Below are 142,978 nucleotides of genomic sequence, written 5' to 3' on the forward strand. Positions count from 1 at the left end.
ATGGCTAATTGTCTCACACCAGAAGCGACTTGCAACATGTTCTCAAGGTGCTTCTGACACGATAAAAAATCTGTTTTAATTTTTACTTTGAATATTCTTATCGCAATGTTAGTCGTTTTGAGTGTTGTCTTGGTGCGGGAGAAAAGTGGGGTAAAAATCAACTCAAATAAATTAATAAATAAATAAAGACTTCATGATGAGTCATTTGTAAGTCGGATGTTTGTAGCTCGTGGACTGCTTATACTTGGAAGCATATCACAAAATCACACTGGAGAACCTAGATTGGCTAGCAAATATTGCCATGCAGATTTTTTTTTTCATGCATGGTAAAGGAAACTATAAATATCAGCAGATAAGGGGACTGAATTGCACATCTTGTTTGTTATTCAGCTTGCTCCATTGCAAGCTCTATGAATAATACCTTATAGACAGGGGTGTTGGCAGCATATCCCCCTCCCAAATTTCACCGACTTAAACTGGGCCTTGTGTGGCCAAGCAACATCAGAATGAGGCCAAGATGGCAAAGGGTACCCATCAGTGATGGAGTAGGTGGAGTGGAAGGTAGAGATACTACATACAAAAATGGCAGGTCACCTGAGGTAGAGTCAAGTACAGTACAAGCCTGTATCTGCATCATAGAAATGGAAGAGACCACAAGGGCCATCCAGTCCAACCCCCCTGCCATGTAGGAATGCACAATCAAAACACTCTCAACAGATGGCCACCCAACCTCTGCTTAAATGCCTCCAAAGAAGAAGTCTCCACCGAATGCCAAGGCAGCACAATCCACTGTTGAGCAGCACTTAGAATATCTGGAAATTCTTCCTAATATTCAAGTGGAATCTCTTTTCCTGCAGTTTGAATCCATTGCTCTGTGTCCTAGTCTCTAGAACAGCAGCAAACAAGCCAGTTCCATATTATTAGAAGAAGCACATATGAACTAGAAGAGGCAACGACACTTTGCTTTTGCCCAAGCTTACTGGAAAGGGCTGGATTATGCCACCTCCTCTCCATCCTTCCTCCCACCCTATGAATTAATTGAGTACAAACTGAGAGGAGAGAGACACTGGGACATTTTAAAAGCAGCTGGAGAAATGGACAAGGGTGCATTAATTGGGACTGTCCCTGCCAAATCAGGACAGTTGGAGAGTATGCAGACCCCGGTGCCAAAAGGGAGCCAAAGCCTATTAGTAGAACTACCCAAGAAGTGCTCACCAGTTGGGGAAGTGGGAAACACATAATAAAATTCAGCTATTTTGCCTGAGGAAGTAATCCTGGATTTGCTTTGAATTTCACTTTGGATAAAATGCTGGAGTCAGTTCTCAAGCGATGAAGGGATAGCTTACCTGCCACTTGCTAAGTGATCATTTGCCGAACAATATTTCATGTGCTAACTATTTGCTGAGACAATGAAGGAGCTGCTTCCAAAAGAGTCAATTACTTAGTTCAAAACGGATAATAAAAATGTCCAACTAACTGAAATGCAGTTCACTCTGGATGGAAATTATATCTCCCCGGAGGACATTAAATCATTCAAGAAAAATATGTGTTCTACTAGTCACCTCTTTATTGCAACAGTGAATTGTGGGAAAATATACTCTCTTAAATTCAGTTGATATTTAAAATATTGTCTTTTTCAACTAAATTGGTGGGATAAAACCTTTTTGAGTGACCCAATCTGAGTTATACTTCATATATGTTATATATAGTTTTAAAATTACAGTAGACTTATCCAACACTCGCTTATCCAACATTCTGTATTATCCAACGCATTTTTGTAGTCAATGTTTTCCATATATCATGATATTTTGGTGCTAATTTTGTAAATACAGTAATTACAACATAACATTACTGCGTATTGAATTACTTTTTCTGTCAAATTTGTTGTATAACATGATGCTTTGGTGCTTAATTTGTAAAATCATAACCTATTTTGATGTTTAATAGGCTTTTTCTTAATCTCTCCTTATTATCCAACATATTCGCTTATCCAATGTTCTCACAATGTTGGATAAGTGAAACTCTACTGTATATGCATTTCAGGAACGTGGAAACATCTTTGAACATGAGCCTGATGAGACTTTTGTACCATTTAGAAGTGTCTCGGATGTCACGAGCCTCTCAATAATCTATACCCCCATTATTTATGATGGAAATAGTTAAACAATTTTAAAAAAAATCACCAGTTATACTTCGACTTTGTGACTAATAAAACTAATCTCCCTATTTGATTTACAATTGACATGGTTTTGTATGAATTAACAACAAATTCAAAACATGCCTAAATGACAGAGACATCAGATAATACATAATCCTACCAGGAAAGAGACAGAAATCAGGCATGTCATGTGCATGACAAAATTGATTGTTCTTTGCTTGGTATCTGTATGCTTTCAGTAAAGGATCTAGCCATGAGTTTATCTACAATACACCAATGTAACACTTTGATACCATTTTACCAGCTATACTTCTATCTTGGAAAGACATCGCCAGTCAGAGGAGAGACAAAACATGGCTAGATCACAAGGCTGAAACAGATCGGAACTTGGAAACATTACTCTTTGAATTTTAGCTCCCAGCATCCTCTAATCAGCATGCTAGGAGTTGCAGAGTGCAAAAATAATTCTTCTGAGTCTCCATTGAAGATCACAGGATCTCTATCTTCTCCACTTTGTGAACTCCCCTGGATACTGTCCATCCCTCCTATGGTCCATCTCAGCAGCCAGTTCTTATGTTCCCAAAACTACAAAGAGATACTTCAGGGCAGAATCTCAGCTGGTAAGGAGCTCCCTCTCATCCTTCCGTCTGACTTCTTTTGGTGTTCATCTTCCTCTTCCTCTCATCACTGGTATCTTGTGACAAACACACAGCTCGGGCACCATGCTCATAAAACAAAAGCCGTTTTATTTCCATTGGCATAACTCCCCCCCCCCCTTCTGAGTGTAATGGTGATATATAACAAGATAAAGATCGCAAACATTCGCGTTCCAGGAATGGGAACCAAACCCCATGTAGTGGGCTCACAAATAAAATACAACATAAATCAAGCATGAAATTGTATCCCGGTTGAAGAAGTGCAGTATATGGCTGGAGCAAGGATATGAAAGAATGTCTTTCAAGTTATTTCATAATATGCTCTGTGATTCACATACTGGTTATCTTCAAAAGCTAAGAAAAATGGTGCTATTTTCATCGCGATGCTTTATCCTCTTCTAAGCTCTGACTAGGGCTGTATCTATATTGCCATATAATGCAGTTTCAGAATGTAGATTAACTGCACTGAACTGGATTATGTGGCAGTGCAGAGTCATATAATCCAGTTCAAAGCAGTTAATCTGCATTCTGAAACTGCATTATAGGACAGTGTAGATTGAGCCTTGAACTTGCTTCTGTCCCTCCCAGATCCTGTTCTGTGCTTTGTGCCCAGTGCTAAAACTTTTCTCTTAATCATTCCCTGTTTCAGAGAAAGATGAAACTTTTCCCAAGTTCTGTCACATGCTATTAGGGCTACAGGGCACCTTTCACATTAACCAATTATAGCAATTTCCCTTTAACTGCTTGCATCTTGTGGAATCCTGGGATTTGTAGTTTAGTGAGACACTGAGATCTCTGGTTGGGAATTCCAAATACCCTTTCCTAAACTTCAAATCTCAAGATTCCACGTGATGTTGCCATGGTAGTTGAAGTGGAATTATAGTTAATGTAAAAGGACCCACAGTCACACATGGATGAGAATGCTGGAGAAGCCAACCGTTGTCTGAAGGGCTGCTAACAAAGAAGCAACAATCTCATTTGCTCATATCTACAGCGGGCAGAGTAATTGGAGATTGCCCAGTTTTTTTTTAGCCGAAAGATGTATTATGGGCTGCACCAAATCCCTAAATGCAAAGTCAAAAATTGAATCTGAAAGCATCTGAAAGTCCACATCATTTGCCTTCATGACAAAGCAAGCATTTGAGCCCTGGTCTACTGTAGTCTTAGTCTGACATTCAAACTATTTTTCCACACTGGCTTTCAGAGACTGTCTACTCATCTGAAACATAAAATCATTATTTGTAGAAGACTCCAAAAATTGAAAACCTGGTTTCAACAGGAGAACCAGGACCAAAAAGACATCATGGGGAATCTTGTGTAACCCTCTGATCTAACGTTACACACACACACACCACAACAGTCTTGATGGTGTCTTCTCCAGGCTTCCATAGAAGACGGAGAGGACTTCATCACCATTTTACTCACTTCAAACATTCAATGAAAGGTTACTTACTGCTCAACTATCAGTATCACTATAAGGAGCTGTGGTGGTGCAATGGGTTAAATCCTTGTGCCAGCTGGACTGCTGATCTAAAGATTGGGTTGTTGACCTTAAGATTACCAGTTCGAATCTGTGATATGAGGTGGCTCCCATCTGTCAGCTCTAGCTTGCGGGGACATGAGAGAAGCCTCCCAGCAGAATGGTAACACATCTGAGCGTCCCCTGGGCAATGTCTCTGTAGACGGCCAATTCTCTCACACCAGAAGCAACTTGAACTATGTTCTCAAGTTCCTTCTGACATGATAAAAAAGTATCACTATTGGGGATCATGCCACTGTTATTGGGGTTAAAACAGCTGAAATTTCTCAAAACATATTCCCAGCTATGTGTGTGTGTGTGTTCCCACACATGTCATCACTTCAAATCAAGCATCAAGATTAAATGCTTGTTCCCATAATTAACCCATTTCCTCTTCCAACAATGGACTCTCCTCAGATATGTATGGTTAGCAATAAGATGGTGAAGTAACCTCACGTTTCTCTTCCAATGATCCCAATCACAAAAGAAAGCATGCTAAATGCAAGATACATAGGTGAGGAATATTGTGTACTATGATAAACAGATGTCATTCATCACTTGAGGGAGTGTTTCTTCTAAAAATGTGATAGTTACCTTCTAGTTTGATCCTTTGACAACACATCCTGAGAGGTGGGAACCAGGTCTTGGAGGACGGATCTGCAAGCCAAGTGGCCTTCTTCATTTGTGCCCTGGCTAACCTAGCTGGCTGCCTTCACAAGCAGTGAAAAAATACTGCCCCATAATGAATGTTTACAGATCACATTTTGGGGTGGGGTGGAGGGCACATCTTGTTTCTTTGCCTCAAGATCTGAGAGTAAAATCTTCTTTTGTTTCTGCCAAACAGTAGCTAACCTTTGTAGAAGCAGAAAAGAGAAAACCTAATAAAAAAGTAAAATGTCTGCTTACTGCCACACATAACAACAAACCCCATCCTTAAGAAAGCAGGTGAATAATTCCAAGAGGCCATTTGCGCACAACTCTGCTCAAAAGTGTTAGTTTTCTTGCACGCGCCAACTTTCTGCTCACAGGTCAAATCACAAGAAGCTAACTTTCTTGCATTCTTCAGCACTGAGTTTCTGCAAACCAAGTTAGTCAATTTAATCAGACCCATATGATGCTAATGAGGAGAATATCTTTTTCCAAAACAGTCGATACAATGGAGAACATTATGAGAAAAACCCCCACTGCTTTGTATTAAAAGATCTTAGTCACAGGAAATCAAATAATTCTGTGTTACTCTTCTGCTTGGGCCAGGCCATAGCTGTTACTCCTGGGATGAGAATAACGCAAGAGCCTTGAAGATGAAAGTCTTTGGTGGGGCCTCCTTAAAAGCAGAAAGACGGGGGCCGGAGAAAAAGCCAGCAGTTGAATCTCTCTCAGGGCCCTTCCAGACACGCCTTATATCCCAGGATCCAATCTCAGGTTTTCTGTTTATCCCAGATTATCTGGCAGTGTGGACTCATATAATCCAGTTTAAAGCAGAAAACCTGGGATATAGGGCCTATATGGATATCTCTGATCCCTAGTTGACATTATATTCAATTAAAGGTCAAAACTGCTTCCAAAGGAAAGCTCACAATGATTTGTATACCTGGCCACTAATTCCTCACCAACATCACCAGTCCTTGTTCCATGCAGTTGGCTTTCTGTATTCATGGATTCTGCATTCATGGCTTGAAAATATTTTTTTAAATCCAAAAAGCAAATCTTAATTATGTCATTTTGCATATGGGATATCATTTTATTACCCCATTGTATATAACAGGACGTGGCATCCATGATTTTTGGTATTCACAGCAGACTATACAACCTGAATCATCATTCCATACATTCCAACTGCTCCACTTTAGCAGCAATGGTTCTGATTAATTTGGGATTTTTTTTGTAAAGGGGAGAAATCTCAGGGTAAAAGTATTGTCTTGGAAAGTATGTGCATAACAACAGCAGGGTCTTCCATTTCCCAGGTCAACCCAAGATGCTATTCCAAGTTTGGACCTTAAAATCTCACGGTATGGGAGAGTCCTTATCTGGCAAAGCTACGTCACTTTTGATGCTGGATAGGTAGAGTTGCCAATCTGAAACCCAAAAAAGGCTCCTGTATTGAGGCGATAACTTCAGCAGGTGTTGCTTGTGATACAACCAGGTAACAAGCAACACCAGCAGAAACACCCTCTTGTGCAGGTATAGGCATTGTCTCCAGTTTTCAATCTGATAACCCTATGGATAAGGTAAAGGTAAAGGTTTCCCCTGAGGGTTGGTGCTCATCTCCATTTCTAAGCCGAAGAGCCGGCATTGTCTGTAGACACCTCCAAGGTCATGTGGCCGGCATGACTGCATGGAACACCGGTACCTTCCCTCCGGAGCGGTACCTATTGATCTACTCACCGCATGTTTTCGAACTGCTAGATTGGTAGAAGCTGGAGCTAACAGCGGGTGCTCACTCCGCTCCCCGGATTTGAACCTGGGACCTTTCGGTCTGCAAGTTCAGCAGCTCAGCGCTTTAACACACTGAGCCACCGGAGGCTCCCTATGGATAGGGAGCTATTAAATCACGACATTGACAATATCTTGGTGCCAGATGTTCAACTATAGGATACAGCATAGTTACAATGTTGCAATCTCAGGCTGAGCTAAAAATGTATAGGATCACGGCTGTGATGTTTTAGCAACCCAGGCCTTTCATCTAAAAGCCTCAGTTACAGATGTGAATGACCCCAGCAACCAGGAAATCTGATCCTCCCCTGGCTCTTTCCAAAGCTTTTTTCTGTCTGTATCCATATACAATTTCCCTGTATCCTTAATTCCCATTCTCTTGCCTTCCTCTCAAGCCAGTAGCTTGCCATGCTCTGCATTTATTGTATTTCCATCAGACATTTAAAACATTTCAGATGCTTCTCTGGCTCTTTTCTCCCCTCACTGCCGGCTCGTGCTTTGCATACAATCCCAGCTCTCGCAGGGCAGCAGGTAACCATTATGAGCCGAAAATCTCCAAATTAAATGCAGGCATGTTTCAACATGGGAACACATTCTGATTCAAAAGGTGAAAGATCAGCTTTATTAGCTAAGCCACCCACCTCCCCAAGAATATTACATGAATTAAAACCAGACTTCCTGATGTTATATATGCAGTTCCTCTCAGCAGCATAAATTATGCTCCAAGAGATTTCGCTTGCCGCTTTGTAAAAGTTGAAATCTTTCACATATTTTCGGTCCGACGGGGTGCTCTAAACAGTCCCTGAAGTTTATCTAATTAGTTGGGACGTATATCCCCTTGGCTACATGTGGACTTAATCAATTTTCCGTTGAAGCTGTCCCTTAAGGGCATACAGTAGATAGGCAGGGATTTACTGTATTTGCTGATGAAAGCAAGCGCCTCGCTGTAAAACAAAAGAGGGCCTCCCCTTTAAAAAGTTTTCAAAATGAAAAGATTCCTCAGAGCGATAGCCAGGCCTGAAACTTCTTGATAACGGAAAGACTTTATGGGGTGGAGTCAGAACATAAATTACTGTCTCTTGAAGTTTATAGAGGTCAAGAAACCCAGATGCTTAACTTGTCTAATCCTTGTCGTCTACCCAGCCTTTACAAAAACAACTTTCTGGTATTAAAAAGGAAAAGCTAACCTGGAGAAAGGGGTGCTTGATTTTCATTGTCAAAGAGACAATATGCATTATTGTGTTGTGTTGAGTCTTTGGAAGTTCAGATGCTGTTGTGCCACAAATAGCGTGAACTGGTCATTCTGACTAAGCCAGACCTATCTTCTGTGATTATAAAGCAGGGATGGAAGTAACCATGTACACTACTTTGAAATCACTGGAGGAGAGGTGGCATATAAATATATAACTTTGCTACATATATTCCAGTTTTCACCTGTGAAGGTCTGGAGGTCAAGTACGATGAGGTGCTGCTTTAGGAGCTGGAAATATTTAGCCTGGAGAAGAGGAGGTTAAAAGGCTATGATATGACTGATATGTTTAAATAGTTGAAGGAATGCCCTATTGAGGATGGAGCAAACTTGTTTTCTGCTGCTCTAGAGACAAGGATGTGGAACAATGGGTTTAAATGGCAGGAATAACTTCCTAACTAAGAGTTGTTTGACAGTGGAATACATTACCTTGGAGTCTTGTGGAATCTCCTTCTCTGGAAGTTTTTAAACTGTGGTTGGATAGCCATCTGTCAGGAGTGTTTTGATTGCATATTTCTGCATGGCACAAGGCTAGACTGAATAATCTTTGTGGTCCCTTGCAACTATGTGATTCTATTAAATATTTTCTAGAATATCATATCAAACAGACAAAGCAATGGATTCAAATGGCAGGAAAAGGGATTCCTTGTGAATATTATGTCAGAAATATTAAAAATTAACTAGGTATTTTTAATTAGAAAAATATGAGTCAAGCACTCAAAGAGCCAAAGCTAGTATCATCCTGAAAAGTGTGAGAAGACCTGGTGTGAGAAGCTTCAGTGGGAGAAGCTCCAAGTTGAAGGCCTCGTGTGTGAAGCTCCAGTGTAAAGGCTCCTGTAAAAGTTCAGTGTGAGAGGAGGCTCTGTGAGAGCGAAGTTGTTTATCTGCATGAGAAAGAAGCCCAGCATGGAAGCAAAGAAGGAAGTATAAAGGACTTTTTTGTGTTATGGAAACCTTGCTTTTGTAAATAGTGCAAACATATTGTTTTGCTATAAAGAAAAGCCTTCAAAGAAAGAGATAACATTGGTCTGTGTGTTTTTGTTCTTTTTATCACTTTTGGCTACTGGTGCTGGGTCACGCTGCTGCTAATAAGTTACTTTGCTATACATTTATGGGGAGAGTCTTTTGTTAATAAGCCCACTCGCCCAACATATTAGTAGGAACCTTTTGATGGTAATTGCTGTTCGACAGTGGGATATGCTGCCTTGAAATGTGGTGGAGTTTCTTTCTCTGAAGGTTTTTAAGTCTCTGCCGTCTGTGAGGAGTGCTTTGATTGTGTATCCCTGCAAGGCGGAATGGGGTTGGCTTGGATGGCTCTCGTAAACTTTGTGATTTTAAAGACACACTAATCGGAAGGGACAGCAGCACTGAGCCAGCGGTAGAGAGAGGATACAAATGGCAGCAAAAATGTTCCAAAAATGGAAGTTTTTTTAAAAAACGGAAGATATTAACTAATTAAACATTTTGTGTGTGGAACTTTCACTCTCAAAACAGAAACAGGAAAGCATTTGATGCAGCTCTGGATTTAATATGTCACCATGCAAACCACATTTCACCCCCAACATTGCAGTCTAAACACAAAGTGCTAGTACTTCTGGCTTTTCAGTGCATCCGCTTTGTAAAAAAGAAGTAGAAAACGCTAACATAAAGAAGCTGTTATGAGAACTATCGTATTATGTCCACGTCAAGCCCCTGGGGCTGTGTTTACGGTGCGGCTAAGGTTTTCGTGCCACCCACACTGGCACCATACTGTCCCTCAAGAAGACAACAAGGAAGAATTCAGAGAGCTCTCTGATAAGAGATCAATTGTCCGAAAACAATATTTTCATTTGTGGGGAAGTCTGGAACTCGGCTTCAGGCCTGCCATGTGAACAGATAAAGCATTTCTTTCAGTGGCGCTTCACTGTTTCTTGTTTTTTCTCGACTGCGGTCGGCTTCTTTTACAGTCGCTCCATTTATAACTCTTTCATAACTTTTCTTCTTCTTCTTAAATAAGTTTTCTAAGAAAATGTCACTTTTTAAAGCTTAGGCTGAGTCAACAACTATGGCAAAGATCAATTCCCCCATAGCATTACCCATTCAAGTTGGGGCAAAAGGCACATCCCTTTCCAGTCTCAAGAATTGTTATGGACTCAGTGAGAATATTGAAGGGACAAGGTGCATGTTATATTAAGCACACACTATTTAATAGATGTGTGTATAACTGTACTTTGCACACACTACTAAAAGTATTATGACTTTAGAGACAAGGCCATGAACCTTATTGGGTGACCTTGAGCAAGTCACACTTTCTCAGCCTCAGAGGAAAGTAATTGAAAATTTCTTTTGAAAATGTCTTACCAAGAAAACCCTGTAGTAAAGTCTCCACTGGTTAGGAAAAAAACTTGAAGGCACACAGAAACAAATTAAAAGCATGCTTACATTTGATTTATTTAGAAAAGGCAATGGCGGAAAGGCAGTTTGCACCAAGACTTTGGTTGGGAAGATATGGGGATGGTTGCCTCTTCGTTTCCTATGCAATGCTTTTTGAAAACCCACTCTTTTAATTAATTGATTTATTTATTTTATTTTTATCCAATATGTGAAAATAGTATCTGAAAGTCCAATTTTGATTCATGTCTGTTTTGCAGATCTCGTGATGTTAGCTTCAAAGCTACAACTGATTTTTCATTCCCATTTTCCTGATCAATTTATATTACGAAACGAAGGAGTCTAAATGTGACATGATTGGAGAGTAAGAACTCAAGGTAGGAGGAAGAGGGAAGCTTGGGACAATTTCAATAGAAATTGAAAATTCAAAAGAAGCCATAAAAATGAATAAAATCTGGCTACCAGTATTTAAAAAACTCTAAAATCAGGAGTGAATAAATAACAACACTCAAAAATAGGGGAATGACAGGCAAGAAACAACCAGGGCCAGCTAATCACTTCTCAACAAAGGATTCCCCCAGGCAGGTAGCAGCCAGGCCTTGAAGCTGCAAGGCTATTCAGTGCTAATCAAGGTGGTCAATTGCAACATTCACAAACATGCCTCAAACAGACAAGAGTTCTTTCTCCCATCCTGGACTTTCCACAGATATATAAACCCTACTTGCCTAGTTTCCAACAAACCTCACAACTTCTGAGGATGCCTGCCATAGATGCAGGCAAAACGTCAGGAGATAATGCTTCTGGAACATGGCCATACTTCCTGGAAAACTCACAGCAACCCATTTCAAAAAAGACTTTGGATTCAAACAGTGGAATATGCAGGTAGAATTGAAACAAAAAAACCCAGAAACTCTTGATGCTCCCAGAGACTACTTCTCTCCCTTTTGGGGGTACATCTACACTGTTGAATTAATGCAGTTTGACACCACTTTAACTGGCATAGTTCAATGCTATGGAATCCTGGGAGGTGCACTTTGGCAGGGCACTAGCTCTCTTTGGCAGAAAAGGCTGCAGATCTTATAAAATTACAACTCCCGTGATCTACAGTGTAGATACACAACTGAATAGCGCTTCTGATGTTATTTCCTGGGAACAAATTGAAAGTTTCAGAAATATTTGGGGCCCCAATTTGGACCAGTTTCCACTGCAGAAATCTGAGTCTGTTAAAGAAACACTGGCCAGTCTGTAATCCAATGAAAAGGGTGAAAAGCATGTTAAACTTCACACATTGTTTGTTGCCATTTTTTGTGGGACCAATATTTCCTTTTTCTTTTTGCCATGCCTTTATTTGAGGTTTTCCTTTCAAAGTTTTTTTGAAATCCCCTTTAAGAACCTGATATTACCTTTCTGCCTATGTGTGAAGCCCAGGAGGAAGAACAAAGGCTTCTATTGGGACTCAACAGATAGTACAAAGAGGACTTGGCAGCTGTGAAAACAGCCTAGAAGACGGGCTATTTTACAAGCAGGATTGTTTTCAGTCTAGTTCTTCCAAGCCATTTGCTCCTCAGAACTTACAAGGAGACCCCGTATCGGAGGAGAGAGTATATCACCCAACACCGCACTATAGGGCAAAAGTGGGCAACATGACCCCACCAGGGCCATTTCTGTGGTTTCCAAGTGCCCCATGGGTACAATATCGATTTTTTCTCTCACTCTCCAAATTATGATCTCCTCCTGAATGTCCCCAAATATGCCTAAGCATCTGTCTGGAATATTTTGTGTGTGACCTCAGACCATTATAAGCCCTTTCTCAAAAGCGGAAACGGTGATGCAAAACAATCCTTGCTCTTCTCCAGTAAAAAGAAATAGCACCTGGAAATAAACCTTTGTCCATTGTTGCTCTTGTGTACCTATATTGGCTGAGAAGGCTAAAGACCATATAAAACTACAACTCCCATGGTTCCATAGCATTACACCATAGCTGTTAAAGCGGTGTCAAGCTACATTAATTCTCCGGTATACAAAAGGATACATGCATCAGTGCCTTTAGCCCTTAGATGGGGAGAACAGAAAGACAGCATGGTGTTTTGAGTTTTGGACTACAACTCTAGAGACTATGATGAAAACCTACCATGTGATCTTAGGCAAGTCACACTCTCTCATCCTCAGAAAACCCTATTATAGGTTTGTTTTAGGGTTGCCATAAACAACTAGAAGCCACACAACAATGACAAATGGGGGAAATAATGGGATGCCAAGAACATTAGGAGATCTCGGTGCCAAAGAGCCGGTGCCAAATTGAAAAACTGGAACAAATTTTTCGATTGCCCAAATCCCAAGCATCTCCCCCTTCCTCTCTGGGCCGGGCCAGAAGATCAAAAGATCCCAGACTTCTCATTGTTCTTAATGTGCCAAAGTTCTTCAACGTTCTTTAACTCAAAGCAGGCTTTCACTAACTACTGTACTCACATCTTTACAAGCTGCTACGATGTTGGGATTTTCTAAATCAAAGCGATACACTGAACCCAATTAAGAGAAGAAAAATATTGCTGTCTGGGTTAAGTAAGCAGTGGATCACTGTTGTGAATCCCCAACATACACTAGAGCTTTGATGGAGATTTGCTCCCCCCCGCCCTACTTCTTCTTTAATATATATAGAAAGCATGTTTATATTTAATTTTATTGGGGTAGGAAAGCTTTCTGCATTGAAGGAAGTAATTACTGCATAAAACGTGAATGGAGAGGCTGCAATAGTTAGCTGTCAACTCGGCAAGGTAAAAATGTTCCTTTTAGAAGCAAATGTTTATTTATTAAGGGAACTTCAATGCAACGGCTTGACGTTGCTACCTTTTGAAGTTTGGGTCATTTAGGGTCCCCCCTCTCCTTAAACAGCTACTCTATTTTAGCATTTGTTTTAACTTTGAACTCTAATTTGATGGATAAAGTGCTGTCCAGCTTCAGCCTTTGGATGAAGTTAGATCTCGATCAAGACGAAGTTTTCCTTAAAATGTATGAGAAAAAATGCCTAGTCATACTAGTTTAATATAATAAAGGGGAAGGGGGACTTTCAGATATTTTATTATTACATTTCAAATGAGAGCGAGAATAATTAATATTAATTTTGAAGGGAAGATGCTGAAATGTCTCATCATTTTTGCAGATTATAACCCAATATTATAAAAACACATCTTATGAATTTGTGTTAACAATTTAACACTTTTATATCAAATTGTTTTAATCTTGATGGAGCAGTAGTTGATCATCAACTCTTGCTTGAAAACTTATTCTGATTTTGTTTTTTAAAGTTCAACAAAGAGTTGAGTTATCAGCAGGTAATTCCAGAACTTGCAGAAGTTTTTGTGTGTGAGAGAGTGAGGTGATATAACTCCCAGAATCTCACAGTCAACATAATTTTGGGAATTTTGGTGAAAATACTAACTTTTCCAAACTTTGATCAATACTACTTGGGAACATGAGAAAAAAAAATAGTTAGGGACTGGAGAAGAAAACATAAGCCAATGAAACAAGTCTCGGTTACCTCCTAGCTCCATGAAGCATTTGCTCAACTGAAAATAGAGTAAGGCCTCATATAGGCCGGAGATACGTTCTCTACTGAACTGCAGTTACAGACCATGGTATGACCCAATACCATTTATTCATCTCACTTTCACCATATCTTAGAGTTACATTGGAGTTTCTAGAGATTCCCAGAGAGGTATCTGCTAAGAATTTGCCAAGTTCTCCAAAGCAATTCTATGGTAATCTCCATGGGAAGTATACCATAGAGTGGCCTGGAGGACCTACCAAATTCCTACAGAGATCAGTTGGATTTGGGTAAATGAAACTGTGGATATTAATTCTGCAGTTATGGGGTTTTACTGTATGTGTAGGTTGTCTTCACAACCTACTTTGAAACAATATTCATTCTGAGAAATATGTCAACACACAACAGTTGTCAATCAGCCCATGCAAAGAGAGGGTCAAGCAACTGGTCCTGTATCTGCATTATTCCGAATTAAGAGATAATCTGCCCAAGGTGTAGTTTGATCACAGTGAGCAAAGCTCAACCAAAATTTCTTCACTCAGATTTGTGGCCAAATGACCTGGCAGTCATTTCCTTGTGTTACAATCTGGGATGGGTGCAAATACTGCTGTCATAGCCTGACTATGGATGCATCTACATTGTAACATTAATGCAGTTTGACTGCCATGACATAATGCTATGGAAATTTGGGATTTGTAGGACTTTAACCTTCAATGGCGCTCTGTGCAGTCATGCCGGCCACATGACTTTGGAAGCGTCTACAGAGAACGCCGGCCCTTCAGCTTAGAAATGGAGATGAGCACCAACCCTCAGAGTTGGACACAACTAGACTTAATGCCAGAGGAAAACCTTGACCTTTACTTAGCCTTCTCAACGAAACTACAACTCTCAGGATTCCATAGTTAAGATGGTGTCAAACTATAGTAATTCTACCATGTAGATATATCCCAAGTGTCCTTGATCATGAATACAGCAAGCTAGAATCTCTTTTTTGACATTGTTAAACATCTCACTTTGGACAGAGAACCAAGGTGCTGGTTCTTGCTCATCTACGGCATATCTCCTACCTGTCTCTGTAAAACAGCAGAAGGAAGATTCATCATGCAAACCATGGAAACAAATATATGAAAATGTGCTTACTTTGCCTAATTCACCATAAGCACAGAATCTATCTTACGACCATCCGAGGAAAAGAAAAAAAACACATTTAGAAATAGCAGTTAGTTAGTGCACTGCAATAGCAGTAAACCAGAAAACTGACAAATGGGATTAAGACCAGGACTTCAAATCCATAGAATGAAGCATGGGATAAACAATGTCATAAAAGAATCAAAATTTTGGATGGAACAACTGAATTACACAATGTCAAAAATATTTTTTTAAAACAAACAAAATGAAAGAGACCCATATGGGAGACATTTCCAACAAAATTAGTTTCCCATGAGAGTTGTCTGTAGACATATCTCCAGCTCTTGAGAAATGGCTAGAGCTGAGTCAAAATTTCTTGGAAGACCTTTTTTCTGAGAAAATATTGGAAATTTCCCTTTCCCACACCATCTGGAACAGGAGTGGACAAACATGGAGATGGGTTGCATGATGCAAGGAGATCCCCCCAAATATAAAGTTAAACAGGAATGACCAAAATATTTATGCTGAGGCAACAAAAAAGATATCATTCTATGTAGGATACACCTATACTGCAGAATGAATGCAGTTCGACACCACTTTAACTGTCATGGCTCAATGCTATGGAAACGTGGGAATTATAGTATGGTGAGGCACCAGCACTCTTTGGAAGAGAAGGCAAAAGACCTTGTAAAATGACAACTTCCAGGACTCCATAACATGGAGCCATGGAAGTTAAAGTGGTGTCAAACTGCATTCTTTCTATGGTGTAGATGCATCCTTAGAGTGCATCTATACTGAAATGGGAGATAAATCTTGCTCCAGCAGTGATGTTTGTCGGCATTATCTACAGCAAGCTAGTTCTCTCTTTACACAACTCCAACATCTTTCTGCTCCCCGCAGCATCCGCTGCCTGAGGGAACCACCACATTTTGCCTAATGGAAGGACTAGCCTCAATGGAAGCAGATTTATAAAACTGGGCAGTTTGAATGCAATTCTCATACATCATAGAGACTTTCCTGGCAATAAACATGCTCCCTTGACTTGTAGATTTTGACACAACCCAATTCATAGGTACACAACACCTCAAAAGAGAGACCCGGTGTTGTTAAAGTAGTGTTCTTTGTTTTTATGTTTCTCTAATATCTTAAACATTCAATCATAGGCGGCATTACATTCCCCATGAACCTTGTGGTCACCAGCCAAGGAAAGCTTGCATTGATATTTAGTGCTCTTGTCTGGGAACTGATAAGAGTGTCTGGATTGTCTAAACTCTTTAAGTGCTAAATGTCAGATTGGAATTTGGGTAACTGCAGCTCAACAATGTGTTATTCAAAAATGCCAAGGTAGGCCCACTTAGGGGCTTCTTAGATCTAATGCTGGGGCATTTGAACGGGGTAATCAGCAACTTTTAGAAACCATCTCTTGCAATTTAATAATCTTCATATTATTCCAACGCTGTTTGCCTTAGATTACATCTCCTTGGCTGAGCAATAAAAAAGGGTACCGAAGTCTTGACAAGTTTCCGAGCAACTTTTTAAAAGGCGCCTCTCTTTAAACCTCCATGAGGCACAAAGCAGAGTTTTGTACTGTGGCCTCCTTCTGAACTCGCAGCTGAGAATTTCAAAGGCACCAGGGAAATGCCTCTGGCCATATAATACACCCCAAATCCAAAACTGTCGCAGTTGTTTGGATCATTTCAAGCTTTGTTTCCCTTGAGGTGTTTGTAGCAGCAACGGAGACCCACACTAAGACTTACACATGAGCTGCTTAAGGAGGCTCACTCGCTGAAGCTTACCAGCTGGCTAACTGGCTAAAAACATTAAATGTTAGTTATGTATGTATTTATTCAATAATGTATTGGTTTATACCCTCATATCCAGCCTGTCAGGGATCCTGATGGAGGACTACCATGCAAAAAAAAACACAACAACACATGTGTAACAGTTTACTTTAATCGAAAGTAAATCCTATTGAGTTCAACACAGTTTGTTGTCAACCATGCATCAGTCATTCCACTGCTTCTTAAACTGTGGGTCCTAGAATCATAGAATAGTAGAGCTGGAAGAGACCTCATGGGCCATCCAGTCCAACCTCCTGCCAAGAAGCAGGAAATCGCATTCATACCACCCCCGGCAGATGGCCATCCAGCCTCTGCTTAAAAGCCTCCAAAGAAGGAGCCTCCACCACAGTCTGGGGGAGAGAGTTCCACTGTCGAACAGCCCTCACAGTCAGGAAGTTCTTCCTGATGTTCAGGTAGAATCTCCTTTCCTGTAGTTTGAAGCCATTGTTCCATGTCCTAGTCTGCAGCGCAGCAGAAAACAAGCTTGCTCCCTCCTCCCTATGACTTGCTCCCTCCTCCTGACTCCAAATGAAGTCAATGCTGGGGTCCTGAAAACAAATGGGAACAGTAAACAGTTTCTGAACATCACCTTGGACCTTATATCCAGTTTCTGACACTCTGCGTACTCGTACCTATGGATCTTATCACTTGATGTAAGGTCCGTTTCGTCAGTTAACCATAGTACCCTTTGTGAAATGGGAAACAGTCAACATCAATCATCCTTTATTTCTCTGTGTGTATCAGATGGGTGGGTTTTTGTGTGTGCTCATACATCCGTCTTCGGGTCACCCTCTGTGCCAGTGATGTGCTTTTCAGGGCATATTTTGGAGGCATTCTTTTCATCCTACTTGATTCTCCTTTGCCGAAATGGCAGCCAGTATACTTTTGGAGCCAATCAGACTAAAACCCAAAATAAAGCCTAAATGCATTCTGCTTTCCCTTAATTCTTTCCTTTTAAAAAAAATCAAACCATGTAGGAACAAAAAATGTTTTAATAATTTTCCTGTTGGAACAAAAGGAGTTGCTCAAGGTCTGCCACAAAAAGGGGGGAAGACAATGATGTAAAAGAACGTTGAATGGATAGGGAGGACTTATCTCTCAGCAACATGATAAGTCAAAGGCACATTATTTTATTAAATACAGAAAGAGGAGAAGTGGGTGTGATGGGAAGGGCATGTATCCAGCTCTCATCTAGCCTTCTTAAATCCTGGGTTGCCCACTTAAAAGGCATTTTCTACAATGAGTGTGATAAAGGTCCCTAGTAGCTGTTACTTGAATCTATTGTGCAATGTCTATAGTGGATTCTGTAGAAGATGCTTCAGCTGTACTTCATAAAAAAGAAAAGGAGCTTTGCAAATGCTAGCTGATTATCAATAAATGCTTGATTTTCATACCTATTTTATATACGATGGGGCCCCTGGTGGCACAGTGCGTTAAAGCGCTGAGCTGCTGAACTTGCGGACTAAAAGGTGCCAGGTTCAAATGGAAAGAGCGCCCGCTGTTAGCCCCAGCTCCTGCCAACCTAGCAGTTCGAAAACATGCAAATGTGAGTAGATGAATAGGTACCACTCTGGCGGGAAGGTAACGGCGCTTCATGCAATCATGCCAGCCTCAAGACTTTGGAGGTGTCTACGGACAATGCCGGCTCTTCGGCTTAGAAATGGAGATGAGCACCAACCCCCAGAGTCGGTCACGACTGGACTTAACGTCAGGGGAAAACCTTTATCTTTCCTTTATATACGATATACATAGACATTTCTTGGGCCAAAAGGAGTGGTGAGTGAAAAGCTTTCAGAAACCTTGGTTTATTCTACTTTACAAAGGACACTCCTTTGTTTGAAAATCTTCCCATACCTCACAACCTCTGAGGATGCCTGCCATAGATGTGGGCGAAACGTCAGGAGAGAATGCTTCTGGAACATGGCCACACAGCCCGAAAGACACACAACAACCCTCTTCCCATACTATTTGCATGTTGGGCTAAGATTTCGGAAGACGAAGATTTGGGAAATCCAATGGGTGACTTTGGGCAAATCACACTCTTTCCGCCTAAGAGAAAAGCAATGGGAACCACCTCTTGGCAAATCTAAACAAAACCCCTTCCAGTTGCCACACACAGTGACAGCAACTATACACACAAGCTGTAATCTTTTATCCAGAATTCTGAAATCCAAAATATTCCACATGGGTGGCTGAGATAGTGGCATATTTATTTTCTAATGGTTCAGTGGTTTCATGAACTAAATTATTAAAATGTTGTATATAAACCTACCTTTTAGGTTATGCATAAAAGGTGTATGTGAAGCACAAATGAACTTCATGGCTCCCATCTCCAAGACATCTCATTATGTATATGCAAGTATTCCAAAATTTAAAAGGAATATGGAATGCTTCTGGTCCCAAGCAGAAAGTGAAGGTTAAAACTGCTCAAAAAGAAAATTAACAGAATGAGAAATGAAAAATTAATTCATGCTGGAAACACTTTTTAATAGAAAAAGTGCCATGTTTATATCATGAGAGGACCGGAATTTGGAAAAGTTGCTTTGTAAGAGCTACATCAGCATCTTCAGTTCAAGAAAATACATCTTCTGAACTCTTGAGGCCTCCCCGAGGAAGGCATTCCACAATAACAGCTTCACATCAACTAAAAGTCCTATCCTACATCTCCACCCATCTGATGTTGCTGGGAGGATAGTGTACACATTATACAGGGTCTGAGTTGTCAAACAAAAGGAAAACAAACCCAGAAACTATTGGTAGGTGGGGTAAATGGAGAATACAGTGTTCCCTCACTACTTCGCAGATCACTTTTCACGGATTTGCTGTTTCGTGGTTTTTCAATGAACTCTCAAAGACTATTATAAATCATAAAAAATTATAATTTACAGCCTAAGGAAGGGAGGAAGGAGAAGCCAAAGGGGGAGAAAAGCAGCAGCAGGAGAAGGAGGCAATTTATCAACACATGGTTGGTTGATAAAGACTTAAAATAGTGTATAACTACTAAAATAATGTATAAATATTAAAATAAATATAGTGTCCCTACTTTGCGGATTTTCACTTATTGCGGGTAGTCCTGGAACTTAACCCCCATGATAAGCGAGGGAACACTGTACAGAACAATATATTTGAAATTTCAAAGCTTTTCCGAGGGGGAAAAGCACAGGGCCTGAGGCTGTTAGGAATTGTGGGAGTTGAAGTCCAAAACACCCAGAAAGCCCAAGTTTGCCCATGCCTGATCTACACTGTGAATTTAATGCAGTTTGATTCCACTTTAACTGCCATGGCTCAATGCTATGCAATACTGAGAGTTGTAGTTTTATACATGCTTTAGCCTTCTGTGCTACATAGTGCCTCACCAAGCTAGAAACCCTAGGATTCCATCATATGAAGGCATGGTAAAGTGGTATCAAACTGCATTAACTCCACAGTGTAGATGCACCATAGGAGTGGGAAACCAGGTTCTGAATCGCGCTAGATCATTAACCTCACTGGGCGACTATGTAGCAGTCACTTATCCAAACTTACCTTGCAAGGTTGCTGTGAGAACAAAAATGGGGAGGAGGATCATGAGCTAGAAATGTAAAACCAAAATCTATAGGCGGGGTTTCTTTGAAATGTATCTTCAAACTGAATAAATTTGACAAGGGCGGTCCTGGTTAATTTTCTGTCGTCCCACTATTCCAGCTGCTATTAAAATGTCCCAGTTTCCCTCTCCTCCTTCTGCTTTCCCTTTTTGTCGTGATGATACTTAAGTTGCTCCAGACTGACTTCAGCTTGCAGAAATCGTTTACATTTGTTTAATTTAGCAGAAGTCAGAAGAGAGAAAGGGGTAGAATCTCATCCTTCCCTATAAGCAAACTGCCACAACTTCTCTTATCTCTTGATTTCCTCCTCCTTAATAGCTTTTGCCATCTTGACTACCCTCTAATGTTGCAAGGCAATACCTGTAACATTTTTCACCCGTGAAATGTTGGAGGGTATGTTACGGAACAGAGTTAACCCTCTTTCCCATGTTCCTGGCCATACGTAGAGCATGTTGCCTGTGTTGCCATTCACGGAGCCAAATTTCCAGAGAAAGATTAATATGCACCAGCTGTAGGGATTGTGAAAATAAATTGCTGTAGAGTAGAGGCCACTGCAGCCATTGGCAATTCCAGAAGTGTGAGCTAATTACCTTGGTATATAGCAGCATGTTCATTTTCACTGCAGTGTCAGGAAAAAAAGAATACTCAAGACGAATTTTGGGCTAAAACAAAACACACAGTAAATCAGTGCCACTTATTCCAACCCTGCCACGTCTTCCTTTCTCCCACATAAGCGCATAGGAGTCAGCTGAGAGCACAGAGCTCAAGAGACGGGAGTGTCAGTGTTGGAAAGGCATTCAAATTGCAGGGTGGCCTTGGACAATGCACTCACATCAGCATTTTTGGACTTGAAGAGCCGGGGGATGAGTTTTACACACTCTCCCTCTCTCTTTCTTTCTCTCATGACCATACTGGATGGGGGATTTGAGGAGCTGTAACTTTTAAAAAAGTAACTTTTCTAAGGCTGGGTATGGATAAATAAATAAATAGACATGTACACCTAGACATGTATGCATACATGCATACATACCAGATGGGAGAAAAGTTAACTTTTGAATGCTACAACTCCCAAAATCCCCCACTGGCCGAGGATTCAGGAGTTGTAGTCCAAAAGCTCTTATAGCTTTATGATTTTTTCCATCTCTCTCACTCATCTCCGCATCTAAACTGTAGAATGAATGCGGTTTGACAATACTTTAACTGACATGGCAGAAGGCTATGGAATCTTGGGAGTTGTAGTTTTACAATGTCTTTAGCCTTCTCTGCCCAAGAGTGCTTCTCTTCCCAACTGCAAATTCCAGGATTCTATAACATTGACCCAGGGCAGTTCATGCTGTGTTGAATTGTATTAATTCTACACAATGCACCCAATGAGAAAATGTTCATCTACCCTCCATCTATATCTAAATATTAGTTACCTTCACTATTCCCTTTTCCCAAACTCTCTGTTTTCTGGTCCCCTTTTAAAGCAAGCACACACACACACCTTGCACACAGATTTGCAATAATCCCGTTAATTGTACACATTACTCAATAAAACATCCAGAAGGGAGGCTTATCATGGCTTTCTATCAGGCCTGCTTGAAAGAGGATGACATTTAGCTGGTGGGGATATCGGAAACTGATGTTCTGCAGCTCTGCTTTTCAATGAATTGAGGCTATAAAAAGTTTTAGTGCACTTAAGCCTGGGACTTTGGTGCTTCTTTCATGACAGCTATGTGTAAATTAAGCACAACCAACCCTCTCTCAGGCCTTTCTTCCAGATGAAGTACACCAGGATTAACTGCATGCCACAAAGTGCCATGAGATGCACCAGATTGTGTCTCTTGTGAACAATTTTCGGGGAATGCTGCTGCTCTGCAGTATTTGCTTAAAGGCACAGCATGGATGATGACATGTAGGATGCATCTACAATGCAGACACAACGCAGTTTGACACCACTTTAATTGCCATTGCTCAATGCTATTGATTCCTGGAACTTGTAATTTTATTTGATCTTTAGTAATTTCTGCCAAATAGTCCTGGTGCCTCAACAAACAACTCCCAGTATTCCACAACATTGAGCCATGGCACATAAAGTGATGCCAAACTGCCTTTATTCTACAATGTAGATGTACTTGTAGATTCGTAATCTTTCTTATAATGTTAGCCAAGGCTGAACATTATAAACGTTTAGCGTTTACATACATCTGTGAGTCTCACTCCATGGGATGGTATGATATTTATACCTGTGGGATCAGTATTTGCAGTTCTGCTTTTCTATATCCAACAAAATATGTCATCTCTAGGCATTTTCTAGGCTGTTCAATATTTTTGGGTATTCTTGGGCCAGAAGTCCTTCATTTCAATAATATTTAATTATTTAATCTGCGGTTTCATATATTCACATGGAGCCCCCAGTGGCGTAGTGGGTTAAAGCCTTGTAACTTGAAGGTTGGGTTGCTGACCTGAAGGCTGCCAGGTTCGAATCCCACCCCGGGAGAGCGCAGATGAGCTCCCTCTATCAGCTCCAGCTCCATGCGGGGACATGAGAGAAGCCTCCCACAAGGATGGTAAAAACATCAAAACATCCGAGCATCCCCTGGGCAACGTCCTCACAGACGGCAAATTCTCTCACACCAGAAGTGACTTGCAGTTTCTCAAGTCGCTCCTGACATGAAAAAAAAAAGTATTATTCACACAAAATCTGGGAACATATCCCCCTTGGATACAGGGATTATACTATACTGGTTTCTGAAGAAGTCTGTTACATCTGCAGGTGGAAAAAAATGAAAATGAACAGCATAATGTCAAATGGGGGAGGCAATGAAACCTGCTCTCTCCTTACTTTGGTCTGGACAAACAAGATCTCCTTTTCTAAAACCGGTACCTGCTTTTGGAGAGTCGGGAACCCCAGAATAGTGTCAATGGGCCATTGGCATGTATTAGAGTTGCTCCATCTAGCCAGTTAATAATAATAATATTATAATAATACTTTATTTTTGTATCCCGCCACCAAAAACGAATTCAAGCACAGTTTTACAAATACAAATACAAATGTCAGCAGCATCGCCTGGTTTAGTTATTTTTATTAACTGCATGTTTAGCTGTCCCATGGCACTTAATTTATTTGAGGGTATGGTCCACGCTGAACCAGTGGCCTCTGCTATTTCCTGTTGAGAACCAGGTGTTGTCAGAGATGGTCTTAGCCAAAAAATGGCAGAACTTGAGTCGCCGTGCCTGTCTCTCAGTGAAGACGCAAAGTCCAGCTGAACCAACCAAGTATTGTTTTCTGCCTTCTGAATCTTCAAGTGGAAAAAGAGAGAGAGAGAAAAAAACAGTTCTTTTAAGAAAAGAAAGATTGGGAATGATTTTATTTCTGTTAAAGGGAAAGTGGATGTGTTTGATGCATTTTGAACATATGTTTCGCTCCGATTGTGTCGATATGGAGCTAAGAAGTTCTTGTTCTTAGTCCTCCACATTCACATTTGCAGATTTTATTAATATCTCTGGGGACCTTATCTCATGTGTATGGGGGGTAGCATTATGTAATTGTGATGTTTAGTCCTGTAGCATTGTAAATCACAACATTCCATTATTCATTACTTATCACATGTCGACTGAATTTTCTGGTTTCTTCAATACTGTTTTCATCCTTACCCCATGAGCGAGTGGATTCTCCACTCTCTCTCTGCCTTTTGGGGGATGTTTTTTTTTCCCTTTAGCGAGGGTCTTATATTCCTAATCTCAGCAAATTGATGGTTATATATGGAGCTTCCTGGATATGTTAAACATCTGTACTGTAGGATTGTTGCATTGATCTGACTATAGAAAAGAGTTAATGCAACCTTACAAACAAATGGTGTCGGCCCCTGTTGGAAACAGATGAGACAGTCTATACATAGTTGAAGCTTTTTGTGCACCATGCTTAACAACAATATTCCAAATTCTTTACCTCTTTTACCATCAAACATCAATAATGCCTGGGAGCAGAACTTGGGGATGTGTTTTGGACCCAAAATGCAAAGTCTTACTTAAACTGATCATTTTTTTTCTAACAATGTCTCTTTTCAAACATTGGCCAGAGCTATTTTTGGCTCTTCATGCAGCTTTTATTATCAGTAGGAATATATGCTCCCTTTCAAAATTACTAGATGGAAAGATGTCTTGATGTATTGCCTCCAAGGGGAAAAACGGTAAATAAAACCACTCTGCTACCTATTGGATCAAGACATGTATAGAAGGCATGTTGCAACTCTGTTGTCTAAGAACAGCACAACTAGTTCAGTTTCTGATGGCTAAGAATGGGGAAACAACAATAAAAAATACAAAGATGGGACTGGGCAATAGAGGCAACCCCAGCAATGACAACCTTTTTGGGGACACAACCCTGAAGGGGACAGAGAAATGCAAGCAACATGTTCTTCCAAGAATGTGAATGTAGCATTGAATTTGAGAATTTGGACTACAATTCTCAGAATCCCTTAGCCAACATGGTCAATGGTATTCTGGGAAGGGTAATCCAAGAGAGAACTTGTCCAAATTTGGTTGCAGAGTGAATGAGGTTTCTCAAGCGTCCTTGATGATGTACCAGTCATGAATTCCTGAATTTCAGAGAGCCGACACTTCCTTTTCCCTGGAAGTATAAGCAGCAGTCATCCACCATCATCTTTTTATTTTCCTTTTCCCCTGGAAGCATAAGCAGCAGCCATCCACCATCATCTACTTTTCAATGCACTTCCCTTCCTGAGAAACACTTTTTTTGGCCATTGTCCTCTCGGAAGTGACCAACACTTTGGTGGCAAATCTTTTCAGTTTTTGTTTCCCAGTGAAGACACACCTTGAAAATTACAGGCTTTCACTTCCAAGTATAATTGTATACCTGAAATTGGAGTTCATTATACTTTCTGTCATGTTCCCTTTAGGCTTTCCCCCCTTTTCTCTACTTTTGTCTTGCCTGTGCTGCTTTTGAGAAGGAAAGACATGGCTGAATTCGTTGAGTTCTTTCCTGCTTTTTGTGCATTTTTTTTTACTGCAGGTTGTTTAGGCACCCTGACTATCCAGCTAATGTCACACTGTACTGTCATTCTTCATTAATTTTATTCTTGAAGGAAACAGTGAGTACTTTTAGCAATTATGCTGCATTTACACCATAGAATCAATGCAGTTTGACATGAGTTTAACTTCTCTGGAGACTGGATGGCCATCTGTCGGGAATGCTTTAACTGTATGTTTCTGCATGGCAGGGGTTGGACTGGACGGCCTTTGGGGTCTCTTCCAGCTCTATGATTCTATGAACTGCCATGGCTCAATACTATGGAGTTGCAGTTTGGTGAGGATCCAGCACTATTTGAAAGACAAGGCTAAAGACCTTGTGAAACTACAACTCTCAGGAATCTATACCACTGAACCTTGGCTAGTCACTTTCAATAGATTACTGATGGGATAGGGTAAACATCATGTAATGGGACCGATTGAAAATTTCAGAAACTGAGTATTTCCTAATGTGATGAGGTCCTTAGCCTGGCCAGGAAATGAGTTGTATGCATTAACCTGAGCTCACTGGATGAAAGGCAGATAAACAAACCAATACTCTGGCTAGATGTTTAATTGCTGTTTCATGATGGCTCTAGAACTTGATTTATGGCAAGAAAAGTTCAATTTAAAATACTTTCTAAGCCAAGGTATGCACCTTAGTTCATTCATTGCTTTGCATCTGAACACACCTTATGGGGTTGCTGTTAAGATTAAAGAAGAAAAGAGATTTTGGATGCCACCATGCTCGCAGGAAAGTTGGAATGAAAATAATGACAGCACAGATGGGTGCCAGTTTCAATATTGTGTCACATACTTCTCGTCACTTTCTTAGTACTTCTGTGGGGTGAAACTGGCTGGCCAATAAAGCTCAGAACAGAGTATCTCACCAGGAAAGCCTGGCACCGAGTCAAAATGCCTGTGCCGAACGCAGTGGTGCCAGTCCTCACATGTGTGAGATCCCAAAACTTCCACTGCCCAGCGTCCCTGAAGGGTTTTCCCATCTTCTGTCAGGCATCAGATAAAACTCAAATTTCATTTTCATGGCTGGACCTGGAGGGCGAAAAGAAAACCAAAAGCCTGACGCATGCACTTTAAGGATGTGCAATTAGCATAACTATGCCATGCCTTAAGCAGCCCAAAGATAGAAACAAAGCAAGAGAGGCAGTCCTAATTGTACCCAGGGAATTGCGTGCCATGGAGCAAAAAGACAAAGGCTGACTGTGTCCAAGGAGACAGGCGAGGAGGAAGAGAAGCCAAACCAGCAACAGCTCCAGTTCAAAACAACCCCTCTGGCAGTCTCTGAAGACTTGCCAATCGAGGCAAGGGAGGACTTTGCCAAGGAGTCATCCCTGGATCCAGGCATGACAAACAATCTTGGCACTGTGGACTTGCCACACTTACTTCTGGGGCAGACAACAGTTGTGGATTTTATGGCAGGAGTCACAGATGAAAGGGCAGAGCCCCAACAGCAGCACCATAAACATGGGGCTTAAATATTGCCTTTGTAATTGTCAGTTTTCCCAGCAGTAAAATAATTCTTTCTCTCTCTCTCTGTATATATGCCATGGTCCAGAAAGCAAACAATACTGCATAGTCGAAAATGCATGAACTATCTCCAAGTGCATCTACACTAGAATGAATGCAGTTTAACACTGCTTTAACTGCTAGGGGATCTTAGGGTTTCAAGCTTGGTAGGGCATCAGTACACTTTCGCAGAGAAGGCTAAAGACCTTGTAATACTACAGCTCTCAGTATTCCATACTTTGGGCCATGACAGCTAAAGTAGCATCAACTCCATTAATTCTACAGTGTAGATACACCTCCAAACAGAATTCCTTTTTCCTGGGAATGTTGGACTCAGAGCAAGGGGTCCTCTGATACTGTATCTTTATAACATTGCAAATCTGTTTTACTCCAATAGCGACATCAGTGATTCCTAAAGTGGGCGCTACTGCCCCCTGGTGGGCGCTGCAGAGATCCAGGGGGTGGTGATGGCACCTATTAGGACATGTGGGCAGGGCCAGGGGAGGGCCAGGGGAGGGGTGTGGCGTCTTCCCAAGAGCCCAAAACAGGCCTGAGAATCTATATCTCTCCTGAGGCGAGTGTTGGGACACAGAGGGCGGAGCCAGGGAAGGGGGCGGGGCCTCCTTCCAAGAGCCCGAGACAGGGCTGAGAATCTATATCTATCCTGAGGCGAGTGTTGGGACACAGAGGGCGGAGCCAGGGAAGGGGGTGGGGCCTCCTTCCAAGAGCCCGAGACAGGGCTGAGCCTCTATACCTCTCCTGAGAGGACTTTTAGGACTAAAGGGCGGGTTTGGGGTGGGGGCAGGGCCTCTTCCCAAGCGTGCGAAACAGGGCTGAGCCTCTGTATACCTCCCCTGAGGCGCTTGTTAGAACACGGGGGCAGGGTATAGAGGTTCAGCCCCATCAGGCACTTGTGAAGAGGCCCCGGCCCCTCCTCTAGCCCTGTGTCCAGGACAGGGAGAGAAGCTCAGCCCTGCCTCAGAGCTCGTAACTCCGCCCATCCCAGTCCTGACTGTCCATTTGTGGCCCCGCCCCCACCCACCTCCCGCTCCCCCTCCCAGCCCTGCATCTTGGATTAGGGGAGAGGCTCAGCTCCGCCCTCTTGAGCAGGAGCCACGCCCACTCCTATAAGCCACACACCCTTTTCAGGGGGCACTGAGTATTTTTTTTCTGGAAAGGGGGCGGTAGGCCAAATAAGTTTGGGAACCACTGAGCTACATCCTATAAAATGTCGAGGTTTTTAGTTTGGTGAAGCATTGCAATTCCCAGCTTGAGATTTCTGCAGACCCTTTGATAAAAATACTGATTATTGCACAGCAGTTAAGGTCAAATTGCATCACCGTTGTACCTTGCGAAAGCAACTATCATGTATAATTGCAGCAGAATATACATTGCTGGTATTTGTTTCCATCTCTAAAAAAATTACTCCTTGCAAGTAGAAAAGTAGCTTTTAGACAACTCAATTTTCCTAATGTTTTTAATTTCAAAGACTGGGGGTAACTGACACTATGGAATCATGGGGGTTGCAGTTTGGTGAGGCACCAGCACTCTTTGTCAGAGAAGACTGCAGACCTTGTAAAACTGCAACTCCTATGATTCTACAGGATTGAGGCATGGCCACTAAAGTGGTGTTAGACTGTGTAAAGTCCTCAGAGTGGACACACTCTGAGAAGCATAGAAACTATCCACCATTGGCATCCTTTGATTTTGCAGCAACCCAGGTGAAAGCTGTCCTAGGTCATGCAAATTGGCTTCGGGTTCAAAGGATTAGCTCCCAAATGCAGACTGCTGTCAAATTTCAGTTAGAGGTAAAGGTAATTCTAGTTTCTTTTTCAAGCATTTGCTATTTGCCAAAGACAAAATCTTTCCTTCTCATTTCTTTTAAGAGCTAAGGGTGGTACCTGGGAGCCATCTGCACTAGCTATTAAAGAAATGGGTTTGTTTTCATATTCGGGAACAGGTGGAGAGCTTACTAGGAGCAGGAGCCAAACAGTAGCAGAAACTGAGTTTTTAACTGATTGACTCCACATGTATTTTCTTGTTACAGCACAATGTCCTGAGTAAGTATGATCCCTTCCCCTTTTACCTTTGCTATTTTCCTCATTTGAAACCACACTACATGAATGTACAGGGAATAAAATATATCAGGTTCTTCCAGAAAGCCTTTAAAAGTTGCAGTGATGACTATAAAACATTTCAAAAAGCTGTGGGCACATCTCATTAAAAAACCAAGAAGAGAAGTCAAAAGCTAAGAAGTGTGCGACAACACTTTTATAGATATTACATTCATAGACATTAAAACATTGAGATTTTATTTTTTGGACTCTACGTGGAGATATAAGAATCTGGCATTTTTGAGATCTCACAGGTTAAGTGTCAAGACAACAGTATGGCCATCAATTGGTCTTTCCCATACGATTGATACTTCCCTTGAAAATGTAAAATGTGAAGTCTTGAGGGGAAAATGTTCATGCTGGCTTTCCAGAGACATTGCTGAGATGTGGATTTTATTATTTTCCGGTTCATTGTAAAAACTGTCAATGTGCCAAATTCAGAAATAAGGGAAACCAAGGATTTTAATTAGTAAACATAAAAAATTGCCTGTGCCTAGGTTATTATGGTTGTCCTAATTAACAGACAGTCCTTTGATGTCAAGAAAACCCCTCTTGTGTTGCTACAAGCTCTTCAGAGAGCTTAATTGAAGGTGCCTCGTTTAATATTTTAGAAAATTTTCTAAACTGGCCCAGGGCTTTGCTCCATAAAATCAAAAGCTCACCCTCTTGTTTAATTTACTTTGGATATATCCTCACTGCACAACTGTCTAGCAGTTTGACACCATGTTCATTGTCTTGCATGCACCTTATGGATTCCTGGGATTTGTAGTATGCCAAAATAATGCTAATGCTCTGCTACAGACTTTGAACTAACTCTCTTGGACTACAGTTCCCAAAGTATCTTGCAAGGAGGGATTTAAGAGTAAATCAGGGGAGCATAGGAAATGAAATTCACAGCTATGCATAAGGAACTCTGGTTACGAGCCATAAACTCATTCCAAACTATAAATCCCAGACTTCTAAAAGGTTGAGCCTCAGCAGTTAAAGTTGAAAGAAGGTGTTATAACTTGTAGCATGGATGTGCTATTTGTCTCTCAAAGTTGGCTGCAACACACAAGGCTAAAAGATGCAACTGACAGATATAAAACTCCAAGGATAAATCCAGTGAAACAGCCCCTGTAGAAGGGTCATCAAAACATATCCTCCCTTCCTCCCTCCACAAAAAGCATAAGACTTCTTTGTGATCAGGTGCTATAAATACTATACACAATGAGACATCTTTTACAATTGTAATTGAATTAGTGCTTTCCTTGCCTAGAAAAGTTGCATGCATATATGTATAATATGAGTTTGTTACTATTTCCTATGCATAGTGACTTTGGGGGCACCCTGTATATCTGATACTTCACCAAGCCAAGACATATATGTTTGGCTTGATCACATCTGTTTTCAGTGACATTTTAAAAATTAAGCATTGGTCCGCTCAGTAAAGAAAATGTTCAGTATTTTTTTTCTCTTGCAAAGTACTGGAGGTAGAGATATTCTCCCCAAGTGCTCTCCTCTGGTTTGTTATGAGGATGCATGTGCAGCGGTGATCCTAAGGATTTTAATTACTAAAAAATTAATGTAATTAATTTTTTAAGTTACTTTGTAGACTAGGACTCCCCAGTTTCTCAGCTAGCGTGACCAGTGCCCATGCTGGCTAGGAGAATCAAAATGGAATAACTTAAAAAGTATGCCCCCCCCCCCCGATGAAAGCATTTGTTTTGACATACAGTAGAGTCTCACTTATCCAAGCCTCGCTTATCCAAGTTTCTGGATTGTCCAAGCCATTTTTGCAGTGAATGTTTTCAATGCATTGTGATATTTTGGTGCTAAATTCGTAAATACAGTAATTACAATGTAACATTACTGCATATTGAACTACTTTTTCTGTCAAATTTGTTGTATAATATGATGTTTTGGTGCTTAATTTGTAAAATCATAACCTAATTTGATGTTTAATATGCTTTTCCTTAATCTCTTCTTATTATCCAAGATATTCGCTTAACCAATGTTCTGCCGGCCCGTTTAGCTTGGATAAGTGAGACTCTACTGTAATATGTAATATTGGAATGTATTTTTCTTACCTGAAATGAACAATGTTGGAATTTCAGCTGAAATATACCACAGAATCACTCTGGAAGGCCTACGAAATGCCAAGAAATGCCTCTTTAGACCTCCAGTATGGGTCTATATAATCAGCTTCTGGCTGAGAATCCCTGCAAAACTGGAAAAAATATTATTTTTAATCTGAGAGAACACTTCTCTGGGAATCTCTAGATCCTGCAGTATGACTCTATGGTCAATCGGAAATACAAACTTGTGCTGGAGGACCCAGAGATTATCTCTAGGGACCTCTTCACACTTAGCTTTTTTTGGCAGTGGTGGTGGTGGTGGTGGTGGTGGGGGGTTAGTTCAGCCATGGAGCGCGATGGCCCTCACCACCCCCGAAGAACTACTTCCATGGTGGCTCTGTGGCTGAACTGCTGCCACTGCTTCCTTTTTAAAAAAAATCATGTCAGAAGCGACTTGAAAACATACTGCAAGTCGCTACTGGTGTGAGAGAATTGGCCATCTACAGAGACGTTGCCCAGGGGATGCCCAGATGTGTTACCATCCTGCTGGGAGGCTTCTCTCATGTCCCCGCAAGCTGGAGCTGACAGATGGGAGCTCACCCCATCTCACAGATTTTTTTCAGCAATTGCTGCTGCTGAAAAAGTGGTGGTGGCAGACAATGGCATGCTCCCCGTCTTTTCATTAGGAAAGATGGGTCGAGTCACCGAAAACAGACTTTCGCCCATGTGATGAGGCAAGGGGGAAGCTGTGATGGAGCGGGGCAAAGGTTCCCTGCACAGGCGCCACCAAAACACAGCGAGACAGCCCAATTCCAGTGGCACATGCATGTGACGAGATGGCAAGAATTTCCAGGTCCTCCAACATGTTTCTAGAGATATTAATCTAGCCCATGAAAAATCAAATCTACCATAGTTGAACTTAAAAATGTGAAGGGTTGACTGTACTTAAAAATGACATGGTACATTTCAAGGAAGTTTAGCAAAAAACTGTCCTGACTTTTCTAGCTGATTACCATGTCCTGTTTATGCTCTTGGTTACATGCTATTAAAACACACAGACACCAACCGCAATGGTATTTTAACTCCAAACACAAAAGCTCAGTTAGGGATGGGAAACTCTTAACAGTTTTATTTTCTCCCACATTCAAATTGGCCTAAAGCTCAAGTTCCTTCTACAGCAAATATGATCAAATGTGTGGATTCTGTGAATTCTTCCCCCAAAATATCCTATTGCTTACCAGCCCAATGAACACGTTGAAGACCAAATTGTATCTATCTGTCATACAGATAGTAAGAATGGCATTCAGACCTTGAATTTTAAGTGCACAAGGCTCCTGTGCCTAGATCTGACTGTTTTCATTTTTCATACATTCAGATATTTAACACATTCTATATCCATCCAGAATTTTTAAAATCATTTTCTTACTCATTTGTAGGCCTAGTCTGGTTTTAACCATAGTGCTCCTCTGCTTGCTTGGATAGTATACAGGTTAACGTATATGGGTGATAATTTCCTCTGCAATGGAGACGTTCTGTCTACTTTTTCTCCGGCATTAAATTTCCATCAGTCAGGCAACCTGTGGGGCTGAAACTTTGGGGTTTTTTGAAGTCAGTAAGAACCTTGCTGTGGATGCCAATGGAGCCAAGTTGCCCGCCCCCCCTGCAGTCTAATCCTGCGTCTGGCACTCCCTTCTCTGTCCAGGAGCAAGTTGCTCAGATTATGCACCTTGGTAACCACATTTCATAAACCAGGTCTAACAACCCCCTCGAAGGAACACGGGGGAGCCAAAAGCACTCTCAGTGGCACCAGCCCTTTAAAGCTGAAGGGCACTCCGTGCCTTCATTCTCCCAGAATCATGTTTAAGGATCTCTTGATTTCTCACTGTCATTAACTTTTATCTCCCTTCTGTTCAGTGGCACTGAATTAACTTGGGAGCGATCCCAGTCAACTTGAGAACTGCTCTGGTTGTTTTCTATCCTCCAGTGTTTGGAGCAGCGCCCAACTTGTTCTGACTCACACAAGCCGCCCAGTTTCTGCACAAGTGAAGTTATGTCTCTGACGCTTGGCCATGGATGGAATAAGTTCTTTCTTCTAAGTTAGACACAAGAATGACTCAGGTTTAGACATCTCCAAGGGTACAGCTACACTAAAATTAATGCAGTTTGGCATCATTTGAACTGCCATGGCTCAATCCTATGGAATCAGGGCAGTTGTAGTTTTGCAAGATCTTTAGCCTTCTCTGCCATCAACTTAGAACGTGTTTTTCTTACCTGAAATGAACGATGTCTTGGGATTCCAGCCGAAGTGTACCAAAGAATCACTCTGGAGAACCCAAGAAATGCCTAGAAATACCTCTTTAGCCCTCAAGCATGGATCTATATAGTCAACTTCTGGCTGAAGACCTCTACAAAACTGGAAAAAACACTATTTTTAAATCTGAGAGAACCCTTCTCTGGGAATATTTAGACTCTATGGTGGTGCCCCTGCCTCATTAATTTGTAACATTCCAAGATTACATAGCATTTAGTCATGCCAGTTGAAGTGGTGTCAAACTGCATTAATTCTACAGTGTAGATGCAGACAAAAGAAAACCCTAGCCTGCTATACCTGTTAAGGTTATGCAATCTGGGTAAACCTTGACCCGTTTCATGTCCTGGCTTTCGGTAGGTGCCCTGATCCATTTTTGGGAGCCTCCCAAAATTAGGAGGGCAGATATCTGTTTTTGGTCTGGCATGCCAAAAGATCCGTTTTCTATCGACCCATTATTGGGGAGGGGGGGCTTCCCAGGCTCCCCTTCCATCATAGGCATTTAAGATGTTTTTACTCCAGAGGAGAGGTGCTCTCAAAGAATGCTACTACAAGGAAGAATCAGTGGTGGCTCTTTCATCTAGGTATATAAGGAACCAATGGAAAATGTTCAAAAATGATCAGAATATGTTTTTCTTAATTGTTTGAAAACCCTCATAAGAGAGATCCTGGCCCATGAAGAATTTTCTGTTTAACTTATTCTGTACAAAATGTGCATGTGTTTTCTCTCCCAGAAAACCACACTTTATGTGTAGGAAGCAGCATCTCCTGCACATCAAATAATGTTTCTGACAAAATATTATTTCCAGGGTGAGGGGATGATGTTTCTTGAATTGCATGTTCGGTTTTCTGCACAAAAAGTGTGGATTTTGTGCAGAGTAAATCCTGAAATGCAAATAGCCCCAAACTACAGTTTTCAAAGTGATGGGAAACAAACGCTAATGCTATTGACTGCTCCCTTTGAGAAGGAAATTAGCAAAGAGTTCTATTCTTATTTTTACCGTAGTTTTAACTCCTTACCTAGATGAAGGTGATTTGCATCAGCACTCTTTTAATGAATGGCTTAAATGTTTTCTACAATTTGTTATATGCATATGCTCCCTCAAGTGGGACAGACACATCACTGCACTGTAAGTTTTGCATGTGGCTGCAAACAACAATGCTGTATATGGTGGTTGTGGCAAAACTCCACAGACTACTATGCCAAGCATTCTCCAAGCTGATGTATTTCTGGTGCAGGATGTCAATTGCATTGTGTAACCAGGCAGCTTATCAGGCTTGATGCAACCAGGAAGGAAAGAACAAAAGGGAACATAATTAAAATGGCCAGTGAAAGTGTACCATTAGCAACTTTCTTGAATTTCAATTAGCTGAAGTCTGCAAAGCCATAGGTGCTTCTAGTGCCAACCTTTTTTCCTTGAGATATCATAATTTGCTCACTCCCTTCTTGTATATCATCTATATCAGGCATGGGATAAGCTGTTAGGAATTGTGGGAGCTGAAGTCCAAAACACATGGAGGGCTGAAGTTTGCTCATGCCTAATCTATATGATGTTGTTCCAGTGAATAGGACCCAAGCAAAAGGGGATATAGCCACACTATACAGTGTTATAGCAGACTCTGTTAACCAGAACCCAAGCAACAGGAACTTTCAAGCAACTGGCAAAAAAAATTCAAAGAAATGATAAAAAAATAAAATTGTGTGACATTAAGTTTGTTATTAAGTTTCTGATTAAAAGCTACCATATGTATCCGTGCCCTGTTCGCCCCTCCAGCTCAATAGACATCTTGAGTAATGATCGATATATTTGCCCCCAAGGAACTGGGAAAGTGATGCTTCTGTTTGATGTTAATGTTTTGTCTTATGTCTGATATAACAGGTGGTGTTTTTTTAATTTTAGTTAAGTCATAATTTGTTTTTATATGTTGGGTTGTCAATTTTTGTTATTATTAGTGTATTGTTCTTGTTGTGTTCGAGCATTGAATGTTTGCCTTTTAGGTTTGGAATCCACTCTGAGTCCCTCCGGGGAGATAGGGCGGAATATAAATAAAGTTTATTTATTATTATTCTTTGTTTTTCATTACTGTATTTCAATATTAATATCAAGTCATTACAGAGTTTCTGGTATAAGTACAGTTTGGGGAATAGTATCAGATTTATTTTTAATAGTAACTCTCAAGGAACCACAAGTTAAATTTATCCAGAATCTACCAATCTCCATGGGTTAACTGAGAATCTACTGGAGCACTTTCATACCACTTTAACTACTATAGTGATATCCAAGGGAATTTGTAGTTTTGGGTATTTAGAGTTTTTTTTTGCTACAGAATTCTAGTTCAAGGAAATTGACTGAGCCTTCAAACAGAGAATTGTACTTCACCAAACTACAAAACCCAAACTACTGTAGACTGGAGCCATGTCAGTTAAAATGGCATCAGACAGCTACAATTGGCTAGCACCGAAGTATCCATAAGATTAAGATCGGGAAAAGAAATGTACTATGATCAATCTCTTATTAGACATCCTGGACCTAATTTTGCAAGAACATTTCTTACCACTTTTTTCCTTCTCATGCTGTAAGTTTACATATCTTTTCACTTTTGCAGATAACAGGGAGGGAAAGCCCCAATGAATGTCAAATAGTTAATATCCAAATGAGTTCACAGTTTGATTACAATGTGGCCTGTCTGTTAAGCAACTGAAATAGTAGTGAATGAATAGCTAAATGAGTGAGTGAATGAATGAATGAACAAACTGCACTGCAGAATAGTTGTAATTGCATTTAAGTATGTCTCTGTATAATGTGAAAACAATGCATCCACCCAATAATTAGGCCTGTCATATACAAGTTTTATTCAGAGCTTGAGTGAGAGCCGTGCTGGGACTTGTTGATTTGCCTAGAAGCTTACAATGGTGAATCCAGACAACAAAATATTATGGGAACATGGTGCTAAGATGTTTTTAGGGTGAGAAGGAAATCCTTGTGATTCTTGTTATATTTGATCTCGACTGTGTACGCAAAGATGATCTTGGCACTATCAAGCAATACACATGCATATAGAAATAAAGGTTGCACCTGCACTGTAGAATTCATGCAATTTGACACCACTTTAACAGTCATAGCTCAATATTATGAAATTCTCTTCCAAGTCATATTTAAACTGAAGGATAAGCTACTCAGAATGTGTATATTATCTCCCTCACTCACCTGAGATCATGTGGCTTGGCTCAAAGCTAGTTTCCTTTATCATCCTATCTGTTTAACGCTTACACTATTATTGTATGTAAAGCTGGACTGAGCTCTGAAGTAGGAGGCATGAAGATTGGAGGAAGGGACATCATTAGGATATGGAAATAATTTTGTCATCTTCCAAATTGGCTCCCAGAGAGCCCTGTGATCCTGCCAAAAATGGATCTAGACCAAACTGGGCACACAGACCCCCATGACCAACTAAGGACTGGTGGGTTTGGGGGGGGGGGCAATGACAGAGGATGACGGGAGTTATAGTACATCCATGTGCAACATGCACTGTGAACTCCACCGATGATGGATCTGGACTTTGCAAACATAGGCCCCTTCCACACAGCTGTATAAAATCCACATTGAACTGAATGATATGGCAGTGTGGACTCAAATAATCCAGTTGAAAGCAGATATTGTAATTTATCTGCCTTGATATTCTGAGTTAAATGGCTGTATGAAGGGCCTGTACCCACCACGGCCAACTTTAACTACTGGTGGGTGTTTAGGGGATTGAACCTGGAAAATGAAATTTGTAGTTCACCCAAAATCAAAGTGCATTCTGAACCCAACCAACGATGGATCTGGACCAAGCTTGGAACTCATACTGATTATGACCAAGTTTAACTACTGGTGCAGCTTGGGGGCAATGACAGAGGATGATGGGAGTTGTGGTTTGCTCACATCCCTATGTTTTTTCTAATGGGACCATTCATACAATCCAAAAATGAAACAATTAGTTTTTATAATAAATAGCACTACAAAATCCCTAACCCGGGCAGAGTTACTAATAAAAAAGCGCAAAGACTTTGACTGACTGTTGGAGAAAGTTAAAAGTATGTTCATGGTTGAACATTAAGAAAACAGAAAAATGACCATAGATGGTTTGCCAATGCCTAACTTTAAAGCAGATGATGAAGATACTGAAATTGTTCAAGATTTTCTATACTTTAGCTCAGTCATGAATAAGAATGGGATTGTAGTCAAGAAATCAAAAGAAGGCCAGAACGTAGAAAGAACTAGACAAAATCCTGGAGTATAAAGATATATCATTTAATATTGATGTTAGACTTGTCCGTACCATCATATTTCCCATTTCTACAAGTGACTGTGAAGAAGTGAAGAAAGCTGAAAGAAAATCAACTCATTTGAAATTTTCTGCTACAGAAGACCTTGGACTGCCAAAAAGACCAATAAATGGGTCTTAGAGCAAATCAAGTCTGAACTCTTCCTTGGAAACTAAGACGACTAAATATTAATCTTAGCAGCATTAACTGAGGCCAGTAACTTTCCAATACAACAACGCATGTGTTTTACCATGATAAATTTTCCTCTAGAAAGCAGTAAAGGGGGTTAGGAAAAGGTGTGTTTTCTGATCTCAAGAAGCTTTTCTGATGAGACTTCCCACATCCCTTACCACTTGTGAAATGAAGTTTTACAGACTTGTGTGTATGTTTTTTTTAAAATGGCCTCAGTAATTACTCCAGTAGCCCATATAACTGTTAACTGGGAACACAGAGTTCCAACTCCTTTCCTGAACGGTTACCGTAAATGCAGTGATTCGGCAACTCTGTCTGTAAGAAGGTGAGAACTTTATGGGAACCCAGGGATACTGCTTCCTACTTCCTAACCTGGTGAAGCAACAAGGAAGGAAAGTGAAACCAGACAAAAGCAACTGCCTTCTTCCTAAAGGGGTTGCCTCAAAATTCACAAAGTGTTCAGTGTGGGCTTTATAATATCCCCAGTTGCTCACAATTCCCAACCCGGAGGATAGGATAATATGAGCTAAGGGAAAGGTTAAGTTTAAATTGTTACTTGTTTAATTTGTCCTTTGCATGTACAGGATGGCTGAATCCATGAATACAGGAACCATTGATATGAAGGGCTAACTGTATGTGTGTGTATGGAAGCGAATGAGAGGGGGGGGGGACAGACAGCCCACCACATTTGCTGGGTTTCGGAGCATGGAGATCCCATGAAGTGAATAACAGCGGATAAAGAACACCTCTCTAGGAATTTCTATGTCCTCCAGCATGACTCTGTAAAAGCTGACCATGAATTGTATTGGAGGATCAATAGATTTATAGAAAGATGTTCTCTCTAGAAAACTCTAGATCCTTCAGCATGACTGGAGGCAGTCAACTATAGAGTCACATTGGACGACCTAGAGAGAACATTTTAAATCAAATCCATGAATAATCAAATCAAAGCCACATATGTGGAGGGACAACTACATAAGGGCAGGGGAAACTGTGGCCTGCCAACTGTTGGACAACATCTCCCATCATCCCTTATTTATTTATTTATTTATTTATATACAGTATTTATATTCCGCCCTTCTCACCCCGAAGGGGACTCAGAGTGGATCACAGAACATACATATGCAACAAACATTCAATGCTGTTTATATACAGACAAGACAAACAATTGTACATAGAATAGAGGCATATATAGGTTTTTCCAATCTTCGGCATCTTGGAAGCTTGTGCTTGTTTCCGGCCTTGCCAAAGAGCTTTGTTCGTAAACTTCCCCCTTTTTGATCGAATCGCCTGGCATTTTTTCTGGGTGCCTCTAAAATACCTCCACGCTATTAAGCAGTACCTATTAATCTACTCACACCTTTGCTTTCGAACTGCTAGGTAGGCAGAAGTTGGGCTAAAGGTCAAGAGCTCACCCTGACCGGGACTTTGAACTGTCAATCATTTGACTGGCAAGATTTACTGCAGCTGGTGGTTAACCTACTGTGCTAAAGTCTGGCTCATGGAAAGAAGTTAGAACTATAATAGAGGTTGCTTATCCTGGTTTTCATCCATTACGTGTTGGAAGATATGATCTTAAACTTATTCCTGTATGATCGTTTTCTTATTTGCATACATTTTATGTTTGATTATATACTTCAATAATTGAGAATCTACTGGTTTTCAGTGCTGTTCCAGTTGTTTTACAGTTCATTGTCATATAAGGGGAGCATTCTAACATACAATTTCAAATTCTATCATCTAAGAATGAGCCCTTACTATCTGCTTAGGTTTGTTTATTTAGGATATCCCAAGGATACCAACATCTGTGGATGCTCAAGTTCCATACAGTGGCATAGCAAAACGGTGTCCCTTATAGAAAATAAAAAAAACCCCCAAGGTTTGGTTTTTGAAATTTTTAAAAATATCTTCAAACCATGGATGGTTCCGTTTATGCATTTAAAAGGTCAATTGTATTTGGGGAAGAATTTAAACATGGAGTTGCCCATCTGAATGGCCACAGTATGAAAAGGCTGCACTGGCTTTTTAATGATATACACCTAATGATATATTAATGATATATTAGGAACAAGCGCATTCATGGGAACAATCATCTTGCTTTTATTGCTTTCAAAACCGTCTTCATACATTGTCTTTCGCCACATTTGTTTGCAAAGAATGAAATTACCTTGACATAGAATTCAACTCATGGGAACCATTGTGTTACCTCATTAAAACAGATATATGTGAGCAAATCCTTCTGTGGATGCAACCTGCATTAGTGAAACCAGAGAGAGGATCGCCATAAGGAAAAGCAAGAAGGCTTTGGTGGATCCAGACTCCATTGCTCCCAGATATGACATTTGTTTTGCTGTTGGCATTGGTGTGGTGTGTGTTCCCCAGCACGTCTCTTCGGTTCAGCTAATGAAAAGGCTTTTCACAAAGGAACAGTGTAGGCTGACTTGCGGAAAGGAAGGCTTCCCACACAGCTCATTATGTGTAATCTCAGGGGCAGGGCTGACTGTTTCTGAGGCTCTCGCTCTTACAAACCACTCTGAGATGTTTTTCCACCCTCCTCCTTGGGCTGCTGAACCTAAGCTTGGAGGCTACTTTCCTCTAGTCCTATGGATTTCAGAACTCAAACAAATCACATGGGGCCACCCTTATATTTAGCTCTTCTTTCGGTGGTGCCAAAACAGCCTGCTCTTCCCCAGCACAGTGTTTATATTTGTTTTTGGTTTTTTTGGATGCAGGCTCTTAGCCCAGCCACAAACCAAACAAAGCACTGTAGCCACAGCCTACTCACTTTCTCAAGATAGACTTAAGCGGAGGATATTTTGGAATATCACTTATCTCTGATAAAACAAAGATACCCTGAGGAAGACAAGGGATCCATTACATCCATCCATCACTTTCAGTGACTGTTTTTGTACATGTAGGCATTTAGAAGGCATTTAGAAAGATAGCATTTTTATTTATTTATTTATTTATTTATTTATTTACAGTATTTATATTCCGCCCTTCTCACCCCGAAGGGGACTCAGGGCGGATTACAATGAACACATATATGGCAAACATTCAATGCCAACAGACAAACAATATTCAGTTTTAGACAGACACAGAGGCATTTTTTAACATCTTTCCAGCTTCACGATTCCGGCCACAGGGGGAGCTGTTGCTTCACCGTCCATTGGTGGCTGTTCTTCCTCTTCTTTTCCTCGTGAGCAGTTTTATGGTGTTGTAGATTAGTTAAATTAGCCTCCCGCATAAAGCGTCCCTAAATTTTCCCTACTTGACAGATGCAACTGTCTTTCTGGGCTGCTAGGTCAACAGCAAGCTGGGGCTATTTTTTTTTTATGGTCATAGGCTTAACCCGACCCGGGCTTCGAACTCATGACCTCTCGGTCAGTAGTGATTTATAGCAGCTGGTTACTAGCCAGCTGCGCCACAGCCCGGCCCCATTTATAGTGTTGTTAGATATAGTGTTCCCTGATTTCAGGATCTATTCTGCAGTATGCAGAGCAAAGGAGAAGAATCTCAGAGCGAGAGCACTGTCTTGAAAAGTAACTGTCTACAGTTGTCCTTCCGCATGTGTAGTTTTGACATTTGATGACTTGATTATTTGCAGATTTGATTTAAAATGTTCTCTCTAGAAATCTCTAGGTTCTCTAGTGTGACTCTATGGTCAGTTTCCTGAAATCATGCTGGATTACTTAGCGATTTCTAGTGCAAACTCTTCTCTAGAGATCTCTTTACACAGGGCTAAAATTGGCGGCATACACCAATTTTACCCCAGGTCACCCACTGAGCTGGTTGGCTCCCATTAAACATTACTGGAATGGTGAAGGAGGGCAGAACCAACACACTGCCACTGCCGCAGCAACACGGGAAGCTTCCCGTGTTGCTATTGATTTTAATGGGGGGAAGCCGCATGCACCACATGTGCACTATGTTTCCCCCCATAAGATCGGCTACTAGAGGAGCCCGGCAATGTGGGGCTTGGGTGGCAGCTTCCCCATGCCCCACGGTGAAGGGGAGCGACATAGGACACTTTCGGCAGCCATGTGGTGAGCTGGTAGGTACTAGAGCATCTATCCACTTTAAATCCATTTGCTGCTTCCTGCGGAATTCTGGTGTTTGTAGTTTAGGGAGGCCCAGGACCTCTCTGGCGGAGCAGTTTAGAGGCCCCTCCCTAAACTACAATCCCCAGAATTCTGCAGGAGGCACCTACCAGCTGTTAGGAATTGTTGGAGTTGAAGTCCAAAACACCTGGAGGGCCAAAGTTTAGCCATGCCTGACCTAGTGTGATGAAGTCCTGAGTTAGGCATCCTCAAACTGTGGCTCTCCAGCAACTCTAGCTAGTTTATTAAATGGTCAGGAATTCTGGGAGTTGGAGCTCAAACAGCTGGAGGGCCGCAGTTTGAAGATGCCTGACCTAGGTCCTCCAGTGAAGTTCTCTGTTTGGCTTTCAGTGGAAATTGACCGCAGTCATGCTGGAAGACCTAGAAATTCTAGAGAGGTTAAATAATAGCAATTCTTATATTTGAAGTTGATTGTTTTCATGGGGGTCCTCTGCCCCTAACACCAGTGAATGTGGATGGTTGACTAAACAGTCTGTCCTCATTTGTTAAACTTTATTTTAGAAGAGGGCCGAGAGAAGTAGAACTAACTTTTGATGATTGCTTCACAACTCCCATATGGGAGAAAGATGGGAAGATAGTCTCTCCATTGTCTGTATGTTTACAAACAGAAAAGGGAAGGTTTGGATTCCAAAATAGCAAAGGAGACTCTGAGCTCAGCCTACACCTAAAAAAACAAACCCTCCTCTGTTGATTTCAAGTGAAAAGAAACCTGTTCCATAAACGATCAGAAACCCGAGTTTCTAGAAGTTCAACCGGAAAAAGCTCAGTGTCAGGTCCAGTCAGACCATGATAGCTTATATCCAAGAGTTAGTCTCAGATTACTGAGTTTGCACATCCAAGATTAGGGGTGGCACCACACTGCACAGGCATCTCAGTTTCATATCCTTCTAACTTTCATGGTTCTATCCTATGAAATAGTGAGGTTCTTTGTATTTTAGTGAGGTCTTTTACCATTCTCACCTAGAGAGCTTTAGAGCGTATCTATGAGCCTCCGGTGGCTCAGTGTGTTAAAGCACTGAGCTGCTGAACTTGCAGACCGAAAGGTCCCAGGTTCAAACCCGGGGAGCGGAGTGAGCGTCCGCTGTTAGCTCCAGCTTCTGCCAATCTAGCAGTTAGAAAACATGCAAATGTGAGTTGATAAATAGGTACCACTCCGGCGGGAAGGTAACAGCGCTCCATTCAGTCATGCCGGCCACATGACCTTGGAGGTGTCTACGGACAACGCCGGCTCTTCGGCTTAGAAATGATGAGCACCAACCCCTGGAGTCGGACATGACTGGACTTAATGTCAGGGGAAACCTTTACCTTTACCTATAGAGAACTTCGAGTACTGTATGCAACAGCAGATCACAGGCTCACATGGAATAAAGCAATGCCAGTTAAAGTGGTGTGAAACTGACACAACTATTTAGTGTACAGACACCTTAGTTGGTCTTCTGAGCTGAGTTATAGCAATCCAGCTTATCATTATCAGGGGCTCGATATCAAGAAAGCAGAAGTCATCACAATATATCATAGTCCTATCTCTCTTTCTCTTTCAGGGCTACCTTTACTGGGTCAGTCTTTTCCCTCCCTGAATCAAAGCAACAAATAAAGTACACCCAACATTCAAGTGAAGTTGCATGACAGCTAAAATAGGTTATTTTGGCATGCTAGATAAATGATTCCACTCCACCCAGCGTTTCATACCTAGCAGTAAAAAAAATTACAGCTAGTGCAAAATGAAGCAGTATGTTTATAGAGTCCCCTGCTGACTTATGGTGACCGCATGTATTTCATATGGTTTTCTTAGGCAAGGAGTACTCAAAAGTGGTTTTGCCAGTTCCTTCTTCTGAAACATAGCCTATAGTACCTAATATTCATTGGCAGTCCCCTATCGAAGTACTAACCAGGGCTGACCCTATTAGCTTCCATGGTCTGGTGCCGCATATCATTGATATCATACTACTCAAGTATCCTATTGGCTTCAGAGCTCAATTCAAGGCAACAGCAGAGCCCCAAATGACTTGGGCCCATGCCTCCTTTTTTATGAGCCTGCCCAGAATATGAGATCCTACTTGGGGTCCCCATTGCATGCCCTTACTAGCCTTGGAAGCCAGGATAGCAAGTGGGCCTGAAAAGATTTTCTTTGACTTGGCACCTCAATCCTCTCACCCAAGAGGAGTCAGGCTGGCTCCGTTCTGCTTGAACCTACATCAGCAACCAAAATCACACTGTACGATCTTTGGTTCTGAAAACCAGGGTCAGTCTCTGGTATATTGTGTATGTGTGTGTGTGAGAGAGAGGGGGGAGGGAACAAATATATTTAAAACTATGGTTTTTAAAATGTTTGCAGTTGTTTTTAATGACTGTTTTTAACTGTGGTACACAACCTCAGAGGTCCTAGTTGGCTGAGAAAGCAATGAACAAATAATTTAATCAAATAAACATATAAATAATTGACTCCAGCACAAGATCCCAGAGGCAGGCAACAGTGCTTAAAGGGCATTTGTGATTTGTGTATAATGAAAATGAAGACTGTCAGCAATGCAAGAAACTGAAATAAGGGCAGCTCATCAAAATTGACTGGGTCTTTGTTGTTATTTATCCATTTTTCAGAGCTGGTTGTGAGCTCTCTTTGTTTGTGATATAGCTATCATCAGGGCTTGGAGGAGGAAAACTCTCTTTTTGTTTTGTACAACAACTTCCAAAATTAACCTGTGGACATTGCTAGGGGATTCTGGGATTTGTTTCTCTAAAAAACACTGAGCCTAAATACCTCCCCGCTTTATTTAACTGCTCACATTTGTTTTCAAACTGCTAGATAGACAGAAGCAGGGCTAAAAGTTCAGGAGCTCACCCTGATCTGGGACTTTACTTACATAGTAATATACTAGCAGCTCCATGTTGAATACTAACATTGCAAACTGCTCAATTCTATTTCCCTACAGACATAGAGCCGCTTACCATTTATAGTCATGTATGTCGAGGGTAGGTTTTGGGGCCAAATTATGGATTTGATATGATCCATAATTTTATATCGCAGAGATGAGGAAGTCATAATACCACTTCAGAAAGCAGGTGCCATGACGGAGACAGTAAAGGGAGTTGGTACTTTTTTTAGGTTCACCAGGTTCCACCACTCTACTCAGAGAGAGGAATGATTCTTTTATAGATATATAACAGCACCTGCATTACTCACATCAACCCAAGGATAAGTCAACCAGTTTTTTTGGGAATTTTTAAACTAAAATTTCTAGACTTATTCATGAGTATATAGGGTAGGTCCCCAAGTGAATTTTGGCCAATATGATTAAACCTTGGAAATTATCGTTATACACTATCCTTATTTTCTGTGTCTGCAGCAACTGGATAGCATAAAGATACCTCTTTACATACTGCTTTATTGTCAAAAGGGATAGAACTCATACCATGTCTGCTTTGAGGAGAGAGGGGTTAGGTTGGTGAGCGCTTATTTGAACATTGTCTCAGTTTGTGCCAGGTGAGTGGGCAGAAGAGAGTAACGCCATGGTGGAGCCGGGAAAATGATTCACCATGCCATAAAAATGCCCCTTTTAAAAACCTAGTATTTAATGAGAGCATGTCAACGCTTTGTTTTGGAACACGATTAACTAGGAATTATTCTTAAGTAATGATGTCTCACTCTGATTCAAGTCCATCAGACCCAGTTTTATATACCAGTTGCCAATGATCCTGTTGCTAATGATTCAATTAATTTTTATGGGGCAATATTTAAATTAATAACTGGAGAAGAGTGTGCCTTGCAAAAATAGGCTTGATTGAGACTGATGCATTCTTCACTGTACAAGAAGAGAGCGCTGGATGGTTACTTACAAATGAACATAATGTTTGAAAAGAATGTTGGCCGAACAAGAAACAAGACTTCCTTGGCCCAAGCTCCATCTGTCCTGATCTACTGTCCTAATCTACTGTTCCTGGGAAGTATCATTAATCTAGGAAAGGACAAATCATTCTGTATCTGGTCTACATTAGTTTTGCATGGATTCAGTCACACAATGTAGCTACAGTTCGAACCATTTTTCATACAAAAATTCTGAGAGCTGTAGTCCAAAAAAGTAAAATTTCAAACCTATGATTCAGTTGTGATGCATTCCAACCAATCTCCTCACAATTTTTTCATACACCGTTTTCATAACACATACCTCTTCTATGCAGAATTTGAGCCAAGACTTACTCTGAAGGGTTGCTGTGGACATGGGACTAAAGATACATTGTACGAAAACCCAAAAGTGACCTTAATGTCCTTTGTAATAAATCAGACAGCATGCACCATACTGGATTGCGAAAAATATCTTTGTATACATCCTAAGTGCAACTACAGAGTTGACAGGGAGAAATTATAAACCAGTGCTAGGAAAACAAATTCATGTAGTCATGCATAGCTTTGCCTCAGTATCTTTTTCATTATTAAATAAAGCTACAAAGGTAATATCACCAGACACCCCCCCTCCTTTCCTTTTCTCAGTAATTGGGCTAAAAGCATAGATTTTCAGATTAGTATCATATATAATGGTTTGGTGGGTGATGTAAAGTTCTTTTCTTAAGAAAAAAAACTCCACATATAAATGCTCCTATAGCCTTGGGATAGTACTATGAAAGACAAAAAGCAATCACATAATAACAGGTTATTGTGTAATAATGTACTGTAAAGCCATCAGACGAGGGTGTATCTCTCTTCTCAGCACAATCCAGCTCAATAATGAGCCGGAGGTCAAAAACATATTAGTTGGAGTAGACAATGCGGCAATGAAATGAAATGCTATGAACACTTTTACTAAAATGAATGCAGAGATTTACTATTATTACTTGGCAGGTTCACCTTGAGCGGGTTTGCTGAAAGGCTGTGCGGCTATGTCATGATTTCCCCTTTAGGAAAATCCAGCCACACTGAGCATGGAGCAGGGAAAGAAATTCCAACACATGGTTCAAAGTTTTTTCCAACTCTATGATGCCATAAGAATATTTTTTTTAAAATCACTTCTCCGTTTTAGCCATATAGTCTCTTCTTTTTGAGGTCTGTTCAGATCTCAGTGTTCACTACAGTTAGTGATGTAGGAACTCTACAAAAGTGGAAAAACCCCAAATCTTTTTTTTTTTTACCAGAAATAACATTCATCTTGGGCCCTATCTACACTGCCATGTAGTGCAGTTTAAAATTGAATTATATGGTCAGTGTAGACTAATATAATGCAGTTTGAACATTATAGGGCAGTATAGATGAGGCCCTATTACCCAGCACAACTCTATGGACAATCATGGCTATAGAATCGCACAGGAAAACCTAGAGATTTCTAGACAGAACATTTTAATCAAATCTGCAAAAGTCAAACCCACAAATATGGGGGGCTGGCTGGGATCTTGTATATGCATATGCAGATTTCATGTAAATCTATGTCCTTTTATTCTTCAGTTTGGAGCAATGCATTTCTTCTTTTGTTGCAATGGTAGTGGTCCCTTTGTCTTGGCAGTTTTTCTGCAATCAGGCTCCTATGCAACATAGGTAGCTCTTGAGGGACTCAATAATACATAGCAAGCAACATATATATTATACGTGCTCATTAGACCACTAATGCTGTAGTGGTCTGTGAGATCAACCTGCCTGCTTTCTCCAGCTGTTTCTATACTACCCTAAATGCATGACAAAGACCCACAAAAAAGTGTCTTTGAGAGAGCTGGGTTCAAAAGTGGTATCAGTCATTGGAGGATGCCTTTTGGGAGGGGCAGGGATGCCATTAAGGTTTCTCAGAAAAAGTCTGCCAGGACCTGCAAAGACAGGGTAGGGGAAAGAGAGTACAACTCTGCCAAAAATAGAAATGTTGTTTTTGGGTTTTTTTAAAGTTAACTAAATGAGCTGCAAAATTGAAATCTTGATCTGAAATATTAGTTGGAGCACAGTAATTAAAAACGAAAAGCAGCATTTCTTCTCTGAGACTGAGATATTAAATGGACTCTGATGTATTAAGGTAATTAACACAAACAATTTTGAGTCAGATGATAGATTTGTCTTCAGAACAAAGGCCTGCAGCTGTGTGGCTTAATGACTCGCTTTTCTTCAGCTGCAAGAGCAAACAAAACGTCAATCCAGTTTGTTGGAGCGGAGTGCCAGAACTGGAGCAAACTTGGTACAACGGGTGGCTTTGTGCCCTATTAGACTGTTCTAGGCAGTCCTGATTAATCCTCTGTAGTCTCAATTTTTGAGCTGCTTTTAAAATGCTGTGTTTTTTCCTCCTCCCACTTTCCCAGTGTTTCTCCTCCCACTTTCCTCCACTTATTTCTTTTCCTACAAACTGAGCTGAAATAGCCCAAGCAGTTTGCATGCAATTAATTACTGAAGCAGGAGATGAATCTTGGCCTTCTCAGTAAGCTCAGGCAAAAGCAAACTGCTGCAGCTTCTTATGGTTTGTTTGTTCTTCATTATTAATAACTTTTGCCATCTTGCTCGCACTCTGATGTTACTTGGTCACATATGTTCCAGTTTCCTTATGTGAAATGTTGGGGGTCATGGACACACATTGTACTTGGCAGTTTTTGTCTTCCTAACTGAAGTCCTACAATATTGCCTGGATAAGTTACAATCGGGAATGTTACAATAGACAAAGGAGAGTTGGAATACAATTTTACCTGTCGAACTATTTAAATCTATATTTGTGTATCATATGAATACATATTCATTGATACCCTATACATTTTCTTCCTGTGGCTATTATAGCTGATATTTTGATTTTAAATGGTTTATTTGTAATGGCTCTGTCATAGTCTAATTTATATTTGCCAAGTAAAAGATAAAAGGACATCAGATGTACATTTGAATGGAGACTCATTTCACAATTTTGTTGCCACCACAGAAAAGATCTACCACTGAAATCCTTGGAGGAAGATAAGCAAGCATCCAAAGAAAAGCTTCAGGCAATGTTTTTAGTAGTAATGAATAGATTCATATGAGTAAATGCAAATATTGTATTTTATAGCAGGTGAAAGCTCTGTGTCAACCCAGTTCTATCTCACGCCTTCCAGATGTGTTGAACTACACTGCTATCAACTACAGTCAACTTAGTTCCTCTACTGAAAGCTGCTAGACTGAGCAAAAAAACCACTAGTGACTTACATTCCTTAAACCAAGAATTGCAGGAAAAACCTTGGAAAGAGTTATGGCCCATGCATAATCTGTCACAAAAGCTGGAAAAATACCTGTTGAAGATTCCCAATTACCCAAGCACAAATAGCCATTGCCCATGTTGGCTAATGGATTCTAAGGAGTGCAGTCCAAAAAAGTAACTTTTCCAAACTCTGACCTGCAGACAAATGCTCTGTGGCTCCATTCGCTTTAGTTTGGCATAGAAATATTTTGTGAGATGTTGTTATAATGCTGCACATTATAGACCCATTGATATTGTACACAGCATTGCATGTACACAGCATTGTCATACCTTCTCCGATTACAAAATACTCATAGTAAATTTCAAGCATATGTGGTTGATCCGTTTTGAAAAGTTAAGGATTGAAATCTAAGGAGTTTTTTAAAGTCTAGTTTGCTTTGTAGAAAATTACTTCAGAAATATCTTTCTCCACTTAAGGAATGCATTTCCTGCTTTGACTTGCTCCCCAAATATATATAATTTTAAAATTATAGGGTTATGTCGAAGAACGATTTTGTCCAGGTTTTTCTGTCTTTGGAAAATGGATCCTCATTGTTGCAGGAAAATGATGGAATGCAGCCAGGCATGGAAAAACATATTAGTTTAAGCATTTTCCCACCACAAACACACTTAACCCCCCCCCCCCCCCAACAGCCAGCTTGGTATTTCTGGGATGCGATATGACATAGAGGTGCTGGTGAGCAGCAGGAAAGGAGAAGTGGGTGTAATAGATGGAAATGGGAGGTTAGATCAAGTCAAGAGAAAGATGACCTTTGCTTGAAGCAACTTCTTCCATTATGTACTTCTATCATACAGCAATGCTTTTTCCTATGGGCACACCCCACTGGAGAGTGAAACACATCCCTCTTGCCACTTTTGGATACAGCTATTTATTCTGTCAGCATGTGTCCACATGAATATATTATCAATGCATCTATAAAATAAATTTCATGACTTTTTTATACCTCCAGTATGGAGTGTTGGGCCAGGACTCTGAGAGAACAGGGCTCAGATCTCCACCAGCCATGAAAAACCACTGGGTGACTTTGAATAAGTCACACTCTCTCAGCCTCAGAGGAAGACAATGGCAAACCTCATTGGAACGACTCTAGCCAAGAAAACTCTGTATTGGATTTGTCTTAGGTTTGTCATAAAAGTGAAGCCCTGGGTGCCACACAATCTGGATCATCACCTTTAACTAAACTAATGCTGGAAGAAAATTATGTTGGTAAATCCAGCTGGCTTCTAGGATGAAGGAAGATGCTATTATGTTTTTTTGTTTTAGCAGAACATCTTGACATTCACTAAACACACCGATTTCTCTCCCTACTTAATGGAACTGACCCTCACGGCATATTTGCCAGGCTAAGCGCTGGTGGCGAAGTGTGTTAAAGCACTGAGTTGCTGAACTTGCAGACCGAAAGGTCCCAGGTTCAAATCCCGGGAGCAGAGTGAGCACCCACTGTTGCTCCAGCTTCTGCCAACCTAGCAGTTCGAAAACATGCCAATGTGAGTAGATCAATAGGTACCGCTCCGGCAGGAAGGTAACAGCGCTCCATGCAGTCATGCCGGCCACATGACCTTGGAGGTGTCTACGGACAATGCCGGCTCTTCGGCTTAGAAATGGAGATGAGCACCAACCCCCAGAGTCAGACATGACTGGACCTAACGTCAGGGGAAACCTTTACCTTTACCTTAAGGAATGATTGCTAAAGTAGACTCTTCCGTATTATCAGGCTGGACTTCATGGTGAAGATTTAATTTGACTGGAGGAACCTTTCATGTTTCTTTTCCATTAGAATGCATTGCTTTTGACATTCATTGTGATTCCTATTTCATGTTTTTATTAGTGGGGGGCAGGGGATAATAGAACAGAGCCCTGCTCGTGTCTGACCCAAATCTGACACAGAGAATATTTGGCTCCTGTCATAGACAATCATAACATCTGTTCAAGACCGCAGGGTAAGGAGCAGTTGCCATAAGACTCTGCCAGGGAGCTTGGGGTTTTCCTCCTTGTGCTGATTCAGCAAATCCAGTAGGAAAAAGCCTGTTGTAGCGGCCCAAAGGGAGCCCTGTGCTGTGAACAAAGACTGCATCTTGCCTCCTTGATTGTTTTACTCGAATATCTCAAGCCTAGAACCAAACTGTAAATAAGGCCTTATTCGACAAAAAGTAACATCAAGCTCCCATTTTGGTGAAAAGCAGAGAAAGAAACAAAAAAAAAATGTTCAGGCTATTGTTTGAATGCTGTGAGATACTGAGATGTGCATCTCAGGAGCCGGGCTGTGGCACAGGCTGGGTAGCAGCCAGCTGCAATAAATCACTCTGACCAAGAGGTCATGAGTTTGAGGCCAGCCCATGTTGAGGTGAGCACCCGACAATTAAAAATAAAATATAGCCCCTGCTCATTGCTGACCTAAGCAACCCGAAAGATAGTTGCATCTATCAAGTAGGAAATTTAGGTACTACTTATATGTGGGGAGGCAAATTTATGACAGCATAAAAATCATCCAGCCGCCATTGGAATGAGGAAGTTGCCGTCGCAGTGGATGATGAAGCAGCTGCTCCCCCTGTGGCCGGAATCAAGCATACCCTCAGCAAGCTGGAAGCTGGAGAAGGTTTAAATTGCCTCTGCGTCTGTCTCTGTCTCTGTTCTATATTATGGCTTGAATTTTTTTTTTAAAAAAATCTACCCCCTCCCCCTTAATGATGCCATTTTAAATAAGTAACACCAATTTACTACATCACTGTATATAATGGGACTTGAACATGGACAGATTTGGGTGTCCATGGCGAGCCTGGAAATCAAACCCTAGTGGATACTATGGGCTCACTATAACCAGGAGTTGCTGGCTTAAATCATTTGTGTTCATACCATTTCCTGTTTGTTGATATTGGGTGCATTTACACTGCAGAATTAATGCAGTTGAGCACCACTTCATCTGCCATGGCTCAGTGCTATGGGGCCATAGGAGTTTTCATTTAACAAAATCTTTAGCTTTCTCTGCTAAAGGATTCCATAGCATTGAGCCATGACAGCGAATGTGGTGTCAAAATGCATTAATTCTACAGTGTAGATGCACCCTAAGCCACAAGTCCTCTTTCTCTTCCTGCATCAGTTAAACTGCAATTAGTCTGAATTCATTTGTCCTTTGTTTTCTACTTTGTATTTTTGAAGAGCACAATGGAGAGCCTTTCAGCATAAGATATTATGAAACCTTTAGCCATTGTAAGTGTAGCTACTCAATATGTTTTTACAAATTAGACTAAGCCTGCTTTCTTTGTCTGCTAGACTCAGAGTAGGGGTGAGGATGAGGTGGGATTGGCTGTTGCTCACATTCTGCTTGCAAATACTAATTACTACTTATGAGATACACTCCCACACATTTGCTAACAATGGGAAGCAAAATTATGGACGTCAATTCTGTTATGTAGCCCATGCAACTTTCTCTGTGCCTCCCAAGCTAAGATTTATAGGGATGATTACTTTAGCTTCTCTACACAAGTCCACTCCTTAGAAACAGGCACTACTTTTAAACATAACATGTTTACTATTAATACTTGTTGGGCATTTCTTATGTGGAATTCCAAAAAACTTCAAAAATCCAGAACTGTCCACATGCTTTCTGATGGTTCAATCTACACAAAATGATTTTAAGAAATATTGTATAAAATGACCTACAGTAATAATCCTGTTGTCAAAAACCACAACCCTAAAATGGACCCCAAAACCTCCAACTTCTAGGGCGCCCAGAAATGAGTCTGCGATCACCCTTTCCCCAGTTTCAGGCGAATTCCCAATGAACTCACCAGAGTTCACCACATACACCCCAGGGAATATCCCATAATTTAGTCAAGGAAAAGGCATAAACCCCTCACAATACCCCAAGAGTCCTATAATGGGCTTAAGAAGAGGCACAAGACTTTTCCAAGATTTTATCTAACTCTGTCCTGTCCTTGGGAATACTTCCCCATCCTAATCACAACATCAGATCCCCTTTCTGGTGTCTCCACTGAAGCTGTGCCAACACCCCTGGCACCCATTGTATGGTCAGAAGAAACCCATTGTCCTGTTTCAGATGAGAACTGCCAATCTCATTAACTCCAGCCCAGTCACATTCCTTTCTTTCCATACCCCTTCCATGGGCAGACCAAGAAAAAGCCACCAGACTTCAAATCAAGCAATGACAACTTATTCTATTCCACTCCAGACCTGCAAGCCAATCAGGAGTGGTGATGGATGGCACTCCAGCACCAATCAACAAATGGATTCTAACTGGTGCTGGTCTGGACCAATTAATGGCTGAAGCAGCAAAGTCTGTTTGCTTTGAATAGCTTTCAAAGTACTATAAATAAGTATGTATGTTTGTAATTGTGCTTATGTCTGTTTTTGGAGTTTTCGGTCCTTTGGAGCTTGACATGCCGGGTCCTCGAACTGACAATTCTTGCGCAGCTGAAATCATAAAACAATTCTGCTTGAAATTAGTAGGAATTGCCTCATGTATGTGGATTTAATAAAAATAAATTGGCACATAGTAATGCATCAGTTACAAAGAGAACCTGATCTGTAGACATTAGCAGGTGATGATGCATATTTCCATGCTGTGAACAAAAAAGATCTCCTACTGAATTTGAATTATGTAAACTAGATTGTCCCACCCACTCTGTATTCATCTGGTGGCCCAACAGTTGAAGTAGGAAGACCTCAGGCTTGTGAGAGCCAATTTGCTTCTCCAATGGCTATATTGGCTGGAGGATTCTGGGAGCTATAATCCAAAAAGTAACTTTTCCAAGCATGTCAGAAATCTTCACAAGTTCCCCATATATTAGAGTTTCAACATTTAATTCTACAATGGTTAAGAGAGTGGTTTTTAAGCACCCATTTAGAATTTTCATACACTGGAAAATGTTAATTCTGTTTTATTTTCAGTCAAGAATTGTTCCTAAATAAACTCAATAAACACAGCTCATATTTCATGTAGGTCTTATTGATCTCCATTATATACTATGTAGAATATTTTATGGACTCTATACAGTACATAAAATAAACAACTTGTATTTTATATACTATGTAGCTCTTATTGACTTCGCAAGAGATGTACCTGAAAGACTGCCCATATAGTAGACACTCATTTAAAATTAGATTTTTTTTTAAAGTTGGTAAAATTATTCTGCTGTTCTAACCAGTCCTAGCCCTAGTCAAATGCTTTCCATTGTTTTCAATGGAAGCTCCCTTGTTAAAATTAATGAGATGCTGAATTTGTTAACTTAAGGCCAGTAAAATAATCCCATTTTTGTTGTTCTTGGCAAAATTCAGATCCAGTAATGAAGAGTATCTGCAGCACTTGGGTCTTGAAACAAAAAGTAAAAGCATTAAGTCATAATTGCAACAAATACGAAGGCAATTTATAATTAGTCCATCTCCTCCTCCTCCTCCTCCTCCACCACCACCTCTTTCTGGTGCAGACTTCCATATAATTTGAAAAGTAGGAATATTGTTAAGCCTTAGCCAGATTATACACTTACATAAATAGACATACAGACACATAAAAAAATAATAATTACAGCTAAATATTTAAAATATTCCGTTGGTACGAACTGCTCTTTACAAGAAAACTTGCATAGTCTGTAAGCAATTTTTGCTTCAACCACAAAGAATACATTGGAGAAAGAAGCAGAAGAAAACCATTTCTTCTAGATATATCTGTTAAACTAGTAATTTAAGTTTTTTTCCCCCTGAGCAAGGATTGTGGAGAAGGAACAGTTTCTATTTTGCTAAATTTGTAACAGAGGGGAAAAACATGCCACCAAACATTAACTCTTTAGGGATTCCTAGATGTAAGACTTCAAGCAGTTTTACAAGATTCCCCTTCTTTTTACACTATTATATGTAATGTGGTTGAGGCATCTGTGGATTATGGCACCCACTTGAGGGATGTGCCTGTGTGTCCTGGAACCAAACTCCAGTTGATACTGATAGGTTACTGTTTCTTTTTCAAGGCCAGAGAAGTAGATTGCCTATCCTGAGTTACATAGTTTCCACTTGGGACCTTACTGTATGCTTCCCGCAACGCGGGATAGCAGCAACATACTGCCTTTTTGATACATAATATTGCACAATTTCTGGTGTTGTGTGATTACAATGCCGTGGCTGTGCACAACCATACTTCTGGGTGGGTAGCATAATTAATCATAATAGCACATTTTGCTATTGTGAATTCTGTTAATTTTTTTCCAGTGAGCAAATAACAGTAAATGCCACCACCAAAGTGTTAGTGTGTTTGTTGTTATTAGTGTGAAATGTTAGATCAGTTGTTGCTGTTGGATTGTGTCTATGTGTTCCGGCACACTTTCCAGCAGCACAGGAGTTAATTACATGCCAGCCCTGAGTGATTGCCTGCAGGGCCAATGGGTCAAGACTTCCGTTTCAACTGAGTGGACTGAACATTCACCATGAACTGTGGAATGTTGTGAGGTGCCTGTTAGCACTGATAACAGACTCGGCTTACGGAGAGGACGTGCCATGCTTTGCCCTTGCCAGGGAAAATGAGTCCTGATAGCGATGGTGTTTAGCATTGTATATAGTCTGTAAATAAATGTATAGTACCGCTGGGATCAGCAGAGAATTTATGACTGAAGTGTCATTTGTCGGTGCCATTTTGCTGATGTTTAAGTAGTCTGACTGGTGGTGGCTCATCAAATAAATGGCTCATCAAATAAATCAGGGCGATGATTTTTTACTCTGACACAAAGCACCTGGATCCACTATGCAACGTAATTTATGGAGACCAGATGCAATTACACCCAAGGCTTTTGATAGCCTGGGATGTTTTCAAAGGGAAGAACTAATAGTGAACTAATAGCAGCTATTAATGATGTTGTGTGATAGGGACTGTCACCAAAGGGTGACGGTCCTGCTTCACAGCCAGTTCTCACTTCCATGAGATAATGTCACAGAGTTGGAAGAAACTACAAGAGCCATCCAGCCCAACCCCCCACCATGCAGGAAAATACAATCAAAGCATTCCCGACAGATAGTCATCAAGCCTCTGTTTTAAAACCTTCTGTGAAGGAGACTGCACCACGCCCTAAGGCAACATATTCCATTGTCAAACAACTCTTACCATCAGGAAGTTCTTCCTAATGTTTAGGTGGAATCTCTTCTCCTGCAATTTGAATACATTGCTCCATGTCCTACTCTCTAGAGCAGCAGAAAACAAGCTTATCCCCTTCTCAATGCAGCATGCTCTTGGGTCATGGAAACCTAACTACCTTAAGGGCTCCAGATCCTGTCTGATCTTGGAAGCTAAGCAGAGTCAACTCTGGTGGGGAGACGAAGTGCTGTAGGCTCTAGTGAATGTCTAAGTAAACCCTATGAAATTCATGTGATCACTATGAGTCAACTGGTGACTTGAAGGCACGTTCACCCACAGATTCAGGGAAGTGGGATAGTAGATGGATTAGAGGAGAAAGGGGCTTCACTGGCTGAGGATAGGATCCCAGGCTGGAGGGCTGTACCCATTGGCTGTTTCAGTTATAACACACGGCTAATTATCTTGTTGAATGAAGCAATGGTACATGATATGTTATAAAATAATTTACCAGTTCCTTAGAATTAGCATTCTTGGTGATTACAACTGTGACCTCACAGGACCTAGAAACCCAACATTCATTAGCTGTAACACATTGGAAGCATTGCATTTGGCGTGTCTCTGCATATACTGTCTGGGTTTCCCCTTATGATTATCATTCCAGGCACTAGATGAGAAACAGGAAGAAAGAGAAAACCACTTAAGAATAAATAGGGCTTTGTTTCTGCTGGAGATCTTCTAAATGCCTGTTTTAATGCAACACCACACAACCTAGACCTCGTGTTTTAGTGAAATCTGAAAAACTGCAGCCAAGAAATAAAAGGAATGGCAAAAATACATTATTAGAAATCAGATATAAAAATGCACACCAGACATGTATCTCATGAGAAATGTAAAGGTATACTACAGATAAATGTTAGAGTCAAGCTTGGAAGCAACACATTGCCTGTTAAGATGATTACTGTTGGGATAATACAGTTACCAATTATCTATTTTAGTGTTAGACTGATGGTATCACAATCATTGTTTTTTAGAAAATAGCGGGATCAACATTCAAATTTTAGTGTAACTGTCTTACATGTTAACTGCTAAAATACTACTTTTGGTGGGGACATTTTGAGCATTTTTGGCAATCTTTGTATTTTTACGTGTATTTTTTTAAAAAGTTAAAATTGAAACAATTTAGTAGTAAGGAGCAACACAACACATGACTCTTTCAGTGGCAAGCAACATGGAACTTTCACAAACTATATGCTTCCACAGCTAGCATTCTGAGCTCTGGATTAAAACACTATTTAGGGAACTTTCCACAATACAATAAAATGAAAGCAAATGGGTTATATTAATGAAATACACATATCAGAAGGCATTGTAAGTTCTCCAATTATAGCAGCATGTCTCCGTTTGCAGAACCCTATGAAGACAGAACATTGGCTACGAAACAGGAAGAAGTATTGAGAAGATGTTATCGGGAATGACTCAGTCTGAACGGGTTGTTTTTATATACCACAAAATGAAAATACTGATGGAGGCTTTGACAGTCAATTTGATAAAGAATGTAGCCTCTAGGGATGGGTGAGAAATTCAGTCCTTGGGTTTTTTAAAAGAAATACTTTAACCCACTTGTTCCCTATACAGACTAAATATCTGCAGTTGGATGTGCATACATTAATGGACCCACACTGCAATCTATGAGAAAAAATGTTTTCCACAGCATGAGCACATTTGGGAAAAATGTACAGAATCCTCTGTATACATTTTTTAAAATGTGCATGAATGTGCTTTAGCTGATGCAAAAGAAACTTCAGTCAGTTTTAAAAAAAATCTACAACAATTCAAATGGATTTCTTTCTGTAAAATAAAATCATCACAGAAGTAGCACAGAGGGAACTTGAAAATGAGAAACAGAGGAAATTTGAGGAGATGGATGATCTATCCATCCTTATTTGATTATTAACAGGTCTAATTAAAAATGTTCTCTAGGAATCTCTGAGTCCTCCACTGTGAATCTATGGTCAACTTCAGGTTATCACACATTGGATCCCAATTTCATCATTCTAATATAACAATGGTCGGGCTGGGATATTGTGACTGGTCCAAAGTCATACACGAAGGTTCATGACGCAGTTCTTCCCATTCTGGGGCCAACACCCTCTCCACTCATCACATTAAATAAATATTAAGGCACACAAAGAGATCCATGCCAATATATATACTATTTCATATTTTAATCCACATGGATTTATGCAGATTTAAAATGGCATGCTGCCTAGTGTTACAGCAGGCAGAAGCAAGTTGCAAAATCAGGTAGCCCTGTCAGAGACAACTTCATTCAGGATTTCCTTCAGCTCTCCTTTTCAGGAAAGAATGGCCAAAACCAGCTCTGAATATTTATTGCGTAAGAAAACCGTATTAAATGCTTGTTATTGCCATTAGTCAACATGCGACTTATAATAAATAATAATAAAACTTTATTTGAGAGCTATAGATTAAATGGGTTAATCTATCTCCATGAAAGGACTCAGGGTGCTTCCAACAAAAAATGGCAAGCATTCAATGCCATAATACATTAAACAAAGACAAAATTAACAACCCCGCCTAATCCCAAAAGTAAATTCATAGCTACAACAAAGTAACCGATAAATAAAAATCAAATAATAACATAACTGGACAATCACGACATATCTAAACATTAAACACAAACCTAAGTCTGTCCAAATCTAAAAATATGCATAAAGTTATTACAATTATTAAAGATGTTTATGAAACCAGCTGAGCTAAAGTTAGACGCCTAAAGTAAGACGATGTATACACATCATATACCTTCCTCTATAAAATTTTCACCATTATAGTTAGAAATGGCTACAAAGAATTTTCTTAGCAAGCCTTTAGGGTTCTGAATTCCCTCACAGTTCACAAGGTTGCCTTATACAGAAGGAATGATTATTAAATTGGTTCAAGTCTGTCAAGCAGATATGCTCAAAGATTCATTCTTTTCATTATCTATTTGCAACTTCATTATATATATATATAGATGCAAATTTAGCCAAAACACCTGAGTGACAGAATATTGTCCATAGGTCACTGGAACTTTAATTAATGTTTTCTATCAAAATCAAACTAAAGACAATTAGATTTGTCTGATGTCACTTTGCCCAATCCTGGCTATAGCCTCTGACCCATAGACTTTGATAATGAGGAAAAGGCACAAAGACAACCTTTCCAGGTCAACCCTTGCCACTGGGCAAGTCAAACCTAATAACCATCAGAGGCAAGTAGCCTCCCAAACTGCCTACTTTAGAGTTAATCCGCTAACTTTGTGTTCAATCTGGACCCTCTTTTCTTCGTTATTGTGCCGATCGGAGGAGCTTCCCCTGGCCCCAAGGTATCAGGGGACGTGCTCTGAGGTACGAAAGCTATGCAGGCAAAGGCTGGTTCAAGAGTTCATGACAGCAGCTCCAGAGATAGAAAGATTAGGTGAATTGCAAAGGCTGAGGAATCTGTAATGAAGCTAGTTTCACACAAGGCACTCAGAATGAAGGCAAGTGTCTTGAGCTGACCTTGCAGAAAGCAACCTAATTGTGTTTTCTCCCCCCAAGGATTATTGGAAAGAGACAGAGAAGTTGAATAGCCGAGAAGAAGGCTCTTATAGGCAGAGTGACAGTGAGCTTATGATTTCCACCAAAAATGACAGACCCACATTTAGGGCCCTTTAATACCAATAATTATACTATTGCGATTCCACTTTGGGTGCATCCACACTGTAGAATTAATGCAGTGCCATGGCTCAATGCTATGGAATTATGGAAATAAAAAGTCTTTAGCCTTCTCTGCCAAAGAATACTGGGACTTCATAACATTAAAAACTCTCATGATTGCATCATATTGAATCACGGTAGAGAAAATGGTTTCAAACTGCATGTTTACATTGTAGGTGCACTCTTCAGCTATCATGTCTGGATCCCATTTAATTTGTAGTCTCATGAGCTGCTAAAGCTCTCTGCTCCATTCATAGTGCAAAAGTATTTTGCGCTCAATTCAGCAGGGGATGAAGAAAGGAGAGAGCAGAATCTGGCTTGAGTGTTCTTCCTCACTTTTGGTCATCTTGACCACATTCTGATATTTCTCAACCGCATTTGCCTGTGACATGTTGGACGATATGTGGAGGTGAGGGATTGTATGAGTGTTACAGCACCTGGATGTATATATTTCCCACACTGTCTTTCGTGCTCACTTCACCCAGGATGAAAAGAGATGGTGATGATTATTGCATCATAATATTTCATACATTAATATAACGAAAGGCCTCAAACACAAGTTTTTGTACTGTGTCACAAATCTGGCAACCTTGTTTAATCTCAGGTTGACAGTGGTGATGAAATTAAAGGAAGTAATGCCTGACTACTACTAAACTGTGGAGCATGGCACATCACTTTTGTTCCTCGGCATCACAGTCCTCACAGACCCCACATTGGCTATGTTTGTACAATATGTTGCAATTACTGGGGTAGAAAAATACCTTGTGGGTGAAAAACAATATATTTGGGGGGTTAACTTTTATTCCAGATGCCAAAAATAAAAGTCTTGTTTTGTGTAACTTTTGCCACCAAATCTGACTCTGGGACACTAAAATGTCCCATTCTGAAAACAATAACAGCAACCCTGTCATTCATTATAGAGTCTTCCAACATATGTGAGGCAAACATCCCAGTTTAAGAAACAGAGTAGCTTCATTTAGCACAAACATTTCTTTTCTTCTGTTCCCCAAAAGGCTGAGGAGTTCTGGAGAAAAACCCAAAGACCCCTGTTTTCCCCTCCCACATGGCAATCTGCTTCCATTTGATTTAATCTATCTAAGGGTGCAGCTGCACTGCAGAATTAATGCAGTTTGATACCACTAATTGCCATGATTCAGGCTGGATCTACACTGCCATATAACCCAGTTTCTGAATGCAGATTCAATGCTTTGGTACTGTTCCGTTATCTGGGTGGAGGCCACCAGGGGGTGATAGAGAGAGAAGAATAATCCATTTTACAGGGTTAGAAAGTGGTTTGAAGGTGTAGAACCATTTCCCCCTGTTTTCTTATTATTCCCCCCACCCATGCCCCCATCATGGAAATAACCCTAGTTTATGACATGGAAAGTGGGGAGGGGGAATAACCAGCAAATATGGGGTTAATAGTTTTCCTCCAACTCCCCCACCTGCGAAATGGACTACCCTTCTCTCTCTAGCACCCCCTTGTAGGCTCCGCCCACATAATAGAACAGGGCCAATGCTTTGAACTGGATTATATGAGTTTACACTGCTATATAATCCAGTTCAATGCCATTAATCTGCTACAGAATCCTGGGATAGTGTTGCCAGAATGTAACCAGAAGAGGGCTCTTAGACCTTTAATTGTTGAATTTCAGATCGTATCATCTCATTACATGATTTAATGATCGTTCTAAACAAGGATTAATAGTCCGGGAACCCCCTCCAGTCTTCATTCTGGCCTCCCCAGTACTTAGGCCAAATGGATGATGGAGTATAAGACAAACTCCAACGGCTTTGATAAAACACAATACTGCATTTTGTCTGAGAGAGATGTTATCATATTAATAGCAGCACTTTACCTCCTGACCCTTCTGTTAATGCCATAATTACTCTTTTAAGTTCTTCTTTATTTCCTATCATCCAGCATGTCTTCTTTTGTTACCATTTACCTAATGCAAATAGACAACGCCTCATGTTGAAAGGTGCACTGGAAAGAAGCAGGTCGAAACCTGTTCTCAGTCTAGGTTCTGGGAGTCGTGTATTACAAGTTGCCACATCTTCAGTGGGGAAAGCAAGCAAAATAGACCATTTATATAACTTACACAAACATTTGGACTAGAATATTAGGGTGGTATGCAAGAGGCACGAAACAGATCTTTAACAAAATGCAATGAGGTCACAAAGTAATACTACCGTAAAAACAAAACAAATGCACAGTCAAAACAGAACAGATAAAATAAACCAGCATAACATTAAAAATATCTGGGCAAGTAAGGCACCATAGATACTGCCATATAATGCAGTTCAATACAGTTAAACTGCATTATGAAACTGCATTATATGACAGTGTAGACGGGTCCTATATTATACTGTCAGCATAGCTACAAGCTACATATATGCAGTTTAAGTACATTATATGAGTCTACATTGACCATATAATGCAGTTTCAAATCAAATTAGTTGGAGAGTATAACTGATTCATCCAGATTTGTATGCTATTTCCAGACCTTGTGGAGTCCCCATAATAATTCCATAAGTAGTCACTATCCACGCTTGCTTCTGCCAACCTAGCAGTTTGAAAACATGCAAATGTGAGTAGATAAATAGGTACCGTTCCGGTGGGAAGGTAACGGCATTCCATGCAGTCATGCCGGCCACATGACCTTGGAGGTGTCTACGGACAACGGCGACTCTTCGGCTAAAAATGGAAATGAGCACCAACCCCCAGAATTGGACACGACTGGACTTAATGTCAGGGGAAACCTTTACCTTTACCTTATCCATGCTTGATCTCTTATCATAACAGAGCTTGAGAGAGTTAATTTTTTAGATCATAGTTTTCAGAATTATCCTACTCTTGGCCATGCTGATAAGGGAATTATGGGACTTGTAGTCCGACTATGTAGCTTTTATGTGCCCTGCATCATTGCCCTTCATTGCCTACTGTGGCTTTGCTCCTTAGTCAAATTGATCAAATTGAACTCGGAATTATCTTCCCGTTTCAATTTACAGCTAAGCAATTTTGGCTCTCAGATGTGTTTTCCTTCTTCTAATCCAGACCACCACTAGATATGTTTGGCAATTAATATGATTGAGACAAGCAACTCCAGCTGCATCATATTACTTATTAGTTCTACAGTTTCAGTTATCTGGAAAGGCCTGGCTGGACTGCTCCCACTAATTCTCTTTGGGGATTTAATTTGCTGGCCTAACTAACTGGCTTTGATATCAACGGGGCTTTAAGAGAGGACACGCACGTCAAATGCTCCTTGTTTCTGTACCACAAGTCCTGCAGAGCAGCTTTGCTCCATAAAACAGTTTGCACATGAGATGCTACAAGTCTGGCAAACTGGCTCAGCTCTTTGACCGGAGAACAATCCCTTGTAAGCCTTTGAGTATTTGGCAGAAGGAAATTGATATTGTGATGAGTTTTATAATGTTTAGCGAAAGATATCTCCCTCCTACTCACAAAATCCCAGGATTTCTCCCAGAGGTTTCTTTTTATTATCATTTTCCCCAACACTGTTTCTCCTTTCTACATTTTTGCCATGGTGACCTAGCGATAGCATTTCCCGAAGACGTCACCACAAGAGAAAGCGTGGATTTTTCTCCCAATATCCTTTTTGCTCCTCCTGTTGATTTAGCCCAGTGTAAGAAACCAAATAGGTTTGGAAAGATTAGTTTTTTTGGCTCCAGCTTCCAGAATCCATCAGTTTTTAATAGCCCCCTCCTCCCCAAAAGGAACACTTATACACTTTGGCATTAAAGAAACACAGATTGCTTATACGAAAAGCTTCATAAATGCTGTTCAGATCCTAAAATAGTGCGGAATGATATTCTATTTCTGCTCAATAACTTCCCATGGCAAACTCTTGGAAAACTGAAAGCAGCAATCTAACTGCCAAGCCTTGTCCTCAAAAATGTTATTCAAATTCTTTCTGGTTTCCCTCAGAATTTTCAGATTTTCACCAAAGCAGGAATCGCTAACTTTATCTCAAAATATTGATTTAGGAACAATCTAATGGCAATGTGTCTGTGTGTCATAACTGGCTATCCTACACTTAGAAAAAGGCTAATCTCATCTGTTTCATCTGAAAGTGCAGCCTCCTAAATGTACATGGAAATGTTATATTAATTTTGGAGGCAGTGGGACTCGAATAAAGTTGTTGGCAACATGCAGACCTCATGTTTTAGACCATGCCTTACATAATCGTCAGCCATCAACCATGGAGCTTATGGGAGTTGTAGTCATAAAATCTGAAAGACACCTTTTCTAGGAATCTCTGGGTTCTCCAAAACGATTCTATCTTGAGCTTTGAGGAGTCATGCTGGAAGACCTAACATTTCCCAAAAATTATACTCTCAGGTAAAAAAAACAACCTCTATTTGTAATTTTTCATTTTCTTGGGGGTCTTGTTCCCCTAACTCCAGTGAATGTGGAGGGCTGCCTATAGTACCAAGTGAGACCCTATCTATGCTGCCACAAAGTGCAGTATAGAACGTGGATTAGCCTGGGGCATCCAAATGTTGCACCCAAGCTAATGCGTCTTAACCCAGGGTTTTAATCCAGATTGACTCTGGGTAAAAAAACACCAGCAAAGATCCAGATCTTTCAGGAAGACTAGGACTTTTGCTGGTGCTCTGGCAGTGGAGACCGCCATCTCGGATCGCCATGAGTGATCCATCCCAGATGGCATCTCCACAGTTATCCCTCACTCCATAGGCAGCCCAGGCAGGAGGGATGACTGTGCCTCCTGAGCCTCTCTGCAGTCTGTTTCCTCCCTGGATTATATGAGTCTCCACTGCCAGAAAATCTGGGATAAGCGGATAATCTGGGATCAGATCCTGGGATATAGGGCAGTGTAGAAGGGGACAACATGGCATTTTTAATGCCGGTTCAAGTCACATTTTGTGGTTGTGTGGAAGGGCCCTTGAATACACTGTAGTAGTAGTAGTAGTAGTAGTAGTAGTAGTAGTAGTAGTAGTAGTAATAATAATAATAATATAATGCTGTGCTAAAAGATCTCAGCCGGCATTTGGAAACAATAGACATTGACAAAATTACGATCTGCCAATTGCAAGAGGCCACCCTACTGGGATTTGCGCGCATCATCCGAAAATACATCACACAGTCCTAAACACTTGGGAAGTGTTCGACTTGTGATTTTGTGATACGAAATCCAGCATATCTATCTTGTTTGCTGTGTCAGACTATGTCATTGTGCCAATAATAATAATAATAATAATAATAATAATAATAATAATAATAATAACAACAACTTGATTCTTATATCCCGCTCAGGGTGGCTTACATGGGTACAAGCCCAGTAAAACAGCAATAAAACATATCAACATAAAATACATTTCAATTACAATGAATTAACGCATAAAAAAACATATAAGATATCATAAAACATAACTCAACAACAACCAAAAACCGATAGCCGAGCGCAATTGCCATGTAATCGGGCATGTTGCAAGGCTACTGGTAAAGGTAAAGTCCAGAGTCTAGGTATTAAGATAGAGGTAGAAGGACTAAGTCAAGTTGTAATCGATTCATCAAAGGCACATTGGAATAACCAAGTTTTCAGGTCTTTCCCTCTCAAACCCACCAAAGGGGTTTGAATAGATACAGTGCCAACCAACCTTCCTGAAATTTGGTGAAAATAAGCTACATGATGAGCATGCAAATTGATTTTAAACCAAGTTGTGTTTCACAATGCGACTTGAAAAAGAGTGTATCAAGTGGCCGTGTTGGCTGTGGGAATTCTGGAAACTGTGATTCAAAATAAGGTAACTGTTCCAAGCTCTGTATTTGCTTCCCATCCACTGCCATGTCAGCAGGACCCTGCCTGCCCTTTCAATTCAGTGGGCCTTGCAGAGATAAGAGATTAGCCTCGCAGTGAGAGATCGTCCTGTAGCCAAGTCCCCTGCTTTCGACGTGCACAGAGCCTCTAAGGACTGGAACCTGATACCTCCTCATACAGAGCTGTGAATATCATCTTGCTGGGTAAAAATGTTTTATCAGGGTGCTCTTGGAAGCTGGGATTAAACTAGTCACTAAAAGCTATTTCATACATTCCACTGTAAGAAAGCTAAAAAACAAAGAAGAAGAAGAAAGAAAGAAGAATATAAACAGTCCAAAACTGGGCAGTGGCATTAGGCGATAAACAGTGTTCTGGGCTCTCCCAGCGATTAGGCAGAATTTATGAGATAAAGGCAGCTCCCTAGCTGGAAACTTTCCCCTGGGAGAGAGGGAGAGCTGTTCTTGATAATACTGTAATTATTTCCCACCCGCTCAGAAAAGTGGAGGATGGTGGTAGGGCTTTTCAGCTTTCCCACTCAGTAGTACATTGGTTTTATGGGCATGATTGCAGCTCTTCTGCACTGACATCATTTCCCGTTCTGTCATTGTCTGGTACAATTTTGGATTCCCAGTGCCAGAAATAAGTTCCCAAAGCAAGATTTCCACTAAGAAGGGTTCAGGAGACAGTGGATCAAATAAATTATGCCGGGTTGAGTTTTGTGGTTTGGCAGAGAGACATCCTTTGTCTAGAGGAGCCAGTGGTTATTAAAAAAGAACATGCCAAGGGAGAAGGGAGGACACTTACTTTAAAAACATAGTATATTTTTTGAACAACAGAGCTTGGATAACTGCATGGTATGACCCAGAGAGAATACAGAGGGGGCATTCTTTCTGATTGTTTTTTTTAAAAGCTTATTACCAAGCTAATGCCCCAAGATAAAAGCCAGTTTCTTTCTTTTCTTTTCTTTCTTTTTGCCTTAAGGTAAGGGTAGAAGCCGTAGAAAAATGTTTGAATTAAATAACGGTTTTGGAAACATTAATCTTGGCTCCAAAACTTCAGTTGAATTATCTGAAAAAAATGACTTTTTGTAATAGTGGATGGACCTTATTCCTCTATAATTCAAATGTATATATGGCTACATTCCAACATTTTTCAGATAAAAACTAGGCCAAGCAACATCAGAGTATATTCAAAATGCAGAAACTATTAATGAGGAAGAAATGACCAGTTAGGCAAGGCTGCAGCAGTTTGCTTTTGCTTGTGTCAACTGAGATGGGGAAAGATTTCTAAACTTCCTCTTTTCTCTCCCCAGTTGAGTTAGGAGAAACGAACTTTGCACTATCAACTGAGGGCTCTTTTACACACTGCTAAAAACCCAGAAATAACTGGGATAAAAGGGGTGGTGGCTACATGACGTTTCAATAATGTCTGGGTGGAATCGTGTTAACAGTTGAAAAGCACATGTTTAAAAAGTATGCTTAAAACCCGATTTTGCCCCTCAAAATGCACATCTTTGCATGACTGTATATCCACACAGTCATGCAAAACACGTGTTTTCTTTCCCTTCCCCTGTGTGGACTGCTCCAGTGCATGTGAAAATTTTAAAAACCCGAAACAACTGATCAGTTGATTGAGCTCTCCAAAAATGCTCCTATTCCTACATGGCATGGGGCTGGACTGGATGGTCCTTGTGGTCTCTTCCCATTCTATGATACTATGATTCTCTTTAGGCTAAAAGAGCCTAACTTTCCATGACAGAACAGACATTTGAACTCTGGCTTCCTAGAGTTGTAGGGTATAGACCTCGCAAATCCATGGATTTGTAGTTTGATAAGGCATCAGTACTCTTTGGCAGAAAAGGCTAAAGACTTTGCCGGGCTGTGGCGCAGCTGGCTAGTAACCAGCTGCAATAAATCACTACTGACCGAAAGGTCATGAGTTCAAAGCCTGGGTCGGGTTAAGCCCCCGACCATTAAATAGCCTGGCTATGCAGCCCCGAAAGACAGTTGCATCTGTCAAGTAGGGAAATTTAGGTACGCTTTATGCTTGAGGCTAATTTAACTAATTTACAACACCATAAAACTGCCAGCAAAACATGAGGAAAAGAATGAGGAAGTACAGCCACTAGTTGACGGTGAAGCAACAGCTCCCCCTGTGGCCGGAATCGTGAAGCTGGAAAAAGTTAAATGTCTCTGTGTCTGTCTATACTGTATGTTGTTTGTCTGTTGGCATTGAATGTTTGCCATATATGTGTTCATTGTAATCCACCCTGAGTCCCCTTCGGGGTGAGAAGGGCGGAATACAAACACTGTAAATCATAATAAATAATAAATTACAGCTTCCAAAGTTCCACAGCATTGAGCCATGACAGTTAAAGTGGGGTCAAACTGCATTCATTCAACAACGTAGATGCACCCAAACAGTGCTAAAGAGGTACCATATACAAGTTAAACCTAAAGACTAGAAACACTAAAACAGAATTAAATCTAGAGCTATCTGAAAATGAATAACTGGAAGCATGAAAACCATTAAAACGCAGTTAAAATACATAAAAACACCAGAGGACATCCTCTGACACAGTATTAAAAACTTTCTTCCTCTTTTTGAGATGAACTCTCCAAATTGTCATGATTGTGATCATCCTGCCATTTTCTTGGTCCAAGGAAACAGCTATATCCAAAAAAAATGTTCATGTGTCTTTATAAATGTGATGGAAAGAACTTGAGAATTAATCAGGGAGGAAAATACATGTAGGATAAAATGAAATTGTCAGATACACCCACCCCTATTGATATGATGCCTTGCAGATTTTGCTCCCAACAGTATTGTGCAGGCAAATAAAAGCAATAGCAAGAAGACATGGAAGCTGAGAAACACCATGTAGGATTGCCACCTGCTGGTGTTGGGGAGAAGAGAGGGAAAACAAAGCACAGGGAAATGACTTAGGAATGACTACCATGGATGCCAAGCTTGTGCCACAAACCAAACTATGAAAGAATGCCGCTGCAGTACATACAAAGCCTGTGCTCCATAGGAAATCTGGAGACCTCATCCAAGCTCAACAAATGCATGAAGTGCAGCCGTTTGCCTCTCATGTGGCACAGTATGGAAGGGCAAGGCAACAAGCTCTTCAACTCTTTCCAGCATCACAGAACCATCAGCAAAACCCTGCAAAAACCCACATACAAAGTACTTGTGAATTTTTATATCGTGTCAGAAGTGAATTGAGAATATACTGCAAGTTGCATCTAGTGTGAGAGAATTGGCTGTCTGCAAGGACGTTGCCCAGGGGATGCCTGGATGTGTTACCATCCTGTGGGAGGCTTCTCTCATGTCCCCATTTGGGAAGCTGGAGCTGACAGACGAGAGCTCACCCTATCTCATGGATTCGAACTGCCGACCTTTAGGTCTTCAGGTCAGCAGTTCAGCCGGCACAAGGGTTTAACCTATTGCACCATCACGGCCCCTGTGAATGTAAGAACAGGACTACAGCAATAGGTCCTATTCTCTCATAGCTATATCTTTGTAATATATTCTATACAAAGTCTCCAGTTCTTCTGATTGGGTGCATCTACACTGTAGAATGAATGCACTTGGATATCACTTTAACTGCCATTGATCAATGCTGTGGAATACTGGGATTTGTAGCAGAGAAGGCTAAAGACCTTGTAAAATTACAGCCTCTGGGATTCCATAGCATTGAGCCATGGCAGTTAAACTGGGGTGCAACTGCATTTATTTTACAGTGTAGATGCACTAGCACTGGAAATATACATCACTTCCATATTGATGGAGCAGTGAATCCACTCTGAGCTACTTTATCAAATGATAAAGTAGCTCTCCAAAAGGCTGAATTCTTACTTACAGAGTAGTTAAGCATCTTGGATAGCAACTTTAAAGTTTGGTCCAGAACCTGGAGGAGGCCCACTTGAGAGCTCAGCTGCCACTCTTAATGTGTCTTCTTCTAAATCTTGCCTCAAGTCTTCATTTTTATTAAAGACAGAACCAAGAAATAGCAAATCTTTCAACAATTTAATATAATCATCACCTCCTTCAAAGTTATGCAAATCTTCTCTGGTCGTTATTTTTGTTACGTATCTTCATCTGCAACCCTGCTTTTGCACTTTTCCCCTGAACTTTCCTCAATGGTTTTTTTAAAGTCTTTCCTATTTTCTGCTAGTGATATTGTGTCCTGTGCTTACAAGTTCTGGCATCTCGGTTTATTCATAATTGTCAGTGAGTGTCTCTGTTAATAATATTACAGGATGTAGTCGATCGAGGGAGTCAGATTGCACTCAGCCAATCATTTTTGATATGCAGCAACGTGACAAAGCCAAATCAAGTGAAGGCAATATTAAATAGGAATGACATTTCAACCCATTCCACATTTTTCTTGACCTGAAAGAAAAGGTAGATTTTCAAATTAAAATACACATGCATTCATTTCAGCTCAACCTGTTAAATATATAAGACCTTTTTCCTCTTGTGGATCATATTCCTTCTTTCTATAAAAATCCTTATTTATGCCAATCCAGTATAATGTCTCTTTACTTCAGATTGAAAGTTGGATTCTTCAACATACTAACTGCTATTCAATAAATCTACTTAAGGCGTTCTGATAGAAGCTAGGGAACGCCTATCATTTGCATTTCCCATGTATTCAGAAAATGAAATAATGCCATAAATCCAGTTGATCACCCTGCTATAAACCCATTGATTCCATTGCTGAATGGTAAGTCAGCTCTGGAGCCAACATAGGCCCCATCTTCACTGCCATATAAAGCAGATTGAAATGACATTACAGTAGAGTCTCACTTATCCAACACTCACTTATCCAATGTTCTGGATTATCCAACGCATTTTTGTAGTTGATGTTTTCAATAAATCGTGATATTTTGGTGCTAAATTCGTAAATACAGTAATTACTACGTAGCATTATTTCGTATTGAACTACTTTTTCTGTCAAATTTGTTGTATAACATGATGTAAATTTGTAAAATCATAACCTAATTTGATGTTTAATAGGGTTTTCCTTAATTCCTCCTTATTATCCAACATATTTGCTTATCCAACATTCTGTCAGCCCGTTTATGTTGGATAAGTGAGACTCTACTGTATATGATTAGTGTAGACTATTGCATGCATGTCAATTTCATTGATTCAACTAGTCTGCTTTGGTTGGGACTAGCAACTAAATGTACAAATCATTTTCCTACCTCGTCTTAAATTCAGCCCAGAGTCATTCATAAAGACAGGAGAGGAGGAAATGACTTCTTTCATCCAAAAATTTGATCTTGCAGAATTTTTTTGGAAAGTGGTTGCTGCTAATGGTAATGCATTTCCTCCTCATTCATGCCTCAAAAGGGCAGCTGAGAAGATTCAAATTCATGCCGCACTGAACTGACACTGGCATATTTGTTTAGCTTTTACATTAAAGCCTCAGGAAGCAGCAAGACGATCAAGAAGCGCTCAGTAAGGCGCCAGTTTTCAATGCCCATTAGGGTGTATAAAGTGGCACAGAAAGACAGTTCAGCATTATTGGTTAAACTGGTGCTTTATACTTAGTTTCCTTTCTGTTTGAGCCTTTTCAAATCAATTAATACACCGCCAACTTTATTTTAAAGCGGCACATTAAGCAGGCAGTGTTGCTTATTCGTGGATAACCTCCCCTGTTAAAGGAGAGGCAAAACACAACTAGGTTCTATTCTGGTGTGAAATGTTTTCTCCCCACAAACTATAACATTTTGAAAATAAGATCACATGGTGACCAGACACAATATTTATACAAACTATGATGTTATACTCCATTGATACCACATTAACTGTCACATCTACTGCCTTGGGAATCCTGGAATTTGTAGTTTGGTTCATGGGGTAGTTAGAGTTCTTTATGTGCAGGGCTTGATGGATCCAAGGCTGGAGTTAAAATTGCTGGAAGAAACATTAACAACCTTAGATATGCATATGATACCACTTTGATGGCTGAACGCGAGGAGGAGCTGAGGAGCCTTATCATCAAGGTGAAAGAAGAAAATGAAAAAGCTGGGTTGCAGTTAAACATATATAAAAAAAACAAGATTATGGCAACCAGACTGATTGATAGCTGGCAAATAGAGGGAGGAAACGTGGAGGCAGTGACAGACTTTGTATTTCTAGGCACGGAAATTACTGCAGATGCAGACTGCAGCCAGGAAATCAGAAGACGTTTACTTCTTGGGAGGAGAGCAATGACCAGTCTCGATAAAATTGTGAAAAGCAGAGACATCACACTGGCAATGAAGGTTCACATAGTTAAAACAATGATATTCCCCATAGTAACCCATGGAGGCAAGAACTGGATCATAAGGAAGGCTGAGCAAAGGAAGATAGATGCATTTGAACTGTGGTGTTGGAGGAAAATTCTGAGAATGCCACAAGAAGATCCAACCAGTCCATACTCCAGGAAATAAAGCCTGACTGCTCACTGGAGGGAAGAATATTAGAGGCAAAGATGAAGTTCTTTGGCCACATCATGAGAAGACAGGAAAGCTTGGAAAAGATAATGATCCTGGGGAAAATGGAAGGAAAAAGGAAGAGGAGCCGACCAAGGGAAAGATAGATGGATGGTATCCTTGAAGTGACGGGCTTGACCTTGAAGGAGCTGGAGGTGGCAATGGCTGACAGGGAGCTCTGGCGTGGACTGGTCCATGAGGTCACGAAGAGTCGGAAATGACTGAATGACTAAACAACAAACTAAACAACAAATATCCCAACATCTCATAGTGAAAACTGGAACACTTGGTAAAACAAGATCAGAGCATGATCAAGGTGAGAAAAGTTATTAATGAGGAAGAACATACAAGACAGAAGAAGCTGCAGTGGTTTTCTTTTGTTAGAGTCTTCAAGAAAGGATTGAGATGAGTACAAACTGCCTGGAACTCAGTTTGAAGCAATTAAAGCAAAGTGAAGATGAAGGGAGAAAGAGAGAATGAGAGAAATCAAGAGTGGATCTACACTACAAAATTAATGCAGTTTGATACTACAGTACTTTAACTGTCATGGCTCAATGCTATGGAATCATGCTAGATGTAGTTTTATAAGGTTTTTAGTCTTCTCTATAAAGAGTTCTGGTGCCTCACCAAACTACAAATTCCAGATTTCGCCCAAGGGCCCTGATTCCCTACTACAATAGTACAATATAACAAATCCAACTCATTCCCAGTTCTGTTACTCATTTATATGCATGCCACCCACTAAATATAAGACTGTGAATCTGAAAGTCACCATCTTGAAAAGACTTTATTAAGTTGGCATAAGATTAAAAGACTGTGTCAGAGAATTCCTGGCCCTCTGCATTGGACAGGGATCTGAAATCTCTCCCAAGACTCATTAGTCTGGCTACTATAGACAAGAAGTAGAGGGACGACATAATAAATATGTACTGGGGCTTCTTGACAGTATTCGACAATATTCTTGATTTAACACACAGCTCCTTCAGTCCAGCACATTTCAAACAGAATGGTCATGCTCTATTCATATAAGAGAAGCATTTCGACATATGTAAAACTTTAGAAAACAGTCTTAGAAATTCCTGGGTAATTCCTCCTGGGACTTTATTATACCTCTATTGTCATAAATTTAGTGAAGGAGGGGGAGACGATGCTTCTAAATCTGGTATTAAAGCAAGGAAGGCAGAATGATTTAAGGACCATCAGTGCTGAAAGTTTCCAGATTCCAAATATTAAAAGTTTTTGGGTTTTCTTTCTGTTGCTTCAGACTTTAAAACAGACGTCGGGGCAAAGTTGGGTTCGGAATGATGGCATTCTGAAAAATCAGGCCAAAAGTATCAGTCAGTGGCTAATCAAAAATATACACAGTATTCTCAGATCACATTCCCTTTTAACATAAGCTGAATGAATGCCCATTTTTTGCCCAAGTGTTGAGCTAAATCCAACACTGAGCTAGAGTTTCTCGGTCCCTCTGCAACATCTGTTCTTTGAGGTTTGCCAAGCCTCGGGAGTAAAAATTTCTCTTCCCTGGAGGACAGAAAGGAGCCGCTTTCTCCCCTCTCTATTTTGGTAATGGTAGAAGTTTTGGTGTTTGTAAATATTACTAAATATTACCAGAATGCCCCATAAACAACATTTCTACCTGCAGAATGACAGTGCTGGATCCAACCCATTTGAGGCAATGTTGAAAAACACCTCTGGGGTTTCTGCCTGTTTTTCATCTTTTGGATCATTCTTCCCACCCCATCTTTTAAGCTGTTTTCAACATTCTCTGAAAAAATCCACCCTTGTTCCTCAATTGTGCACCGCACTATCCATTAAGCTGTAGTGCCATGCTAGTTGTCTATTCCATCCCTGGTTTAATGGCATTGTCTATATGGCTTATCCATGAAGAAGAAATAAATTCATGGGGTGGAGAAGTAGTTAAAACTCCATCTGCCAGAGAAAACAATGGCATCAAACATTTAAAAAAAAACTGAAGCCTAATTTCTTTCCTTCTTACTTTGAAATCTCAGCTTTGGCTTTGTTCTGATCAGTTAAGCCTTCAAGATCCTAAGCAGAGCACTTTGCAAGACACTTCGGCTCCTCTGCTTTGCTAATTGAAATAATCCCTGAGGAGCTAGATCAGGGCCTTTGATCTCTCTCTGCAGTTAAGATAATTTTGCAAAATTTATGTGCATCTAAATATTGTGAGCAGACATCGTAAAAGGTAAAGAGGTAGTATTCTCTTATCACCAAGTAGAACCACATTACACCATCCAGAACCCCCCAGCCAGCATGGCTCTCCAGAAAACTAAGACTGAGATTCTCCATCATGCTTGTGTGGTATAAATCTATATTCACATAGTTAAATAATGGTGACATTACACTGCTAAAACCCAGCTTCTGCATCTAGGAGTTTGCCTGTCTTTGGGAATGAAGCCCTGCCTGCTTTTCCCAACTATGGACCAGGTCCAAAGGTTTTTCAGTACGTTGGGGCAAGAAGACACACTAGGCAGGGAATACCAGCCTTTGCAGTGCCCAAAACAGAACATCTGCATATGCAAGGGAAGAATTATTTCCATAATACGTGAGGGCACAAAAGGGACTTCTCTGTTGTGGCACTCTAGTTGCAGAATGCTTTCCCTTTGGAGGCCTCATTGGTGCCCAACATAGGTTTCATTTTGGTGCCAAGTGACACCTTAGCTTTTCATTAAATCTTTTGGAACCTAATGATTTCATCCAAATCTGTATGCATACCTGGTTTTAAATTGTTTTAAGTTTCAGTTGTTAGTTAATATGTTTTTAGAATGTCTGCACTATTTAAATTATTTTAAATTTTATATTTAAATGCTCAGAGATCTTAGGACACAGGATAGAATGTAATTATAGTGCAACTCCCATATCTTCATGAAATACATTCCAACATCTCCCATAGATAACTGAAATCATGGTTAATAGTGAACCCTAGATTTTGACTATACTTGGGTTGAATGCATATTGTAGAATCCCACTGGAGGATCTAGAGAGGCTTGCAAACACCTCTGGGAGGGGGATATTTTTTGGAGTGTGAGTAAGTGAAACTATGGATATTGAATCTGTGGATGAGGGGTTGTACTATATTTTAATCATTATTGTCATCTCAAAAGCCAGGTATGAAATGATTGCATTGGCACTCAGGTTTTTTGTGCTGTAATGATTTTATGTTTGGCTTTGAGGACATAACCAGAGTCTATTCTGAGGCTATCTGCTCTCTATGAAGCACAGAATGGCCATGCAAAGCCACTTCCAGGGCCTGAAAGTACATCAAGGGACAGATATGTGATCAGCATAGCATAGGTCAACCTGTGGACATTTACCTCATGCTGAGAGGATGTAGCATTGAGACCTATATTGCTCTCAGACTTCAATCCTTGGTTAGGTTTTTGGACTTTCCCCAGATAGGTTCATTAGCATGGATTATTTCTTTAAGTTTGGATTAAAACCCAGAGCTGATTTAGCCCATCATTGACATCACAACTACCAACACTCTTATCAGACAATCACATTCTAATCAGTCCCTTTGCTGGTGCTTCACACCCTGGTCTCAACATCTAGGGCTTGCCTACATAAGCACAAAAATCTGGACCTCAAATGTGCAGCAGTTTCTGGTGACTTTGCCAGTTCTTCTAATTCTCCCCTTTAAACCAATTTTGTTCCACTTCTGGCAAAATTGAGGGATGCTAAAGTTTGATGGAAACTCTGGAGTATCCTAGGATTTAGGGACATTCTGGACATTGTCCTGTTCAGTCTGATCCACTGTCTGTATGGACATTGCCACCTCACAATTTCTCTGCATGACTGACCCCCTCATTCTTGCTGGTTGCAGTCCCAGGATGTCTAGATAATGGTCCTGGATTCAGAAAGTAAATATTCAGGGTTGCTCTGAGAATAGATTTCCATTAGATTAACCCACCCATTATAGAAGCACTCCTGATCTAATACAGAGGACAACAAGACGAAAGCATTTGCTTTTCCTTGCACTCCTGGACGCAGGTGGAGAACCTCCAGCGATCCAAGTATTTTGGACTCCTGCTGCTTTAAGTCTTGTATAGTACTGGCCAATAGTAATGGCAGGTCCCTGTTTCCAAAACATACAAAACTCCTGCCTTAAAATATAATCTGATCAAATGTTGGAAAAGTTATTATTTTTGGACTGCATCTCTGAGATCTCCCAGCCAGTATGACCAGCAGCTGTTCCACCTGAGGGGTTCTGGAAGGTGCTGTCCAAAAGGAAAACAAACCCCTTTTCCAAACTCTGATTCTGGTGATCACTGAACTGTGTAGGCTTTGTTTTTCTTCTTCCCCAGATAGTCCATTTATCCCATGCTCCAGCCTAGCCTATAAGAAAGCTGTAATCAGAGTTAAAATCATGTATTTGATCTTGCTGCCAATTCCTAACAGGCTTCTGTTTTACTGTTTTACAAATAAATCTGTTCAGCATATCCCAAGATCTGGTAGCTGCCAGACACTAAAGGTAGTTCAGCTAACGGAGAAGACTGGAAATCTTATTGCTAGGGATACCTCAGTGTGCATTGGCAAAGCACGCTCTGGCACACCTCGTAAATGTGACACTATTGCAAAGCTCAAACCCCAAACATGTTGGAATCCAGAAACAACACTGAGTCACACTGCTTGTACTGCAAAGTTTTACCACATATTTTTGCAACACACACACACACTGGTGGAAAAGCATCTAGGTTATTATTTTCTGTAAGTCAGTTCAGTTGTAAGTATTTGGTATGTAAGTAAAACAAAAAGGCCACCCATAGTGTGTCTTTAAAAAGGAAAGAAGAGTTTTCATTGTTTGGAATATAAGTATATAAAGATCATTCAGGTTGCAATGGTATATTGTGAGCATTCTTCATGTTTGCAAGGTTAAGAGGGTGAAGGTATGAGTTACTATTTTTTTTTGTATTGCATAACAGTGTTGCTATGTCCAGAATCTATATACAGAAGTCTAAGGTCCCCCGGGTATCAGGTTGCAAGTCCCAGCAGCCTGAGCTAACACGGCAAAGTGGTGAAGAATGTTGGGAGTTGCAGTTCAACAACATCAGTTAGTCAATGAAATTCTGTCCAATTCTGGACACCAGAGTTCAAGAAGGATATTATTGACAAGCTTGAACACATGCATCCCAAAACAGTTACAAAAATTATCAAAGAACTAGAAATCAAGCCCTACGAATAGTGGCTTAGGGAGCTGAGTATGTTTACCTTGAAGAAGAGAAGGCTGAGAGGGACATGATAGTCATGCTTAAATATTTGAAAGGATGTCATATCGAAGATGTAGCCAAATACAAATCGCAGGAAAAGAAATCCCATGTAAAGAACTTTCTGACAGTTAGAGCTGTTCCACAGTGGAGTATGCTGCTGCCCTGGAGCTTAATGGTGTTTCCTTCTCTAAAGGTTTTTAAGTGGCCATGCTTTGATTATGCTTTTCCGCATGGAAGAATTGGGTTAGACAGGGTGGTGTTTGGGATTTCTTCCAACTCTAAGATTCTACATATAGAAACTTTAATCATAGACTCATAGAATCTTAGAGCTGGAAGAGACCTCATGGGCCATCCAGCCCAACCCCCTGCCAAGAAGCAGGAAAATCGCATTCAAAGCACCCCCGACAGATGGCCATCCAGCCTCTGTTTAAAAGCCTCCAAAGAAGGAGCCTTCACCACACTCTGGGCCAGAGAGTTCCACTGCTGAACAGCTCTCACAGTTAGGAAGTTCTTCCTAATATTCAGGTGGAGTCTCCTTTCCTGTAGTTTGCAAAGCAGTAATCTGTTTCCTTGATCCATCAACACCATATATTTGACATTTTGCCTAAACAAGAATGTTGTACAAGGAACCAACCTGGGAAAAGCATAATTCACAGATCTCTTGAGACTGTAGTCCTATCCGAACTCACTTCAAAGCTAAACTTGGAAAAACAGTACTAGAATTCACTATTCAGCATGGCCATTGGAGGCTCTGGGAGATGTAGTCCAAAATAACCACTTTTCTATGTTCTGCTCTAGGCTTTAAAAAAGCACCAACATTGTTGTTGTGTATCTTCAAGATGAGACAATTCTATTGTGTTTTTTTTTTTTAAGCTGAGAGTATGGTACTTGTCCAAGTTATCCATTTGCTTTTCATGGCTGAGTGGGATTCTAACTGAATTCTGGAGCCATAGTTCCATACAGAAACATAATAATAAAGATAATAATGATGATCATCATCATCATCATCATCATCATCATCCCAGTGGTGATCAGCACAGTGCCTAAAAACTTTGGCCAGCACTTAAAAACAATTGGCGCTGACAAAATTACAATCTGTAATTACCATCACATAACCATAGACACTTGGGAAGTGTCCGACGTGTGATCCAATACAACAACCAGCATAGTGATATTGTTTGCTGTGTACTCATCTTGTTGTGTATATAATAATAATAATAATAATAATAATAATAATAATAATAATAATAATAATAATAACAATGCTCAAACTACTACATCTACTGGTTTTGAAGACGACATGTACATCCTGCTCCTCCCTCAATAATGAGACTCAAGGCAGCTGACATCATAAACAGTACAAATTAAAGCAGTGAACACCATATTTAAAGCAACACAAATTAAAAACAATACAAGGGGATTAATAAAAGTATAAACATGAGATTTAGAAACAATTGAACAGTCCATAAAGCAACAATAGCAACAACAAATTAATCTCCACTTTTGCAGGCAGCGTGTTTTTGTATTATTTCAAATGTATGGTGTCCCACTTTTAGCCTGGGAATGTGTTAGAAAAATATAAAAGGAGGAAGAAGCTGTCAAAAGTTCCCAGGAAACAATTTAGAGTGTTCTGTGATGTAGTATTTTATAAAACTGGATCCCAGACTACAAAGACTGTGCTGAGATAGCTGCGGAGACTCTTATCCCATCACAGATGAAGAAAGGAAACAGATCCCTGCATCCTTAGGTCTTTCTTCCTGTGTCACCACAACCATCAAAAGATATCAAAGTAACTAGTTAATAAATTCATCAGGGAGCAAGGGCAGACTTTATAATCAGTAATATAGCCAGTCATATATTATTAGCATCACTGTAATACAACATTATTACTACCTTCTGATTGTTATAGGCAAAGCTTAAAATAATTGTTTAAAAATATGCGGAAGAAAGCATGTTACCAAAATGAAGAATAAGGTGTTTCATTGTTCATGTTAAGAGGTAAGTTGCTGGAATCTAATTAAGCAATGTAATTTCTGCCTAAGCTAACCAAATCTCCTACCTCTGTTCCCCCAGCTCAGTATATTACACAGAAAAATGTCTGTAGCATACATGGTGGGACTTTATTAAGATCATTAATGTGCTGAATGTTCAACAAAGATGGCATTTAGAGGCTAATCCCAACATTGGCTGTCATTCAAAACTCATTCAAAGAGAGATTTCTCTTCAAACACTTCTTACAGTGCATCGAGGATATGAGAGAACTGTAGTTTGTCTCATTGGCCCCTACAACAATTTTATGAGATAGTCATGGGTATTCCAATATGAATGTCTTCAGCCATTCTTCTGAACTGTGGCAGTGTTACTTTGGAACAGATAGATCTGTAAGGTTCAACTCTTCTGTCTCCAGTCTTAAATTCAGTTTGTCCCAAACTTTGAGAATTTTCCTAATCTTGAGACCTCTGCTTGAAAAACAGTATGCAGTTTAATAAAGTTATGAATGTTAGAAAATATATGTACTTTCACTGAGAGACTGGGGGGAAAGCTACACTAGGGCTTTCCAAACATTTCATGTTGGTGGGTGACACACTATTTTTAGACATGCATCATTTCACAACACAGTAATTCACTTTTATTAACAAACTGGAGATTAAACCAACCTGTTATAAGAGATACTGTATGGACCCATATACAAATTGTAATAATGAACTGTATGGGGAGACAACATATTTCATGAAAATATTTCATTTATATTTTTAAAAGATATGATTTATTGTTGATTTCATATCAATTCAGAGGTTTCTCAGTATGTTCGGGGATTCGTTTTTTCATGTCAGGAGCAACTTGAGAAACTGCAATTCACTTCTGGTGAGAAAGAATTGGCCGCCTGCAAGGACATTGCCCAGGGAACGCTCGGATGTTTGATGTTTTTACCATCCTTGTGGGAGGCTTCTCTCATGTCCCTGCATGGAGCTGGAGCTGATAGAGGGAGCTCATCCACACTCTCCCTGGGTTGGATTTGAACCAGCAACCTTCAGGTCAGCAACCCAACCTTCAAGTCAGCAGTCTTGCCGGCACAAGAGCTTAACCCACTGCGCTACCAGTGGCTATATTCATGTGACACACCTATACACTGCTGTCAACACACTAGTGTGTGACAAGACACAGTTTGAAAAGCTCTGATCTATTCCATAAAATTAATGCAGTTTGACACTAATTGATTCAATACTATGGAATCATGGGATTTGTAGTTCTACAAGTTCTTTAGCCTTCTCTGCCGTAGAGTGGTGATGCCTCACGAAACAACAAATCTCAGGATGTCATGGCATTAAATTAGTGTCAAGTTGTATTAATTCTATAGTATAGGTGAACCCTGGGATATGACTATGGTCAAAGAACTGATAACCCACTTGGACAAGAAACTCACCTCCAGCAACAGATTTGAGGTGCTATGAGAGAATGGCTAAATGTAAAGTCACGTGCTTTCTTATGATATTTTTTTTTGCAATGGGAGAGATTTATGGAGATTTCCTACCTCATATGCCAAAATAATCAATGTGGGCGCTCCATGCTTTGACATGGGTGAATATTGTGTGCCATTTGCCATTCTGCCCAAGTAGGGAAAGTGTCTTTAGCCACCCCTGCTACTATAGTATATTGCAGTATATGGTGGTCTGTTTGTATATCCCTGCAAACTGATTCCAACTAGGACATTCTGGGACATGGGTTGGGCACTGGACACGTCACGGTTGTGCATTAGATTGCACTCTGTCTGAGTAGAAACAAGGAAGCGCTGGGTCTCATTCTATATCTTGGTTCAACCAAATCTGTCTTCTTGCTATGTTCGGAGGGAGGAGGGAGGGAGGGAGGGAAGGAGGGGAGAGTGCAAAGCCATAATCTTCTAGAGCAATCTTGGCAGTTCATTCCCAGGCTCTTAAGTCATGGGGTTAGGGCCAGAGTGCTCAACCGCCATCGCCTCTCCAGCAGCAAAAGATGAAAGTCAGACAAAATAATCCCAAGAAGTGCTTAACTGTGACTATTAAGTCCCCGGGGATTTAGCAGAGTTTACTTTCCCCAAACTGCTAGGAGGAACTTCGGCTGAAGTCCATTAAGCAAATTAAAAAGGCAGAAGGAAAATAAACATAGATTAATGGAGATAGGCGTTTTATGAGGGAAAGGAAACAGTTACTCCTCCTGACAAAGCTCCTGAACTGATATTTGGGCTTTAGGGGCCTCGAGACCTTATAGATGGAAGAGATTATTCTTCCCCCTGTTACCCTGCTGGTAATCATAAAAAGAAAGTTAATAAAAATTGTTTTACCCTGCCACTGAGAAAGTTCTGCAGAAACTAGAGCAGCAATATAATCTGTAATGTTTCAGCTCAGTGCGTGACATGCAGCTATTTGCTCTTTTGTTTTCAAGTTGGGAACGAAGCCATAAATCTTGTGCAGAGACTGTCCCTGTGACAGAAATGCTTTTATTTGGGGGGAAAATATATATGAGGAAAGATTCTCATGTGTTCAAAAGAATCTTGCCTGATGCTAGGACAATTGGATGTGTTTTTTAATTATTATTTTAGAAAAGTAAAACCAATCAATGTGGACAGGACTTTGGACCCATATAGTGAAGTTGTGCATCTCATCAGAGCTGCTGCCAAGAGTCCGGAAAGGAAAATCCTTGTGGAGTTGTCTAGGGCTTTAACCTGAGGTGTACCTATACTGCAGGATTAATGCATCCTGACACCACGGTAACTGTCACGGGTTTATGGAATCATGGGACCTGCACTTTGGTAGCCTTCTCTGCTAAAGAGCATTGGTGCCCCAGCAAACTACAACTCACAGGATTCCATAGAATTGAGCCAAGGCAGTTAAAGTGATGCCAAACTGCATTGATTCTACAATGTAGAGGCACACTTTGAGGACCAAGCCTGACAGCGATGGTTACAAAGAAGCCAAATTGTACCATGAGTTGCTACAAATACATTGTCCAAAAGAAAGAAGGCTGAATGTTCCACCAAAATAGGAGGATATGGCATGGATTTGCATGCATTTACACTTAGATATTCCAGCCTAGAACTGTCGCAGACTCTGAGATTTCAGGGCCAAAATCTGAGGTTTTGGGATAATCTCTTGCACGATTACAGGTGCTGTTACAAGAAAGAGCCAGCTCAGAATATGCCATTGATTTTGTCATCCCTCCACATTTGTGGTTTTGACTTTTGCAGATTTGATTATTCATGAAATTGATTAAAAATGTTCTCCCTAGGTCCTTCAGGTATGGTGAACTTCCCCCAGTCGTGTTGGAAGACCGAGAGATTTCGAGAGAGAACGCCTTTCTAGGAATATCTAGGGGCCCTTCCTTCCAGACAGGCCAAAAATGCTGGATCTGTCTCGGTTGTACCTGAGACGTCCAAACTAAATTAATCCCGATCCCCCTGGAGAGCTCTCCTATCATGTGAAAATGATGCATCAGGGGGAGCATGTCAGGAGTACTCTGAGGGCCTTCAGGTATGTTTTTGAGGTGGAAATGGGAGGCTGGAGTGGTTGGATGACCTCCCAGGTCAACCTTTGGTTGAGCCAGATGGCATCTAGCCACCCTCTGAGGGAAAGCCCAGGATTTGTGTTGGGGGGTGGGAACAAAATATCAGGAAACTGGGTTAAAAAAACCCAGTTCCTCCTTAGATTTTTGGCAGTGTAGAAGGCTAGGCCCTCCAGTGCAGTTTTGTAATCAGCTTCCAGTGAAGACTGACTATAGAAAGAGCTGGAATAGGTGCTTTCTTATGTAAAAAAGAATTAGAAATTCTTCACAGTTTGTTTTACTTTTCCAAAGGTCCTGTGCCCCTATCCCCAGCAAATTGGAGTACTAACTATATTCCCTTCTTACCTGCTAATGAAAATGGGATGAAGAGCATGATATCTAGCTCATTTGAATCCAGCCAAAATATGAATGGAGATGAGGTTGGAGGGAGAGCCCAGGCACCACAACTAGGAGAAAAGGAGGAAGCTAAGTAAATAAGTAGACTCCCTTTTGCTGCAACTTACATGAAATCAGTTAAGTATTGGAAATCGTAGCAAATTGTTGCTCTTCCAGCTGAGATGGGGATTTGCACAAATTCCTTTCTTCTGGTCCAGATCTAAGCCCACCAAAACTGGAAAATGTATATGTTCATCTCCCAGATGGAGATGACACATGAGAACTGACTGTGGGCACTTCCAGACTGAGCTTAAACCCATGATGAAGCAGGTTTAAGAAACCCATGATGAAGCAGGTTTAAGAAACCTGCTTCATAGTGGGTTTAAGCCCCCATGCCCTCACCAAAAAGCTGAGCTTTCCTGCGGGGGCGGGGGGTCCCCATGCCCACTGGTAACTACCACGAAGACATGGGGCCACCCTAACCCCTCCCCCCAAAGCCCTTAAAAGAAAACTTACTGGGCCACCATTACACCTCTCCGGCAGGCCTCTTGACACATAGAAATGAGGTGGGGGGAGTGATTTCCCCCCCACACACATCCTGCCATGTCATTTTTATACACCAGGAGGCCTACCAGAAAGGCGTAATGGTGACCCGGTAAGTTTTCTTTTATTTTAAAGGCTTGGGGGGGGGGGTTGGGGGGAGGGTTTGCCCTCTTACTTCTTTGAGCTCATGGAGCCCAAAGAAACGAGATGGGAAGTGGGGAACTGACCTGTGGGTATTTGACAACACTAGTAGGGCACGCAAGAAGGAGTAGGGTTTGAGAGTTAGAGCATTAGACAGGGATGTGAACATAGGCTAGCCAATGCTGCAATAAGGGATGAAGTAATTAAAAAAAACACATCAGATGGGAAATTGCTTACAAAATCGAATGTATTTGGGGAAATCACATGTGTTCAAAATTTGCCTTGTGTATGTGAATATGGATACACTTTTATGTGCATGAATAAGTAAATGATTTTTTAGAAAACAAATCACAGACCGAAAAGGATATAGCATAGAATTAACTCATGCTTGGGAAACAAAGCAGACACTCCCACTTGGCTTTCAGTTAATTTCTTGTGATGCCTCCATGCCCTGGGGCATGTGTGCATCACTGTTGTTACAGCAGGATTGTGGCCAGCTGGCTGTCGTTTTTATGTTTTCTGTGTCTCCTTGCTGTTGTTTTCCTCCATTGTCGTACTCCTGACTTTGTGGAGTCACTTTGAGCCGTGACTCACAAAGCTGGAACTTTTCACCCCGAAGCTGAAGTCAAAATGTGTCTCTCTTCTTCTCCCTCCTCTTTCTCTCTCAATCTCTCTCTCTCTCACGCAACTGCCAGCATTGTATTCTACTTTTCAAAGGTTGTGTTCCTCTCTTCAAATGCCCTTTCATACTGCACAGTTATCATGCTATGATTCCACTTTAATCATCACTGCAATTTGGCAGTTTAGGAAGGAGTTCCCTAAAGAGAGTCAGTGTAGTGTAGACTATGACTCTGGAGACAGAATTCGATTCTCCACTCAGCTATGGAAACCCATTGTGTGATCTTGGAAATGTTATACATTCTCAGCCACAGAAAACTCTGTAAACAACGGTCGCTTTAGGATCACCATCAATCGGAAACAACTTGAGGGCATGCAATAACAACCATAAAAACATCAGATCCTACCTGATTTTGGAAGCTTAAGCAGGTTCTGTCCTAGTTAGTACTTGGATGGAGGACTGTCAACAAATACCAGAAATATAGCTTATAGTACCTCAGCATATTCCTTGCCCAGAGAAATGTTCTTCTAGGATTTACTCCCTAGAAAGCTATTTTTCCCCAAAGTCGAGATACAGACCCTCTCCATTTTGTTATGCAATTGGTGGAGGTGGTGGTAGGAGAGATTTTCTGATCTCATTTCTCATTAAACCAGTAACATTACTCTAGTATCTAGGTGTGTGAATATTTATTGAGTGTGTATGCCTCTTTGGAGCAACTTGAGAACAACAGTAATATTATTTCGCAACACAGGGAAATCCAGGCAATATAAGAAAGAACTCAAAAGGGAAAAAATAGTTCTGGCTTTTTATATGGTAACTCCAGAATAATGTTAGTTTGCTGAGATGAAAATTTTGAATTTGGACATCACCATGGTAAATCAGAAAGGAATACACTCACAAATGGAACAGAGTCATGATGGAAACTTTTCCGTTGATGAATGATTCTTGCAAGGAAAGATAACTGTGTGTGTGTGCAATAACTGAATAAGTGAACAAAAATACAAAATCTAGAGACAGAATGAAATAGAAGTAGAGAAACAGAGTTGGAAAACAAAGATGATTGATGATAATGATGAAAACAACAGCAATCTCAGCCAGCTTAAAAGAAGTAAGCAAAACAATTGTTTGTGATGAGGAAGCCAATGGAATGTATGAATGGAAAAATATTCATATTTATTTGTTCCCAAGTTGAAAAACAAGTTCCTCAATAGTTAAGAAATCCTGTTATTAATCCAAGAATAATAATGCCAAGTAAGGAAAAGACAGGGCAGATATTGGAGATATATCTAGCGTTTTGATCCTTCTCCTAACCCTTAAGATTCATATTGCTATGTCAGCTCACCCTCTCATGCTGCTCTTGAGTGTCAGGTTGGTCCATAATAAAACAACTACTATCCATGAATTGGTTCTTTGATGAAGGGAAGGTCTTGGTGTGTATCACAGAGACCTGAGTGGATGAACTTGGAGGAAATGATCTCTTGAAGCTTTGTCCATTCAGGTACTTACTTCAGCATTGAGGTTGGTTACCTGAGAGTGGGGAGGAGTAGCCATTGTCCATAAGAATTCCATGTTCCTCATAAGGAACTCCATCCACCCAGGGTACGGTTTTGAGGGTTTGTGCCTTGCGTTGGGCCAGAGACACAGAAAGGAGATCCTACTGTTGCCCAGAAGTCTCCTTGCCTGAACTGGCTCTGGTGGTTTTGAAGACTGAGTTAGGGAACTCTAGGACTGTCCTGCTGGGGCTGGTTTAGAACTTCATGGCTACTATGAAAACCATGATGCTGTTTCAGTATCAGTGTCCAACACATCAGACATTGTGTCCTTCCGTCAGCAGACAAATCCCTTTTCTTTGTTTTGATAAGCTTTTGAAATAAGAAGTTTTTTAAAGGACACGCTTTCAAGGATATGTGGTCCAGAAAAATTGTCCCTCTTTGCAACGGGGACCCACCTCTCCGTTAAAGGCACAGAGGGCAAGAAATGATCAAAAGTTGGCAGCATTATGGAAAACAAGCATCTCTGTCTTTCTGTGTCAAGTGCTGGAAGGTCTAGACTTCTGTGGGACCATCGGTTTCCTTGTTCTTCTGGAATGTGTCGATTCTGCCTTGCGTCAAGTCTTCCAGGTAGCCTGGCAAACACAGATGTTTGAGCTTAGCTAATCCAAACCTCTTTTTTTAAAAAAAATCCTGGCAGGAGCACACATGGACAGCAGTGGGGATGAGATCATGCCTACCCATATTTCAGAGGCACACAAAGTCTCCCGCTAAGATATGAACCAATTACGCACAAGGCATCATCCTGTTCCTGTTAAAGTCAAAAGGGAGCCTTGCAGGTAATTTGCCAAGACTAGTGCTTGTGCAGCCTGTCACTTCACGGTAGACAGTTTTTTTTCCATTATACACCATCATCCTTCATGGTTTACAACTTGGACATCAAGAGACCCTTGGCAAACACCCTTGAGAGAAAGGAGGGGATAGTTTCTTGAAATTTTTTCCATGCACTCTGAGCAAATGTTTTGGATGATTTTATGCTTTTTTAAAAGTTAAATATAAATGTTTACCAGTTTCTCTGGATAAAAAAATCCCACTCAGTTTCAAATTGACTTTTCCCATATTATAAAATACTATGATATCAAGGTATCATCATAATTAATGTAGTCAGAACCAAAATGAAGACCAAGCAGGTGTGCATGTTGCTCTATTTGTGAACTTCTGCTCCAAACTTCCTACATTTTTGGCTTAACTAAAAACTTCCTGTTATTGTTAGAATGTGAAGGAAGGCCTGGATTGAATTCCCTTAATGAAATGTATTTAATGTAAGGCTGGATTGAATTCTCATACAACTTCTCAAAATACAGCTTTCAAGAGCAAGTGTGAAGATAAGATACATCTATTTGCTGATCTCTGGACAATTTGTAACAAATCAAGAAGGATTTCTGATTATACACTGCTGCAAATTGCACTGTTGGAATAAGGAAGTCTTTGGATAATGAGGAGTGGAGGTTAGCCATATGTAATTCTGGTACAGTACTTAAATTCCTAGATTCCAAATTCTTCAATTGTGTATAGCTTCCACAAAGGAGATCCTAAAAGCCACATTTTCTCATAAATGTGATAAAAAGAATTAGAAACTTTAAAAAAAAATAGAGGAGACAGATTTTCTCATTCAATCCCAGGACATTGAATACCTAGCTCTTGAATCTGTTTTGAATTCCATGTGTATTCTATTACATTTATGGTGATCAATAGAAGTTGCCACCTATTTTCTCTCAGCATCGCCTCATCTTTTTCACTTGCATGGCAGGCAGTCATGTCATTGTGTGCTAAATGTAGAGCAATAGTTGCTGTCTTCCAAACCGGGGTTAGGGGACTACATCTTCTAAAGTAGTGGTATCTTCAGAGGCAACTAATGGTTTCCATAACAGTGAAGTAATGACTCCACTGACCCTAAACGTACCATAGAAACAAGAATCCATGGATAATAGTGAACCCTTCTGAAATTATTTGCTTCCACCAATAGTTATCATAGAGTCACCCTGGATGAAAATTCCTAGCTGTTTAGAAATTTGCCTTGTCCTCCCGGGTGATCTCATGGTAAATTCCAACAGAATATAATCACCTGGAGGACCTAGAAAATCCCTAGAGAGGATATATTTTGTTGGAAGCAGGTAGGTGAAACGGCAGATACAGGTTCCACGGTTATGAGGGTTGTACTGTATATATGTGTCTGCTTTTAATCTGTACTGATTCAATAATTTGTAAACCACTTGAGTCCCATTATGGGCAAAAAGTTGGCAAATAATGATTGAAATGGTAGTGGTAGTGGTGGTAGTGGTGATGATGAGAAGAGGAGGAAAGGGCAACATCAACAGTATCCTCAAGTGGGTGAAACAGTAGAATCCAGCAGAAGTAATATGCCTTTTTGAATCCCAAAAACTTGCATGGGAGGACATGGGAACTCTTTTGAATCAGATAATTGCAAAGGGGGGGGGGGAGGAGATACAGTCAATTGCACCTGCATTGTGAGGCTGCATTAAATTTAGAATGAGAATATTCCATCTCACAAATCACTGGTGCTACACAGAGCACTAAAGAAAAAACAAAATGGAGCTACCATAAGTTTCCTAATTGCTTATTATTTTTGCTGAAATGCCTGTAGCTCTCAAAGATCTTCTCTGAAAGCCCAGGCAAATTTGTCGTTGTATTTCCAGCAACCTACACTTAGGCACATTGAGCTCCGATCATTTCCACCCATACCACGAGACAGCCAATAGTTATTTATCGGGAACAGTGGCCAACTTGTGAAGCATGCATGCAAAGTACAACATAAATTCCTTAAAGTAATCTGATTTTATGTTACTTATTTATTCATGTTTGCATCACTTTCTAAGCAGTCTCAGATTACTTGTTAAAACAGGGTGGTCCGAGTTCATGGAAACAGAGAAAGAAGAGCAAACAGTGTTTATTTGTGTTTGGGGGGATTAATATTAATATTGTTCCTCCTTCCATCTCAATAAAAATGTGGAAAAGTTGCATTAGATTATTATCAATAAAAAGGATTACACAAATCAGTCAGAGGAAGTGATGGAGCATACATTTTCTCCCCAGATCCAGACTTTAAGAAGTCAGAGTTAATATGATAGACTTTTAGATTAATTCTGAGATTTTGTGCCTTCTTACAGATTACAAAGAAGGAACCCAAATAGAGTCAAAACTACATTATTCCTGTGGTATTTTTAAGCAAACATTATTTCTAAGAACAAATCTGGGATCACTCAGTCATAATGGTAACGAAGCAATTAAAGAAAAAAGAGGGAGGACCATTTGCTACATAAAAGATGTGAAGCCCCATTAATCATATACTAGTCTCCTAATTATTTGGAGGAGAAAGTGGGCTACCTCAGCCCTATTTTATTATTCCACAGAGTTTAGCAATGATCTTATCATGCAAAATGTGCTGAAGAGATTGAGATGAATCAACTGAAGGCATAACTGAGTGTGTGTGTGTGTGTGTGTGTGTGTGTACTGTCATTACTGCACTTTTAGTGCATCCACTTAACTCACTTTTATGCTCTGCTAGGGATTTCTGGCAGGGATTTCTGGGAGTTGTAGGCCAAAACACTTGGGGACCCACAGGTTGAGAACCACTGCTCTAAGGAGTTTATTGCACAAGACAGGTAAAACAGACATGCTGTATGATCATGGCATTGTCGCTCTTTGGTTGTCGCATGATAGGAGGTTTCAGAAGTGATTCTTTTTACCAACTGGGAAATGTGTTAATGATCTCCTTTCCTGCTGATGGTCATCTGTTGAATGCCATTTTTCTGCTTCTTGGCGGGGGTTTGGACTGGATGGCCCGTGAGGTCTTTTCTAACTCTATGATTCTATGATGTCAAGCTATGATATACTGTGCAAAAAATTCAACTGTGCTTCAACTTTGATTGCATATGAAAAATAAATGAATTTCACAATTAGACTTGGGACCCATCTGTACGATATCTCATTATCTATATGCAAATATAGGTATTCCAATATCTGAAAAAATCTGAAAGCCAAAACAAGCATTTCAGATAAAGGATACTTGACCTCTGGTGTTGCTTGGCCACATGTGTCTCAGTTTTCATCTGGAGGTATGAGGTTGACATGTACAAGAAAGAACAAGATCTGGGTTGCTGTGAGTTTTCCAGGCTGTATGGTCATGTTCCAGAAGCATTCTCTCCTGAGGTTTCATCCACATCTATGGCATGCATCCCCAGAGGTTGTGAGGTCACAACCTCTGAGGATGCCTGCCATAGATGTGGGCAAAACCAGGAGATAATGCTTCTGGAACATGGCCATACAGCCCGGAAAACTCATAGCAACCAAATGGACCCGACCATGAAAGTCTTTGATAACACATAGAACATTTATCAGGATGGAGGTCTACTCAGGTTAGAGCTGTTGTTATCAGCTTCATGAGTTAAATCAGAAAATGGAAATGGAACGGCCAGGATTTTGAATTTACCAATGCATAATGCCAAAGAGAGAGCAGTGGAGAGTCAGCATCTCTCACAGTAACCCACTGTCTCCCACCAATGACAGACCATTAATTTTGCGGTGCAAATGAGGATCCTAAGGGGTGGAAAGTGTGTCTTGTCAGTGTGGGAGAGAGAGAGACATAGGGAGGAGATTTTAGAAAATTGTTGAAAATTACAGTATTCAGCTTTTGCTGACAGTATATCAAAGCACAGCTCAACCCTTTATGATATCTAAGTCTCTGCCGCTTCCTCAGAAAAACAACTTCTCCATACAATAGATACATTATTGGGGAGATGGGGGAGAGGAGGGGGAAATACTGATGAGATGAGACTCATTTCAGAATTAGGATTTTGATGTGGACTTTTTGAGATCCTAGTGGCTCCACCACAGGGATGAACAAAGTATTGGTCTATAGTGACAGTGTCCGGAGGAGACCCTTTGAATCTGTCTCTTATTACAACCTTCTAGGAGGCGAGGGAGAAAACAAAACAGCAATCATAAAAAACTTCCCTCCCCTTACTCACCCAGCTCTTCAAATGGGTTAGACTGCAGGAGATGGAAGCTTTGTCGTCACTAAAATTTCCAAAAGAAAGCAAATAAATCATAGTCACAGCACAAGGCGAAGATTAAAATGCCTGTCGAGATTTATGTTTCCTTTTCTCATTTCTTTTCATTTTATTCATATTCCTGTATTCTGCTTTTCTAATACATAGACATCACTCAGGGTAGCTCCTTGCAGTTAAAAAAGACTCCACAATCTATCTATCTATATATAAATGTAATGTTTGTTTTACTATGGAGTAAACAACAAAACCACTGAACCCAATCACACCAAATTTGGCAATAAAAGACATAGTCATCCAAAATATGTCTTTCAATCAAAAAAACCTAGAAAAATAGTCCAAATTACCAAGGATGAGGAAGAGCCTTGCTCCCCCTAACTGCCAGTTAGAAAGGTAGGCTCTGCTGCCTTTAGCCCCCCCCCCCCCGCTGCCTTTAGGCCCCGCCCCCTTTGTATCCTAGCAACTCCCTCAACCAAAATGGTGCCCAGGGCACAGGCAGAGTGCACTTAGGCCTGATCCACACTGCCTATAAAATACAGATTATCTGATTTGAACTGGATTATATGGCAGTGTAGACACAAGGTCCTTCAACACAGCTATATTACCAATTTATAATCTTATATTATCTGCTTTGAACTGGATTATCTTGAGTCCACACTGCCATATAATCCACTTCAGTGTGGATTTTATACAGCTGTGTAGAAGGGGCCTCATATAATCCACTTCTAAACAGATAATATAAGATTATAAATATAATATGAAATAATTACTGTGGTATAATAATACAGAACAATATAATCTCTAAAACCAGGACAGTAAATTAAGAGCAACACTCTGAAAGCAGGGAAATTGGGAATTCCAGAAAGGAAACAACCAGGGCCAGCTAACACTTCCCAACAAAGGATTCCCCCAGGCAGGAAGCAGCTAGGCTTTGAAGCTGCAAGGCCATTACATGCTAATCAAGGTGCCTAACTGCAGCATTCATACCTGCCACACCGAGACTATTAATTGCTATTCGAACTGGCCAACCAAGGATTCAGCAAGGTAGAAAGCGGCCAGGCTTGCAAGCAGCAAGGCTATTCAGTGCTATTCAACCTGGTCAACCAAGATTTCCCCTAGGTGAAAAACCCCCAGGCTCTGAAGCCATGAGGCTACTCTGTCCCATTCAACCTGGCCTAGCAAGAATGCCCTATGTAGAAAGCAGCCAGGCTCTTAAGCTGCAAGACTATTCAGTGCAATTCAATCTGGCCAAACAATGATTCCCCTACAAAGGAAATAGCCAGGCTTCAAAGCAGCTCTTTGATTGAGGCTGCTACTCCAGCTACTCCAAAAAATGGCCAGTCTTTGAGGCTGCAAGGCTAGTCACTGCTATTCCACCTGGCTAACAATTGATTCGCATAAGCCACAGCAACGCATGGTCGGGCAAAGCTAGTACATTCTAAAATGGTATCCTTAAACAAACAGAAAGGGGCATAGCAAAGGCAGGCACAATTCAGTAAAACCCAAAGCAGTAGAAAAAGGTGACTTAAGCAAACAAGGGAAGACCTTGAGTTTGCAAGACCTGAGAAAAGTATTAATAGGGTTGCCAAGGCGAAAATTGGAGAGGGCTCCTGTACCTTTAATTGTCATGTAGATGAGGAAATTTCAGCTGGTGGTGTAAGTTATCTGGTGGAAAATGGAGAGGGCTCCTGTACCTTAAATAGGGAATTTCAGCAGGTGCTCTATGTTACTTGTCATGGAATCAGGTACATACATCACCTGCTGAAAATCCTTATTTAAGGTACAGATACCCTTTCCATTTTTGACTCTGTTACCAGCATGATGTAGTAGCTAGAGAGTACTGAACTATGACTTGAGACCAGGGTTTGTATCTTTCATCAGCCATAGAAACCCATTGAGAGAGCTTGGACAAATCGCACTCTCTTAGCCTCAAACAAAGGCAAAGCAAGCTCCCTCTGAACAAGTCTTGCCAAGAAAATCCCATGAAGGGTTTGCCTTAGAGCAATTGTTCTCAACCTGTGGGTCCCCAGATGTTTTGGCCTTCAACTCCCAGAAATCCTAACAGCTGGTAAACTGGCTGAGATTTCTGGAGTTGTAGGCCAAAACACCTGGGGTCCTACAGGTTGAGAACCACTGTTTTAGAGTCAGTACCGAATTCAGGACAAATGAGGCTTTGTGCTAGTTAAATTATGAGGAGGAGCACAACAACAAACCCTAAACGAAAGTGTCAAGTCAAAACTGACTTGACAGCATATAACAATAACAGGACTTAGCAGATAAAGCATAATAGAAGTATTGGCTGTCATGCAAAGCAACAGTCCAACAGTACTAAGGTTGCCAGATTGGATCTGGGGCAAACTTCTATAAATGTAAGCCTTAACAGATCTTGGAGCAGGATAAGATATTGTAAACCTCCATCAAGAAGGATGAAAGTGCTTGTCCTTCTCTACCTTACAAAACTGAGCAACAGCCAGTCCTTTCATCAAGCTTTGTTATTGTCTCCAAAAACTTTTCCCTGTCCTTTGGCCTCCATTGGCAAGGCAATAGATGTCTTGGGAGAGGAGAGATGCAGCTGGAAATTGGGTTAGGAACAAGAGGGGGGACAGAAACCTTCATTCTTTCTCCCTTCTCTCTTGCAGCCTTCATAGGTGCCCTGAAAGCAGGTTTTCTAGTCCTCCAGAGCAGCTTTCCTGGATGTGCATGGAAAAGGGGGTAGATGAGAAGAAAGAGGAAATCAAATTGTTCCACAAACAGAAATCCACCATGGAACCCCGCCTTATTTGCTTTCCCATATCTGCATGGTTTGGCTGTTGCACTGCCACAGAATCCATATGTTTTGCCAGTCCTGAAACTGAGTGTAGTTTCAATAGTATTTTTTTATTTATTATTAGAACTCTTAAGCCTCTTGACCTCTGAAATGATACAATGCAGTAACTCAAGCTTTCTACATTTATTAAACCAACAAAAGTACAGTAGAGTCTCGCTTATCCAACATAAATAGGCCGGCAGAAAGTTGGATAAGCGAATATGTTGGATAATAAGGAGAGATTAAGAAGAAGCCCATTAAACATCAAATTAGGTTATGATTTTACAAATTAAGCACCAAAACATAATGTCATACAACAAATTTGTCAGAAAAGGTAGTTCAATACGCAGTAATGCTATGTAGTAATTACTATATTTATGAATTTAGCACCAAAATATCACGATATATTGAAAACATTGACTACAAAAATGCGTTGGATAATCCAGAACGTTGGATAAGCGAGTCTTGGATAAGTGAGACTCTACTGTAATGGGTTTACGTAATCCAGTTCAGTGCTAAAATGAACAAGGGAAAGGTTTGCCAACAAACATTTTCAACAATTCTAAGAAATGTTTGCTGTCACCTCTGAATCATTTCACTGTTTAGGTAATTATTTTTTCCTGATCGTTTTGGAAAGAATTGGAAATATACCACTATTAAGGCAGTGGGGTGCCACTACAGATCTTCCAGCCCCCGTCCTGTGGATAACTATAGATCCCATCCCTGGGACCTTTTATATTTGAGGTGGGGGTATGGGCTCTCAGCAACATTCTCTGCTTGATTTTCAGGGATTGGCATTATGGGCAGATCATTGGTTTTAATCCTTTCAGGAATTTCCGGGCTTCAGGTGGTTGCAGAGATGGACTTTTGTGAAAGACAACCATTGATCTTTTGCATCTGCGGAAATTATATTAATTTGAGAAAAAAATACATTTAATAGAAATAGTGTGCTTAATTCATTCTTTTGGGAGGAGAGCCGATTTCTTGGTAACAAAATAAACCTATTTATCTCAAAGGTACTAGATTCCTTCTTTCCACCACCCGTATTTTTCATACTGTAATAGACTAACACAGCCATCTTTTTGGAAACTAATACACATGGGTTTTGCTGCTGAAAAATTGCTTTGCAGAAGCCATTTTCAGGAGTAATTCTAGAGTGCAACTTAATTCCACCGTTAGAAAGCACAACCTACTTAAAAAACACACCTTACATTTCCCAGTGTGTTAATAATTTGATCTTCCTCAGAGGCCATGCTGTGTGCAGTGAAACTGCCGGTTAACTCCCTCTTGTACACTGGTTGTGGTATTTAATCTCCAACCGGTATTTTAGGTCAAAGTCCCTTTCTTTGAGGAATACCATACAAGCAATAAAACAAGAAGTATCAGCCAACTATTTTATAGATACTTTAAGTTTTGAAGGAATATTGTAGTTTATTATAGAAAGAGGCTAGAGAGAGAAAGAAAGAAAGAGTTCACAATCCAGAGGGAGATAGATTTGTCTGGAAATCAGTAAGAGCATCCTCTTTCCAGAAGGCTCTATTCCAAAAAATATATCAAAATGCTGGACAGTAGCTGAAGCCTCTCTTTTCTTGGGTTCATTTCTATCCTTGGCAGCTTAAGCTATACAGGCAAGTTTAATGAAATGATGGAATACTTTCACTACTCCAGCTATTGCGTTTCTTTGGTTTCAGTATTTTAGTTTGTTCATCTACATTGAAGAATTAAGGCAGTTTGACACTACTTTAACTGCCATGACTTAGTGCTATGCAATCAAGGCAGATGTAGTTTAGTAAGGCTTCTGCACTATTTGACAGAGGAGGATAAAGACCTTGTAAAACTACAAATCCCAAGATCCCATAGCATTGAGCCATGGAAGTTAAAGTGCTGTCAAACTGCATAAATTCTACAGTTTAAATCAGTGGTTCTCAGCCTGTGGGTCCCCAGGTGTTTTGGCCTACAACTCCCAGAAATCCCAGCCAGTTTACCAGCGTTTAGGGTTTCTGGGAGTTGAAGGCCCACAGGTTGAGAACCACTGGTTTAGATGAACCTTAGGTTAATGTTTGTGTGCTTTCTCCTGGCTTTCTTGGGCCAACTATAATTAAATACAATCACAATCTAAGTTCCAATATACATATTTAACAACAATACAGCAAATTGCATAGTTGACATCCACATTTGTGGGGGTCAGAGGTGCAGTAACCTTGCAAAACACATGCAGGAGAAGTAAAACAATACACTGTACTGCAACAGTATTTTTTATTTCAAAATTACAGTGTTACCAACGTAGGATAACAACGAGGTTAGCAATATTGTATTTATATAAATAAACAATGTACATAAGCAATGCTTCTTCTACCAATTCTTTCAACTTCAAGGAACATATCATAGATCAGTCAATGTGGCGCAGGCTGGAGAGCAAGCCAGCTGCAACCAGCTGCAATGAATCACTCTGACCAGGAGGTCATGAGTTCGAGGCCCGCTCGGAGCCTATGTTTGTCTTGTCTTTGTTCTATGTTAAAAGGCATTGAATGTTTGCCTATATGTGTAATGTGATCCGCCCTGAGTCCCCTTCGGGGTGAGAAGGGCGGAATATAAATGCTGTAAATAAATAAATAATAAATAATAAATATCATAAAATAGTTGCATTGCTGAAGTTAAGCAGCCCCTCTGTAATATTGTCCAATATAAACTTGTTTTCTTGCACCTCTTCTTCTTTGTCTGCGATTACCTCTGCTTTGAAACCAGTCAGCTCCATTAAGTCATCTTCTGTGAACTCATGTGTCAATGAACTCTTGAATTTCTCAACATCTATATCCTTAAATCCTTCCCCACCCACCTTCCTTGCCAATTCCACAATGTCTTTCATAATTCTTTTGATTGGCTGTGTCTTGAAGCCAGTGAACCCGTTCACACTTTCTGGCCAAAGATTCTTCCAACAAGTTTATTGTCTCTGGTATGAAAACTTCCATGACTCTTGTAGTGACATTTATAGAATCAGCCATAACATTCTTCATCCATGTTTTCATTATGTTCTCCATGTTGGGAGTCTTCTTTTGTAGACTGTGCCATGTTCTCAGTCAAGCAGTGTGTGTACTGTGCCTTCGACATCCTAATTACCTCCTGGCTCGTTGAGAGATGGCGTGTTGAAGGGCATGTAGATTACTTCAACATTTTTAGTGTTGAACACATGTGTTCAGTTCTGAACATCAAAATTCAAGAAGGATATTGAAAAGCTGGAACATATCCAGAGAAAGGCGACTAAAATGATAAAAGGTCTAGAAAGCATGCTATGTGAAGAGTGGTTTGGGGAGCTTGGAGAAGACAAGATATCCATTGTTAGATCATATCCATGTTTAAATACTGAGGAGGGAGCAATAGTTTCAAACTATATTAAAAGGGATTCTACCTAAGCATTAAGAAAAACTTGATGGAAAAGCAGTTTGATTGTGAGATATGCTGCTTTGGAGTATAGTGGAGCCTCCTTCTCTGGCAGTTTTTAAACAGAGGCTGGATGGCCATCTGCCAGAAGTATATTGATATTTCTACATGGCAGGGATTTGGACTGGATGGCCCTTGTGGCCCATTCCAATTCTATGATTCATAGGGTTCTAGGTGTCCAGAGGCATTGCCCAGTACTAATAGGAACTTTAAAGACTTTCCCTTATTGGCAAGGTATTTTCTGACCTCTGGCACAAAACACCGATGAAACCACTCCAGGAAAAGCATTCTTGTTGTCCAAGCCTTCATATTATAAATTCAGAAAACTGGCAGATAGAATTTCTTCTTTCCCTGCAAGGCTCAGAGACTATCAGCTTTATAAGTTATGGTAGGCTTTATTATATGCCCGGCTGCATTTCCACAAAGCAGCATAGTACTGAGCCTATCCCTGACTTAAAGCCTGGTGCACGTATCTCTTCTTTTGCTAATGAGTGTGGCATTTTCTTCCAAAGCTAAGCAGCTGAATTGATGTTGAATATCCCTTCTCTTTAATGAGTTTCTTTAAGGTGTCAGGAAGCTCACTAGCTGCTTCTTGCTAGGCAGAAACCTATTTTGCTGTAAATTTTAAATTTCATAGGCCAAACCTTTCCTCAGAATTAACAAAACAGCTTCTGATTACATGAAACTTTGTAGAGCTGAACCCATTCCCTTCTCTTTACAAAAAGGTATAAGGACTTCGCCTTTCCACATATCATAGTCAAATCTATAGGAATGCCCTTTCTATAACAATCCTGCACCCACATAAAAGTACATAGTATTTTCTACACTAAAGATGTATCAATTGTACTCTTAATATAGAGCCTTCATGCCCACTAGTGTAGCTGAAGCAATGGCTTCACAAATTTCTTTCTTTTTTCCTGCTGTGGTTGGGGACAACCACAGCAACTGACTTTGCTGTACAAAGCATATCTAATATGTCACCATTTTCTTCTATTTCTTTTAGCTCTTTGGAGCACTTTCAAAAGTACAATGCTTTCAATCTATGATTACAATCTCGGTGCTGGTCCCACTCGCATGTTTTGTGCAGCACATCTCATGTTTCTCACAACTTCTTCAATCCAGTGGAAATTGGGCATAGAATTGTTCCAGAGAACCTACAAATGCCTAGAGAGAATGTATTTTTCCAGTTGCATGTAGAGCATATGTGTCAAACTGAAGACCCACGTGCCAAATCTGGCCCACCATGTTATTTTATGTGGCCCTCCAGAAGATGTCATATAACTCCAGTATTCCTCATCATTAGACATCATGCCTAGAGCTGATGGGAGTTGTGATACAGGAACATCAAGAAGGCTGCAGATTTTTTCTATTTAGTCAGGATAGTAGGATTTGAATTTAGTTACAAGACCAATGGTCTTTAACTTTTCCCTAACCTCAGAAGCACAAGTGCAGTTGGGCTGCAATTCCCATTATCTCCAGTTCATAAGGCAGAAAATCAAATGCATCATTCAGTTACATCTGGGGGCAACATTCGGTAAAATCTAAAGAATACCAGCCTTGCCCTCTGAATCCATGGATTCTCAGCCCATGAATTCAACTGCCCTTTGAATGCAGCCCAAAGGCTGATCTGGCCCTTGATGAAAATGAGTTTGACACCCCTTGTGTAGACCAACAGTGAAGGAGGTGGTAAGTATAATAATCTGGAAACAATTAAATACGTGGATGCTTAACCTGCAAATGTGGAAGGATGACTGTATTAACAAACTACTGCTCTCGGTGAGCTGGTGATTTGCCCACAGTACTTTCTTCGTGATCATTCCAAAACTGGAAGATTTTCATTCTATCTCGATCTGGAGATAACTTGCAAAAACTAAGGACTTGGAACCATGCTCTAAGATCAGGTAATCTTACCTCGCACTGCCCACCAATGACTTCAGACCAGATTTCCCCACTTTTATTGCTAATATTACAGGGAGAAATGAATATTTATCTTCCCTCCCCTGCTGCCTTGTATCCTACATATTGCAGATATTAGAAGAGAAGAGATAATGGATTGTACTTTGCTGCTGTTCTGGCTTTTTAAAAAAGGCTTTCTCTCTCTCTTTCCCCTGCAGCAAGATACTATGGTGACGAGTCAAGTGTTAGGAGATATCTTTGACAGTCTTCCCAAACATTCGATTACCAACGTCCTTCTCTTGTTCTCCAGTTCAAAGGATTTGCCTCTGCCTTACAGGACTGCCCCTCCCTAAGTGCCTCCTTTTCCAGCTATTGAGAGTAGCAGACTATATTTCTAACTAGGTTTAAGAAGACACTATTAGTGTTATTTGTCTGCAAAAGATTCAGTTTGATGTGGCATCTGAGCTAATGGCCTGACAAATCCAATCTCCAAGAGGGGCAGGCCTGGTGGAATTTTGTGGCTTTTGCAAATCCTTCAAATCATTATATTTTCATCTGCCAGGTTCACAAAAAGTAGTTCAAGTTCATGAACCTATTTTCCTCGTAAGCTGATACCCTGTGTTCCCCTCCGCCTCCAGTATGATTCATCCTCTTAGTAGGAACTTTTTCCAATGAAAGAACTATGTGCTACTTTATATACAGCAATTTGCCCAGAAGAAAAAGCAAAGTGTGTCTACAGTGTCTTTTAAACAGTATTTATTTTTTGTTTTTTACATGGTCTTCTTTAAACATATTGGCTAGAATTCTGTTATCAGCTACTTAGTTAATGAAATGCAGTTATAGACCGTGTTCTCCCTATGCAGAGTAGAGTAGGTTAAGAGTGGGGTCATTACATTCATAGCAATAATGTCAAAATCATTGTGAACATTAAGCCATTGCCTAGATTTACTCATATGTAACTGTTTCATCTTCACAATCACTACTTAGTCATAATCTTGACCCTATTGCCATTACAATTAACTATTCCCAAACCTACTTTACTAGACATCAGGTGCATGGGCAGAAGGAGATCCATTCTGCTACCATTTGGAGTAGTAGTGAATGATGCTCCCATCATATTTGAAGTAGTCAAGCCAGAAGCATACACAGCTAAGTAAACCTAGTTCTACAATATAGAATTTATGCAGTTTGGTATCACTTTAACTGCCATGACCATGGAATCATGGGAAGATCTTTAGCCTTCTGTACCAAAGAACTACCAAACTTAGGACTCCCTAACTTTGAGCCATGGCAGTTAAAGTGGTGTCAAATTGCATTAATTATACTAAGTATACTTAATGAGGTAGTGATATAATTAAGCATACTTAATGAAGTAGCTGATATAGAATTCTAGACATGATTTTCCGATGTGTAGCTCCTGTAAATCTTCATTTTGTGGAAGAATACCCATTTAAAATACCATAATTTGCTGCATAAAAGTCACACTTTCCCCCTCTTTGGGGAGGGGAAGGGGGTGCCACTATTATGCTATAATTTCTTTTTGTTGCTCCCCCATATACCTTTCTTTTCTGCATTCTGGAGGACTGCCTGGGGTGCCACTATTATTCAAGGAATTATTAAATCCTCAAACCAGGACCATTATGTGATGAAATATGGTATTTTGAAATTGCTAACCCCGGTGGCGAAGTGTGTTAAAGTACTGAGCTGCTGAACTTGCAGACCGAAAGGTCCCAGGTTCAAACCCCGGGAGCAGCGTGAGCAGCCGCTGTTCGCTCCAGCTCTTGCCAACCTAGCAGTTTGAAAACATGCCAATGTGAGTAGATCAATAGGTACCACACCGGTGGGAAGGTAATGGCACTCCATGGAGTCATGCTGGCCACATGACCTTAGAGGTGTCTACGGACAACGGCGGCTCTTCGATTTAGAAATGGAGATGAGCACCAACCCCCAGAGTCAGACATGACTGGACTTAATGTCAGGGGAAACCTTTACCTTTTTTAACCTTTCCATTCTCCACATTGCATTTCTTCTCCGATTCTTCCCTGGAAATTACGGTAAGATTGGACTTCATACATGGAAATATTAACATGCCATTAAGTGGCATAGTTCTATAAAGCGTTGCTATTATTATCTGCTATCACATCAGCATCTACTTATGGTGATTATAATAGACTAAGGGTCCTTCCACACAGCTATCTGCCAGAATATCAAGGCAGAAAATCCCACAATATTTACTTTGAACTGGGTTATCTGAGTCCACATTGCCATATATTCCAGTTCAAAGCAGATAATGTGGCATTTTATTCAGCTGTGTGGAAGGGGCCTAAGTGGCACCCAAGATACTCTGTTATCAATCAGCCTTGCTCAGGTCTTGCAAACTCATGGCCATGACTTCCTTGTTTGAGTCTATCCATCTATAACAGGGGTCCTCAAATTTTTTTTTTTTTAATTTTTATTGGAATTTCAAATAAAATTAACAACTGAGTAGTAGAGACAGACAGGGAAGGGTAAGGAGGGGGGTGAGTGCAAGGGTAAATGGAATAAGAGAAAACAGAGAGTCCAACCAGAGGAACCCGCGGAAAACAGCCGATCCAAAGAAAATAAAGAAATACGCTAAAAAGAAAAAAAGAAAGAAAAAAAAAGAAATTGAAAAAATACAAAAATAAAAGTTGACTTCCATCTCATACACAGATATATTATATTCTCTTACATTTGATCTATTTCTAATGATTGTTTATTTAAATTAGCATCATTATTTGTTTTTCTCTGAAATACTTCTTTACCAAGCCCCAATCCGTTTGCCTTTTTGGTATGCCATTATTATTTTTTAGTAAATACGTCAATTTGTCCATATTCATAATATCCAGAACTTTATTTAACCAACTGCTTAGCTCAGGCGTTTCTTTCTTTTTCCAATCCTTGGCATATATTATTCTGGCCGCCGTGATAAGGTAATTAAACAAAATTTCTTTGTTTTTATCTTTTTCTACATTGAGCATACCCAATAGAAAATACTTTGGGTCCAGCTCTACCTTAATTTGCAACATCTCCTGTATTTTTTGGTGGATTTCCTTCCAATATTTCTTCGCCTTTTTGCATGTCCACCAGCAGTGGAAAAATGTCCCCACTTGGTCACCGCATTTCCAACATTTGTTTGAAGTTTTTTTATAATAGTTTGATAATTTTTGAGGGGTCAAATACCAGCGGTAGAACATTTTGATCCAATTTTCTTTCAATTCTGTGGCATAAGTTGCTTTTAATCTGGAATTCCAGGCCTTTTCCCATTCTTCTAGATAGATTTTTTCACCTAAATTTTTAGCCCATTTGGTCATGTTCTCTTTTATTGCTACTTCCTCCGTCTCCCATTCTATTAGTTTTGTATAGATTATGGATACTTGTTTTTTTTCCCGTGTCATTGCCTTATCCCAAAAGCTATCTCTCTCTTCAAATCCCAAAATTTTGTCTTTATTGTAATATTCTTTCAATTGCATGTATTGGAACCAACCGACATTGGGGAATTTGCGATTTATTTCTTCCTGGCTTTGTAGACTATGTTTTCCATTTTCTTTCACTAAGATATCTTTGTATCTAGGCCATATTTCTCCACCTATTTCTCTTCTCTGACATGCTTCTAATGGAGAGATCCATCTAGGTGTTTTCCAATAGAGTTTCTTCCTATATTTGTCCCAAATTTTTATGAGTGAGGATCGGATAAAATGGTTGCCAAATTTTTTCTCCGTTGTTTTCTTCCCATACCATAGGTATGCATGCCAACCTGCACGTAGATCTATACCTTCCAGTGTTATAATTTTGGTGTTCTCCAATGTCGCCCAGTCCTTCACCCATATAAGGCCGCATGTGTCATGATAAATTTGGAGATCTGGGAGCCCTAATCCTCCTCTTTTTTTTCCATCTATCATGTAACTTCTTTTTATTCTAGGTTTTTTGCCCTGCCATACAAATTTGCTGATATCTTTGTTCCAATTTTTGAATTTTTGTGATTTTCTAACGATAGGGATGTTCTGAAATAAAAATAACATCTTGGGCAGAATAGACATTTTTATTACTGAGATTCTTCCTAATAGTGATAAATTTAAATACTTCCATTTTTCTAAATCCTTTTTTATTTCCCTCCATATGGGGTCATAATTATTCTCTAATAATTGAAAATTTCTGGCCGTTAACGTTATACCTAAATATTTTATTTTTTTCCTGGTCTGTATCCCTGAAACTACTGTTAGTTCTTCTTGCCTTTTTTTTGTCATATTTTTTGGCAAGATCATGGTCTTATCCATATTTAAATTTAAACCCGAAACTTCTCCAAATTCTCTTATTTTAAATAGCCAATTTGAAATTGTCTTAATTGGATCTTCAATTATACAAATGAGATCATCTGCATAGGCCCTGATTTTATAGTTATATTTCTTAATTTTGGCACCTTTTAAATTGGGGTCTTCTCTAATGTTATTTAATAGAATTTCCAAAGAGAAAATGAAGAGCAAAGGGGACAGTGGGCAACCTTGTCTAGTTCCTTTACCTATACTGAAACTTTTCGATTCTAATGAGTTTATTTTTATTTTTGCCTCTTGTTTGTCGTAGATTTGGTTGATTGCGTTTGTAAATTTATACCCCATATCTAATTCTTGTATTAATAATTTGAAGAAATCCCAATTTAAATTATCAAATGCTTTTTCCATGTCAATAGTAAGTAATGCCAATTCCTCTTTTCTTGTAAATTCATAATATTCAATTATGTTTATAATTTCTCTCACATTGTCCTTCATTTGTCTCTTTGGAAGAAAGCCCGTCTGCTCCTCTTTTATCCACTCTTTCAGAAAGTCTTTCAGTCTCTCTGCTAATATATTCGCAAAAATTTTGTAATCCACGTTTAATAAGGAGATTGGTCTATAATTTTTTACACTTTTGAGGTCTTGACCATCTTTTGGGATCGTAGTTATTAATGCGTATTTCCACGAATCTGGGATTTTTTGGTTTTCTAATATGCCATTCATAATTTTTTTGAGATACGGAGTTATTTCTTCCGCAAAGACCTTATAATAGATGCCACTTAGTCCGTCTGGACCCGGAGCCTTGTTCCCATCTAGCTTATTTATTGCTACTTGAATTTCCTTCTCTGTTATTTCTTTATTTAGAAGCTCCCTTTGTGTCTCTGATATTTTTGCCAGTTTTTGCTTACTGATGAATTGGGATATTTTTTCTTTGACTATTTGGTCTCTCGAGTACAGCTTGCTATAGAAATTTTTAAATTGAGTCAGTATGCCCTCAAATTTTTTAAAGAGGATTTGTTCACGGTCTCTCAGACTGTTAGGGGATCGGATTATAGATTTGGGAAAAAAGAAACAAATTCCTATGCATACGATACATATCTTATAAGTAATGCAAAAGAAAAAACCATGAAAAATTTAAAATAATGAACAATTTTAACCAAGAAAAACTTGCCAGCATTTCAGTAAAAAGTGTAGGTCTGGGAATATTGAGACAGTCAATTTAATTGTGACTGTTGTTGTGTGCCTTCAAGTCATTTCAGACTTAGGGCAACTCTAAGTCTAAAGTTTAGAGTAAAAAAAAAGGTAAAGGTTTTCCCCTGACGTAAGTCCAGTCGTGACCGACTCTGGGGGTTGGTGCTCATCTCCATTTCTAAGCCAAAGAACCGGCGTTGTCCGTAGACACCTCCAAGGTCATGTGGCCAGCATGACTGCATGGAGTGCCGTTACCTTCCCGCCGGAGCGGTACTCACATTTGCATGTTTTCAAACTGCTAGGTTGGCAGGAGCTTGGGCTAACAGCGGGCGCTCATTCCGCTCCCAGGATTTGAACCTGGGACCTTTTGGTCCGTAAGTACAGCAGCTCCGCGTTTTAACATACTGTGCCACTAGAGTGGGGGCAGGTAAATGACCTTGGAGGGCCGCATCTGGCCCGCAGTCCTAATTTTTGGGATCCCTGATCTATAATGCGGCCTTCCTCATTTCCTACTCTCTCCTGCTTTACTGAGCATTAACATTTTCCCAGTGAGTCATGTCACTTCATGATGTGTCCGAAATGTGAAAACATCACAGTAAGTGATGGGCTGGGTGATCTTGGGAAGTTCACATTCTTTCAGTCACAGAGGAGGGCAGCTACTGCTGCCCTGAACAAATCTTGCCAAGGAAATCTCAAGATTGGGTCAGAAAGTCAGAAACAACTTGATGTCATTCAGCAACAATAACAAAATCAACCCAGTCTGCTCAGCACCAGAACTGGACTCTAGGGGTCCTTCCACACATCCATATAACCCTGTATATCAAGGCAGAAAATCCCACAATATCTGCTTTGAACTGGGTTCTCTGAGTCCACACCGCCAGATATTCCAGTTCAAAGCAGAAAATGTGGAATTTTATTCAGCTGTGTGGAAGGGGCCTCTGAAACAAAGTTTCCCTCCACTCTAAAACCTGGGGGAATGGGTTGGTTTTTGAAACATAATTACAAACTTATTTCAAACATTGATGCGCCCTAATGAGTCATGGGAAATGTCTTTTTATTCTAAACTCCCAGGGATACCCACACCTCCATACAACAGCCTACCCGTCTAAGAGAGAATGCCTGGCATGTTGCGACAGCTATGAGAGACACACAAGGAAGTAGAGAAATGAACTTTTTCCCTGCTTTGATGAATAAAAATGGTAGCACAGGGAAAATGTTATTTCTGAGGACTGCTTGCCTTGCAAGGTAACACTAGTAGTTTTCCAAACACTAAAGTGGTGGGAGTGGGGATACTGAAGAGGTTGGAGAGGTATAGAGAAAAATAGAGGAGTTTGGATAGCTCTAGCATCAGTCAGGAATTGAAGGAAGTCTCTAGTTCCAAGCTGGAGAAATTGGATATAAGCATTAAACTCCAATTTGCTTTCTTTCCTGAGGATGATCATAATTAAATGAAATCTATCTCCATTGAACCGTGACTCCCACATCCTCCTTATTTTGCTGTTGGAGGAGAACACAGCTCCTTTTAAAACTGATCCAGATCATACAGACTCAGCAAGATTAGTCACTCAAGTGCTGTGCGGACAATATCAGATCTTTCACTTTGGAGTCTTCATTTGGAAAAGCAGTTCTAGATAGATTACAGATCAATGCTCACTTTCTCATTGACCCATAACCAAACAGCTACAGGAGAAATTAATTATTAATTTTTGCTCCCAAAGATGTGCTAGGTCTTATTTTCAAGGGATGTCTTATTTTTCCATGAAGAAGAATTCACATTTATTGTTGAACAAAAAAAATGAACATTTATTATATACTGTACAGTAGTTGTCATCACAAACCAGCATAACCAGACAAACTGTGAATGCTATCAAGAATTTCTTGTTACTACCAATATTTCCATGTACAACAATCTATGGTACATACATTTACCGATCCTGCATGCTCTGGTGTTCTGTTCGGTGGGCATGCTTCCAAACAAAAACCTTGCTAGGTCTTACTTTTGGGGGAGGCCTTATATTTAGCAATTCAGCAAAACCTCTACTAGGTCTTATTTTCTGGGGATGTCTTATTTTAGGGGAAATAGGGTATACCTCATACCTCACAACCTCTGAGGATGCCTGCCATAGATGTGGGCAAAACGTCAGGAAATAATACTTCTGGAACATGGCCAAACAGCCCGGAAAACATACAACAACCGTGATAGTTATCACTTACTCAACTTGACAGAGTGTGCCCAGGACTCGAGGAATCATCCCATCACTCTAACATTTCAACTCATCTTGGAAAAATACCTCTTTGGATTACTTTTTCAGGGATGTTTAACCATTTGTGGAAGAGGGGTTGCCATTGTTGTTTTATATCCTTCCTTTCCCCCAATATTTGGACTTGGGACAGCTTACAAAAGATAAAAAGAACCTTAAAAGAGCAGGTTTTTAACCCCCCCCCCCAAGCTTTATCAGCAGAAATTTTAGTGGCTTCTTTGGGTCCTTTCACCCAGTCATATAACACAGAATATTAAGGCAGATAATTCACAGTATCTTCTTTGAACTACCATATAATCCAGTTCAATGTGGATTCTATACAACTGTGTGGAAGGGGCCTCTGTTGATAATGCTTTTTTAGCAATTAAGGCAACAGTAGCAGTCCTTCCTTGGCATAAAGGTACGATGGCGATGGTCACATGCCCTGATGACCTCCCAGATGGATTCTTCCTTTGTATGGGCCGTGCTGAGTTGCCTTTGAAGTATTTCAGAAGCTTTAACTAGGGAAGTCCAGAGCTGCCAAATTTTTAACCGCTACAGCATGTTCAGATCACAATTTGGCAGGTTTTAACTAACGATGATGCCTGCCTGCTTGTTTCCAAGCCCAGTTCAAAGTGTATATATTTATTCTGAAAGCCAGGAATGACTTGAGGCCCAGGTGCTTGAAATAACACCAACCAACATGCCAATTTGCCTGTACTTTAATATATTCTCCAACTGTAGAGAATTGGCAGGGGCAGCCCCAATCAATCTTCTGTCTCACTTTTCAGTTGCTTCTAAAATATTTTGGTTTTTCTCTTCTCGTCTAACTTCCTCCCTTTCTTTTCAGCTAACTTCAGTTGCGGCAAACTTGAGTTCAAAATGCAAAAATAGATTGTATTCAATTAACTACATAAGGAGATAAGGGAATGGAGGCCTCCCTTCCCAGTAGGTACAGGCAAAAGCAAGCTGCTTTAGCCTTTCTTAATTTGTATGTTCTTCTTCATTAATAACTTTCATCAACTTCATCACATTTTGATGTTGCTTGTACACACATATCCCAGTTTTCATCTGTGAAAGGTTGGAAAGTATGTTTAATGCAGAGACTGGAAAAAATATTTTTTATTGTTTCTTCTAGAATACTGCTTCATGGGACCTATAGTTTATTGAAATAATTTCTTGGAACTCTGATGGTGCCATTGCTTCAGTAACTTCAGCTTTGCAGAAGGTTTTTCTAGTCAGAAATTCCTGGTTATGGGATAACCTTCCTGCAGCAACTAGTCAGCGACTTGTGTTATTTTTTTCAGGTTCAGGCAAAACCAAAAAGGATTTTAGTCATTTAAATATAAGACAATGATATGCTTCTACCTGCTTTTTTATCTCTGTGATTTTTAGAGGGCTGTCTTGCATTATTATAATTACTGCATTGCTGTGAACTGCCAAGAAATTAATTTTTGATGAACAATAGTAGATATGCAAAAAAAGCCTGTAGCCAGGGTGGTGTGGTGGTATTGTGGGTTCAACCCCCACCCTCCCAAAAAAAATTCAGGTTAAAAAAAACCTGATTTACTCATGAATTTTAACTGGTTAACTAAATCTCCATGCTAAGTCTATGAGAAGCAAAAATCAGAGTTCACTTTTCTGGTGAATTTTGAGCACAATTGAAAACTTCATTACGTAGATTCATTTGTTTTTTACCCTATGTAATTATCTTTAATAGTTTTTGAAATATTATTTAAAAACCACCTGAAAGTAGTCACGCCGCTGCTGTCGTGCTCTTCCCCCTTCAGAGTTCTCTCTTATGTCTACCTTCTTGCTCTTCCCACTGGGGTATAAAGGAAGGCATGAAAGCAGCTTTAAGAGGGAGCAATGATTCCGGACCTATCATCTATGAAGAACCTTTGCACAATGATGGTAATTTCAGGGCCTTGTTGAGATCTCTTGCCAGATCAGGAGACACCGACCTGAAAAGTCATCTCGAAAAATGCTTTCCACTGTGAATTAGCAAGAAGTTTTCAGCTAATTGTTCTAATTGTACTCTTTTTTTTGTATTGCATCTTTCTATCACACAAATAGTTTAGCAACCAATGCACCAAGCTTCTGATGACCACCTTTACCCCCAACTTCTCCTCCAGACACCACACAGTACTTAGAGTGCACCTTGTACATGAAATGAGTAGGCTAACTAGGGAAATCCTTTGAACCATTTGGGTTGAAAACTTAAGATGCCTCTTTTTATCCACAGGAAATACATATCCTGGAAATGGAGTCAGTGGATTGTTGCACTAATTGAGCTTTTACTTGGTCATTAGAAAGCATCTTGATGTAACCAGCCATCATAATAAAGGGAATAAGAAGAAAGCCATAGAAAACAAAAATATACTTCTGCCAGTTGTGGAAACTATTGCCCTTTGTGGCCAACAAGAACCAGCTTTAAGATTCAGGACCTATTATCTGCGAAGAACCTTTGCATAATGATGGTAATTTCAGGGCCTTGCTGAGATCTCTTGCCAGATCAGGAGACACTGACCTGAAAGGTCATCTCAAAACTGCAGCTATGAATTCCCAGTATAGTAGGTAAAGGTAAAGGTTTTCCCCTGATATTAAGTCTGGTCGTGTCTGACTCTGGGGGGTTGGTGCTTGTGATGGTGCTAAAGCCAATTGGGAAGACTCAAGCCAATTGTAATGGTGTCAAAGCAAATTGTAAATGCTGTTTCCACTGCTGAGGGGATTTTTGAATCTTTGAATCCCTCTAGATTATATATATATCACCTTTATATGAGGGGAAGGATTACAGGGGGTGATCTTTATTTCAAGATCCCAGCCTCTGTCTCTGTAGTTAGGGATTTCTGTGTTGTTGTTCCCTTTCTGAGGTAACTGTGACTTTTACTCTTCCCCAATTAGGTGATTTATTAAGGTAACTGCCACCAACGTGAGGCTTTTGAATTATCACCGATAAAATTTGGCTCCACATACGCAGATGAGATGAAATGAGTCAGTTGTTAACAAAGAACAACAAGTTTATTGCGTACAAAGCTTATGGTTGCAAGTTGATTGATTTACTTATGGAATTTTAGATAAACAAGTGGTTCAATAACTCTTATAACCACCACACCAATAGTCTCTGGTGTAATTCCACTCTCACTCTCCTACTGATGATATGAATTGTAGTGAACTCTAACCTCAGCTGAGCTCCTTAGTGAACAATGTCCCAACTACAATAAAAACCTTTAATATGATCTACTACCGATCAAATTCCTGATCACTAGTCCTTCCCAACTAGAGATCTTGACTAGGCTCCCTTTAGTCTGCCTTGACTAAAGATTTTGACCAGGCCTGTCTCCTCAGCCCTTCTTGACTGAAAAGCCTCCAGCCATGCACTCCCTGGCTTCTTTTAAAACTCCCACTTTTTCCTTTTCTTGGTTCCGCCCACTTCTCCCTCTGGTGAGCTAGCCAGCTCCGTCTCCTTGGTAACAGCACTACTGTGGATTGAAACAAGATGGCTTCTGTTTCAGCTACTGTATCAACTAAACACAAATACATACTCTAACGGTTAAAATTAAACATAATAACTATGACTTCTCCACAGTGGTCATCTCCATTTCTAAGCCAAAGAGCCGGTATTGTCCATAGATGTCTCCAAGGTCATGTGGCCGGCATGACTGCATGGAGTGCCATTATTTTCCCGCTGGAGCGGTACCTATTGATCTACTCACATGTGCATGTTTTCAAATTGCTAGGTTGGCAGAAGCTGGGACTAACAGTGGGAACTCACCCCACTCTCTGGATTTGAACTGCTGACCTTTCGATCAGCAAGTTCAGCAGCTCAGCAGTTTAACCTGCTTTGCCACCAGGGGCTCAAATGCCCAGTATACTAGTCCTCAAATACAGAATGATCTAATAGAGATTTCTGGTGACAAGATAGTAGAAAAATTGTTGAAAGATGCAATGCATCACAGTGTTTCTCTGTTTTGGTAGATGAAACTTTGGATGTGAGTATCTCAGAACAGTTATTGCTCTTGGTAAGATTTATTATTTATTTTATTTATTATTTCCTATATTTCTATCCCGCCCTTCTCACCCAAAGGAACTCAGGGTGGCGTACAATTGGCAACAATTCAATGCCAACACATCATTAAAACAAACAGCATATAAAATCTATTACAAATAGTTAAATACAGTATAAAATATAACATATGGTTAAAATCCGTTAAGATACATTGAGGTTGAAGCTGCAGGAATAAGAGAAGACTTACTAGTTTTTGTGAAGATAAGTGGTGGAGGATTTGCAGGCCTTATTTTGAAAAAACTGGGTGGAATGGGCTACTGCTGTGATGCCACTGGACTTTTTCTTCCCTTGCATAAATGTATATTGTGATAGTCTCTTGAGGACTAATATGATGCAAATTCATATGCCATTTTAACTATAAAAATGTTTCGGATACAAGAACTCCAGTCTTGTAAATCTGGCTTGAGTTCATGGGGGGGGGGGGTCACAAAGTTTCATAGTATGCTTTGTAAAGGCTAACTCTGGATAAAATGGCTTGTCAAATAATAAATGCAAAATGCCATAAACCCTGTTATAGTCCTGCCTGTTTCAAGTACTGAGGTCACTGAGACTCCACACCACAGCCTTAAATGGCAACTGGAATGTTTGGTGCTGTAAAATATCACTGACATATTTGAAGCTAAGAAGGCTCAGGATGATAATTCCCATCTCTTAAACCCACTGGGAAAGGAATTAGATAAAGCAGAGCATTCAACATGATCCTAAAGACCCCTCTCAGAAAGACCCGAGGTCATGTTCCTTCTACCACCGGGCTTTGTTATGTGAAAGGGTAAGACTTTCAACTCTAAGAAAACAGGTTGCAGAAGAACTAGAAGTATTTGGGTTAATGTACATGAACAGGGAAAGATTAAGAGGCCCAGACAATTAAGGTGATCCCTTTAAGGCTTTGCCCTTTCACCTTTAAGAGCTTGGTTTTAATGCCTGTTCAGACTGATGTGACTAAACTCATTCTAACCTGACAGCTGACACAGGTCAAAAGTTAACTGTAGTAAAAGGCAAAACTCCCAGGGTCTCTAAAAAAACACAAGATTAAAAAATCACTAACAAGAAAAAGAAAATATACAGTACAATGATATCTTATTGTTCTTTTTGTTGTAGATCTCAAGTTAGTGGTGGTACTTACTGGTAAAGGAGCCTGACACACACAATCTGATAAACTGAATACCGTACTTTTGGAGCTGGACGCTTCTCTTGCTACTACTTTCAGTCAGAGACAAAAGGCTATTCAAAATCTAGGAGAGTTTTGAAGGGAAATGAACTCTGGTTTACAAAGTGGGAAGGTTGGAGAAAAATTCTGATTTGGGAACTAGAAAAATTTGAATTGAAGGAACTCGGGTTTGCAGATCATGAAGGTTTTGCATGAGTAGAAACTGGTTTGCAAAACAAAAAAGTTTGGAGAGTTCTTATTTGTGGGCTGAGAGGATGTTACAGAAAATAGGAGCCCAGGTTTATGGACCTAGAATACATCTACTCTGTAAAATTAATGCTGTTTGACACCACTTTAAGTGCCATGGCTCAATGCTATGGAATCTTGGGAATGTAGTTTGGTGAGGCGTCAGCATGCTTTGGCAGAGAAAGATGAACAGCTTGTACAACTACAATGCCCATGATTCCAGAGCATTTAGTCATGGCAGTCAAACACCATTGATTCTACAGCATAGAAGCACTCTGGAAACATTTTTGAGAGAAACTCTTCCTTCTAGATTGGGAAGGTTTTGCATGGGACAAGAGCTAGACTATGTGTAGAATGAACCTCGTTAAATACCTCAAGGGTTGTCATAGAGAAGTATGGGGAAGGACTATTCTTTATTGCTCACAGTATAGGAAGGTAGACTTCTGTGGAACATTAAAAGGAACATCTTGACAGTGAGAGCAATTTGACAAGGGATCCAGCCCCCTAGAAGGTGGGGTAGTCTCCTCAAAAAGAGGTTAGACAGCTACTTGATGCTGATGCTTTAGCTGGAGATCCTACACTGAGCAGGGAGTTGGGCTTGATGGCCCATGATGCCCCTTCAAGCTCTATGATTCTATGGCCTCCTAGTGCAACACCTCCCCCTAAATACTTCTTGAACTGGAATTACAACAACATATGACCAAATCAGATGGGGCTGTTTTCAGCGGCATATGCCGATTCAGCTTTAGTTTAGCCACTCCCATCCCATGACATACAGCTACTCCTGGCAGGGCTCTGTGGCTGATCTAAAGCGGAACCAGCATATGCCACCATGGCAGCAATACTTCATTTTTTATATCCCGCTCCCATCTCCCCCAGGGGGACTCAGTGCGGTTCACATGGAGAACAAGCCCAATGTCACATACAATAAGCAGTCATACATTAAAACCAACATAAAACAGCCCAGAAAACATACAACCACCCAGTCATACATTAAAACCAATATAAACAATAAAACCATATAACAGCATAAAACAGGACAAAACAGCATATCAGAACAATGAGTCTGAGCATAGTGCAATATATATAGGGGCAAAAATTATACAGGCTCAACATAAGGCTCAGGATAAAATATAGGGCAATCAGGAAGACAGTAATCTCATTTAAAAATAAAATCAACAAGAGAAGAACATCGATAAGGTACGAAAGCTGCAACAACTACATCTCTAACTGGGGCTATTCAGTCAAAAGCATTTCAAAATAGCCATGTTTTGAGGTCCTTACGAAAAATGGACAGAGAGGGTGCCAGCCTGATCTCCTTAGGGAGGGAGTTCCAGAGCCGGGGGGGGGGGCATCACTAAGAAGGCCCCCTCCCTCATCCCCACCAACCGCACCTGAGACAGAGGCGGGAGTGAGAGGAGGGTCTCCCCAGACGATCTCAAGGTCCGTGTGGGTTCATAGGGGAGGAGGCGGTCATGGAGATAAGCAGGTCCTGAACCGTTTAGGGCTTTATAGGTAACAACCTGCACCTTGAATTGTGCCTGGAAACTTATTGGAAGCCATTGGAGCTGTTTATAAAGGAGGGTTGACCGCTCCCTATAGCCAGCTCCTGTTATCATCCTGGCCAACTTTGTACCAACTGTAGTTTCTGAACCGTCTTCAAAGGAAGCCCCACGTAGAGCACCTTGCAGTAGTCCAGTCTAGAGGTAACTAAGGCGTGGACCACAGTGGTCAAGTCAGACTTCATGACGTATGGTCGCAGCTGGCGCACAAGTTTTAATTGTGCAAAGGCCCTCCACCCGGCCACCGCCGATACCTGAGCATCAAGCGTCAGCGCTGAGTCCAGGAGTACCCCCAGGCTGCGGAGGAGTGCGACCCTGTCGAGCACAGGTTGCCATCCTATACCCTGATCGGCCTTTTGACTGACCTGGAGGACCTCTGTCTTGTCAAGATCAAGTTGCAGCATTGGCAACAATGGAAGCAAGCCAGGCAGTAGATGCTTATCCCCGTAGGATGTGGTTTCTGGTAAGTCAGGCAATGCGAGGCATGGGGCAACGTCTTCTGCACAACCCTTGACAGGCTGGATTCACTGCAATCCATGGTGATTCTGGTGGTCAATATGACAAGGTCCTTAAATCAGCAGCAGTATTCTGCTTTTTCCTTGATACAGTAGAGTCTCACTTATCCAACATAAACGGGCTGGCAGAACGTTGGATAAGTGAATGTGTTGGATAATAAGGAGGGATTAAGGAAAAGCCTATTAAACATCAAATTAGATTATGATTTTATAAATTAAACACCAAAACATCATGTTATACAACAAATTTGACAGAAAAAGCAGTTCAATACATGGTAACATTATGTAGTAATTACTGTATTTACGAATTTAGCACCAAAATATCACAATGTATTGAAAACATGGACTACAAAAATGCATTCGATAATCCAGAACATTGGATAAGCAAGTGTTAGATAAGTGAGACTCTACTGTATTTATTCCTTGGATGTTGATTCCTTGGGTACTAATCAAAAAGCAAAATAAAATAAATTCTACTAGTCTTCAATCTGCTTGCCACTGAAGCATGATCTAAGACAAGCATTTGCAATGCCAAGGATGGAACACTATAGTTCTATGCCCCTGAACCCTGTCACAATCCTAGAACAGATCCGGCTCCATTCCCATATTTTGTTTCCAGTAGTCCTCGGGGAGAGCAAAATTGGCAGCACAGGAACACTTCACTGCAAAGATCTTTGCAAAAAAATGACTTGTGTTCGAAGCTAAGGTTATATTTCCTATAAAAACATTTACTTAAATGACATTCATCTTGTATTTGGCTTGGTTGTGCTTATATAAACACTCTTTTTTCTCCTCCCCTGATTTCTTTCACTTAATTGCTTTAAAGCTCTGTTGCTCATTTGACTCTGAAGTATGCTACTTAAAGTGGGAAAGTTTTGGACTGCGGGCTTCCTTCCTGCTGTCTGATAAGCTTCCCAGTTTTAGTACTTTGCTTTTGTCTCTCCACAGTCTCCTCTGGATGGTACAATGGGCTTTTTCTCCCCTTCATCAAACAAGCTTCAGTTAGCAATTCTGAGACAACAGATTACAAAACAACCATGTCTCTTCTTCTCCCAAACCAATCTGGTCCCATAGACAACATGATGAGGATGCAGTTCCAGTATAATAATTCTCATTCGACTTTGCTGGAGAAACACAATGAATGGGTCCCAGACTTTCTTAAAGTTGGTTAGAGAGCTTAATCAACACAGTAAGTTTATCTATCTCCAAAAGTTTGCTTATTTTCATAATCAAATACTCTTCTGTTATAATTAGCAAAAAAAATTATCATGGGACTGTGATCTTCCTTGGCAGACTATCTTTTGTCTGAGATTATTTTTTTAAAAGATTAGATGGCCACCTCTTGCATTTTCGTGGTAGGTTCCTGTTCTGTTGGTTGGATAATACAGTCCTTGGAGTACCTTTCCGTTCTGTAATTGTAAGTATGCAGTATAGGTTTCAAAACTCACATACACTGAGGTTCTCATAGCCATGTGTCATCACCAACACCATCACCATCATTTCCCACTTTTCCCCAAAACTGACCTTCAAGGTGTACATAAGTAAAAATATAAATAAAAATAACAAACACTATTGCTAAAATGTGATCCAACTGTTGGTAGAATTAGCCTCAACTGTTTAAGTTCTGTTTTCTGAAGTCTGATGGAAAATAGAAGAGTGTTCATCTGCAGAAGAAAGTCAACAAGGACCACCCAAACCCTGGGAGCAGTTGCCTAAACTTACAAACCCTCCAATTTTCTTAATTTAGCAGGTATAATTCTAATTAAACCTTCTGTGATCCTATTTTTAAGATATCTTCTGAACCTTCCAGTTTGTATCTCTGCTGCAAACTTGCTACACTCTGAGGCCCCTTCTACACTATTCTGTATCTCAGGATCTGACCCCAGATTGTCTGCTTTAAACTGAATTATAATAAGAGGGATGAACAATATGAGTCTCCATCATGGTGTCTCCCCTGCCAGGTAAGTATAGATAGAATAATTAAAAGGAAAATAGAAATAGATAAAGGAATAACTGGGCTATTGTATGATGTACTAATCACATTAACTTACAATACAAAAATAACCATTATAGATAATTGGAAACAGGGAAAAAACTTCACCGAGAAATCAATTGGGACTTAGATTGACAATATTCATAAAATTAAGCATATAAGGATTAAAGAAACACAAAGGAAAATAATATCTAAATGGTATAGAACCCCTCTCCAAGTAGCACATATAACGGGAAATACTTCAAATAAGTGTTGGCATAACTGTGGGGAAATAGGTACATTTTCCCACATGTGGTGGGACTGTAGAAAAATTCAGAACTTCTATAGAAAAATAAGAAAAATAATGGAAGAAATAATAGGGAAAGAATTAATATGGGACAAAGCTAGATACATGTCTCTCACAGTAAAGGTAAGGGAAGATAACAATAATTGGACAGAGATTCTAAAATATATGACAGCCGCAATACAAGGCATGATAGCCCGAGGATGGATGGATACAAAATGGGATGTAGAAACCTGGTGGGCTTATATATCAGAATATATAATTAACGATTTCATTATTCAAAAGAAAAAATATATATACAAATAGCCTAAAAAATCAAGACTGGTTAAGGAAATGGACTGTTCTAATCGACAAAATAGACGGAGACGAAAAATACCGCACCTTGAACCAGGCGTTCCACACGATTAAACTGATGTATTGACAATTTTGAATGGCTGTTCCAGGGGGGTGGGGGGTATGGGGGGAGGGTGGAGGGTGATACATTTCTAAGGACTGTTTAAAATGTCATTTAAGAAATAGTTACCTTTGGAACAATGTATACTGAAATAAGTTATGTATGGCAAAAATAGTTAATTGTTATGATGTATCAAAAAACCCCCCAGAAAAGTTAATAAAAAAAGACAATATGAGTCTCCACTGCCAGATAACTGGGGATAAACAGATAATCTGGGATCAGATCCGGGGATATAGAGGCTGAATAAAATCCCACATTATCTGCTTTGAACTGGAATATATGGCAGTGTGGACTCCGATATCCCAGTTCAAAGCAGATATTCTGTGATATAGGGCTATGTGAAAGGGCTCTGAGTTGCACTGAGTTGCTGCAAACTGGGAGCCCTTCCAGACAGGACCTATATCCCAGGATTTGATCCCAGATTTTCTGTTTATTCCAGAATATCAAGGCAGATAATCCACAATATCTGCTTTGAACTGGATTATCTGAGTCCACACTGCCATGTAACCCAGATCTAAGGTCACTCAGCAGATACAAGGGATGCAGAGGAAGAAGCTCTTGCATTTTTCCTCTTTCATTTTGAAATTGCATTGAAACATAAGAATTTCTGCTGTTAATATAGTACTGTAATTCTCTCTCAAGTTAATAATAAAACTGTACAACTGGTTGGGCAGTGTGTTTCCTTGCTATAGAATAAATAGTATATAAATGATCTTGGCCACCATTCAACTGTGTGACTTGCTTCATGCACTCATTTTTGGTTGTTGTTGCTGTTCTCTAAAAGCAGCTCTGTTATTATCCACTAAAACTTTATTTTTTAATGCTCAAACGACCTTCAAGATGATGAGCAATGCATATGTGGGGAGGCAGAGTGGGGAAATATATTAGTGGGGAAATATTGACTCCCCAGTTAGGTGTACTCTTTTAAATACCTGACTGATGGTGACCCCATTAATTTAATAGGATTTTCTTTGGCAAGGAATATCCAGAGGTGGTTTTGCTCATTCCTTCTTCTGAAATGCAGCCTACAGCAACTGGCATTCATTGACTGTCTCCTATCCAAGTATTAACCAGTACTGACCCTGCTTACCTTCTAAGATCAGACAAGATCTGATATCTTTAAGGTACTTAGGTTCCCCATTTTTTCAGGGGTTCAATCTAAACTGTAGTTTTTATTTTTACACATTATCCCTCGGGGGGAAAAACCCTCTTCAGACTAACAGACAAATTCTTTATTAAAAAAAGAAAGAAAAAAGAAACTTGTTTATAATTTTCAGCAACCCAAGCAAAACAAATCGTAAGGTCAAAAATCATTCACAGAGAACATGTTCAGAAGGCACTGAAGCTCTATAAATAGATCCAAATGATATACACATTGTTTGAGAGAGCGTTTTTGATACAATCTGGAAATTAAACATTTCCAGACATTCTATTAGTAGGCCTGTGCAAAAAAGAGAGGGCTTTCGACATAATTGCTTATGTCGTGGAATCTCTGTATAATAACTGGGGAGAAAGCATATGTAAACACAATATACTATGCTGACCACAATTGTCACAAGACCCGGGCATCTTGCACAAAAGATACAAAATGAAAACCCCTCCTGGACTCTCTCACGGCAGCGTTCGCTACTAAGGTCAAGGGCTTGCCATTTGCAGACACAACTACATGAAGAAGATGGAAACTGGTGCCTCATCAGATTTATGCATGAGATCAAGGGCGACTCTTTGGCTGCCCAAACACACAGAAGGGACACAAGGAAAAGGGAGAGGGGTTGTGACAGTTGGCCAACTTTCCCTTAATATCTTACAGGTTGCAACAGAGCTTTGCACGCATGCAGACCGTGAGTAAATTCAGGGACTGTGCATTGCTAGGCTTCCCAATCACAAGTACAGAGAGCCTTACTATTAGCGTATAGAATAGTGATTGTTTTGGATGGCAAATCTCAGAATTTTTGGACTACAGCTCACAGAATCCCTCAGCCAATGTAGCTACTAGCCATGCTCAATGTGGGATTCCAGGAGATGTACTCCCCAAAAATGTCTAACCTCTGAAATTTTCAAAGCTTTCCATCAGACTTAAGAGTGCCTCAACACTGTACAATTAACACATTGCTATGGCATCATGGAAGTTGCAGTTTTCAATGGTTTTCAGCCTTCATTGTCAAAGAGTGTTGTGGCTGCCCCAAAGTACAAACCTCAGGATTTTAGTAATGTGAAGAGATCCTTGAGGGATTTTCTGCTTCATGTTTCAACCCCGAGATTTGTAGTTTGGTGAGATGCTTGTCATTATCTGCTAGAGAATTTGAGCGCTGTACTTGAGGGGACTAGAGATATGTAACAGAAAAGTGTAAGTATCTACTAGAGTCTGTTGGAGGATGTGGAAACAGCTATAACTCCATAGTATAGGAAGACAACGGCGCTCCATGCAGTCATGCTGGCCACATGACCTTGGAGGTGTCTACGGACAACGCCGGCTCTTCAGCTTAGAAATGCACCAACCTCCAGAGTTGGTCACGACTGGACTTAGCGTCAGGGGAAAAACTTTACCTTTACCTATAGGAAGACAAGGGACACATAAAGTGGAATAAAACTAGATAGCAAGTGCAATAAATCAGTTGTGAGTGGCAATTTTATATCTGTCTATTGGTTTGTCTTTCATCCCCGTTCATCCGTCCTTCTATCTATCACTATATCTCTCTCTATTGTCTAGCTAGCTAACTATCTTTCTATCTCACTCACTCTTGTTTGGGGTCAATAAACAAACTTGCCATGATTCCTCCCTAGTTCAAACCACATGCACAAGCCCTGATATAATACAATGCTTCAAGGGAAATGCACAGAGGAAAAGCATGCGAGGTAAATTTGGATTTCTGACATGAACTGTTGACATCATTTCTCCCCTCAAAATAGCATCTCATCAGGCTTGACAGGATGGAGATATATTTCAGTGGTCTCCACATGAATCGGCTCTTCTCAGCAGGAAGGCCTCCATGTTCCTTTGCCGGCTGTAGTGTTTATTTGGAGCCTCCTCCTAGCAGCCACAGTTTTCGTTGGTTTCCTAGGAAGCTGAATCACTTCTTCCTGAAGGCTTTTCTTGAAACCCCTCATAGCTGGGAATTAATAATCCAACATGGCTAGGGTTCCCTTTGGCGCAAAGCTCCCACACCCAAACTTAATATGGGACATAGTAATAATACCATAATAATTTAACATGCTTACTGAGTCACCAAAGGCTCTTTCCCCATCTGCGGGGTGGACAGATCCCCCCCCCCCATTTTGTAGCTCTGGCAGATTCTGGAATTATGAAGCACACAAATGGCTAACACTGTTCTTTTCCCAGCTTGCCTGTAGAGAATATATTCTATGCCAAAGCAAATGGGATCAAAACGAACCCCCCCCCCCCCAAAAAAAAAGATGGCTGGAGATATTCTACAGAAAGGCTTCCAGCCGCAAAGGTCACATATTAAGAGAATGGATCCCTTGTTTGAACACTGGTATCTTCACTTGGGCGCATACTTGTGCCTTTAATTTCTACCCGCCTGTTTCTCTTCTGTCAACATACAGAGATGATAAGGTCTTTGGTATGGCATGCTCATACATTTTTTTAATAAAAATTCTCCTTCAGCTGTTTGCTATACAATGGTTCCATTGTTAGGATGCAGCTTAGCAAAGCAGTTCAGGGCCCCTGTTGTATATCACACCCAAACAATTCAGTATCGAATATATTTGCAGAAAATGCTTTTCTCACCAGAATTATTTCTACTTTAGACTTACATCAAGACCTGTATTGAAGTGATGTCTTTTTGGCTCCCTCCCCTTCAAAAAAACATGATTTTGTTCTTATAACCCAGTTAGCTCAGTACAGTGCAGCTCTCTCATATCTATGGAAAATATGTTCCCAGATTGTGCATGGAACTGCGAATAACAGAAAACCCTGCTAGCATCAATGACTTATAGCCAAGAATGCCTAAGGAGCTCATCACGCTTACTTTTTTAAAGCATTCTAGGATGTTAAAGGGACAGTTCAGCAACAGATGGGGAGGCTGCCCATCACACAACATCTCTGGACTTCCTGTGGATGCCCCACCCCCAACTGGAGTGGAGGCATCATAGGAAGGCTCCTGTGTTATGCTGGCTCCAATGGAGTCAGCACACTTCAGTGTTGCTTTGGCGACACTTTCCCCATGTGATGGGGAAGCATCGCCGCTCGGCCCCATGCTGTCATCTGTGTAATGAGATCTACAGAATCATGCTGGAGGATCTAGGCAATGCCTAAAAAATACATTTTTGTCAAATGTGGAGAAATGCAGACCTTCATTGCCAGTGTGATGTCTCTACTCTTCACTACTTTATCGAGGTTGGTCATTGCTCTCTTCCCAAGAAGTAGACGTCTTCTGATTTCCTGGCTGCAGTCTGCATTTCTTTGCACCTAGAAATACAACGTCCGTCACTGCCTCCATATTTTCTCCCTCTGTTTGCCAGTTATCAATCAGTCTGGTTGCCATAATCTTGGTTTTCTTGATGTTTAATTGCAATCCAGCTTTTGCACTTTCTTCTTTCACCTTGGTGATAAGGCTCCTCAGCTCTTCCTCGCTTTCAGCCATCAAAGTAGTATCATCTGCATATCTAAGGTTGTAACTATACTGTACTAGTAGCATTTTATTTTGGTCCTTTTTTCTCCAGGGAAGGAGACTATCCATGCTGAGGATACTAACTTAGTTGCCAACCTATTTATATATGCAATCTCTCCAAAATCTCCAGAAGAAAAGAGGCATATGGTTTACATGCACAGCTGGTTCCACTATTAGAGAGAATGAGGCACCCGCATCAGACCGCACATGCTGAGAGGTATCTAAAGATGATAAACTACTAGAGAACATACTTTTGTGTGCAATGAAGCCAGATCTCCATCTAGTGCAGTGGTTCTCAACCTATGAGCCCCAGGTGTTTTGGTCTACAACTTCCAGAAATCCCAGCCAGTTTACCAGCTGTTAGGATTTCTGGGCGTTGAAGGCCAAAACATTGGGGGACCCACAGGTTGAGAACCACTGATCTAGAAGATGGACCTATAGCCCACTCCCCACTATCCCACTGTCATTGCAATGCCAAAGGGAGATTCAACAGTCAAGACAGCTTCTGAATTGCGAAATGCCATGGGGATATTTTGCTGCAAGTGGGAAAATATCTTAAGCAGATTCGCCAAATGTGGGAGATAGTGCACTATAAAGAAGGAACAAGTCCTTTACAAGCATTTGTGGGGGGTGCTGTGCATGTCAGTGGCTTTCATGTCAGGGGGGTACTGAACCACTTCTGGGTTTTCATCTGAACTTTAAAGGAGCAATCCAAGTTGTTGAACCCTATTCTCAAACTATGTTCAGTACCTTGGAGAGGTCCCCTAAGGGTTTGGACCAATGGATTTAAATTATAGTATGACCCTTTCCTCACACATTCAGTAGCAACAGTTTCACTTACCCGTGCTCCAAAAATTATCTGTCCCACATGTGTTTGTGGGCCTTGCTAGGTCTTCCACTGTGATTCTATGTAGCCATAATATCAGGTTTGCTATTATACACAGTTCCAGATATCCAAAGGGAATCTTGGAAATCTGATATGTCCAAAAAGAAATCCACTACAAATATTAAGTAAAACATCCTGTTAGTAAGATATGTTTAACAGTGGAATACATTGCCTTGGAGGGTGGTGAACTCTAGTCTTTAAATAGAGTTTGGATGGCCATCTCTTAATTATGTATTCCTGCACAGCAAATGCATTGCCTTCCAATTCTATTATGTTATTATTCCAGGAAGACTAGATTCAATACTTCATTGTTATAGGAACCATCAGGTTTTATTGGTGCCAGTGAGAAATCCCACAAGCCCATTAAAAGAAACGGGAGCTTTGTAAAATGTGTTGCACTCCTGTACTGGTCCAGTAAGTTCAATGCAATCTACAGAAGGCTGGCCTAGCTATATAGTGAAGCAAGCTAGTAGATTTGGTGGTTCCATGAAAGAATAGAGTTGCTGATGGTTAACACAGACTTACAGTTTTCTGCCATGTCTCTTTGGCCACCTCGTCTTTCACAGGAGAAATTGCCAAAGAGTTGTGGTCTGTATCTCTCATCTGCTAAAGAAAGCTGACGGTGCTTGGGATGAGGAATTGTTGACATGTTTCTAAGTGCTTTTTCTGGATCTTTATCTCAGAAAATTTATTCAGCACAATCTGATGAAATTGTGCAATATTTATATTGGCAGAAAGATTCACATCAATGTCATCTGTGTTGTATTCATGGCCTGGTGCCACTGTTTACATTTTCTAGTCATTAATAGTACTAACTTATCTGTGTCATTAATAGTCAACGAAGGGAGGCCTTTTTAAGAAATCTGGAAAATTTTCCAGAGGTGGCAGGCATACTCAGTGTAAGAATCAAATATTTTTTCTGCCTTGTAAATCTGCCTTCCCATTTGAAACTTCATCCTCCAACACATACCCAGAGTTTCGGAAAATAAGTGTTCAAAGCTCTGCACATACCCATGTTTTGAATTATGTCAACTGTCTTCTTAACTTATTCTTCCCCTGAACACTTTTACTTGGCAAATGTAAAGGAAACTCTCAAAGAAGTGTGCTCAAAGAGGCAAATCCATGTCTTCCACATAAGTAAGTGTTGAATCAAACGGTATAACATTTAAATGTAGGGGAAGTGGCCATTGAAAATTAACCACGATGAGCAGAACTTTCTCAGGCTGTCAAAGGGCTTTCCTACACTGACAAAAATAAATAAACCTGTTTCACACCACATTTCCCTGTTTTGCAATGGCCTTGTAGTGACTCCGTTAACACCACATACCTCACACACATTGTGATAAGATACCCATAAGCTGCCACACATTCGCTCCTGGCAAACTTGATGTTAGGGGTCAGTCTACATTTCCAACCCATCACATTCCAACCCCTTTACTTTCCTTTTAATTTAAGCCTAAAATTATAACTTTCCTTCAGGGGGAGTGGTTCTGGCTATTAATTATCTTAACGGTAGTAATCTTTTCTTATGCCTGTTCACCTCTCCATAGCCTTTTAGAGATGTGTAAATATTACTACAGTAGTTGCACCATAAGTTTGTATAAACATAGTAATAACACAACAAAAAAACCCAAAGTATGGATCGTCGATGTTGCAATCCCAGGCGACAGCAGAATTGACGAGAAGCAACTGGAAAAGTTTACACGGTACGAGGATTTAAAGATCAGACTGCAAAGACTGTGGCACAAGTCAGTAAAGGTGATCCCCATGGTGATTGACACTCTGGGTGCAGTGCCCAGCACTTAAAAACAATAGGCACTGACAAAATCACCATCTGTCAGCTGCAAAAGACCACCCTACTTAGATCTGTATGCATTATTCGCCAATACATCACATAGTCCTGGACACTTGGGAAGTGTCTGACATGTGATCCTATACAAAAGCCAGTGACCTTTTTGCTGTGTACTAATCTTATGGTGTATCTAATGATGATGATGATGATGATGATGATGATGATGATGATGATGATGAGTGATATTGTTTAGGCTTTTCCCCTTTCAAATTACAGTAGAGTCTCACTTATCCAACACTCACTTATCCAACGTTCTGGATTATCCAACGCATTTTTTTAGTCAATGTTTTCAATACATTGTGATATTTTGGTGCTAAATTCATAAATACAGTAATTACTGTGTAGCATTACTGCGTATTGAACTACCTTTTCTGCCAAATTTGTTGTATAACATGATGTTTTGGTGCTTAATTTGTAAAATCATAACCTATTTTGATGTTTAATAGGCTTTTTCTTAATCTCTCCTTATTATCCAACATATTACTTATCCAATGTTCTGCCAACCCGTTTATGTTGGATAAGTGAGACTCTACTGTAATAGCAAATGGAAATAAGTAAGATGAATATTACAATAGCTTCAAAGTTGAATAACTATTAATAATTATGTGTTGTTGAAGGCTTTCATGGCCAGAATCACTGTGTTAGTGTGAGTTTTCCGGGCTGTATGGCCATGTTCCAGAAGCATTTCCTCCTGACATTTCGCCCACATCTATAGCAAGCATCCTCTGAGGATGCCTGCCATAGATGTGAGCGAAACATCTGGAGAGAATGCTTCTGGAACATGGCCATACAGCCCGGAAAACTCACAGCAACCTATTAATATTTATGCATAGATCACTGTACATGGAAGGGGAAACATTTTGATTCTGTTAGAGAGGCTAAATGGAGTCACAATAAACTTACTAAAATTGGTTCTTCAGTTTGTAATATGTGCATTGAAACTTACTTTACTATGCTCAAAACCTAATTTATGCAACGTGTCCTCAATGAACACAGCAGAGCCACTAGATGGTGCTAGAAAATAATATTATTGATGAAGTCATTTTGATTTTGTAAAATGTGTTGGTGAGATCCAGTGTGGTGTAATGGACTATAACTCTAGAGACCAATTAGCCATGAAAACCCACTGGATGGCCTTGAGCAAGTCACAGACTCTCGGCCCCAGAAAAACTTGCAATAGGATTACCTTAGGGTTGCCAGATGTATGAAACCATTTGAAAGCACACAACAACAAAATGTGTGTTGGCGCTGTCATGTTGGACATATTAACACAATATGAAATATGTTTTAGTACACTGGATTCAATATTACATATATATTGAACACATATATTCATATATATATGATTTTTTTCTGAAGCTTAAAAAATTATTCTCATTTTTCAGGGTAGATAAAAACTGATAATGAAAAGAAACCCTTAAAAGGTAACGGTTTTCCCTTGACTTTAAGTCTAGTCATGTCTGACTCTGGAGTGTGGTTCTCATCTCTGTTTCTAAGCTAAAGAGCCGGTGTTGACGGTGACACCTCCAAAGTCCTGAGGCCGGCATGATTGCATGAAGCGCCATTCCCTTCCTGCCAGAGTGGTACCTATTCATCTACTCACATTTGCATGTTTTTGAACTGCTAGGTTGGCAGAAGCTGGGCCTAACAGTGGGAGCTCACCCCTCTCCCCAGATTCGAACCACTGACCTTTCGGTCAGCAAGTTCAACAGCTCAGTGGTTCAACACCCTGCACCAATGGGGGCTCTGAAACCTTTACCATTTTCAAAAACTGGGATAATCATTTGGAGCTCGAGCATATGGAACACATTTAATCATACCCAGCTTCTGAACTTCTAAAGGATGTCCTATCTATCTTTTTACTGTAGCCAAGAATGCTTCTCATGTGTCTTTTCCAGATATAACAACTCTGCCATTGAGATATGGCTAAATCCAGTGTTAGTCCCTGTTCGAGTGGTCTCATCCTTATCTCCATGTTGAATTACAGCATATAAATAGAGCCTTTTATGATAACAGCTGACATGTATCATAATCTCTTCCCTACACAAGAACCAGAGCTTGGGAAGTTACTTTTTAAAAGGAATGTATGTTCATTGCTTGTTAATTGTTCTATAACGTCTTGCAGTATTTGAAAAACAACATATTGCCATGTCTTATCACTGTTACTTCTTGCATCTCTTCTTGCACTGCTTGTGTCTTTTTAAATTACATTTCACTATTTTTGAAGAAATAAAAAGGATTGGATAAATAGGATAAAGCTTGAAAAATTCCATGGTGGAGTGACTAGAAAGGGTTGGTGCTTCTTTAGGTTCTCTCAGGAATCTAAGTTCTTGACTTTTGCTACTCAGAGAAGGGGATGGCTCCTTTTTTGGTAAGAGTTAATATACAGCACTCACATTGACCTGTGGATAAGTTGACCCAGGCTTTTGAGTAAAATTTCCAGACCTATTCATGAGTATGTAGGGCAATGATTGCAAACTACATTCTTTGTAGCTGCCAAACTCTGATGGGGACACTTCCCAAGAGACCACAGCGAGGCTAGATGGCTGTACATGGTCCAATCCTGAGAGGAGAAAGTCCTTATGGGTGCCAAAAAGCCCTGAGGGTAATAGTAACACTTTGTCAACTGGACCTTCCTATGGGGTCACTTGGAAGTCAAACAGGGACGAGCCATCAGTGACAAGGAGTCAGTGTTTCCATTTGGGAAGCCTGGCCAACATGGTCCTCTTGGCATCGCTCTGCTTCCCAGCCTTTGGCCAGTTATTTGGTATTAAAGATCATTTATAAAAGCCCAGCCAATCATAATAGCAGATTTACATGCCTGGGAAGATGTGGCTCTTTTGCCAAGAGCGGCTCATGCGCCAAGGGGGGTGGGGGGTGGGAATTACATAAACATTCTGAACATATATCAAAATAAATATTACAAATTGCAGGAAATATGTTTAAATTACTCCCATTAATGTTTTGGGGGTTTGTTTAACATTACACGGATGGTTATAAAAATGTCTCCTTCTCATATCCTTTGGCTGACTGCGAGGTCCAGCGTTTGCCACCCCGCCCCAAGAATGCGTGAGGGGACATCGATCTTATATCTCTTGGAAACACTATAGTCATTGCATTTCTTGGCCAGATTTTGTCATAATTCAGTCCAGTCTCCTTAAATCTCAAACCCACTCTCCATTTGCTGCCTGTATGTGTATGTGTGTGTTTATGTTTTTAGAATGCTGGAACTAAAATACCATGAGAACATGCAGAAAGTAATCTACATCTAACATGGTGTATTATTAGACTGTCAGGCTAAGGGTGCATCTAGAATGAATGCAGTTTGACACCACTTCAACTGCCATGGTTCAAAGCTATGGAATCCTATGTTTTATAGTTTGGTGAGGTGCCAGCAATCTCTGTCAGAGAGAGCTAAAGATGTTTTAAAATGGCATCTCCCACGATTTCATGGCATTAAGCCATGGCACTTAGTGCAGTGCCAAACTGCATTAATTCTACACTGTGAATGCATCCTAGAGTGGATAGATCTCATTTAAATCTCCCCACAGTCTAATTCACAAGGTTGACATGAGAAGTAAATGCTGATGAGGCATCCATCAATGTAGCAGGATAAATGTATTTTACTTGTGCCGTGACAGTTCCTATCCCACAACAGCAGGACTAATACTTGTTGGGGGAGCAAGAGAAATCAGGAAAGCAGGGTAAAGAGTTAAAGCATCTCCTTATCACAGCTCTTCTGCACAGCCACCCATCCTCTTGCCAGCTGTCTTATTTTAAAATGTAAACATCAGGAATGAAATCACAGATTTTTTGCATGCTGTGTTGCTTGGTCCCTAAGTGTTGCGAACTTCGGTTTTGTGGCTGGAGCATCTGCCAATCTTTCCTTCATTGTTCCCAACAGATGCGCTTAGCCTTTTTGCTGTCCTGATTAAAGGGGTCAGGTTGTTTCCTTCTGAAAATACACTCTTTGTGTCCCCAGAGAAAGCCCATCTGCCCCAAGACTTAGGTCCCTTCTACACTGCCATATGAAATCCAGATTATCTGCTTTGAACTGGATTATATGGCAGTGTAGACTCATCTAATCCAGTTCAAAGCAAATAATCTGGATTATCTGATTTGATCATCCGGATTATCTGATTTGATAATCTCGATAATCTGATTTGATAATCTGGATTATTTGATTTGATAATCTGGATTATATGATAGTGTAGATCCAGCCTTAGCGTACATCTATACTGTGGGATTAATGCAGTTTGACTCCATTTTCACTGCCATGGCTCAATGCTATGGAATCATTGGCGTTTTAGCCTTCTTTGCTGAAGAGTGCTGGTGTCTCACCAAACTACAAATCCCAGGATTCCGATGCATTGAGCCGTGGCAGTTAAAGTGGTGTCAGATTGCATTAATTTTACAGTTTAGATACAATTTAGATCAAATGTGTTTGTATTTACTTCATTTAGACTCATATAACAATGCATACTATATTGCACTCATGTATGTATATATCCGTTCTCTTTTTCTCTCAATTTATCTTTCTATATATATTGCACATATATGTGTTATACCTTAGGGCAAAATTCTTGCAATGTAGTATATCTTTCTATCTTAGGGCCTTCCACACAGCTGCATAAAATCCACAGTGAACTGGATTATATGCCAGTGTGCACTTACCGGTAGATATTACAGTTCAAAGCAGATATTGTGGATCATCTGCCTTGATATTCTGGTTTATATGGATGTGTGGAAGGGCCCTTATGTTGGCTCTATGGCCCCTTCCACACAGGTGTATAAAATCCACCTTATCTGCTTTGAACTGGATTACATGGCTGTGGAAGGGCCCTACAATGACATATAAAATCCCAATCATTTGCTTTGAATCAGATTACATGGTAGCGTAGACTCATAATTCGGTTAAAAGCAGATAGTGGATTATGTGCTTTGATAATCCGAAGTATATGGCTGTGTATATCCAGCCTTATGATCCTTCTACATGGCCACATAATGCAGATTATCAAAGCAGATAAAACACATCTACTTAAAATGGGATTATATGAGTCTACACTGCCATATAATTCAGTTCAAAGCAAATAATCTGGATTGTAAATGGCATTGTAGGGCCCTTCCATGTAGCCATATAATCCAGAATATCAAGGCAGATAATTAATTAATTAATTAATTAATTCCATCATTTCTATCCCGCCCTTCTCACCGAAGGGACTCAGGGCGGCTTACAAAACTGGCAGAATTCAATGCCAATATACAACAGTACAAAAGAATAAAACATAAGCAATTAAAAACAGATTTAAAATAATACAAAATAATCCACATTATCTCCTTTGAACTGGATTATCTGAGTCCACACTGCCATATAATCCAGTTCAAAGCAGATAATCTGGATTTTATATTGCAGTGTAGAAGGGGCCTTAAACTAAATGAAGTAGACATAGGAAGTACTGCTTTCATTAGTTAGCACATATTTATGAATGAGATAGTCAGCTTTAACAGAATCATTTAAAATGCCAATTTATTTTTTAATCTCTTATTTTAGTTGGGAATAACAATATTCTGTAACTAGTTGCCATCTACTGGCAAGTCAGAAATGTAAACCTCTTTGACACTATAAGGAGAAAGGAGCTATAATTTAAACTGAAGAAAAGCGAAAAGGATCTACATGCAAGTGATTAACATGAAGATATTTTATAGGTAACTAACCAATAGTGACTGGCCACTTCCATATCGGTGAAATCATGAATACACTTTGGGTTTCTGTATATATTGTAATTCCAGAGACTGAAACCCATCACTAACATAGGTTCAGCATCTCGGATAGCTTCCTTAAAATTTGGACTTATTCACCATCCACTTAGCAAAGGCTGCCAACAGCTTTTTAAAAGAAACTTTTTATGCCAAGGTACAATTTGTAGGATGCAGGCTTGAGCTACAAATGCTTCTCTTTCACTTTACATTCCATAAGATGCAAAATGAGTAAGTGAGTTGGTTCCACATCAAAACAAAGGCAGCTTTGCGCCACTCCCTGATATAGTTATACTATGTCAAAGCCATTCAAAGCACTTTGTTTAGTTCGAGAATTAGGCAGAGATCCATTCAGAATGCAGAAAGACATAGATGCACTCCCTCATTTGTTCAGAGGGATTTTTGCCTTATACACCTGTAGAAAATACCTAAAACCTATTGTTAAGCACAATCCATTAAATCAACAGGGTTCATTCGCATGTTACTTGATCTGGTAGAATTCATGCCATTGTGTTACATTTGAAAACGAATGGAGACAGAAATAAAAAAGAGAAACAACACATTTTTTTGCATAGTTAGATGTATAGAAGTAGCTCCCATTAGCCTATCTTGTAGACATACACATATTATTTTGTGTTTTACTTTCCACTCATAATCTTCTAGTTTGATAATGTGTGCTTTGCAAAGAAGAACATCTAACAATATACTGAAAAATATACAGGACAGATTATTTTTGATTCACACATTACTATGTACAGTCACTAGATGGCACACTGGACTCATACATGACTTAGAAATTCAGCAATATATGGTTCAGCTCCTACAGACAGCAACATTGTTAGGAGGTTGCAGTATTGGGTTGCTGTGAGTTTTTCAGTTTGTAGTAGTTGTTGCTATAATTCTCAGGCACAGAGGTTTAAATGTCCAAACAACATTTCTCTTGTCCAGATCTATTTCGGCAGTTTCCAGATTCAGATGAAACATTTTATTTAAGAAACATGTTCTTATTAGTGTTTAACTTTTATCCCATAAAATTCGGATATCTGTGCTTTTGTCCAAATTCTTTTTATATTTCTCCACAACTTTTTCATCCTGACAAAAGGTTGCATTCATCCTCCATCTAAACCAGGCACGTCAATCTCATTTTCACTGATGGTTACATCAACCTTATATTTTCCTTGAAATATTGTTGAATACATGAGCAAAGAATCTGGATACAGTGGGCACACTATTATATTTTTACATAATAGTCTTTAGTTTTACCCCATTTGGGTCCCCAGATGTTACTGAATGACAACTCCCATCACTTTTGAACTAGAGATTCATATGAACTGGAGATAATGGGAAATGCAACCCAACAGCACTTGTGGTTTTGAGATTGGGAAAAGGTTAAAGGACTTTTTAAAGTCAAACATCATATCCACAAGTCTTGTGTCTAAATCCAAACTCCACTATCCTGACTAAAGAGCTGCCTTCCAGATGTTACTGTATCACAACTCCCATCATTAGTTTTAGTCATGATATCTAAAGATGAGGAATATAAGAGTCATGATCTAGCATCTGGAGGGCCACATAAAATGACATGGAATGGGCCTTGAACTTAAAACATGTGATCAAAATATCTCCTTTTTTTCTTCATGAGTCTTGTCATCTCACGATACACCCAAAGTACAACAGCTTCTCGTTAGTCGTCTTCACTTCCACTGCAATAGCAGTGCAAAAGGTAATGGCGCTCCATGCAGTCATGACCTAGAACATGTCTACGGACAATGCCGGCTCTTCAGCTTAGAAATTGAGATGAGCACCACCCCCCAAAGTCAGACATGACTAGACATAATGTCAAGGGAAACCTTTACCTTTACCTTTATGCTATCCAATGCTAAATATATATATATTTCAGGCTGGAGTTACACTTAAAATGTATCTGTTCTATTTTACATACAAATTCAACTTAAGAACAAATCTACAGAACCTATCTTGTTTGTAACTTGAGGTCTCCCTATATATTGATGATAACTGAAACATTTGGGAAATTTAAGCAGTTACTGACTGGCAAGGGAAAGCAAAACACATCTTTTTCCCTTGAGCATTGGCCTTTTTACCAGCAAGGAGCTTGGAACAATTGTACAAACTGCATCACTGATAATCTAAAGTAATGCTTCCAAGCTCTGCTTATAAAATCCTCCTGAATGTATAGTATTTGAAAGCCTGGAACAAGAAAATATGGGCATAAATTATCCAGTTTCATTTGTACACATCTAATAAAGTATGTTCTCTATAGGCATTTTCTATGTCTTCTGTCATAACTTTATGGCATTCTTGGGGGCCATAGGGCCCTCCATTTCAACAGGGCTCATTATTTTCTGTGGTTCTGCCAATCAATGTGAAGTCTGGAAACACATCCACCTTCCCAGACTAGAATTTTGTACTGTAAAAATAACACTATGTAACAAAATTTGGAAAAAAATCTGTTCCTGGTTTGAAAGTATAATTCCTGTTTAATTGTGTAGTACTTACTTTAAAAGTAGTTTTTATATTCCAGTCTTGAATATGCTAACTATGCCTTGGTTACTAGTTTGTTGAGTATGTTTTATTGTATTTTATATGCCTTGTTTTTATATGTTTACATGTTTAAAATACATTTTGATATTGTATTTTATGCTGTATTTGGGTTTAGTCCCCATGTGAGCCACCCCGAGTCCCTTCGGGGCAGGATACAAAAATAAAGTAGTAGTAGTAGTTGTTGTTGTTGTTATTCCAGAAACTTCATTTTTGTGACTGCCATAAATATTGCTCAATTGAGTTGTGAGTTTTCGGGCTGTATGGCCATGTTCTAGAAGCATTCTCTCCTGATGTTCCATCCACATCTATGGCGGGCATCCTCAGAGGTTATGAGATCTGTGGAAAGTAGGCAAGTGGGGTTTGTATATCTGTGCTATTTCCAGGGTGGGAGAAAGAACTCGTCTGCTTGAGGCAAGTGTGAATGTTGATTAGCCACCTTGATTAGCATTGAATGGCCTTGCAGCTTCAAGACCTGGCTGCTTCCAAATTGAATTGGTTGAGACTGGACTAGATATTCATTTACATACTATAGCAAAAAAAAAAAACTTCTATATGATAGGGTTACCTTAGGACTGCCATAATTTGAGAATGGCTTATAAACTACTTAGCACAGCCCTGAATAATCCAACTATGCCTGTTTCCCTGGGATTCTTTTTCCGATGGTGGACGCTTTATAAATGCTAGCTATCCTGCTTCCAAAAAGTACTTTCCCCTTTCGAGCAATGGGGGAGTGAATAGCGAAACTCACTACAGGGATGGATTGCTATTATAACATGATTCAGAGTAAATTCATCACAGAGGAAGTCATTTGCTTAACTTTCAGGGTGTTAGTTGATTCTCGAGGCTGGCAGATGTTTTTGTCACATGCTATAAACACAATTAAACTTGTCTGCCCACATTGCTATACTCTCCATTCTTCCAACCCGTGCCATGTCTTGTCAGCCACACCATCCAAAAAGGTCACTTCAGACTGAACACTTTTGTATTAGTTACTATCATCAAACGATCATAAGACTGTCCAACTGATCTTTGTGAGTCATTATGTTACGTCAAAGAGATTACAGGTTGAAAAGGGATGTTTCTATTAATGGTTTTCTAACAGTCTAATTATTGTTTTTCCCCTTTTATTGCCCATAAATGACAAACATGACTGATAATAGCAAAGCAATCAAAAATGAAATGGCAAAATACTAAAAATTGTTTAAAAGAATAATGTTTTTAGGTAGAACTACAATGTTTGTGTTTGTCCTGGGAATGTCCTGGGAATGGTCCCTGTGGAGTTGTATATCTGAGCAGGGGGGAAAATAGATGCCAGAATGCTGGATTTTAATCTTATTCAGTTCTTTTTCATCCCAAGTCTGTGTTTAAAAGATCAACCTTTTACCTCATAAAAGGTAAAGGTTTCCCCTGACGTTAAGTCCAGTCATGTCTGACTCTGGGGGTTGGTGCTCATCTTCATTTCTAAGCCGAAGAGCCAGTGTTGTCCGTAGACACCTCCAAGGTCATGTGGCCGGCATGACTGCATGGAGAGCCGTTACCTTCCCGCTGGAGCAGTACCTATTGATCTACTCACATTGGCATGTTTTTGAACTGCTAGGTTGGCTCATACTTTTCTTGAAAACCTGGATTATTTCACGTCTACTTCCAGTCTAAACTATCTTCAATGTTAAATGGGATGTGTGTGTTGGGAAGGTAGATGGTACAGGTAGATAGAGGTCCCCTGATCCTTTCCCACCATGAAACACCACTTGTTTCTATTTTTCTGGTATGAATTTACCTCTACTTTTGTAAAGTGGGTTTGTGCAGATGTACTCACCATTGTTTTTTCAATGTGCATTTGTGCTTATAATTGCATAGCAGTATTAGTGCTCCTCCATCTATCAACATTGCACTAATAGCCAATAGAGCATATGACTAATGCCCTAATAATAATGATCATGATCATCATCATCATCATCATCATCATTTATATTCTGCTTTATCTCCCCAGAGGGACTCAGAGCAGATTACATTACACATATAAGGTAAACATTCAATGCCTTTTATACAGTGAACAACAATGGCATACAATACACAGACAAAGGTAAGGCTTCCCCTTTCATCTCTGGTGTCTGGAGGCAATGCTCAGCTCTGGCCAAGGGGAAGTGCTCTTGTTCCATCTTTCCATGCCGAGGAGCCTAATGTCAGTAGACATCTTCAATCTTATTGCCGGCATGTCTGCATGTGTGCATGAGGCGCTTTTTTACCTTTCCCACCAAGGCAGTACCAATTGATCTACATGCATTACATGCCTTCGAACTGCTAGGTTGGCAGAAGCTAGAGCTGACATCAGGAGGTCACCCCGACTTGCAGCTTCGAACTGCCAACCCTTCAGTCAGCAGATTTCTTTGCAGCTAGCTGTTTAACCCGCTGTGCTACCATGGCCCATATATGTTCTATTGGGGCATATATATAAAATGTGGGCATGCCTGAAGGAAAAAAACAAAATGGAGCATCCATAGCTATGTGGCTGAATATATTGCGAAGTATACCTGATCATTGCAGGGTTGCACATAAGGATGTGTATGGCATTAACATGGTCGCTATGCACCAGAAAAATGCAAGTTGAAAACACCTTGATGTTCTCTATACGAAAACCATTATGTGGATGTTTAAAAAGGACCCCTGAAAACTTTAGTAACAGATAGAGCAGCTAAACTGGACTGTCAAAAAAAATGGAGCCACGGAGAGACAGGTGGCTAAACAGAAGAACAACTGGAAAGCAATTAGAACTCTCTGCAATTATTCCTTTATTTCTTATATTAAACAGAGCTTGAATTAACATTGGGTTTTAGACTGAGGTTTGGACATGCTTCCTGCATTTAAATCTTATATACCCAAAATGCATTTTAAGAAACCAGTCTGAATTGGATTGAGGGCCCTTTCACATTGAACAATTATAGCACTACTGTCCACATCTGCTGCAAAGGCTGTATCCTATTGAATCCTGGGATTTTGCAATTTAAGGATTTTGCAGTTAAGGATCCTGTCAAATCCTGGGAATTTTTGCAGTTTAATTCTCAACCAGAGAGATCTTCTATCCTCACCACCCCCAAGATTTCTTTGAAAATTGCCATGGCAGCTAAAGTGGAATCATAGCACTATAGGTGTGTAGTGTAAAAGGGCCCTTGATTGAGTGTGAACGACCTGGACTATTTTCAGGTTTGCAAACCCCCAGCTCCACCCACTTCGGAGCAATTTATTTATTCTTGCTGACCATGCGATACCATCTCCAAACATCATTCTCTTGACAATTTCTGAGCTCTGCTGCTGCTAAGAAACCTCTCTTCTTCCTGTTGATAAGGAAGTGGAAAGTCTGGTTAGACCAGCTGCCTCTTGTCTGCTTTGAATACAAGCATACTGGGTCACAGAGGGGAACTGGTCTTTGCTCTCTTATGTGCTGCAAACAATTGGCCAAGAATATGGTGGAGACACTTCGTTATCTACCTAGGGGAAGCAAGTTATGACTCAGATCTTAAGAAATGAAACTCAAGTGGGACAGAATTAATGTTCATTTTAATACAACTCAGATGACACCATGTTTAGGAACGCCAGTTTCAAAATCCATGGGATAAATGGGGAAAGAGACTTATGTGGGCAAGTGTGGGAGCTAGGGGTTTTCATGATCTTTGGGGTTCTGCCCCCATATTCTCCCCCTGCTAACCCCCCCCAAAAAGGGTTGCTGCAATGTCACCCAATGCCCTCTAAGGGTTTAGAAGTATTTTCAGCATGTTTACAGGTTGTTACAAGGTTTTTAGCCTTTTCTGCCAGAGTACAGGTGCCCCACAAAATTGCAATTCTCATGATTCTATAGTACTGAGCCATGGCAATTAAAGTGATGCCAAACGGCATTATTCTACAGTGTAGATGTACCCCTGTGATTGAACAATGGACCATTTCATTTCTCTGAAGTCTCTGCTGTGGCCTTCTTAGGAAGGGAAGAGCATATAATAAACCTTTAACCAGGCTATCTCTTTGAGACTATGCCACATGTCTAGATGACATTCTATTTCAGCATTTTTTCTAACATATCACATACACACACATTTGAAAAACAGGTTTGCCACTTGCTGTGTGACCAACAGGGAGTTTCAACCACTTGCAGCTGTCTCATAAATTCACCTTTATTATTTAAGAGGAGTATTTACTTCCTGCCTCTAGCTAGCTACTATCATCTATCTCTCAAAAGTGCCCAACAAAGACCTAATGGGATGAGAATAACCACTAAATAATATTAAATGCAGCACTTAAGACTAATCAAACACACGTTATGCAACAGCTGTGACCTGGGAGTATTATGCAGAGAAGGCCTTCTGAAATTAGTCTTTGTTGCTCTCTGAAAAGCCAAGCAGTCACCAAACCAGGTGGCTGTTGTAGCCCAAAACAGCTGAAAGGCACCTATGACTGAGTCCTGGGAGACAGCAACATGCAAATATTTACCTTTGTTTCCTCTTGTCTGCCTCCTCTCCATCTCACTCGAAATCGACAACTATTAAGCTCTAGGGTGAAGTGTCGGAACAAAGACGAGCATTGGTACCCTGCCATCAGACCTTTACTGGACCCTCGCCTTTGAAATCTCTGGAAGCATTTGGTCATTGTCAGAGTTGTTAATTGAATTCAACAGCGGTTGTCCTTTCGTCTCTCTGGTGCAGGAAGTTCCACCATCCCACATCATAGAATCTTTTGAATAGATTATATATTTCCTTGTTTCCTTTCCCAAAATGACAGAAAGGGAAGAGTAAGTGAGGAAATCACTACTACACTATCAGTGTGGATAGCAGCAATTGCAAGTGTGCTATTTGTTGTGTGCATTCAAGTCATTTCTGACTTAGGTAAAAGGTAAAGGTTTCCCCTGACATTAAGTCCAGTCATGTCTGACTCTGGGGGTTGGTGCTCATCTCCATTTCTAAGCCAAAGAGCCAGCATTGTCCATAGACACCTCCAGGTCATGTGGCCGGCATGACTGCATGGAGCGACGTTACCTTCCCGCCGGAGCAATACCTATTGATCTACTCACATTTGCATGTTTTCGAACTGCTAGGTTGGCAGAAGCTGGAGCTAACAGCGGGCGCTCACTCCGCTCCCGGGATTTGAACCTGGGACCTTTCGGTCTGCAAGTTCACCAGCTCAGTGCTTTAACACACTTCGCCACCGGGGCTCCTATTTCTGACTTAAGACCCAAAGACATATTATGGGGTTTTCTTAACAAGATGTGTTCAGAGGAGGTTTCCCCTTGCCTTTCTCTGAAGCTGGGAGAGTATGACTCACCCAAGGTCACCCAGTGGGTTTCCATCGCTGAGCGGGGATATCAACACTGCAATCCAGGTCAGACCACAACACCATGTTATCTACTTCAAAAACATTATGGCAAAACAACTTGCAAGCTGAGCATTGCTCACTGTGCATTAAGGGAAATAGTGGCAGAATTTGCCAACAGGCTCCCTATGGTCTTGAAGACCACAACCACTATACAAAGTGTTTCATGAGAAATCACCAGTTTCCATCTAAACTCTGACAGCTAGTTATTCAATGGTAGATCAATATACTGGTAGTTATGAAATCAATTTGCAAACTCTCCGTTGCAGGACTACAGCCATATTGAAAAAAAGGAAACATCAAACATGATTTCTTTGTCTTTTTAGATCACTATCATGTAACCACTCATGTCAATGCAAGTGAAGGGAAGCCACAGAGCTATTGATTTGGAAACACATATATTTCCTGTTCTTGAATGTGTCTCTGGTCCAGCCAATGACGGCTGGGACCCTGTGGTTTTGTGGTGTGCAATGCCTTTACTGCAAGCATAGGGAATGATTTTGTTTTGAGACAAAACAACCATAACAATAGTTACTTCTCAGTTGTGACGAGTGTCACTTTCTCTGCCTCCAACTGCATAAGAAGTAGAGTTCCCAAGAGTTTGTACATCAGATCCTATATTTATTGTCCTCAAGTCAGGAGGTGGTATATGAAGTCCTAGATTCAGTATTTGAGATCTGATACCAACCATACTCCCACCCCAACAAACCACCCAAGCATTTGCTATGGATGCAGCAATATGGTCTTAGACACCAAACGGTGGAGGTCTCTGTGTTAGGATTACAGTTGGCATGACATCACTTTTCCTCTTTCTGGCCATGCTGATTTGCATGGGTTCAGGGGTTTTTGGGAGATCTGAAATCTGAGATTGTAGGAGAGATCTTCTTCTTACAAGAATTATGGACTCAAATCCTGTTAATAATCTTTGCTAGAGTTGGTTCATTATTCAACCATTTATTCAATAGGCTTACGCTAGCTTGCAGGAGTAAAATCATAGTGAATTTGTTATTGTTGACAATACTTTTCTGGGATGATTCTGAGATTTGTAGTCAAAAAGTAACTTTTCTAAACTATTTCCATTTTCAGTCCACCATTCCAGTGCTAAATGTTGGTGCTAATGCTTAAATAAGCATTTTCAACCATAGATTTGGTATTCAAATGACAGAAGCAGGAAATACAAAACCCTGAATACTCAAGTCTCAGTTCCTTAATCCCAGAGATTGCCTTTTGAACGCAGCACTTATTTCTTTTTGGGTTTGTTTCTTGGTTTAAATTTATGTCATATTCGGGGCAAACTGCACAATTACAATGCTGTGATTTAATAGCTTCTGTTGAGAACCTTGGCTGGCTGTTACACATATGCCTTGATCATAAGACTTATCGATGTCAGTAGGGCCTGTTCCTAAGCAACAAGCCTTGTGATTCAGGTATGTCATTTAGGCCCATATTTTGCCACAACCGCTGGTGTGCATGTACATCACCAGTGCGTCACACTCAGACAAGTGACAGCTATGAGTCAATGTCTTTTGCAATGCAAGTTCCACTTCAAGCAATCCAGCACTTCAGGTGAGGAACAGGCTTAGTGGGTTGGCCTTTTCTCTCACTCAGTAGAGTACTGGATTCTGTTGCCAACAGAATGAAGACTGCTCTCACAGCAATATTTTGGTGCCATTATTATTATTATTATTATTATTATTATTATTATTATTATTATTATTGACACAACAACATTGTATGACACAGCAAACAAGATAGATATGCTGGATTTCGTATCACAAAATCACAAGTCGAACACTTCCCAAGCGTTTAGGACTGTGTTATGTATTTTCAGATGATGCGTGCAGATCACAGTAGAATGGCCTTTTATTTATTTATTTATTTACAACATTTATATCCCGCCCTTCTCACCCGAGGGGACTCAGGGCGGCTTTTGCAGTTGGCAGATCATAATTTTGTCAATTGTTTCCAAATGCCGGCTGAGATCTTTCGGTATGGCACCCAGTGTGCCAATCACCACTGGGACCACCTGTACTGGTTTCTGCCAGTTCAATCTTGAGGTCCTGATAGCGGCTGAGTTTTTCCTGTTGTTTTTTGTCAATGCAGCTGTCACCTGGGATGGCGACATCAATGATCCAAACCTTTTTCTTTTCCACAACCGTGATGTCTGGTGTGTTGTGTTCCAAAACTTTGTCAGTCTGCATTCAGAAGTCCCACAGTATCTTTTCGTGCTCATTTTCCAATACTTTTGCAGGTTTGTGATCCCACCAGTTCTTCACTGCTGGGAGGTGGTACTTGAGGCATAAGTTCCAATGAATCATTTGGGCCACATATTATTATTATATGGCAACATTAGGTTGTTGGTGTGTCAGCTCCAACTAAAGTACACGCAATTTAGAATGTTCTAAAGTAAATTAGCATCAAGTTTTAGCTTTGTAGGGCTATGGTTACACTACTGGGCTTCTGAAAAGATTTTTTTTAATATCTAAAGGAGCTCTTGGGTGACTTTGGGTAAGTTATGCTTTCTCAGCCTCAGAGGAGGGCAATGGCAAAGCCCTCTTGAACAAATTTTGCTAAGAAAGCCCAGTAATAGGTTTGCCTTATGGTTATCATAACTTGAAGGCTCATAATATCGATAACACAGCAAGATAAAACCATATGAGGTTGTTCCACATCTGGATTTTTATTTTAAAAATTGAAGTATTTTGAGAAAGGGGAGCAGGTACTGGTCAGATGTGATGCTGCTTACTTTTCTGAACTGCAGCAAGAGCATGCCATGTGAAGCATGCCCACCTGGGAGCTGCTTTGTTTACGCAATCTAATTTTGCAGACTGCATGCAAAAAGTGCTTTCTGGTTCACACACTAAAGCTTTGGGCATTAGGCACTGTGCATGTGCGGGTTGCCCTGAATTATTCCCTCCAAGGTAGAAACATAGTATTTATTGTCTTCCTCCAATGGAACTCAGAACAGTAGTGCTGAAAAGCCTCATCAAAAACAGTGCTGGGATTTTCTTGTTTTCCTCCCCAACATATTTCCTTTTGTATTGTGTCCTTACTGTAAGTCTGAGGACAGGGCCTTTGTCTTTAAAAGGAACAAAGGAACAAAACATCAAATAGTAATCTGTTCTAAAAAATCTTTTCCAGTTATATGGCAAGGTATAAATACAGTAAATACGTGCTTGAGTATTACTATTTACATGTATATGGAAATCTGGATATATAGTCACCTGAGCATATTAAAAGTTCATTTGTAGGGTGCCAATAGCACTCCCTACTTTCTTTTTGAACCTATCTAGGACATACAATTATAGCACATTTCAGCATTCATTTTGAGAAGGGAATAATGGAGACGATGTTAAAGATTTGGGGGAAGCAAGACTCTTCGCCAAAAATTAACAGCAGAACAAAGGGAAAAATGAGACAAACATCTGGTGCTTTTCTGAAACTGGTTTTGGTCTTGTTTCTATTTGCAAGAACAAAAAAGGGAAGAGAGGTTCCTTCCTCTTTAAACGCATCCCTTTTTCTGACAGTTTTGTCTGCCTCATGACAAATTACAACTTCTCTTGTTGCTGGAAAATCTTGCTTTGCATTTTAACACTAAGAAGTGCATTCACTGGGGTTTGAAATAATACTCAAAATATTCAAATTTCAGAGAAAGTATGGATTTCTTCCTCTTCTCCGTTCTGGATTTATTATTTGCAGAAAATATGTGTTACTTTTATGTATAAAGCTATTTTTTCAGTGCTGAAAATGTCCTCTTCCGTATAAAAAATTCTATGTGTTTCTATGAAATGTCTTAGATCTCCATAAAGTTCTTAAAAACTGAAAAGCAAGAAGTAAAAATAGTGTCTTCATGCTGTTTTCACAATCACAAGAGTTTTATGCAAATACAGAAGGTTATAAATTAGTACAGTGCAATAATAAGTTGATGACGGAATGGCCTTGGACTATGATTTTTGGATGATATGATTTTAATATTGAATGTAATGTTTTAAATGTTTAATATATATCAATTTTAAATTTAATTGATTTTAAGTCCCTGTATGTATTTTAAGGTATTTAATGGTTGCCACATGTAAGCCACCTTAAGTCCCCTTTGTGGTAGAGAAAGGCGGGGTAGAAATAAGGTAAATAATAATAAATACATTATAAATTCCTCTTCAAGTTTACATGCTTTGGACAAAACTGGGCTTTAGAAAAAAATAGCCCAGCTTTTCTTTCCTTTTTGCAAAAAGCCAAAATACAGGATCCACATGAACGTACACTCTGAAATGTCACAAAGTAGTCAGATAAATCCACCACTTCCCATCCCAACAAAAATTTTCCTCCCATTTCCTCCCATTTCTCCTCATGTTGTGGATATG

General features: G+C 40.2%; 1 long non-coding RNA gene across 2 annotated transcripts; it reads right to left on the minus strand.

Moving 5' to 3' along the window:
- Window positions 1-23,387: 23,387 nt before the first annotated feature.
- On the minus strand, window positions 23,388-93,152 carry LOC103279096 (uncharacterized). Of its 2 annotated transcripts, XR_506550.3 has the most exons (6): window positions 93,062-93,152; window positions 91,407-91,455; window positions 83,536-83,636; window positions 31,206-31,345; window positions 26,386-26,548; window positions 23,391-23,766 (listed from the first exon to the last, which is right to left on the minus strand). It is a non-coding gene; the product is annotated as an uncharacterized LOC103279096 (long non-coding RNA). The 2 variants fall into 2 exon arrangements; XR_506552.3 differs by lacking the exon at window positions 26,386-26,548 and having other exon boundaries at window positions 23,388-23,766.
- Between the last annotated feature and the right edge of the window lie 49,826 nt (window positions 93,153-142,978).

Source organism: Anolis carolinensis, chromosome 6 (genome assembly GCF_035594765.1).
Source record: "Anolis carolinensis isolate JA03-04 chromosome 6, rAnoCar3.1.pri, whole genome shotgun sequence".
Classification (NCBI taxonomy): Eukaryota; Metazoa; Chordata; class Lepidosauria; order Squamata; family Dactyloidae; genus Anolis; species Anolis carolinensis.